Source organism: Hyperoodon ampullatus, assembly GCF_949752795.1.
Source record: "Hyperoodon ampullatus genome assembly, chromosome: 15".
In the NCBI taxonomy this organism is placed as follows: Eukaryota; Metazoa; Chordata; class Mammalia; order Artiodactyla; family Ziphiidae; genus Hyperoodon; species Hyperoodon ampullatus.
The window spans coordinates 34,367,081-34,511,259 of record NC_136928.1 but is presented as its reverse complement, the minus strand read 5'-3'; the positions used below and the strand labels follow the sequence as shown (position 1 = coordinate 34,511,259).

Here is a 144,179-nt window from a genome sequence, read left to right as displayed (position 1 = left end):
ATGCAGGGCGCTTCTGGGATGCCGCTGATTTTCTGTTCCTGACCTGGATGCTGGTTACACGATGTGTTTAGTTTGTGAACACTCACTGGTCTGTATTTAGGATTTGTACACCTTTCTATGTTATACTTCAAAGAATTTTGGAAAATTTTTTTGATTAATAAATAAGTAAAAGAATATAAAATAAATTTTAAAATAATTTTGAATGATAATGAAAACATAACTCCAAACTCAGGCAGTGCAGGAGGTTCTCAGCCCCTTTCCCAGAAGATTAGTCCTGACTATCACTCACACGCCCCCCTGATTCAAGACTGGGGATGAAAGAGGCTTACGTTTCAGCGGTCCCCAATCTGGCCTCATTTACTCTTCCTTCACGCTGACCTCAGCCTCCTGTTTATCAATTGCTTCAGGACTTTTTTTCTTTTCCCAAAACAGATTAAGCCACAGTTGTTCATCTGTTCAACAAAGTCTGCCCACTGTGCATGCAGTCTGTGGCTCTGCGGGGCTGGGTGCTGCAGAAAACCTGCTGGCTGTGAAACAGAAGGGGAGTTGTTTTATTTCAAGCCGGTACTTTTCAGCGTGAGCAAGCATATTTCTTGTTTAAAAAAAAAAAAGGTGAAGACTTAATTCCTTGATCTCTTAAATTGAGGAGAAAGAAAAAACATACCGTTTTCTTCATACAAGGTGGTGATATTTTTCTTAAAGGGGTCACAGATTGTCCCAGAAAGAAAAAAATCAAGTGCTCTCCAACCCCACTTTCAAATTTGATCCTAGGCATTCCCTTTGAGGAAAGTTGGGTGTCTGCCCAGGAAGTTTGGAGCAGTGGCCAAGATTCACTCATACCTGGGATATATAGCCTCCTGGAGAAGGGCCAGGCAGGAGCTTCGCATTTACTGAAGACCTACTGTGTGCTGAGCGCTGCGTTTGGCGCTTCCACCATTATTACATTCATATCACAATAACTCTATGAAGTGGATATTGCTATTTTGCCCATTTTGCAGAAGGAAACTAAACCTCTGAGCGTTTATCTCACCCAATATGTACTGGCTTAAAACAACACATTATTATATTGCTTATGGTTCTCTGAGGCTCAGCTGGAGGTGAGGGTGTCTCACTTAGGGTCTCTAATGCAGGTGCGCTTAGACATTGGCTATGGCTGCAGTTAGTTATCCGAAGGCTCCACTGAGCTAGATGTCCAAACACAGCTTTGTTGCACAAATGCTAGCTGGGGCTGTCACCCCAGAGTACCTACAGTAGCCTCTCTGAGAAGGAATGTCTCAGGAACATTCTGAGAGCCAGGCAGGGGCTGCAAGTCTTCTCTGCCCTAGCATCACTTCTACTGCACCCTCTTGGTCAAAGGAGAAGCGGAATCAAGTCTGCCTCTCAATGGGAGGAGGAGTAGAAAAGAATTTGCAGCCATCTTTAATCTATCATACCTGAAAGTGGTGAAGCCAGGATTTGAAGCCAGGTCAGCCTCACTTCTTCCTTTACGGTCACTTCGGCTTAATTATGAACTTGCCCAACTACTGGAAATGGCCGTTATCCATTCTGGTGTTTGAAAAGGAAGTTAGGTGGCAATATCAACACCACTTAGATAACATCTTGTTAAAGATGCCAGTGCGCGGACTTCCCTGGTGGCACAGTGGTTAAGAATCCGCCTGCCGATGCGGGGGACACGGGTTCGAGCCCTGGTCCGGGACAATCCCACATGTGGCGGAGCAACTAAGCCCGTGTGCCACAACTACTGAGCCTGCCCTCTAGAGCCTGCGAGCCACAGTTACTGAGCCCGCGTGCCGGAACTACTGAAGCCCGCGCGCCTAGAGCCCGTGCTCCGCAGCAAGAGAAGCCACCACAATGAGAAGCCCGCGCACCGCAACAAAAAGTAGTAGTCCCCGCTTGCCGCAACAAGAGGAAGCCCACGCGCAGCAACGAAGACCCAACGCAGCCAAAAATAAATAAATAAATGTATTTAAAAAAAACCCAGGGGCTTCCCTGGTGGTGCAGTGGTTGAGAATCTGCCTGCCAATGCAGGGGACACGGGTTCGAGCCCTGGTCTGGGAAGATCCCACATGCCACAGAGCAACTAGGCCCGTGAGCCACAACCACTGAGCCTGCGCGTCTGGGGCTTGTGCTCCGCAACAAGAGAGGCTGCGACAGTGAGAAGCCCGTGCACCGCAATGAAGAGTGGCCCCCGCTCACCGCAACTAGAGAAAGCCCTAGCACAGAAACGAAGACCCAACACAGACAAATAAATTTATTAAAAAAAAACAAAACCTAATTACTCTTTACACATGGGCCTGGAAATGGTCTCAATCAATGTTTATTGAATGATTAAGTGAAATTTACATTCATACTGTTCGTAAATAAGAGGATTTTTAAAATAAGCTAATCATTAGACGAGATTGCAAGAGGGAGTTAAACTCAATTAAGAGGATAGTTCTCAAATCTTTTGTTGTATCCATTCCAAATAATAGGCATCTTACAAATTTCAAGTGTGCCTTAGGTATTTGTTAAAGAAAGTCGAAGGCTTATCTCCATTAGGCAAGATTTCATATTGGTTAGTTTATGTTGGTGCTTAAAAGCAATAACGCTGCATAGCTTTCAAATAGACCTTCTAATTTTTTACCAATTCCAAATGACCTTTAAACTTTTCACCCACCATACACCAAAAAGTCTCCTGGCAAAATAGATCTTAAGGATAAAGCTTAGTGTCTTCATGTGTCAAATAGAGATAGAAATGGGTGTATCACCACTGTATCATACGGTGGTCACTGAGTCTTAAGTGAGATTGGGACAGAAAAATACTTTGAGAAATTGACAATTTTCCCCCCTATGTTTATTTCCTAGTGTCCCTTACCCTACTCCTGATTCTGTCTGTAGTCTTTCCTTATCGCCTTGAAGTCAGTAGCATTTATCGCCTCAGGGGAAGAATGATAAGGCAGAAAAACCAGAAAACTACTTAGGACTGGTAAGAATGAAGCCTTTTGAACTGCAAAAATTTAACCCTTAAATAATTGAAGCATGAAGTTTTCGCCATAAATATTAGAAATGGAAAAACTGAGAACTAGGCATACAAGGATTATCAAAACCCCGGGAGGGAGGAGAGAAGCAGAGGGGAGGCAAAACATAGGTAGTAGGTCCCTGAGAAAGGGGCTTCCCGCCTCTCCCCTCCACCCTCCTGGAGGAGAGGTGGTGGTGTCCTCCCCACTCAGGGGCTGAGGAATTTGTCAGACAGAAGTGCCCGGCAGGAAGGTGAGGTGTGTGGTTCTCTTGGTGAACCGGGAGGTGGTTTTGAGGCACCAGAGAGAACCATGGCTTTAAGGTGTGGAGCAAAGGGGCAAAGCAGGCCCAGACCTGATGGAATGTCAAGTCTGGCAATTCGGATTGATCACGTTAATTTGCATATCACGACCCACAGAAAGGAGGCCACCCCAGGGGCCCCGCCCATGACACAAATCTAAACCTAAGTTCCCCGCACGGAATCCTAGTACCTACCAACCACAGTCCTCCAGCTCGGCTTTAGCCAGCTGATCTCACCCTAGAAAACAAGACCTGCTCACCTTATAAGGAGAGCTCTGACCCCTTAGCCAATCATGCCCTGTTTCCACACTGCCTCTTCTAACGCTCTATAAACTCTCTTTCGTCCAAACAACCTCCGCAAGAGTGCTCCCCTGCTTGTGAGTCACTGCACTCTCCCAGTCTGTGGATTGGTTTCCCTTGAGCAAGGGACATCAGACTCGAATTTATTTTACTTTTGTCACTTGACAGGATGTAATGGTAGATGCCAGGACGTTGAATCCCAGCTACTCCCCATCATCTGGGAACGTAGACGAAACCTGGGATAGAGCAAGGGCCAAATCAAGTGAAATTAAGTTTCTGCCACCCAGCAGAATAAGCATTAAAAATAGAAATTAAAGCCATTTATAGAAAAGGTAAATTAAATGGCATTATTCAATGGGACCTCCCTTGTGGTCCAGTGGTTAAGAATCCACCTTCCAACGCAGGGGACGCAGGTTCGATCCCTGGTCAGGGAACTAAGATCCCACATGCCGTGGGGCAACTAAGACCGGGCACCACAACGAAAGGTCGCACATGCCGCAATGAAGATCTCATGTGCCGCAGCTAAGACCTGACACAGCCAAATAAATAAATCAATTAATTAACTTAAAAAATAAATGGAATTATTCAATTCTGCGTATGTCATCCAGACCTTGAGATTTGCCCCGACTCTAAGAAAGTGTGTGTAAGTTCCTGATATATGAGGTGTGCTCAATAAATGCTAGTTAGCATTATTATTATTACCTTTGATCCCAGGACAAGATACTAAGAAAGTCCTATTACGTTCTCTTAGAGAATGAAAGAAGGAAAGGGGTTCTCTTTATTCCCACCCAGGGAACACTGGGTTAATACTATGAGCAGTCACGGTGGGAAAATAGACATGGACAGCCCAAAGAGGACAGCAGTGGAGCATCTCCATGATCGGTCTGGTAAGTTCCCTGTTTTCTTTTTTAAGATTGACTTGACTACTTACAGACTTCTGTAGAGACTACAATGTATTCATCAAGATCAGTTTCCTTTGGGGCGCACAGTGAGACTATATTTCCTAACTTCTCCTAGGAAGTTAGGTGGGATCATGTGACCAATTCTGGCCCATGGAATGGGGCAGAGGTGAGACATGCTACTTCTTGCACCCTAAGAGCCTCTCATGTGATTCTCTACAACTAGAAGCAAAGGACTTTCAGGACCTAGGAGTCAGGCAGAGCCACAAACAGGAAGAGGCTGGTTTCCTGAGAAGCCCTTTAGAGGAGAGCCATAGAACTAGGACACTTGGGTTGGACTGTTCCAAAGCGAGAAATAAACTCTCCTTGGGTTAAGTCATTGAAACGCGGGGCTGTTTGACATGGTGGTCAACCCTAATACACGCTGTATAAAAGAGTAAGTTTGTTGAGTTCATTTCAAACGTGATCATGGCTCCCTACTTCTGTACCCCTGCCTTTGTCCCCTGTCACAGCACTCAGACATTTTTAGCATCCTTCCCAGAAGTCCAAGAGGCATGAGCACAACAGCAGCTTACTTGCCTCCTAATTGTCCTTTGGGATTTAGGCACTTAAAAGAGTGAGCATAAGATGGTTTCATTTCAGGAACTTGAAAATCCTAGATTGAGAGAATTTTAGAAATGGGAGGCACATTTGTAGTCATCTGGTTTAACCATTAAAACAAGTGAGGAGGAAACCGAAGACCTGGGACAAAGTACTGACATAAGTCCACAAACTGGATAGTACTGAAACCAGAATCAGCACCCACTTCTCCAGAGCTCTGTTCATTGTGCCTGTCGGTGCATCTGGATGTCTCGCAGCATCACACTAACAAGTCAAGCTTTAGAACTGGACCAAGCTGGACTAAAATTCTGGCTTCCCTCTTACCAGGTGGACCTTCTCAGGAATAGCATCTGACATCTCTAAACAGCATTTAACCTCATCCGTAAAACAAAGATAATAATAATAATACTTTCCTCTTAGTGTTGTTATATCAACTAAACAGATTAATGCATTTAGAGTGCTTAGCACACAGTTGACCCTAATAAAATTTTATGTTGTTAGTTTCTGCCGTTATTTAAAGGAATACCAAAGTTGTATCAAACAGTGCAGCAGCCTTAACCGAAGAACATCCCACACAGCTGGAGGGTTACTTCTGCATTCTCTACTCGTGCTTTTGAAGGAGTTCAGGACATGCCACCCCAAGATACACTGCTTATATTGATTATTTTGAGTTGAAGCCAGTTGAAATGCAGAGAGAGGCTTTCTCTGAACTCCTCTTATCTGCCTAAAGACAGATCCTCCAAAAAGAACTCAATTGTCATAAATCCCCTCCCCGAGGAAGGCATTTTCATTAACCTAGGAAGATCAACTCTCACCACAGGAAAGGCGAGTGGAAGTCCACATCACACCCTGACAAGCTTTGTCGCAATCTTATCTCTCATCTGTTCTTCTAAGGGCCCATTTATCTTTCCTTAAAATAATTTACTCTCCCCTAAGGGACCTGTACACCCCTTCCCTTCCCCTATTAAGAGGACACATAAAGTCTCAAATCCTACCACTTTTTTGGGTATTTACTTTTTCCCCTATCATGCCCCATCCACGTAACACGAAAAAATAATGAATTTGTGTATCTTTTCTCCTGTTAACTTGCCTGTTGTCCATTTACTGTTTATTTCATAGACCCAGCTAATGAACCTAGGAGGGTACAGGGAAAGTCTTTCCTCCCCTATACTTATTTTGGGGTGTTGATTCCTTACTTTGTATGCCTGACTCTCTCCTTTACCAGATAGTAAATTTCATATTGCTTTATCTCATTCTGTGTCTCTCAGGGCCCAGGAGTGTGACTTGCACAAAATAGGTCCGCCCTTGAAGTTTGTTGGGGAACAGAGCCTGGCATGGAGAAGGTGAATGTAAAGAGCTTGTGAGTCTCCAGCCCCCCATTCTCAGCCAGGGTAGACCAGGCCCTGTGCCTGCCTCCCTCTTCAGGGCTCCAGCTCCTGTTTTGATGAAGAGAAGGCAGCTATTCCTGAATAGCTGGATGGCTCTCATTAGAAAGACCTTGACCGGGCTTCTCTGGTGGCGCAGTGGTTGAGAGTCCGCCTGCCGATGCAGGGGACGTGGGTTCGTGCCCCGGTCAGGGAAGATCCCACATGCCGCGGAGCGGCTGGGCCCGTGAGCCATGGCTGCTGAGCCTGCGCGTCCGGAGCCTGTGCTCCGCAACAGGAGAGACCACAACAGTGAGAGGCCTGCGTACCGCAAAAAAAAAAAAAAAAAAGAAAGACTTTGACATTGAAAACCTTCTAGAGAAGACGTTAGCCCCAGAAATGACCGACCAGGCCTGGCCACCAGCAGGCACAGCTAGTTTCCATGGCTCTTGCTGCCTAACAGCTTCATCCTCAGGACAAGAACCGCTTTATGCAAACCGAAAGTCTTGAGAAGTCTAGCTCCTTGCTCTGGGGCTTACAGTTTTCATTTGCATAAACACTCTCTAGAGGCTGGTCTTGCTTTCAGAATCCTGACCATGTCACTTTCTATCAGCACCCTCAGAGCAGGAAGAGTTGGGGAGCATGAAACTCAAACTAACTGTAACTCTGGAAAATGTGAAGATTTGAAACTACTTTTGTAAGAATCAGTCTCACTATTTATTGATTTTGAGAATTATCTGGGTGAATCAGAGTTTGCCAAGGTCTCCTCAGACCAGAGGCCCTAAGAAGACCCCCTGAGCAGTCAAAACTCAAAAATGCTTGGCGTAGGTGCCACTTGAATAACCCAGAACATTGGCCTCCTCCAGTGCCAATTTTTGGAGGCCCCAGAGGAGCACATGAGCTCACTCTTGGCCCTCAAAGCCAAGGTGAGCACTGACACTGCCACTCCTGCCAGAGCCTGAGGTCTCAGCCCTAGGATAACCCCTGAAGTCCTTACTACCCTGTGAGCCACGATGTGGACCCCTCGGGGTAGAGTGAAATGGACCTGTCCCCAGCCCACATGGCAAAGTGGCCCCTGCACACCCAAGTAACCTCTGCCCATGCTGCTCCATGTACTTCAGACGCAAAGCCAGATCCTGTCACCTGGCAGGCCTGTGAATATACGGGGTGTTTGGCTAAGCAGGACTGATTTATTTTAGTCCTTGAAGCAGCAATTTAAGGGATGACAGCTGCTTCTGAGGCTTGGTAGAAGCAGGAAGTCATCTTGGGGCAGATTTTCTTTGTTCTAAAGAGATAACTTGGAGTGTCTCCTCTTGGTCATGCAAATGTAAAAACTAAGAGTTGCTCCCTGCCCTGGAGGAAAGGGTGCAGCAAGATCTTTTGTAGAAAACAAAGGCCTCCACCCCCCCCTTCATATGTGGAGTTGATCTCAAGGAAAAGAGGGGACCAATTTGCAAGAAGGCCCAGGAGCTCAGGGTCACTGAGGCAGCTGATTAGAAAGGAAGACAGGAACACCAACAGGACACCACCACCACGGAAGCAGCACTGAACGTGACCTGGGATCAGTAAGAAACCCTGATGGAACAAAGGTTTGTCTGATTCTGTCACCTCATGGCTTCCCCAGCTGCCTTATGAGGAAGGCTGACTTTGAGAACAAGGCCAGCTCAGGAGCCCCCAAACCATGCAAGAGTCTCAACCCTCCCGCTGCATGTTAGAATCAGCAAAGGGGCATTGAAAAAAAATATGGATGCTACAGCATTTGAACTGCTGCTCGTACACCAACATTCAGAGCAGCATTAGTCACAATAACCAAAAGGTAGAAATAATCGATGTCCCACATGAATGGGTGAACAAGATGTAGTATATCCATACAATGGAATATTATTCAGCCTTAAAAAGGAATGATATTCTGGGAATTCCCTGGTGGTGTAGTGGTTAAGACTCCATGCTTTCATTGCGGAGGGTGTGGGTTCAATCCCTGGCTGGGGAACTAAAATCCCACAAGCCACATGGTGCGGCCAAAAAAAAAAAAGGGAATGAAATTCTGACACATGCCTACAACATGGATGAACCTTGAGGGCATTATGCTAAGTGAAATAAGCCAGACACAAAAGAACAAATATTGTATGATTCCACTTATAATAGGTACTTAGAATAGGCAAATTCATAGAGACAGAAAGTAGAATAGTGGTTACCAGGGGCTTGGGGGAGGGGGAAAAGGGGAGTTATAATTTGATGGGTACCATTTCAGTTTGGTGTGCTGAAAAAGTTCTAGAAGTTTGATAGTGGGTGATGGTTTTCACAACATTGTGAATATACTTAATGCCACCGAACTGTATGCTTAAAAATGGTTAAAATGATAAATTTTATCTTATGTATATTTTACCACACACACACATAATAGTATGAGGGAGGCCATATGGGACTTTACTTCTTTTTTTTTTTTTTTTTTTTTGCTGTACACGGGCCTCTCACTGCTGTGGCCTCTCCCGCTGCGGAACACAGGCTCCGGACGTGCAGGCTCAGTGGCTATGGCTCATGGGCCCAGCCGCTGCACGGCATGTGGGATCCTCCCGGACCGGGGCACGAACCAGTGTCCCCGGCATCGGCAGGCAGACTCCCAACCACTGCACCACCAGGGAAGCCCGGGACTTTACTTCTGTTAAGCACAGCTGAAGCCCCCATAGTTAAAAAGTGGCTGACTCTTTTCAAAGAAAGGTACTGGACCTTCTAGGCAGGGCTTTTAAATTGAAAAACAAAAACAACCAAGGCCCGAAACCCTAAAAACAAACAAACAAACAAACAGAAAACCTGCTAAGTTCTGTCCTTCTGATCCCATCAGGCACTCATCTTCAAGCAACTTGTTCTAAATGTTAGTAGTGAAAATACTAGGGAGAAAGTTGTCTTGGAGTTTTGGGCATTTCTCTCTCCTTCAAGCCAGGTGAGGGGACCCAAGAGGTGCACCCAGAGTGCTCGACATGGGTTTCCTGTGAAGGGTTGCACACTATGCCACCCAGAATATGCCATTTTGGCATAAGAATTATTTTGAGCTAAAGGCAATTGAGATGAAGCAGATACAAGAAAAGCTCTCTGCCCTCCCCCTATTTGCCTAAAAAAATAGGATATAAATTTGTAAAGATGTCCCCTCCCCTCCCTTCCGGGAAGGTCAGAAGTTAATCACTGGAGACAACTCTAAACCCTTATCAACCTTGAGCACCAGAGGAATCTCCAAAACAAACCTTGCTAATACTAGTCCTTATCTTCCAGTAGTTTCCCCATATATTTGCCTTCCCACTATTTGCCCTTTGCCTCAAAGTCCTTTTCCTTTGTCTTGTGACTTCTCTAAAATTTTATCTTTTGTTCTTTTGTCATCTCTGTGTGCTCCAAGTGTATGTGCAATGCACATGTTAATAAACTCTTTGGTTTTTCTCTTGTTTTTCTGTCATTTTCCGTCTAATTTACAGAGCCCCAGCCAATGAACCTAAGATGGATAGAGGGAAGGACGATTTTTTTTCCTCTCCTACTCCAGCAGTTGGGAGGACCAGAAAAGTTCAAAAGAGCTGGTTACCCCTGCTTCTGATCTGATGGGCCTTGAGATAGACAGATAGATAGATAGATGGAAAGATAGATGGATAGATAGATAGATAGATACTGGAAAGGAGAATTCAGAGGGACTGGAAGCTTTCCACATCTTGAATACTGATCTCAGTGGGAGTTACCCAGGTGCAGAAATTCATCAAGCTGTATATTTACAATTCATGTGCTTTGTTATATCTAAATTATATCTCAATTAAAAAATACCAACGGCCAACAAAAACTCTAGATTTAAGTTGTCTGGGGCAGGGATTGGGCATCAGTATTTCTAAAGTTTCCCAGTTAGCTCTAATATTGTAGCCAGTTTCAAGAAACACAAGTAGGGGCCTCACAGCATATCCTGGTAGGGACTGGCTAGTGAGTGGTCCATGCCTGACCTTTGGCAGCAGGACTAGCCTCTGCGGACTGAGTGAAGGGGGAGAGGAGAATTATAATTTGTGAACTCCCACCTGCCTCCCTCTATTCTTCTAAGACCATGCAAATCAGCTTTGCAAATCCATCCTTCAGGCCACTGCCAGAGACTCATCAGCTCTGCCTAGACATCTGAACCCCAGTGGCAAGGAACACCTATAGTAAAAGCCAAAATTCCAAGGCTTCAGCCCCCAGGGCCTCTGGCTAGAACATCACCTCGTGGAAAGCCAGGGAACCAGAGGCTTACGACTGCAGGAAATCAAGGCCCACAGCTTAAACCTGGCACCTAGATACATGGCCTGCAAGGAAGTGGGTACACAGTAAGGCAGATGGTGGGAGGACGCAGACATTTCCAAGGACCCTAGAGAAGAATGAGTGAGATGATTTTGGCTGGGGAGCCCTGAGTAAATGTGGTGTAAAAGCTTTGTGACTATGGCCTGGGGAGTCATTGGAATGAGTATTTATGGTTATATTTTTCATTGTGCTTGGCTAAGAGGCTTCAGAAATGATGTCTTTTGGCACTAGAAGCCTTGCACCAACCAGCATATCTCTAAATTAAGTAGTGAAGCAGACAGGCTTTGAGTTACTGGACACTAATTTCATGCCTCAGCATGAAAATTCAAGCTTCTTAGAACAAGTTCTCACAATTAGACATTTAAAAATATCTAATGAATACCAGTAAAGAAAGAAAAAATGAAGTGATGTCTACTCAAGTAGCTGCTTAATGGCAGAAAAAGAGAGTGCAGAGTTCATCTGCAGGGCAGCCCTTGACAGAGACCCCCCTTCCCTTCCTTGAAGGTCAGAGCCACCCTAAACCATGTCCAGTTTTCCTGAATAACTTTCCAATCAGTGAGTGGGGATGCAGGGCCCAGGTCAACCACCCTAGCTGCCATCCCTGGACACACTGCCCCCCTTGTAAACCCAGAGAAGAGTAGCTCTGCTTGGATTCATTTGGACACAGAAACAGACTCATCAGCTGCTACTCATCACCCCACACAATGGGACAAGGTACGACTTTGTTATAAGGTAAAATCATGATTTCCATAAAAATATAAAAAATGAACACACGTTAAAGAGTTTACTTTGCTCAAATGATATGATGGAAACAGGCAGATAGATGTTATGACTGATGCCTAAACTCAGCCTCTGTGCACCAGTGCCAAATTGAATCTTGGATACAGTTTTGGGTGAAGTAGGAAAGAATAGCTTTATTGCTTTGCCGGGCAAAAGGGGACACAGCAGGCTAATGTCTTCAAAACTGTGTGTCCCAGGGGGACTTGGTGAGGAGTCTTATAGCAATGGTTCAAGGGCAGGTCGCTGATAAGGATCAGGGTGTGTTCAGGGCCTGCATTCCTTTAATCTGGCCTCAGGTGGTCTCCTGATGAGCTTCTGTGGTTCTCAAGGTTACCTTCTCTCTGGAATGAAGAATGCTTCATCAAGTAGTTAACATCTTCCATTTGTTGGGGGTTTTAGTTCTGGAAGAGTGCAAAGATATTGTTATGTGTATCCCTTAAGGCAGAACCAGGACCCTGCCCCAAGGCTGCACTATTGTTTCTTGACTGCTCCTCCCTTGTCTCAGCATCCCCTCCCTTCTCTGTTTAGCAACTGTTTGAACCTACCCTTTGGAACTCAGGGAAGGTCTTGGAGACTGAGGCCTATTCCCTACAATCAAGAGAAGCGGGACACAGAAAGGCTCTGTGCCCGGGAGCCCCACAAGGGCCTGCTCAGTTTCATAACTTGTTCAAAGGAAAAGTAGAAACAGCACAAATTTACAGGGAGTTCTAATGTTGAGATGAATTGCAAATGAAGACAGAAGTGTTTTTTTTTTCCTGCAAATGCAGTGGGGGTGGGAACAAGTCGAAGAAGTCAAATCTCTACCAGATAAGATACAATATACATATCTATCAATTACACACAATTTACAGAGTTGAAAAATAGCTTAAAGACAATGGACGGAGCTTGAATCTCATAACCTTCCAGGGTGTGCATGATACATATAGATGATTTAGTCTGCCGCTGAAACACAAAATTGTTTCTACATAAAGTTTCTACATAACCTAAGGGAGACCCCCTTCGCTTGGTGAATGCTTTCCTAACACCAGCTCCTTTGAGCTTACACCATACTCATGGCCTCCCCACCTGGCAGGTGAGGCTGGGAGCAGAAGCTCATTTGACAATAGGTGTAAGGAGAGTTAAGGACTTAGGTTCCAGGTGTGACTCATCATTAACTAACAGCAGGAACAGCATGGCCTTACTCAAGTCACCTAAATCTCTAGTTCTCTGCCTTAAAATGAGGGCCAATGATTATGGGTGTTCCCTAAGGTTTCTATAGCTGTAAAGTTCTAGAATTCCAGGGAATAAGAAACTGATGTTCATAAACCTTAAACTAGCCCAGGTTGATTGATTTGTGCCGCCCACCATGGCAGTCACTGCCCTGGGGTTACCCGGTAAGTAAGATACTATCCGTAGCCTTCTTCCTTTGTTTGGTATTCTTACCCACGCTCTCCCACCACCACTCTAACAGTTTGGGTCCCTGATCAGTACTGTCTTTTTGATTGACTGAGAAGATCTCTTTCCTCTTTTTACGTGGTTTTCCAGGAAGTGAGTAGCTGGAGAGCAAGCCAGCTCTTTGGACCATCTCTTTCCAGTACAGATTGGGTGTCTTCCTCCAGCAGCGGGCCTGCGAAACAACTCCAAACGTGGTGCGGGCACTGGGAGACATCTGAAGAATCCTCAGACAGGCTGTTGGGCCTGGCTCTGGCTTCACACCCTGGGGAGCCACGCACCACCCCAGGAACGACCAGGACAAGTGCCACTTAAGGGGCGCGCCCAGCAGGCCCCTCCGCTGCACAGGAAAAAGCGGGAGTCACCCTGGGGGCGGAGCGAGGGGGGTGCTGGAGGCCCCGGGAGCAATTAACGTGACCACTCTCCCGTGGGCCTGGGACCGTGGGCTGGGCAGACTGGCGGCTTGGCCGGCGGTGGAAGGCACCCGGGAAACCAAATTCGCACCCGGTTCCCCCTAGCACGGAGCCTCCGGGCCCCAGGAGCGGGAGTAGGAGAAGCCAAACAGGGGTGGGGCTGGGGGGGGCGGCGAAGAATCTAGTTTCCAGTTGCTTCAGTCCTAAATTCTCCCCGCCAGAAAAGATGCTAATGAAAGACCAATTGTGTGGCCGGAGTGTTTTCTTCGGACTTCTGCCCAGGGAACTGGATAAGAAGCCAAGGAGCAGGGTCACCAGCCCCATCCTATGGCAACATGGCAACACCTTTTGCTCGCTACTGACCCCTCCTGGGGGCATGGGGACAGCTAGTGGAGGGCCGGGAGGCAGTTAAATTAGACCCGGATGCAACTATTGGGTTCTTTTTTTTTTTTTTTTTTTTTTTGCGGTACGCGGGCCTCTCACTGCTGTGGCCTCTCCCGTTGCAGAGCACAGGCTCCGGACACGCAGGCTCAGCGGCCATGGCGCCAGCCGCTCCGCGGCATGTGGGACCCTCCCGGACCGGGGCCTGAACCCGTGTACCCTAGCATCGGCAGACGGACTCTCAACCACTGTGCCACCAGGGAAGCCCCACAGATTCAGAGGCTCAGACCTTGGCAATTCCCTTTCCTCCAAGCGGCCCCCCAAACCTTTCACACAGGACGGCTCTTTTGCATGAATCTTCCTAACACTTTGTCCGGGGGGAAACCAAACAGGGAGGGGGCATCGGGGACCTTTAGGAGAATGAAGTGAACATAGTTAGGTGTTAGCAGAGTCACCCTACCAGTGGAGCAAGGGGTGGATTTGGGGCCAAGGCTAGTGTCAGCCAGGGGTCCTTAACCGTTATTTTTGAGTATCCAGATAGGTGCTGACCCCAGCAGCAGCTGCAGCAATAACCCCATTGGCTGCAGGAGGGCAAGGGCAGTGGGTGGGTGGAGACAAGAGGATGCGGCCTCCTGGCGGGTGGATGGAGTAGGGGCTGCCCTCCACTCCCTTCTTGCCCCTGGAGGGTTGATTTTTGCTGACAAGGTAAATGTTGCCAGCCTTCTGGCAAAATGGGATTCTAAGCAGAAGGGCAAGCAAGTGTGGGGCACGGAAAAGGGAATGAATTTTGATGTGAATATGTTGAGAGATGGGTTAACTGTAGTGGCTGAGGAGGACTTTGGCATGAGTCCATTCAAAGCCCCGCTTGGCCACTCCCAGGCTGTGACCTTGCATAAGATGTTTTGTCTCTGAGCCTCAGAGACAAAGAGAGAGGATACAACACCTACTTTATGGGGGTTTTATTTTTTGTTTTTAATGATTAAATGATTTTAATTGCTTAGTGCCTCACCGTTCAGGAAATAAAAGCTTGGTTGGGGGGAAAGATGAGTGCTAGGCAACTAAATGCTATATAAATAACTGTGTTGCTTGTTTCTATGAGCCAGACATTATACTAAGCATTCTACATAATCTCATTTAATCTTCTCAGCAGCTCCATAAGGTAAGTACATTATGATCTCTGGCTTACATTTGAGGAAAATGAAGCACAGAGAGCTTAAGATACCTGACCCAAGTCACACAGCTAATAAGTGGTAGAGCCAGGACTCAAACCTGGATCTGTCTGACTCTAAAACCATGGCCCTTAGTGATCACACTGATGGTTTCACAACACATGCAGATCAAAGCATAGAAGAAAGATCTTGGCCTGAGCTACAGATTGAGGAGTTGTGGGAATTTGATAATAGTTGAAACCATGGTTATAGATGGAATGATCCAAAAGAAGTGTATACAGTTGAGAAGGAGAGCAGGAAACACCAGCATTTACAGGGCAGACAGAGAAAGAGAAGCCCTAGACAGAGACTGAGCAGGAACAGCCAGAGAAGTAGGAGGAGATGAGGCCAAAGAGGAGGCCAGTCTTCAAGGAGGGGGTGGTCGATAGGGGCACACTGGGCAGCCAGCTGTGGCTTGAGACAAGGTCCAGTAGTGGGTCCTTGGAGAGTCTGGCAAAAGCAGTGGTGGAACAGAATCCAGGTTGAAGGGAGAATTAGGAACAGATAGCAAGTGAGACTTGTATTGTCATCGAGGGAGGGAGAGAGTGTGATAGCTAGAGGTGGGTGCAGAGGAAAGTAGGGGCGGCCTCTGGATCTCTGATGAATGCACTGGGATGGAGAAAGTCTTCCTCTAGAAGCAGGAAAGAAGATGCATTCTGAGCAAGAATGCAGGAAGATGAGGGGCTTTACGGGCAATAGTCTCTCTTTTCTCCGTGAAATTGGAAGTCAGCTGCCAAGGGAGTACGGCAGGAGCTGGGTAGGCAGGTTGAGAGCCACAGTGAAGATTTGAAACAAGCACTGCAATGAAAGGGGTGGATGGTGTCAGCCTAGCCAGACTGTGTAATAGGACTCCCAAGCAGGGCTAAGCCAAGGTGGAGCTTGGAGACCATGCATTGGGAATGGCCACGGATCATTGTTAGGTAGTTTCCCCAATGGCCTCACCAGTCACTGTTAGGGCCACCCACCATCCATTTATCCAGGATAATTCTAGTTTCAGCACTTAAAGTCTAGAACCCCAGGAAGCCCCTCAGTCTCAGGCAAAGCTGGACGACACTTTGTTACCCTAGCTCAGGGGTGGGGCAGCAGCAGTGATAGAGTTGGATTGACCTGTGCCTGGGGACTTAGTGGGTAAGTATGCAGGAGCTGGTGAAGAGTGAGGTCTGGAGGGAGCTGGCAAGAGAAGAGTGAAGGTGAACTATTATGCAAGGATTCTGGGATGACATGAAAGACAGTAATGAAGGGGAAGAGTAGATAGAACTGGAAAAGCTGGAAGCGTCATGAGACTAGAGTTCCTGATTAGAGTGGAGAGTGGGCTAAATGGGGAAAAAGGATTTCAAGAGCTGAGAGGAGGAAGTGAGAATGCTTCAGGCTGCAGGTAACAAAAACCTGACTCAAACTAACTTAATGTGGAAATGTACTAAGTAACATAACAGGAAGGGCAGGATTCAGGGTGGTTGATTCAGTGGCTCGAGGATGTAATCAAAGGATCAGGTTCTTTCCATCTCTCTGCCCTGCTACCTTCATTGTTGGCTTCATCCTCAGACTAGAGGCAAAATGGCCACCTCCACACATGACAATGTCCAGAGTAAAAAGAAAGACCAGCTCTTCTTAGGAGTTTCTCTTAGAAACAAGGATATTTTTCTCAGAGGTCCCCTAGTGGACTTTCCTCCACCTCTCATTGGCCAGGACTCAGCCACATGCTCATTCTAGAACCAATTGTTGGCAAGATAGGCGAATCAGACTTACTCTGGAGCATGCCACCTTCCCTTGAGGCACGTGGCTGCATGAGGGAATGAGTAGATCTTGAACATAATCAGCGTTCTGTTAGAAAGAAAGAAGTTGCGGGGGGACTTCCCTAGTGGGCCAGTGGTTAAGAAACTGCCCTCCAATGTAGGGGATGCAGGTTCAATCTCTGGTTGGGGAACTAAGATCCCACATGCCGTGGGGCAACTAAGGCCGTGTGCCGCAACTACTGAGCCCACGTGCTCTGGAGCCCGCACACCACAACTAGAGGAAAGCCCATTCACTGGAACGAAGAGCCCGTGCGCCGCAATGAAAGATCACGCATGCTGCAACTAAGACCCAACGCAGCCAAAAATAAAGAAAAAAAAAAAAGAAAGAAGTGGGGTTGGTTGCTGAGTGCAAAAACAGCGGTGTCCATCACAGAGGCAGCAGTGGGCAAGTGGGATATGAATGCTATGATGAATATTCAACTTCAGTCCAACTTTGTTTTTTATCTGCTCAAATTCTTACTGGTTCTCTTCTGCCTATGAGATACATTACATACACATGGACTCTAACAAATATTGCAGTAAACCTTCTATTATTTTTTCCTAAAAATCCTCTGCTCTGGCCAAAGCCTGACAACCCCCTAGTATTTTCCTACTTCCTCACCTTTCCCAGTCCTTGGAATATAATCCCCCCATCCCACTCACCTGTTAGCAGATAGCCAGACCGTATCCACCAATCAGGGCCTAGCCCAAACCCAATCGCCTAGTCTATAACCACATAATATTAGTGCTCTGAAGACCCTTCAAAACCATCCAGTCTGGCATCATCTGTCTTCAAGGATCTCCCTGTGTAGACATAGCTCCTGGAGAGTGGGTCCAGTTTTATACTTCTCAGGGGTCCTCTTAGCCCCCAGCACAATGACTGGTACACACAACAGGTGCTCACTAAGTACTTATTGACTGACAGGTTAGTCAATAACTGCTCACAGACCGAGGAGTGTGTGTAACCTGCCCTCCTTTGAATCCGCAGACCAGCTCTCAGGAGAGAGCGCGGAGGAGGTGGGGAGGACAGGCTGGCTGTGAGCCAAGGAGGCACCGCTGGGCAACCCTGGGATGTCAGGGTGGGAAACAAGAGCGATTACAAAGCTGAAAGGCCTGGCAATGATCACTTCTCAAATGGACACATTAAACGACAAATTATAACCCTTAACTGTCTTCTGAGATACACTATGGTACCATCTCTGCTAAAATCAGTGCACCTGCTACCACCCCAAAACTGGCCATTTTTATCCCAGCCCTTAAGGTCGGGATCTTTGGTGGGAGAGAAATGAACACGCATCCTTGGAATGGCCCACAGAGACCTCCCTGAAAGCTGCCTTTCCCTGCTGGGGGTGGGGGGGATTGGGGGGCGGGTAGCAGAGCACGGGCTGGAGAGGACCCTTTTATTCTTGAGGCAGCAGCAGCAGCAAGATGAGATCTGGATTTCCCCTGATGATTTTGGATTGCCAAAGAGCCTGAAAGCTCCCGAGGGCTGTGGATCCACTCTAAACTTCGTGGCTAGGTCTCGTTTTAGTGATTAGTGGTCCTGGCCAGGCTCCTTGGTTTTGAGGGTTAATTAACCAGTGAGTAAACATTTATTGAGAGCCTGCTTATTGGGGGACCCCAGAACAAGCATAGGAGAGGATCCCCTATGAGGAGTTCATGGTGTGGTCGAGGCCTTGAGGTTAATGGACACCTGCAACAATGAGAAGATGATGTGACAATAATGATCCGTGTGGCTCAGACTGCTCTGGTCTTCCCAGCACCATCTGCCTCCATATTCTCTTCAAAGACTTCATTGCCCCCGCCGCCAGGTGGATGCCACCAGCCAGGAGAGGAAGAGGTGCTTCTCCTGGTTACAGGATTGTAAGGGGAACCTTACAACAGGGAGCGGCAAGGCCATGTTCTACTCTTACGGGGCAGCCACTTGAGGAAGAAACAAACCTAAAGAGAAAAACATACCAGGGAGCGCCAAGCAGGGATAGACGGACAGATGGAGTTTAAGTCCCTCGTCGGCTAGGGCGCCCTAGGGCTGCTGGCACTAGCTTGGAACTTTCCTCAGATTGGTTGTGATGGGGTTCAGGACACCCTACCCCAAACTATGGCATCTTGGCATATTGACTATTTTAAGCTGAAGGAGTTTGAGAAAATGGCAGAGCAGGAAGTTTACTCTGACCCCACCCCGCCCCCTTCTTCCCTGAAAAAAGTCATAAAATCCTCACGGGAGAGGTGCCCTCCCTACATCTGGAGGAAAGGAGCATCCTTATCTCCAAAGACAAAAGGACACCAAGAAGCATCCTAATAAACAGGCCTTGCTAAGTGTTCCCTAGTTTCCTACATTACTTCCTACTGCTTAAGCTGTCCTCTTCCTCCATGACTGCCCACTCGTCATCAGACCTAGTGTAAAATACTCAGCTCCAACTGCTTCTTTGGGTCTTCATTTCCTTATGAAGGCTCCCAAGTCATGTAAAACTTAGATTAAATAAATCTGTATGCTTTTCTCCTGTTAATCTGTCTCAGTTTAATTTGCAGACCCAGCCAGGGACCCTAAGAGGGTCAAGAAAAATGGTTTCCTCCTCTGCAGCCCCTGCAGTTACATGAGCCAACACATTCTCCACTTTCTCCTTTAAGCCAGTGCAGGCCAGGTCCCCACGCTGTGCGGTCAAAGGAGCCCCAGGAATGAACACCCAGCACCTGTACAGCGAGGGCTGGAGTAATTCCAGGGGTCAGCCCTGAAGGAGGGAGAGGAGGCATGAGCAGGGACAGTGGCCAGAAAGGCCAGAGCGGGGGGTCTGAGGGGGTGACCGTGGAGGCTAGGGCCCAGCTGGGCAGAGCGTGTGGGTGAACCCTTGCTTCAGGGATCCCTGCGAGGGCAGCCTGAGCTTCTGCTGAGGGAGGCGGGACCCTGACCAGCCAGCCTGGCCTCAGAGCTCGGCAGGAGGCCAGCAGCTGTTGGACTGGCCCCCCTGCACACTTCTTCCACACAGTAATCCCTTTCCCTTTATAATGCAGAGCTGGGGCTACACACTCAGATTATATACCATGACTAACCAGCAATGTCACCCTATAGCCGGCCTCATTTCACATTCATATTTTGCTCTCATCCCCTCCAACCCGTTCTATCCTTTCTACTTCCTTCTAACCCTCAGCTTTTCTTATTTCCCATTTTTAAAATGTCTGAAAATTTCCCTCACCATTGAGACCTTCACCCTGGGCAGCAGGAGTGACAGCTAAAGGACCCTAAATCTGACTTTTCAGAATAAGTATTGGACACCCCAGCCAGCAGCTTCTGAATTTCAAACCAGACAAAGGCAAGGTTCTGGATGTTCTCATGGCAACCCTGATTTACATACCAGAAGGAGCCTTCTGGATTGCCAGCTGGATCCTGGGTGGTTTTCTCGGGGCAACGTTTGCATCAAAGGCCTGTTTGCCAGCCCCCTCGGGGACCTGCTGGGGCCTGAGACAGCCCTCCACCTCCTCCCTGCTCCCAGCCTCTGACTCTTCCCGACCTTGTCCTTCCTGCTGCACCAGGGCGGGGCCCCGCCAGCCTCCCCACCTCAGCCCTCTGTGACTCAGTGGAAGCCGGTGACCACGTCCCTTCACCCCACCCACACTCCATTCCGATGGCCAGCTCACTTCCTGACACCCGACCACCACGTACAGGCCTCTGCCTAGAGTAAATAGTCCTCTCTGTGGGACGATTTATGACCAGGGCCAGTCCTGTTTGGGAAGAGGCCACGTGCATCTTAGCCTCCAAGGGCACGCCTGCCTCTGCACAGCTAATAGCTAGCCTCTGTGAATCTTCCTTTTGACCCCTGACTGACCTGGGATATGTTGTTGAAGGGAACTAGAGACTTATCTTCAGTGTGCTACCTAGCACAGTGCTGGCTCGACACATGTTGAAAGAAAAGTCTTTAAAAAGAGAGATTAATAAATGGAGAGTAATTTAGGGCCCCCTCCCCCCAGGCTTCCCCAGGACCTGACAGATTCTACCACCTCCATAAGGGCTTATTCTGGCCAGATTAAAGGTGGAGTTGGTGATACCTGGGCTGATGCCCCAGCTTTGCCACTCTGAGGTCTCAGGCACATTGTAAGACCCACCTAAGCCTCCAGTTCTGTATTTCATCAATTCCAGGATGTGCTGTTTCTCACCTTTTAGATTCGGAAACCAGGATATGTCTTTCAATTAATACAAGAGTAGGAAATTGTATTTCTGTTGCTGCCGTGCCCCTTCCTACAGGAGGAGCCCAGGGGTGGCCATGTGACTTGCTCTGGCCAATGGAGTGTGAATGGGAGTGATGTGTTACTTCCAGGCTGAAGCTTTACAAGGTTCACCTCAACAGCCAGCAAAGTTCCAGGTGGAGGCTGTTCTGTGTGCCTGGATCTCACAGTGAAGGTGATATGGAGCTAAGCCGTAGCCAGTGGGCATTTAAGGAGAGAGAAGCATAAACCTTCCTTCTTTAGCCATGGAACTTTCGGATTCCATGTTTTGATAGCACAGTCTAGCATATCTTGACTGGTACTGCATCTTCCAGTTAGTTGACAGGTTTTTTTCTTTCTTTCTTAGTGGTCCATAATGGTGCAACCCACGATTGAGGCTGGTGTGGATTCAATGGGACCCAGTAGGACCTCTCACAGGCTGAATGAGTGAATCCATTTGAACCACTTAGCACAATGTCTTGCCTACAGTGAGTGTTCTATTCATGTTAGTCATTGTTATATTTCCAGCGCTCTAGAAATATATTTGCTAGGAGTTTGGTTTAGTGATCTGATGACACAGAAAGTTGGCAGCCCCTTCAGATCCCTTGTGGAATGAGAAAGGGTATAAATAAGTTCAAGTAAACAAGAATGTGGCTTGGGTACTTGCTGTTGTAGGCTCTTTGAGGGTGTAGGTGTTTGGGTAGGTAACTAAGAATGCTGCCTTTCTTCTCGTGAATTAACAGTTTATTGTCTGGGATGTGAGAAAGTGGAAGAAACTACTCAAGCGTACAAGTTTTTGGTGCAGCAGAATGAAGAAACGCCATACTCTTTGAGATGGAGCAAATATAAGAAACTCAATTTTTTTTTTTTTTTTTTGTGGTACGCGGGCCTCTCACTGTTGTGGCCTATCCCATTGCGGAGCACAGGCTCCGGACGCGCAGGCTCAGCGGCCATGGCTCACGGGCCCAGCCGCTCCGCGGCATGTGGGATACTCCTGGACCGGGGCATGAACCCGTGTCCCCTGCATCAGCAGGCGGACTCTCAACCACTGCGCCACCAGGGAAGCCCAAGAAACTTAAATTTTTGCAGAATTAGGAATGGCTCACAGATCCAGTCTGAAGATACCAGACTTCCAGCTAATTCTTTATATTTTATAATATACCCCTGTGCTTCGGAATAACTCTCTCCAGGAAATTTATAGCCAGCCCCTGCAGACCCAAAGGCACTGAGCGTTCTGCATGTTGGGCTAGGCCGAAGGACAATGGTAAGGGCCGCCAGCTCTGTCTTTGAAGTTTCATAGCCACTGTCTGCCCCATCCGCATCCTCTCCCCTGCAGCTCATGTTACCGGCCTGCTACCTCCTTCACTCAGGAAGATGATGAAAGGCATTTATCCTAAAGTATTAGTGACGTAAGCATTACTTCCTCAGGAGGATTTGTATTTTAAAAGCGAAACTAGAAAGTGAGAAAGAAAATTACAGGACAGTATGTAAGGCTGTGTTAGGGGTCTATAAATTCCAAGAAATAGAAACTCACTCAAGTGGGCTTAAGTTAAAAAAAAAAAAAAAAAGGAAAGGAGAACAAGAAAGAAAGAAAGAAAACTTACTAGAAAGCTGGAATCTGCATGAAACTTGATTGCAGGTAGTGTGGTGTGGCCGCAAGGAACTGAAAAGTTCTCAGGCAATTATTCTCTTCAACATTTTTTTTTTGTAATTACCCTCCCCCCTCCAACTCTTTTTCACTCTCTGGGGTGTCCTGGTCTCTCATCTCTACAGCCTATGTCTACCTCAGTCTTTTCTCTCAGCAGACAGCTTTCAGTCATCAGCTTGCGCGTGGCCCCGCCATGGCTGTCCTGAAATGGTGGTGGCCTCAGAGAGATGGTGGGTTTTTTTGTTTTGTTTTTTTTGGTGACTCCGTGCAGCTTGTGGGATCTTAGTTCCCCAACCAGGGATTGAACCCGGGCCCTTGGCAGTGAAAGTACAGAGTCCTAACCACTGGACCACCAGGGAATTCCCAGAGAGATGGTGTTTTAGAAGTGGGAGTAGAGACCCTGCCAGAGACCCTTGTCATCCCACATGAACATGCAGAAGGCCTATCCAGTCACTGTGTGCATTTTGTAGGCGTGGATGTCCATTCCCTCCTACACTCGAAGCCAAAGTTGATCTACATATCCGTCCACCCTTCTCTCCTCCACTTCACAATGTCCCCTAGGGTGCTGAACTGTGTCCTCCCTTTTCCCACCACAATCACCCCTCATGCAACTACCTGAGAGCTCTTTCTAAAATGCAAAGCAAGCCCACCCCTTAGCTGTGTAAATCCTTTTCAGGCTCCCTGACCAAGGCAGGGAGACTCCCTCCCCCTGGGGCCACTTCCTTTATTTTCAGCCCTGCCTTTTGCCTCCTCCCTTTCCCCAGATCCAGCCTCCAAGAAGCTTCTGCTCCCTGAGATGCCCTGCCCCCTCTTTGCCCACCGAGCAAACTCCTACTTTCCCTTCAATGCCCTGCTCAAAGCCACCTCCTCTGTGAAGCCTTCCTTGATTATTAAAAAAGGCACAGGCCTTTTTTCTTTCTTTTCCTGTGATCCTTTGTTTACCCATCTCTGCCAGCAGGTCTGTCTTCTCTACCAGAGCAGGAACTCTTTCAGGGCAGGGATTAGGCTTTATTTGTGTCTGTACTAAGCCCAGAGCCCGGCATCAACTAGGTTTTCAGTGTAAGGTAGTTGCAAGGCAGTGAAGCACTGGTGCTACCCACCTGGGTTCAAAGCCAGGCTCTGCAACCTACTGTGACTTAACATCTTCATGCCTCGGTTTCCCTACCTGTAAAAAGGGGCTAATGATACTTCCTATCCCACACATTTTTGCTGAAGTTTAAATGAGGGAACATATGCAAAGTGTTTGTTACTCATGTATGAATTATTATTTTCTTCATTATTTCTGAATAAGGTGTTCAGCAGGAGGATGGCACACAGAGCCTTGTAACAACTCAAGATTTTTTTTTTTTTTTTTTTTTTTGCAGTACGCGGGCCCCTCACTGTTGTGGCCTCTCCCGTTGTGGAGCACAGGCTCCGGAGGCGCAGGCTCAGTGGCCGTGGCTCACGGGCCCAGCCGCTCCGTGGCATGTGGGATCTTCCCGGACCGGGGCACGAACCCACGTCCCCCACATCGGCAGGCGGACTCTCAACCACTGCGCCACCAGGGAAGCCCGCAACTCAAGATTTTGTTTAGGAAAGACTATTGCCCGGAGACATGCAGGCTGATATTACTTCAAAATATTTTGTGGCAATGGCACACTGGCCTGTCGTCTTCGTGGAGAGATTCAGCAAAGTTACAAAATACCATCTCTTTCCTGGAAGGGTCTTGCATATTTCCTTACCTCTTGTCCATTTGCAAGGAGCACATTTAATAACCCAGACAAAGTGTCAGAAGAGAATTGGCTGGAAAGGGTTAATCCTGGAGCCTTGGAAGGAATTAGGCCCTGGGGAAAGATGGGTTTCTAGGGAAGGTAGAGAATAAGGCTTTCCTGCATCCATCCGGGGTGCTGGGAGGCATTGCCATGGTGATGCAGAGTGTGGGTCCACTTATGTACATTTATGTGGGGCTTTGTATTTCTTCAGTTCTGGTGAGGTTCAGTGGAACTACATTATGGAGAAAAGAGGCACAGAGAAAGGTAAATGCTTTGCTCAGCCAGGGTGGTATGGCAAGTTACTGGAAAGGCAGGGACTAGACCCCTGATTCATTCAATAACAAGTATCTATGGAGCCTGCTCTGTGCCAGGCCCAATTCCAGGTATGGAGGACTCAGCAGAAAGCAAGGCAGAGTCTCTGACCTAACAGGGCTGCAGGCAATAATCAAGGAAGCAAATATATGCCATGTTTCTTTTTTTTCCTTTTTTGATGTGGACTATTTTTAAAGTCTTTATTGAATTTGTTACAATATTTCTTCTGTTCTATGTTTTGGTTTTTTGGCCATGAGGCATGTGGGATCTTAGCTCCCTGACCAGGGACCGAACCTGCACCCCCTGCATTGGAAGGTGAAGTCTTAACCACTGGACCATCAGGGAAGTCCCAATATCTGCCATATTTCACTGATTCTAAGATCCTCCCCCCAACCCCTGCATTTTAAAATCTCTGAAATTGGAGCAAATACATCTTATAATCAGTGGCATGTCTTGAGAACATTTTTTCTTTCATAGTGATACATAAAATAATGATGCACCTTACAGTGGATGGCATCTGAGATTTAATAAAATATAATATGATTCAGGTGATGGCATTCTAACTCTCCTTGTTACTGATTTATTTTCCTTCCAAGCAAGTTACAGTGAAAACCTGAAGCCTGAAGTGGACAAGGATTTCTCTAACTAATCTATTCCTGGGACTTGTTTAGAAATATTCAGCTCTCTCAGTTATGTTTCTGTGAATCCACCTTCCTTTGAAGCCAGTGAGGATCCTGCCTGTTATCAGTAAAGAATTTGGCTGCAAATAAGAGAAAGTCTAACCAATAGTGACTTACACTAACATACATAATCCTAGGGCTGGTGCAGCTGCTTAAATAAGTCATCATGTACCCAGGCTTCTTCTATCATTTGCTCTACCATCCTCAGCTCATGACTTTAATGACTTTAGTCCTCACGGTCACAAGATGGCTGCTGCACTTCCTGGTCTCACACCCATGTTCCAGACAGGAAGAAGGAGGAAGGGCAAAGGGTTCATCATCCTTTTTTTTTTTTTTTTTTAAAGTCAGGGAAACGAGCTTTCCTAGAAGTATCATTTGGCTGACTTTGCCTACGACAGCATCTGCTCTGCTGAGGAAACAGAACAATGCAGCTCTCATGAGTGCATTGTGTATATATGTGTAATGGCACTGGTGGTGGGAATCAGAAGGAAGAGAGAATACATTGACTACCCTGAAGGGAAGTCACTAAACTGATTTGTCCCACCTGAAAATGTGACAGAAACCAGTCAACACACATTGAGACAAAGCTGGGTTTCTTCACACTTGCCTCCAAATATCCAGCCAGCACGAGGAACAGTATGGTCTCATGGACACTGGCCATATGTCACTAACCTCTTACTAGCATCCAAATGAGAGGGAAATAAACATTCTACATCAGGGTAATGAACCCTCAAGTCTCGGAGCAGAGCTTCCGTTCTTCCTGGACAGACTGAAACCCCATTGAGAAGTTGAGTAACTCATAAGCGAAGAGCATTGCTAGATGAGGAGCTAAAGGATGGAGAAAGTCTCCTTAACCACATGCCAGCGTCCTGAGGACAGGATTCTGGTCTTGAGCAAGGTCAAGCTGGGTTCTCATATGAAGGGGAGGGGAGAGGGGCTGGATCAGAGGAGGGCCCTGGGAGGGAGTTGGCTGTCAAGGGAGCATTAACAAAGGTGTCACCCTTTACCTCCTTAGCAGTCTGATGGTCTTGCTTTTCCATATATCTTTTCACCCTAGCTTGTCAACTAACATAGTAATGTAGTTCCTTTTGGAAATGCTTGAAAATTATACACACACTCACAGACTTTGTTGCTACCTACAGCGGTAGATCGCAAAAATGGCGACAACCCTCCACCACTCCTCGTGCTTACTGCTCTGCAACATGGCTTTGCAGCCCTTCCCAGCAAGAGCCACAGGCTAGTTCTCCACTCCTTGAATTCGGGCTGCCCAGTGACTCGCTTGGCCCAGAACAAAGCAGTGGGTGTTATTTGTGCAGTTCTGAGCCTAGGCCTCGAAAGATCGTGCCTGCTTCTTCTCTCTCGGGAACTCAGGTGAACGGGCCGGGCTAGCCTGCCGGAGAGTGACAGGCCACGTGGAGCACAGGAGCTGCCCCAGCTGAGGCCACTGCAGACCAGCCAGCCCCCAGCTGATCGGGCAGCAGACAGCAGAGCATGAGTGAGCCAGCCTAATATGCCCAACTTCAGAGCAGTGAGCTAAGTAACAGTTGCTGTTTTAAGCCACTAAGTTTTGGCTGGTTAGTTAAACAGAAAGAGCGAGCTGATAGGCCAGTGTGCCAGACACTGGCCGTGTACTTTATGTCATGGTCCTATTTCTTTAAACTATATCAGTACCTATCAATGTGTAGAATATGTGTTCTGGGAAGCAATAGCCCCCAGTCAGCCCCTCAGTTTGCTTCTGTCTGAAATTCTGATTGAATTTCTGTGTAGTCATTTGCTCCAAGGAGCTTTCAGGCTCTGACAAGAAGATCAGAATATTCTGCGATAACCCCCTCTCATTCCTCAGTCTCCTGTCACTTAAAGGCGTGTGCAGTTGTGGAATGGCACTCCAGTTGGAATCCATCCAATGTCTCATTCTGCCAGCAGCTCCTTGGGGAACTTCTTGCTGTTTTTAAGCATATGTAGCTTCCTAGATGTCAGGGACCAAGAGATGATCCTTTAGTGCACTTATCAGACAGTCCTAGGGAAACCGAGGGAAAAAGGCAAGCTACCCAATTCTTTCTATGCAGAAAGAAGTGGGAGTAGATGGATGGTGGTAACTTAAAGCCCTTTGGCAGGATGACAGTCACCAAAGCAGTGACCACGGTAAGTGCCAATGTAGGGGACAGCCTCAGGCCAAGGAGCAAGGCATGGCCTCAGGCTGGTGGTGTTCCTTCCCGGGTGGCCGTACTCAGGTGTGGATAACCTTAACCTCACTCTGGATCTTACTGTGGGATTCGAGGCACAGTTTGTCGCAGCCCCTTGGGGTAACAGACACTTATTTAAAGTCAAGGTGTCTGCCAAAAGATAATAGCTTTAAATGTAAAATTACAAATCATTATGGGTAATATGATGCAAATTACAAGAGAAGCACCGGCAGTGTTTTACTTTGATTTCATTTTTGCTTTTCTTTCATTGCAAGCCTTGTCTAAAGTTGCTGCTAGAGATACCTTATTCACACACCATTTACCCTTCAGCTATGGCATGATATTGTTCGCTGGGGGGGGACATGAGTGGAGGCCAAGGGGTCTGTGGGAGAGTCCCTTTATCCACACAAACTGGGGTTATTTCTAAGAAACCCAGACTCAAATTTTTCAACATTGGTTTCTTCATTTACCCTCTGGGAAGTGCCTGGACATGTTCAATTTCCATTGGGAACTGGAAGTCAATTTTAATAGTTAATCCGAAATGCATCCTTCATCAAATGCTAAGCGAAGGCTTTTAAATAACCAGTCGCTGGATTTTTTTCCTTTACCTTCTCAGGGTCTCTGCTGCAGGAGGAAAGACTTATAAGCACTTGGTCCTTAGAAGGTTCAAACTTGAGTTTTGTGTTCTTTTTTCCCAAGGGACGTGGAAAAATTGAAAAGTGGTCATTTCTCAACTGCTTTTCCTTATAGTCATGGGGAGGGAGAGATTGCTGGATCTAAGGTCTGTCTCCAAGCAGCAAAACCGGAAAAGAAAGGAATAAGCAGCAAAAAAAATTAAGAAGTGTTTAAAACACTCTTCGAAATGTTTTATAGCAAATTTTTGTCAAGGAAGGGGGTTCAAATGGGCTGACCATTTGGTCACTGAGAGAAGCCCTACCAAATGTATTCCCCCAAACAGTGGGTTTTTGACAAAGGTTTCTGGAGTTTTCAGGCTGAGAACTATCTCCTTGCCAGGCTGTGTGGGTCTTGCTTCATCTTCCTCTTTTTTCAGCTCCCCCGTGGCCACCTGTTTCCGAGGAGCTCGGTTCTCATAATGATAAGGAAACCTAGAGGCTGACAATAAAGCCGATTTCCCAGAATCTCAGGTACCGAGAGCGGAGAGGGGTGGGGACTTCTTGGACATGAGCGCACATTAGCTGATGAAATGCTGCTCATGTGCCCACAGCTCTGTTCAGCTCCTGGTGACAGGGGAGGAAGCCAATTTCGCTGGGAAATACTGCAGAGGTTTTCGCCATGTTTTCATGGGAAGGGCTGAGCTTCCACACGCTGGAAACAAGCGCCAGACTCAAATGAACCTGCAGCTGGGACTGTTTTTTTCTACTGAAAGCGCTCGATCAGTTCCTAACCGTGGGAACTGCATTAGATCCATAGCTCCATAACTCTCATTTGGATGTTTGTCACCTGAACACTTGAGGTCATCTGTGGACGAGGTCTGTCAGCCCAGGCATCGCCTCCCTGAGACCACTGGCTTCTGAAGTATACTTCGGATTGGTGTGAGACTTATCATTTCAAATGAAGCTTCGTAACTTGTGTGGATAGTGCTTAGCCCATTTCATAATACACAACCTACGAGCAAGGCGTCCTTGTTCTAGCCCAAGAAAATAATAATAGCAACCATTATGTATTCGTTTTCCATTGTCATGTAATGAATTATCTCCAAACTTAACTGCTTCAAACAATAACCATTTATTACCTCACACAGTTTCTGTGGGTCAGAAATTCTCCTTAGCTTGGCAGATGCAGTTCAGGGTCTCTTACAGAAAGGTCTTAGTCACAGTATCAGCAGGGGATGCAGTCACCTGAAGGTCTGACTGGGGCTGGAGGATCCACTTCCAAGATGGCTCCCTCACCTGGCTGGTAACTTGGTGCTGCTGTCTCAGCTCCTAAACTATGTGAAGGTATTACTTTGATTAAATTTTTAAAATACATAGTCAACTAAGTAAGTAAATATTCACTAGGAGAGATCTAAAACCAAATTTCCCTACCGTTGTAATGTTGTCTGCTCTGTTTTATGCTGCCCTCTGTCTCCTCTGGGTACACATCTATCTCCCCCACTGAGCTGCATGTGCCTCAGGGTCAGGAGCCTTGGGTTATTCATATTTCCAAAGCCCCCCTCTTCCTCCATTGCCCAGGAGTTTGCCCACCATGACACACACGGAAGGGGTTCAACACCAAAGAAAGTCAATAGAATTGCTTCCTACCTGCATTCCATTCCACAGGGGGGAGATGCAGATTCTGAGGAGAATCTCAATTAGAGTGAGCAATTGGCCTTCAATGAGAGTGAGCAGAAACACAAATCTCCATTGTCCTGGTTCGGTGCCCCCAAAGGGACTCATGAGATCGGGGTGCCGAGAGGGGTGGGTGCTAGGAATGAAGGAACAGGAGCAGAGACCTCACTGATTTCTTTTCTGAGCTGGATCAGGGGCTTCCCTCTGCCTGGAGTCCCGGGCAGAGTGGGCAGGTTTGAAGGTGGCTGGCCCTCTCAAACGTGGTCCTGAGGGCCGACCTGTGGCCCACCGCCATGGAGAAATCGATCCCTGGCTGAGCTGCAGGAGGCCCAGAGCGAAACAAACTTTTCTCATTGAAAAAGCAAAATGTGTTCTTTCCCACCCAGACTGCTCCCCGTCGGTGCATCCTGCACAGGCGTTGGCAGGAAGGGGTGGGGGGAGGAAGAAAAAGAGGAAGGAGGGCATTTCCTCTCACAGACTGCGTTGCCAAAGCAACTGCTCTAAGATTCCTCTTCTCTGTGGGTCTTCCAGACAGTGTGGCCCGGCTACGTGTCCAGAAAAGACTTTCTCATGTGGCATTCCCACTCGAGAATGTACTTCCTCCCCGCTCTGCTTCCGTGTCTCTGCTGCTGCTTGCCCACCCTTTCCAGGGTGAACACTTTCCTCCCTGCTCTCCACTTCGGCCAGGCTGGTTCATCTTTCAAGGCCTGAGTAAGTCAGGACTCCTTTGGCTGCCCAGGAAAGAAACCCACTTCACGTGGGCTTAAACTAGAAAAAGAATGTAGAATGTATGGGCATAGAATTACAATGTGGCCCAGCAATTCCACCCCAAAGTATATACCCCAAAGAATGGAAAACAGGCATTCAAACAAATACGAACACATGAATGTTCATAGCACCCTTAATCATAATAGCCAAAATGTAGAAACAACTCAAATGTCCATCAGAATGGACAAACCAAATGTGGTGTATTCCTTACAGTGGAATAGTATTCAGGCTTAAAAAGGAATGAAATACTTAAACACTCGACAATATGGGTAAACCTTGAAAACAGCATGCTAAGTGAAAGAAACCAGATGCAAAACATCACATGTTGTATGATTCCACTTATATGAAACTTCCTGAGAGGAAGAGGGAATAGGAAGTGATTGCTCGATGGGTATGGAGTTTCCTTTTGCGGTGATGAAAATGCCTTTGGAACTGGATAGAGGCAACTGTTGCACAACAATATGAATGTACTCAACGCCACTGAACTGCACAGCTTAAAATCGTTAATGGTTGATATTATGTGAAATTTACCTCATTAAAAAAAAAAAAAGCCAATGCTTAAAAAATAAAATCTCATGACAATTTGAGGGGGAGAAAGGACTTTTAGTGGTACACAAAAAGCCCGGGATGGGCCTCATGCCTTCAAACATGGCTAGGTCCCGGGGCTCTGCAAGGCTGTCAAGGTTTTGTCTCCATCTCTCAGATCTGCCTGGGATGGGAGGAGAGGGTCACTGCCAGTTCTGGTGTCACATCATGCTCAGTGAGCAGAAAGACTTCTTCCTGGCTTGGACCCATCACCCCCATCAGCGTATGGAGACTTCTCACTGATCTGGCTCCAGTCATATGGTCACCTCTGCGGCCAGCCCAGGATGGGGGTCTCGAAGAAGGTGGGAGGTCAGTGCCACCCAAAGCTCATAGGCTGAATGGGGTACTGTGGAGGGGAAGGTGATTCCCCCAGGGAAGGGATGCTGGGTAGCAAAAGTAATTTCCATAGAGCCTTCACTGGCTTTCTTAGCATGTTCCCTGGAAGACCCTTCTTTTTCGCCCTACCCTGTGCCACAGCTCAGCTCTTTCCCAGAGCATCTCTGGCTGCTTGGCCCACTGGGACTTCCCTTGCCAACAGCACTACGCTCAAGAGCAGAATCCGCCCCTGTAAGTGGTTGTTTTAATTCGTTCAATCTTTACAGAGAGCAACTTGGCACTGTGCACTAAAATTTGAATGTTCTTTTCTTTTGACCCTACAGTTATACTTTCAGGAATACATCCTAAGGAAGAATTCAGCAAGAGTGCCAAGATGTATATACATAGGGATAGCCTCTGGGTAATTGTTGATAACAGTGAACATGGAATAACATAAATGATCATCAACAAGGGACGGGTTAAATAAATTATGGTGAAGATGAATGAAGGACAGCCATACAGCTGTTTAAGAGGATAACAAATATCTCCATTTATTGACTTGACCATGAAACTTAATTTTTAAAAAAAGCATATAAAAAGGAAATATAGTGTGTCCCCAAATTTAAAAAACATAACCCTTGTAAATGAGGGGGGAGACCATAAGTTTCAGTCTCTATATGGACTTAATGCATAGCTTAATAGCCAAGGTTAATACAAAATAAATTCCATTATTTAATTACATTTCTGGAAGAACATTAAAAGGGCTCCAGGTCATAACCATATCAGCCCATCTCAGAAGCCCCATCCTCCAAGCCCAATTCTCTACACCCTGTAGCTGCTCCAGAGCCTCGAATGTGCTACAATCTGAACACTCTACTGAACTCTAGTCCAGAAGGCTTTTCCCTACTCTGGAACTCGGTCCGTCCCACTGCATTCCTTTATTATGTAGATCAATTTAGCTCTTCTCAGCAAATGATAATTCTTCCTCTCTCTGGAAGAGAGAAGTGAGGGGAAACCACATAGGCATATTCAGGATTTTCTGTAGTGGGCATGGGGAGGAAGAAGGAGAAGACACTCTGATGTTAATAATCATATAAAAATATGTATCTGCATGCATAGAAAATAGTCTGGGAAAAATACGCAAAAATGATATCAGGGCTATCACTGGGGGGTGGGATTAATAGGTGACTTTTTGCTCTTTTCTTTATACTTTTTGTCTGAATTTCTTTTTATAGAGCATGTTCTAGCTTTTTTTTTTTAAAGAAGATTTCGTGCTGTGGAACACTTCTTTTTATTCTTTTTTTTTTTTCAAGATCCAGCAAAGGATAAAGAAAATTGAGACCCCGAGTCCATCCTCAACACAGGATGATTTCTCTTTTTCCCTTTAATTTTGGAACTTTTAAAAAGTAACCCTCCCTTCACATATTATGAGAAATATGAATAAAAGAACATTCCTTAGTAGGTTTATAAAGTTTACCCATAACATGTGCTACTATGTGGATGCATTTGAAATAAAGCAGGCTGGGACTTCCTTGGTGCTCCAGTGATTAAGGCTCCGTGCTCCCAATGCAGGGGGCCCGGGTTCGATCTCTGGTCGGGGAACTAGATCCTGCATGCCGCAACTAAGAGCCCGCATGCCACAACTAAAGATCCCGCATGGGGCAGTGAGATCCCGCGTGCAGCAACTAAGACCCGGTGCGGCCAAATAAATAAATATAATTTTCAAAATAAAATAAAATAAAATGAAGCAGGCTGAGCCTGCGATGTAAGGATTGAGCTAGTCCTGAGAGCGAAGCTCAGTCCTGCCACAGCCTGGGGCTGGGGGCGGGGTGCTGGGCTCCCTCAGCAGCTGCCCCTACAAACTCCCTTCCTTCGAACGGGAGCTGGCTCCTGCAGCCTGGTCCTGGTCGCTGCGTGCTGCGTTGCAGTTTCCAGAGCACCTCGTGAGAGCCTCCAAAGGGCCTGAGTGACCTTGGCCTTGTGTGAAGCCAAGTAGGAACTCTCCCCTCTGCAGACTTGCTGTGCGAGAGCTCTGCTGTCTGAGCCGGGTAAAAATGACCCTGCTGCCAGGTTTCCTCTTCCTGCTGGGTCCCTCCCCGCCTCCTCTGCCACCTCCCCTGGGTCCTCTCTGGCCAGCTCAACTTTTGTGTCTGGGCCAGGTGGGGGAAAAGCATTTGGCTCAGGCCCTTGTTTGTCCGGAGTCCAACATTACCAGGGGTCTCGCCTGGTTTCAAGTATTTCCCGGTGCCTTGCCTTACTCCATAGTCAAGTTTCTAGCCAGGATTTCTTGGCTCTGGGAAAGACAGAGTGCCTGTTGGAGCCTTCTGGGCCTGTGTTTCATTTGCAGCCGCCTGGCTTTGACTGGGTGACGGTCCGGCCCTCCCTGGTCAGCCCGTTCCCTTCTGCTTCGCCAGGAGAGGAGGCCCTTTGTGTCCTCCTGGGGCTTGGGAGGTTGGAGGCTCCTGGCTTCCGTCCCCAGCCCGGTGTCCTGGGTTTATTGCAGCTCCAGCCCAGGCTCGGGGGTGGCAGTGCCTTCCAAGAGAGAGCAGTTCCTGCCTGTCTGGCAAAGGCAAGAATGCCAACCCCAAACAGCCCCGGCCCCTAACTGTTTCTAAGTCAGACCGGGACATGTTCAGCACCTGGCACTCTCCTGCTAGAAATTTCCAGCTGTTCTGATCTTTCACATAGGGCTTGGCAAGGCTGAAAAGGTCTGGAAGCGAATGAATTCAAGAAGCCCGCAGAACATCAGGCCTGGGCTGGTGGGCGCCTCTACCCCTCCCCGCTTAAGGACCCCCCTTCTCAGACTCCCTGACCACATCCTGCCTTTGGATTCGCCCGGGGCAGAGAGCCTGATGGGGTGCAGGGCCCTGGAGTCCAAGTGCCAGGGAAGAGAGAGCAGTTTACCATGTGACACTGTGCCCTGGCAAGGTGCCCGAGGGTTGCCAGCCCAGTGCGGGAAATGGTGTGAGCTAAGGCTGCAGGTTCCAGAACCTACTTGGGAGCCTGTTCAGGAACTGGACATGGAAGCAAAGATTCAGGGCACCCCTGTTGTGTTCTCATCACCATAGGTGACCCACGCCCTGCCATGATGTGGGAAAGCTGCGAATGTTAAAATAATGCATCCTTGACAAAGACTTCCTCTCTTCCTTTTCTTTCAGACTATAATGCATTTTCTGAGCTCTCCTTAGCTTTTTTTAAGGTACCAGGAGCAAAGGTATACAGATAAATACTTGAGTATTTGTAGCCTGTGGCAGGTAACAGGCAGGAGTGTGTAGTTGTAATCATTGGAAGAGGAAAAAGGCATTGTTGGTGAGAGCTTCCTCTTTATACGTCTTCCACTCTAGTAAGCACAGGAGATAAAATAGGTAGTTGGAAAGGTGCCTGTGCTCCATCCTTCCAGCCCAGCATTTATTTCCCACTCCCTTCCCTGGGGGTTGCTAAACTCCACCAGCCAACTTCTGCCTTGGGAGTGAAGAGCGGCAGGAAACGCCCAGACTGGGGTGTTAAGGAAAGTTGTGTCAGGCTCTTCCCTTGATCCCAGGAATTCCCTGGATGGTGGGTGGGACCCGGATGGTGGGGAGGAGGGGCTGCAGTCTTCATCCGCTGCAGGGCCGGTGGCGACAGGTCCCAATGATTTGGGTTCGGCCTGTCCTCTGGCTAATACAGGAGAACTTGCACACCCTTCGCCTGGATAGGTCCTCACACCGCCCCACTAAGAGGTGGACAGGGACTAGCCTCACCCACAGATGAGGCAATTGAGGCTCAGAGATTCCACCACTGCCCAAGGTCTCTCAGCCTGTCAAACGCCCAAGAACCCGAGTGTCCTGACTCCCCGGGCTGGGGATGGGTCCCGGCTTGGCCCTCCGGGTGCCGGCTCTGCGCCGATCGCCCAGTCCCCTTTCACAGCCTTGACCTCCCCGGCTCGGGTCGGGGCAGAGATCGGGTGTGTCTGGGCTGGGCCAGGCGGACGGCAGAGCACGCAGGTCACGGAGAACACAGGCCGCGAGCGGGAGTTGGAGGCCGGGCTCGCAGCCGGGCAGGCCTTCGCTCCGGGTGCCCCAGCCTGGCCGGGTGGCGCCGGGAGGGCCCCCGCGGCTCCCGGAGGAGGCTGGGGCCACTGCCATTGGCCGCCGAGCCCTGGGTCGGGAGGGGGAGCGGGCCCAGGCGTCCGGTTACTCGGATCAGCGGCTGCGGCTGCGGGAGGGGGAGGGGCGGCCGCTGCAGCTGGCCCGGGTGGGGGTGGGGTGGGGGCGGGGTGGGGGCGGGGCCTCGGGCAGAAGGACCCTCCCCCCCACCCCCGGGACAGGCCCCTTTCTTGGCCTTAAAGGGAAACCATTACCGCATTTGTATCCAACTCCAGCAGCAAATATTTCTGAAGGCCCATTATGTATCAGGTGCTGTGCTGGCCTGGAGCGCGTGCAAAAATGGCATAGCTGGGGTTCTGCCCAAACTTGCCTCTAATTGAGGAAATAAGAAATCCACACGGAAGAAGAACGATGAAGACACCAGGAAGTAGATGATATGGCCTAACCGAGAAACATGAGCAACCAAAGTTATGGGGGTTCCTGGAAAAGGAAGTCCCCCTCCAGGCCAGGGTAATCTGGGAGGCTTCCCCAAAGGGGCCAGTTGTGGCTGCCCCGACACCTTCCCCGGGGGCCACCAATGGCCAGGGAGAGCCATCCTATCCTGCCTCAGGGCCACTGGCCTCGGCCCCATCCCCAGCCCTCCCTGCCTTCCCACGCCCTCCCCCGGCCTCTACTCTCCATCTCCTCCAAGGCTGGGACCCTCACTTCCTTCCTCCTGAAGCCTGTCTGACCCCTGACGACGCTGCTGCTCCACAGCCCTCTCCAACAGAGGCTCTTTGCTCCTCAGGCCATGCTTCAGGGCCTGGAGATGTCTCCTCACTCACCACTGAAGCTTCCAATCTGGTTCTTATTCTTCCTTCAAAAACCCAGCTCCTATGGAATACATGGCAACAGAGCTTGCTACCCACCACTTCTCATTAGTGTCACCTTATTATCCTTCTGGTTGCTTCCTCTGTCCCTTGATGATTTCAGCACTGGGCTCTTTCTCCTCCACTGTCACCATTCTTGATGACCTCAGCATCAATTCTGATGACTCGCCCGACACCCTAGCCCCTAAGTCGCTTGACTACCTTAGCCCTAGCGATACATCTCCTGCCCCCTCCTCGTCTCCTGGTCATACCCTAGACCTGGGAACCGTGAGTATCTACACCATCTCTAAAATCTCAGATTCAAAGATCCCACTACCTGCCAGCCCACCAGCTCACTCACTCTGGTCCTTCCAGTCTACTGGCTCTCCCACCTGAGACCTCCAGTCCATCGCTCTACTGTTTTTGCACTATTTGTCTCCCCTCAGGTCTTCACTTATCAGCCAGCTGAGATTCCATGATCTGGCATGGGAAATCTCCCTTGCAAACACTCTAAACTCCTCACACTAGTTTCTCTCCATCGTATTCACCTGGTGAAAACCCAGCTGTGATTAAATCAAACTGGTTACTTCACACCTGCAACCGACTAGTTGAGCACCGCTGAAGAAAATTACCCAGCTAGGGCTTCCCTGGTGGCGCAGTGGTTGAGAATCCGCCCGCCAATGCAGGGGATACAGCTTCGAGCCCTGGGATGGGAGGATCCCACATGCTGCGGAGCAGCTGGGCCCGTGGGCTACGACTACTGAGCCTGCGCTCTGGAATCCGCGAACCACAACTACTGGAGCCTCCGTGCCACAACTACTGAAGTCCACGTGTCTGGAGCCCGTGCTCCGTAACAGGAGAGGCCACCACAATGAGAAGCCTGCACGCCGCAGTGAGGAGTGACCCCCGCTCGCTGCAGCTGGAGGGGGCCTGTGTGCAGCAACGAAGACCCAACGCAGCCAAAAATAAATAAATAAATTTATTTAAAAAAAAAAAAAGAAAGTTATCCAGCTACTGTGGATGGACTCACTTCACATTTATGACCATAAATTTCCAATGGGCATTTGAACTGCTGGACAATCCCACTACTGTTTCTTAGAAAAGTCCTTTTCTCTCTCCACCATGCAACAATTTCACACTTTTTCCTCTTCCTCATATTTTCAACGCCCCTTCCTCTTTCACTCTCAGCCTGGCCTGGGACTATCCTTCATAGAGAAAATAGGTATAAACAGACCAACTGCCTGCTCTTCCTCCCACCAAAGCCACCAGAATGCCTGCAGCTCTGCATTTCCTCCACCCATCTGTGGCCAAACCCTCCATCTGTGCCCTGGGCCCCTTCCCCTTTCACCAGCGCAAGTATTCCCTTCCTTTCAGGCACCATCAATTTCTGGCTCTTTACTCTATCCTTCCCGCTGAAGTCAAACAGGACCTAATATCCCTCAATCTAAAAACATGTTAGCCTTAGCCCGTTTCCTACTGCACCATTTTTCTGCCCCTCTGCAGGGCAGATGGTCCTGGGAGAGTTGTCTATATACTCACACTTCCCTACCTCACCTTCTCACCTCCACCCACTCCAGCTGGGCTTTTATCCTTACCATTCCCTTGTAATTGCTCTTATGAGGATGCCAGTGACTGAAATCTTGACTAGATTGGTGGCCAGTTTACAGTCCCAATTTCCTCTGGTCTCCCAATGGCATTGAACATGTTTGACCACTCCATGGTAGATTGAATTATTGGTCCTAATTCTTGTCACTCCTCCCTGTGTTCTTATCCTATGTGAGTTTGCAGTCCCTCTTTGCACTAGAGGTGGAGTATATGTTCTTGCTCCTTGACTTTGGACGTGGCTACGTGACCCATTTTGGCCAATGGAATGTAGGAGGAGTGACATGGTACAGTTCTAAGCCTAGGCCTTAGGAGGCATTTCCACCTGCCTATTTGTGCCAATGTTATCACCAGGGGATAACCTGCCCTAACTGGCCTACTCGTGCAAGGATGATGAGGGACATGTATCTAGAGCAGACTCAGACCCAGCCAAGGTCAGCCTCACCCAGCTGACCTCCAGCCGACTCCCAGATGCGTGAGTGAAATAAATATTTACTGTTACATGCCATTGAGATTTTTATGGTTGTTTTTTTACCTAGCAATAGCTAATTGATGCATCCTCCTCCCTGAAATACTTCCTTTGCTTAGTTTCCTTAGAATCACCCTCTTTTGGTTTTCTTCCAACTTCACAGGTTGTTTGTCTCAGCCTCGCCGGCTCACTTTTCCTCTACCAGACCTCTAAATATTAGAGTGGCTTCAGTCTCATCCCTCTCTCTTCTAGTTTTACTTTTTCCCTAAGTGGAATTGTCCCACGGCCCATGGCTTTGAATACCATATATATGCTAGATCTCAAATTTAAATCTGAAGGACAGATGCCCCTGAACTCCAGACTCAAACCTGTCTACACATATCCACCTGACGTCTGATAGGCCTTGATATGACCAAAACGGAACGGCTGATCTACCCTTCCCCACTAACATGGGCATCCTGTCCACCCAGTTATGCTAAAAATGGAGGTGTCATCCTCGCCTCTTCGCTTCTGTCATAGGACCATCTGCATAGCCACAACCCTGCCTTTACCTCCTCTTGCCAGGACGTCTGCAACCGCATCTTCACCTTCTCCTACTCCTTGCTCTGCCAAGCAGCCAGAATGATCTTTCTAAAGAGTAAGTGGAATCTCTTCTCTCCTGGCATAAAATCCTCCAAAGGTTTCCCACTGCAACCAAAATAAAACCCACACTCCTTATTTTGACCCAAGAGGACATGATGGTCTAGTCCTTGCCTATGTCTCAAGAGCCCTTGAAATCTCCTTGTTCACATTGCTCTAGGGACAATGGCCTTCATGGTGCCTCCTGAATTTAATGGAGTGCATTCCTGCCTCAGGGCTTTCGCACTTGCTATCCCTTCTGCTTGGAGCATTCTTCCTGCCCAGAAGGTCTCAAAGAGGCCTTTCCTAACCAAATAAAGCAGCACCCACTAACCCCACCCCACCACAACTCTATCACATTGATTAGCTACTTATCAACATGTGAAACTGTCTGGCTTTATTCCCTCCCATTAAGGCAAAAAAATCTTTTAAGGGCAGGCATTTGTCTTAGTCTCTGATATATTCCCAGGGGATACATGCCTTGCACATAGGGGGCTCTCAGTGAATGCATGTTGACTGACTGAGGCCAGAACTGAATGGAGAAGGAAGTGACCAGCTAGATGGCCAGGAAGGCAACTGCAGGGCCAGAGATAGGGAGGCTGGAGAATTCAAGATATACCAAGGGACCCTGAGGGGTCAGGCTGGCTACAGGGGAGGATGCACATGGGGAATGGGAGGAGAAAATTCTGCACGGTTAGAGGGCTTGCAAGCTGTCACTCCAAGTCCTTTGAATTGGAGTGGCTGCTGCTGACGATTATGACTCAAGAACATGATAGGTTCAAAGCAAAGATTTTAAGATGATTAATATGACAGAAGGGTTTACATTTCTGAGTGTCCTTAACTAAGTGCTGTCCCGTGGGAGCACAGAGTTTTAGAAGACGAAACATCTAGAAGAATCTGGGAGCCCAGGGGAGTCGATCTGTCCCTTTGGATTGAGATGCAAGAAAAACCCATTATCCAACCTTTTAGGGACCAATATTGAGTTCTCAGTTTTGGAAGTTCTCCCCAGGTAATTAAAGGTTTGCTGAGCTGCACAGCAGGTACTCATACACACGTGTTAACGAGCTGGTGCCCGTGCCTTGGGCTTCCTTACACCTTCCCCCAACGCGCGCGCGCGCGCGCGCGCGCACACACACACACACACACACACACACACACACACACACACACGACCAAATCGCTTTTTTTCACCCTGAGACTGAACACAGCTTCACCAGACGCCCACCCCACGGATACACCCCAGACCTAGCTCCTTGCCTTCCCAGCCCCTCCACCCAGTTCCATTGTCAGAGCGGAACAAAAGGCCCAAGGCATCTTGGGTTAAAGGATTTTAACTCTGCCAATCCCAGGAGGCTCCAACAAGAAGCAGCTTCCTGCAGGAGAAAAGTGACTGAGCAATCTCCCCAGGGGCCAGGGGATTTTTTTTTTTTTTTTTTCTGGTCCGAAAAACAGAACCCAGCTGTCAATCAGACACTCCTCCCCCCACCCGCCCACCCCCCGCCCTGGGTTCCCATCCCAGCCCCCACCCCGGGATTAGGAGCTTTGTCTCCTAGAGACCTCCCCGCAGCCAAACGCATCCTTAGGTCTCTTCGCTGATGACTTCTATTTGTGGCGGTCAGGCTTTCACCCAAGCCGGAGGGGCCGTCCCCGCCACCCCCATCAGACAGGACTCCCCCTCTGCTCCCCTCCTCGTCCCCCTGCCCCTGCCTCCCCGCCTTCACCCTGTGCGGGTACTGCTGCCCCGAGCGCCCGGATCGCCCACCGTCCCTCCCCCCCATCCGCATCCGAGCGCCTCTGCTCCCCAGGGCGCCGCACGCAGCCAGGGGCCAGGCGGGAAGCCGGAGCCCGCCGCCTGCCCAGGGCCGCGGGTAGCTTCTCCGCGGTCCCGCGCGGCACCCTCTTCGGGCACCAGCTCCTGAACTTGGCCGGAAACGAGCCCGTCCTCTAGAGCGGAAAGCTGCCGGCTTGTTGGGTGCTAGCAAGAGTCTATCCAGGGTCGAGGTTCGGTGTGTTTGTTTCCACGTGCCTCTGTCCTAACCGGTGAGTAGCCTCTGGAGAGCCCTTGCTGGCTGCTCTGCCCCAGTCCCAGAGGTTTCTGGAACAAAACTGCATTTGGTGTCAAACCCCTTTTGCTCACCCGGTAACTAAAGTTAAGTATGCATTCTTTGGTTGTTGTTGTTCTTGAGTTTTTCACGTAGACGAGATACCGGGTAAATTAGAAACATGTTTGGGAAATCAACGCTGGCATTTAAACAACACAAAAATGCCCACCCCAGGCCACACGCCCAGGCGGCCGCGGCGCTCCCGGCGACGGAGCAGCGCCCTCTGGCGGCCTCGCGGGGGATCGGCCGCCCCCACCCCCAGGCTCCGGAGCGGGGAGAGTCGCTCGCTTCCCCAAGTCTGAGAAACACTGGGAAAACTTGGGAGGAAGGGAGTTTAAGGTGTTGCGACGCCAAGGTCCTGGGAAATGCTTTTTGTGGTTCCGGGACTAGTGCCCAGGCCAAGAGCCCCGGGAAGGGGCCAACATAAAAGAAAAACCCTTGTTCCACTCTCAATGGCTGCCTGAAATTCTGTGAACACAGCGTCATCCCTTACCCGAAGGCTTTGATTCTCTTTAAAATTCAAATGCCTCAAGGAGGGGTAACCTTAAAACAAGTGCCCAGTGGCAGGCTATGTCCAAAAGTCACCAATGTCATCACCAAAAGGCATGATTATACCATAATATGTAAATTTTATATGATGATGACATTTAGTAAGTATCATCGAATCTTTTTTCCCCCTATTGTTATCTCCTGGGGCATCCTTTTGTACTCTGAACAGCAGTGTTATTTTACGCTGCCCCACTCCCACTGACCATTCCCCCTATTTCAATTTGCCCCCAAGTTTTCTTGTTCCTTGTACATCCTAAACGTTTCTCCCCTTTTCCCGCTTCTCCTCATTCTTACGGCTGCTGCTTGAGTTTAGGCTCACACAGCTCATTGTCTGGATCGGGGCTCCTCCAGTGGAGCAGCTGGAACCCTTCCATGACACCCGGGATCCCAGGTCCACAGGACTGTCTTGGGTTCTCTCTGTCTGCTCGTCATGCAGCGCCAGTGTGTCTGCCAAGGGGCAGCCACCTTGGGCTGACTGCGGACACCCTCCCTGCAGGAGCTGAGTACTGCTTCAGCTTCCTCTCTGTCTGGAGTCTCTCTTCGGAAGAGTATGGCTTCTCCTCCACCTGGTGGAAGCTGGAAGGGGTGAGCGTGCTGGGTTTCTGAGGAAACAGGCAGGTGCTCCCCCTCTCACTGTTTTCCTCTGAATCTCTTTTCCCTGCCTGAAGGGTTTCCACTTACTCATACTGTCTGGTGGGAATTCCTCCAACTTCATACCTTCCTTCTCTCTGAGTTGTTTTCAGCTGTGTTTATTGCTACACAACAAGCCACCCGGTGGCTTAAAACAAGAAACGTGTATTTATTGGGCTCCTGACTCTGTGGGTGTCAGCGGGGCAGCGTCTAGCTAGCCTGGCTTTGCGAGGCCTGTGTGTGTGTCCGTGGTGAGCCGGCAGGTCGTTGGATGGGTTAGGACCGCTTCACCCACATATCTGGTGGTTAGCAGGCTGTCAGCTAGGGTGAAAGGGCGACCGGGCCACGTCCCTCTCATAAGGCAGGACAGCCGACCCCAGGCTGCTTGCTGTAGCAGCGGGCTTCCAAGGATGGGGAAAGCAGAGCCACAAGGCTTCTTGAGGCCTGGGCTGGAAACCGGCCGCCCTCGCTCCCACCGCACTCTCTTGGTCAAAGCCAGTCGCCAGGCCGGGCCAAACTCAAGAGGTGGGAAACGGACTTCAACTCCTGGTGGAAGGAGCTGCAAAGTACTGTAGCCATTTTTGCGGTCCACCACTGACCCTCTTCTCCCTCGGACACGCTACTGATAAGTAAACACGTCAAGATATTAGATCCCTAAGCCGCCCCTAGGATGTTCAGAGCGCAGCGCCTAAGCGCACCAGCCCAGCAGTCAGCGTGCCGGGGTTTGGACCTTGGCTTCTCACTTATCAGATGCTGACCAGGGAAAGTTACCTTGCCTCTTGGGGCCTCGGTTTCCTAATCCGTAAAAGTGGGAGTTGTTGTAAATATTAAAAAAGTTAATCCACGGTAAGTACTTACGCAGTGTCTGGCACACCGTGAATGTTCAATAAATATCAGCTATCGTGCCGCGGGGGGACGGCTGGCTGCCCGGCCCACCAGGATTGCTGAGGCCACCAGCGCCACCTTCCACAGCTGCCCCAAAGCCCTCTCCCAACACTGCTGACACCGGCACCCCCAGCTGCCAGCTCTGCTGACGACACCTGGTGTTTCCAGGGCTGCACTGAGATGCCAGGGAAATGGCCCTGTCCGTTTTTACCAGCTCCTGCAGTGAAGCCCGTCTCTCTAGAGCTGTTACAAAAAGGGATCTGAAGTCAGACTGGAGGTTTGCTTGCAGCTCTTCTTCCTGAGAGATTTAGACAAGCTGATTCATCTCGCTGAGTCTCAGTTTCTTCATCTGTACAATGGAGGCAACAGCACCGCCTCCTACAGAGCATAGAAGGCATAATATGAATAACGTTAAGAGCCTGTGTTTAAAAGATACTGGCACTCCCAGGACACAGAACCATGTTGTGCCTGAAACTGCCCCTCCCGTAGGTGCTGAGATGTTGCCATGGATGAGCCCTGTTTCCCAGAAATATCCTTAGTCACTCCTAGCGTCCTCCCTCCCTCTGCGATGGGCCAGGATCCTGGGGAGCAGGCTGAACTCCCCCTGCTGGTTTAGTGTCTGGTCCCTCCACTCTACCTCCTGAGGCCTGACCTATGTTCTGTTTTCAACTTAGTATCTCTAATACCTAGCAGACAACTTAGCATGGTAGTTGCTCAATAAATATCTGATGAAAAAAGAAGGAATGGATGAGGAGGTAGGAGAGGAAAGACTTTTCCTCTACCCTCCTAGGTTCGATAGCTGGGTCTGTGAACTAAACTTACAACAGGCAGATTAACAGGAGAAAAGGTATACACATTTCTGGATTTCTAACGTTACATGGACAGGGACATCACAGGAAAAAATGTGAGTACCCAGAAAGGTGATGAGATTTGAGAGCTTATATACCGTCTTTATAGGGAAGGGGCAATTTAGGGGCAAGATGAATGGGCCTTTTTTTTTTTGCAATTGTGGCCTCTCCCATTGCGGAGCACAGGCTCCGGACGCGCAGGCTCAGCGGCCATGGCTCACGGGCTCAGCCGCTCTGCGGCATGTGGGATCTTCCCGGACAGGGGCACGAACCCGTGTCCCCTGCATCGTCAGGCGGACTCTCAACCACTGCGCCACCAGGGAAGCCCTGAACGGGCCCTTTGAAGAACAGATGGGAGATATGATAGTTTGTGACAAAGTTTGTCAGGGTGTTGTGTGGACTCCTAGTGTCCTCTCCTGTGACAATCTTCCCTGATTAGTGAAACTCCCAGCAAGGAGATTTTATGACAATTGAATTCCTTTCGGAAGATCTGTCTTAGGCAGATGAGGGGAGTTTGGAGAAAGCCTCTCCCCACCTTTGCTGGTTTTTAACTGCCCTCAACTCAAAATAATCAGAACAACAAAGTGGCATATTTTGGGGTGTCCTGAACTCCTGTGGGAATTTCACTTCAAGGACTTCTGATAGTTTTTCTTTTCCTTGGTGAAGCCATCTTTTTGGGGGATGACTTCCAGGCCACTAGGGCAGAAGGGAAGATGTTCCCAAGAACTGGGTTGGGTGGCATTCCTCAACCTGGCTGCCAGTTGCAATCACGGGAAGCCCAGGCCCACCCAGGGATGCAGGTATAATTGGCATGGGACCTGCCTTGGTGTCCAGAATTGGGAGTTAGCCCTGATGTGTGCACGTTCATCATTTCCATCAAGTCTACCCCAGGATCGAGTCTTCCCAAGCTGATGGTGAAGAGCCCCAGATTCCACTGATGGTTCCCACAGAGTTCAGACCGCAGCAGAAAATGAATTAGGCTGCCCAGAGGTTAAAGAGGACATAATAGGACTTCCCTGGTGGCGCAGTGGTTGAGAGTCCGCCTGCCGATGCAGGGGACACAGGTTCGTGCCCCGGTCCGGGAAGATCCCACATGCCGCGGAGCGGCTGGGCCCGTGAGCCATGGCCGCTGAGCCTGCGCGTCCGGAGCCTGTGCTCCGCAACGGGAGAGGCCACAACAGTGAGAGGCCCGCGTACCGGAAAAAAAAAAAAAAAAAGAGGACACCATAAACCCAATTCCATTCCTAAGTGTGTGTTTGTGTGTGCCTAGACACAATTGGGGGAAAAAAAAGCTACTCACTGCAACTTGATGCTTTAAGCGATTCATGAAATGAGTTAATATTCACTAACATGTGCCAGGCAGAGTAAATGTGAAAGCCAGGAACAAAGGCAGAGAATGAGGATGAGAATGCGGCTGAGGCTGGCTGCAGAGTAGATCCGGGGCCATGGACTATCTTGAGGGAGCCAGAGTCCAGGAGTCCTGTTAGGAAATCCATGAGCCAGTCAGGCAGGTGGCCATTCTAACCAGTGGCCCGGGCAGGGGGGTGGGGAGAGAGGGAGCAGCAGCCCCTTCTGTGATGCCGGAACTGAAATACCCTTTACCGAATTGGAGGAGAAGGTGGGAGTGGGGCTCCTGATATGGAGAAAGCTGAGTCCATAAGTCTGCCCCCCCCATTTTTTCCTGCCTGCTGCACCTTTAACCTGGCTCTTTTGAAAGGTGGATGTGTATGCATCCACAAACACATCGACTCATGCCGTAGTAGAAGGGTGGTAGTAAAGTGTGGAGAAGGTGAGTGGGCAGTGCTTGCAGCCCGGTTGGAGTCTGAGAAGACGAGGATCTTCTTGGAACACATCATTCTGGGATTGTGGGGGAAGACTGTCACCTTCCTCAAATGAGACTTTTAAACCCTGGATTTTAAATTTCAGTTCCCAGGAAGGGGTCTGATTGTTCAAAGGATAAGGGACGTAAGGCGAAGGTTGCACTGATTCTGAGTTGGGCCCTCAAGTCTCTTTGTGACACTCAGACTGTAACACACAGGCTGCAAAAACCCTTGAGGCGCAGGGTGGTCCTGGGCCACTTATAGCAGCATGAAGTGGGCTGCTTGTTTAGAACTTGTTCTAGGGCCCATCCCAGGTCTATCTAATCTCCAGCTACTGGGCTCTCTAGGGATTGGGCCAGGGAACTCCAAATTTTAAATATATTCCCCTAGTGACCCCGAGGTGCCTAAGGACCGAGGGCCTTTGTAGAATAGGTAGATGAGGATAGAGGAGGCCAGCGGCTCCCAAACCTGGGGCTTCAAGAATGCACCTGGTTGGGCTTCCCTGGTGGCGCAGTGGTTGGGAGTCCGCCTGCCGATGCAGGGGATACGGGTTCGTGCCCCGGTCTGGGAGGATCCCACATGCCGTGGAGCGGCTGGGCCCGTGAGCCATGGCCGCTGGGCCTGCGCGTCCGGAGCCTGTGCTCTGCAGCGGGAGTGGCCACAGCAGTGAGAGGCCCGCATACCGCAAAAAAAAAAAAAAAAAAAAGAATGCACCTGGCGCTTTAAGAGCCAGCCTCCGCCCTGCTGGATGTGAGGTGGGCCCTGTGCCATTCCTAGGATGACTGTGATCATCACTCAGGTTAGGTGTCCTGGGAGGGAATTAACTAGGAAGAAGCTTTCCTGATCTGTTACTTGACTCTGGAAGTCTCCCCACATTGCCTCTTCATTGAGACTGGGGCATTCTGCACAGACCCCAGGGCAGGCCTAGGGCGTGGAGATGTTGGGGCCATTGTGGTGGCGTTCCACACTGCCCCCTCCAGCTTTACTGAGATATAATTGACGTATAACATTGTGGAAGTTTAAGGTGTTTGACATGTTGATTTGATCCTTACATATTGCAAAATGATTAACCATCAAAGCATTAGCTAATACTTCCATCACATCTCATAATTAGTATTTCTTTTTTGTGGTGAGAACATTTAAGATCTACTCTCTTAGCAACTTTCAAGTATACAATATGGTATCATTAACTATAATCAACATGCTGTATATTAGATTCCCCAGAACGAATTCATCTTATAACTGGAAGTTTGCCCCCTTTGATCAATATCTCCCTACCTTCCCCCAACCCTCCCGCCCCAGCCTCTGGTAACCACCATTCTACTCTTTGTTTCTATGCATTTGGCTTTTTTAGATTCCACATGTAGAAGTGATAACATCCAGTATTTGTCTTTCTCTGTCTGACTTATTTCACTTAGCATAATGCCCTCAAGGTCCATCCATCTTGCTGCAAATGGTAGGATTTTCTTCTTTCTCATGGCTGCATAATATTCCATTGTGTATATATATGCCACATCTTCTTTATTCATTTGTCTGTTGACAAACACATAGGTTGTTTCCATATCTTGGCTGTTGTGAACAATGCTACAATGAACATGGCAGTGCAGGCATTTCTTCAGGATCCTGTTCTCACTTTCTTTAGATATATACCCAGAAGTGGGATTGCTGGATCATATGGTAGTTGTATTGTTAATTTTTTCAGGAACCTCCATACTGTTTTCTAGAGTGGCTCTATCAATTTATTCAATACATTCCCACCCACAGTGCACAAGGGTTCCCTTTTTCCCACATCCTTTCCAACACTTGTTATCTCTTGTCTTTTTGATGATAGCAGTTCTAACAGGTGAGATGAGGGGGGCCATTGTTTTGAAATATTTTTGAATTCATAAGAACCCCCCAATGGGTTCAAAGTTAGCAGAGTATCTGAATTAGGAAAACAAGCCCGTCCCCAAGGAGAATCAACTTTCTCATCTGCTTTTGGCCTCAAGAGAGGGAGTCTGGCCACCATTCTGCTGTCTGTAATTCAGAACAGCAGACAGTGAAAAGTCAGCTATAACAGGGTTCTGATGCTCACACAACACACGTGTGTCTACGCCGGCTGAGGCTCTGTTTTCTGTTACCACTGGCCATGGAGGCCACATCTTTCCAGTGGGTGAACTTGAAGGCAATCTGGCCTTCAGCCCTCAGCCTTCACCTCAGGCAAACTTCCTTTTACAAAAAGCCTCTCAATTCTTATCCAAAAGTTACACTGTATGCAATTTATATTCTATTTAACATCAAAATGGGGAGGAAGTCTGCAAGATGAAAACTGTTTTCATAATAAGATGTTATTTGCCTTTTTCACTCTCATTTTCTCGTGAATATATGAAGCTATGTGCTTTGCAAAAACTCAGTCCGATAGTGAGTGAGTCCAGAAGCAGATAAGAGACTCCATCTGTCTTTTATTAAGCTAAACATTTTTAAAAATTGCAGGAATGTAAAATGGAGCCACACTTCTCACTAACTTTTTTTGTTTTGGAAAATATAGTTGTTTTTTTTTTTTTTTTTTTGCGGTATGCGGGCCTCTCGCTGTTGTGGCCTCTCCCGTTGCGGAGCACAGGCTCCGGACGCGCAGGCTCAGCGGCCATGGCTCACAGGCCCAGCCGCTCCGCGGCATGTGGGATCCTCCCAGACCGGGGCACGAACCCGTGTCCCCTGCATCGGCAGGCAGACTCTCAACCACTGCGCCACCAGGGAAGCCCGGAAAATATAGTTTTAAAAAATATATATATGTTAATGTAGTGGATTTATTATTGTAATTTTAAGTAAATAAATATTTTTAAAATTTCAGTTTAATTTCTAATATGGTAAATAGAACACTCTTTGAGGCCCTCAGTAATGTTAAGAGTATATAGGGGTCCTGAGATTAAGAAGTTTGAGAACCACTGTCTTATCTCTTGTCCGTCCCCTAGGCTCCGCCCCCAGTTTTCAAGTGTACAAGCTCGCCTTCCGCGCCAATTGTTGGAGTTCACCGTGGTGACCATCTGACATGTCTCAAACAGCTGCCTCAAAGCATCCCTCCTCCAGGTGCCCCCTTCCCACCTTCCAGGGTGAGAACGTGTTCCTTTAACACTCAGCAAACCTAGGATGGGGACAAGGGAACTCATGTGCAGTCGGGGGAGCAAGGGTACGAAAACACAGTCACTGCCCTCGAGGGACTTCTGATTTTGTGGGAGATACGGACGGGCAAGCAGCTGCCCAGGAGATACCTGTCATTGCTGTTTGCCAGTTACATCCTGGGGAGAAAGCAGGTATTGCGCCAGCCTTCCAGTTTCTTTCCCTCCCGCTGCCCCAGATTCCCGAGATCCCGGGGCCCGCGCGCCCCCTGGTGGTCGTGCCTCGTCTATGCAGCCTTTTCCTTCTGGAGCTGCAGGAGCGCCCTAGGGATCCTCAAGTTTGGGGATCGCCGCGCTGTGGCTCCATCGCTTAGGATCTACGTCGGTCCTCCGCGGCCTCTTGTTCGTCACTCTGCGCACGTTTATCCCTTGGTGACTAATTCCAGTCCGCTTCTGCCTCTGTGCCTGCCCTTTATGGATGCTAGGCATCTTGTGGATTCCTTCCCCACCACCAATGCCATTAGGTGACAGAGTACGCCATGCTAGAGATAATGGATCCGAGTTCAAGGAGTCCGATGACAACGTTCCACTTCTTACTGATATGCCTAAGAGCAAATTATCTGATGTCTAAAGCAGCTCTGGATATTGGCGACTGAAGGATATCCTACGTTGGGGTCAAGTTCTTTCAGGAGGGGGGAAATGCGTCTGGACCCTCTGAATCTCATTGGCTTAAGTTGGATTCCTTCCTCCTCCGGAGCTCAAGGTCGTACTTTCTGCATTCTGAGGTGGGCATCAATACCACAAGACCCCCACCAGTCCTTCTAGGGCTTTTTTCCAGGGACATAGGGGCCCTCCTATTATAAACAGGACAGGAGTGGTCTACCATAAAATCCCAGAACACCTCAAAGTGGGTAGGCAGATGAACACTTTGACCCTAGCTTACTCAATACAAAACAAAGCTCTAAAATTGAGGAACGAAACACTACAGTGTCTTTCTTTTCATCAAACCCTAGAAATTCAGAATGAGAGTACCCTCAAACAGTATTGGGGGTTGGGAGGGAGCTTCAGAGACAGCAGGGTATCCTTGGGGACCAGCCTAAGGGCTCTCCTACAGTTCTGACCCAGAGTCCGTCAGCAGGAACCTCACTGCCCCGTAAGCAAACTCAACCATCTTAACCTAGTGGTTTCCATGGTAACCATCAAAGAATGATCCCCTTTTCATTCCCACAGATGTTTCTCCCACCCCTCCCCCCAATAGTCACTTTCAGCTATGACCTAGAACTGGATTCCATACAAATACTATTTGCAAATGTATCATTTCCCCCTTTCAATCCATGTTTTAAGAAAGTAGAAACTGTTTCTTTAATTTACACAGAAACGCCCTTCAGGTACATGGGAGTTTATTTTAGTATTCTTATTTGTGTAATAATTCATTTTAAATTAAAATTAAAAACATTTTTCTTCTAAAAAATTTTCAAACAGAAAAGAAACATTCAAAATGTTCTTTCAACATTTTTGAAGAAAATCTGGTCTTTGTGAAGAATGATAAGAGGTTATGAAATAAACACCATTATCTACAAAAGGAACTCATCGATTGTAAACCTTAATCCTTATTAGGGCTATGGTGAAAATGGCAGAGCCTAACATTTTAGCTTTGAAGCACAAGAAGAATATAAATAAACCTTTAAAGTATAGTAAAGTATAGATAGTAGGGGGAAATTTTAAAACATCAATGAATCACGCTGTCCTTCCACAACGCCTTCCCATCGTTTCCCCAGCAGCCCCCTCACCCTTCACAACCTTTAAAACATCCACAATGAGAAACCCAGGCAATGTGAACACCTGCTGCTCTTGTCCTAAACAAAGGTTGGGTAAACTACGGTCCTTGGGCCATTTCTGGCCAGTCAGCTAAGAATGTTTTTTTACATTCTTAAAGGGCTATAAAACAAGCAAACACTCAAAGAAGAATATGCGACAGAAACTAGATGTCCACCCTGTGGCCATGTGTGATCTGTGAACCATCTCTTGTGTTGGCTGCAGGAATCCTGGTGAAAGGTGGCTTTTCTTCCATCCAGGCAGCAGTGACAAGAGGTACAGCCGAAGTTGCCATGCCGACAGGGAATTCAGTTCTTAAAATAGTCAACTGTGCTCAGGCATTTTCGGGGTGGGTGGGTTTGGAGGGAGGGGGTTAGGGAGAGGGGTGGGGAGAGATGATAAACGAATGAGTCAGACCCAACTGGTGACAGCTGTTCCATCATCCCTCTGGTAAGACGGCAGGAGGGGACTCTCTAAAAGGAGGTCTGAAAGAGACAATTTCCATTCAAAGAGTAGGGATAGCTCTGTTTCCTTGTGCTATTTTCCTGCCCGACAGAAGGAAGTTCCCCCACCATCTCTCCTCCCTCCCGCCACCCTGCAGCCTCTTCCCTGCACAGAACAGAAGGGGGAAACACACCCATCTCAAAAAGAGCCTGCCCTGATTCGGAGGGACTGGGTGTGCTGGGGATTCGTCTGTGCAGGGGTGGGAGGCGTCCATTCTCACTCTGGGCTGCCTCAAGGCTTCCTCTGTGGGAGGCCTGTGTCTCCTCATCATCTTGGTCATCCTAATCAGCGTCATGGAACCAAAAGGAAAGTGTATCCCTATCAATGTGTCTTTTATCCAGATAGCCCAATCAACCAACAGTCATTCTTTGAGAATCTCCTGTCACCCCTTTGTTGTGCCCCCAATGCCTGGAAAGGTGAACTAAGTCCTTTTTTTCAATTGTGGTAAAATACACATAACATAAAATTTGCCATTTTAACCAATTTTTAACTGCACAACTCAGTAGCATTAAATACATTCACACTGCTGTGCAACTGTCACCACCATCCATCTTAAGAATTTGTTCATCTTCCCGTATTCTGAAACTACACATAACTCCCCATTCTGTACCCGTCCCTCCAGCCCCTAGCAACCACTATTCTACTTTCTGTCTCTATGAATTTGGCTATTCTATGAATTTGGCTATTCTGTTCTTATATAAGTGGAATCAGTATTTTCTTTTGTATCTGGCTTATTTCACTTAGCATATCTTTAAGGTTCATCCATGTGTCAGAATTCCATTCCTTTTAAAGGCTGAATAATATTCCATTGTATGTATATACACATTCTGTGTATCCATTCATCCATCAGTGGAAATTTGGTTTGTTTCTACCTTTTGGCTACCGTGGATAATGTTGTTCTGAACTTCGGCGGCTTGAGTCCTTAATTTCAATTCTTTTGTTGGCTAAGTTCATTTTCAGAAAGAAAAAACTAAGCCGAATGAGATCCCACCCAGGGCGCAGAAGATGCTACAGCAACATTTGCTTATCTCTTCTATCCCATCCATTCAAAATCCATCTCTTATGAGGCCAGCAGCCCCTGGTCCCCTGTTGTCTTCCCTCCTCCATCCAGGCTCTAGCCCTCTGCCCTTACTGCTCACTACCTTGAGCTCAAGGCCCTGGGGACATCCGGTCTCAGATCCTTCATCAAGGACAGTGGAGAACTTTAGGGTTAATAGTTCTTTCATTTTTTTCATAGTTGAGCATCATTAAAGTAAAACTTTCTAGGTTTAATGCCAATTGTATCTTTTAGCATCATTTCAATGTGTTTTTATACAAAAGGACCCGTTTCCCACCAGGAGCAGGGAAGGAAAGGATTCAGTGGATAGACATAACACTAGGAATTTTTTTGGTTGGGAATGAGCACATGGTCTCAGTTGGCTCACTCAGGCTGAAGGGAAGGAATTTTATTTCGTGGCTGGGCAAGATGTTCTTTTTTTTTTTTTTTCCCCTGGGGGTGTTCCACTTGATGCTGATTGAAAGGAAGCTGGGCTGTGGATCAAGCTGACACCTAGGGAGGAAGGCAGAGCTAAGAGAATAGCAGAATATGGTGCTAGTGTCCTGATCGTGCAGTGCCTGAAGCTTACTGTACTCCAGTTACCTGTTAGGGAACCAACAAATTGCCTTGTATTTTAAGCCTGATTTGGTAGGGCTTTCTGACCCTCAGGACCAAATTTACCCCAAGAAGAGTGGAAACTCATTACAAGGTATAAGCAGGGAGAGTCCAGGAAGAGGGTGACATGATCGGATCTGCATCACATGGTTGCCCTGAGCTCTAGCTGCAAGGTGGAAATGGGTTTGTGGGGAGCTGGGGTGGTTGCAGTTGGAGGTGCTACTGGACTAGTTCTGGTGAGAGGTGGTGGAGGAGGAGAGATGGGAGCAGATCTGGGAGATTTTAAAAGAAGTTTTCTATATGAGATCGCGCTGATCCCCCCGAAACCCCAAACACACACAGACACATGGATGCCAACGTCAATGGCTATCCAAAGCCCCGCCCCATTTCTACAGATTTGGGGAAGCAGGGAAGAGGTTTTCATTTCTCATGGACATTTCTGCCTCACGGGCTCCCACCTCTAGGAGCGGTTTAGCTGTTCTGCCAAGTCATGGCTGGTGTGAAGCTCAGTCCTTCGCTGGTTTCTAGAGCCCCTCACGTAGATGGTCCTGGTGAGGCGGGCTCACGCTGCAGTCTTCTGCCACTTTGTCTCATTCCTTTCTTTTTCCTCCTCCCAACTCTGTACTTGATCCCCTCCCTCATGGGTTCCTTGGGGAGCTCCAATTTTTCTCTCTTCATGGTGGGAAAAATTCAGCTTTCCCAGCTCCTTCCCTCAAACTCGCACATCTGGCTTCTTCATGGAGCTCGGAAGAACCAAGGGCCCCCATCGGGCACAGTCTGCTCGCCTCACAAGGCAGGTGAGTTCTAAATAGCCAGCTTTCCCCCGTTGTCGTTCTCAGTATGGATACTTGTCTCCCACGGCTGGATTACGAACTTCTTGCAAGCCAGACCATGTTGTCCTGGTCTCTGTGATGTCTACTGCACCTAGCACTGTGGGCACTTGTGCAACTGGTCAAACCCTGCTTGTTCCAAAGCAGCCTAGCCGCAGGCCATAGCCAAATCAACCCAGTGTCTTCAGGAGGATGAGAGGTTTAAGACACACTGATTGATTGAGGGCTCCTGTGCACAGGAAAGACCTGAAATGATTTCATAGAGCAAATATTTGTTGGGCATTTCCTGTGTGCAGCATGAAGTGGCCTGTGGCACTGGGGCATACAAAGATGAAATCGTTCCTCTGCCCTCGAGGGTCCCACCATGGAGGGAAAAACACACACACTGCTGACAGCCTATCAGGGGACCAAAACAGGAATTACTGGATATGGACTATGGGACCCAGAGGAATGGATTCTGTCTGGGGTGGGAAGGTAGGTTGAGTGATTAGGGTGGGAGGGTGAGTCAAGTGGGCTTTACAGAGGATATGACACTATCGTGGGCACTTGAGGCATAACTAAGATGCGAGGAAGTGCCTGGTCCCCTCTGAGAGTGGGGAGTAGTTGGCATGACAAGTGTGCCTGGAGCTGGGATGGAGGGGAGGGACCAGGCTGGACAGGCCTCGTCATGCCTCGCCCAGGAGATGTGCTGCTTTCCTGGAGGTGACGTTTGGGCACCCAGCAAATGTTTTAGCTTGATTCCCCTCCCTCCATGCCAGGGAAGAGCAGGGGGCGGAATGGGTGAAAATCTTTAAGATGTTGGCTTCCCTTAATCAGCCCCTTAGGCCGCTGACATTCTGGCTCCCTGGAGTCTAAGGGAAGAAAGGAGTGGATTGAAAGTGAGAAAATAGTCGAGTGAAGGAGTAAAAAACAGCTGCAAGCACAACACTCCTTTGGAGATGGAATGAATAAATGAGATAAAATCCTAAATAAATACTTTGCATGGTACTAATTGCGTTTTAAAAGCTGCCACCAGAGCCCAGATAAAACGATGCTGTATTTCATTAGTGGCTCCTTTAATTCTATGGTATTTGCCAGCAAAGCCCTATTAAAGCACTCTGTAATTAAAGACCAGTTCTGGGTCCTGTAATTTAGAGCATTATCAAAATATGGCAAGTGACTGGAGGTAAGGAAATAGAAACAAACACCACTTTCATAAGGTCCTTGGAGATCACACAGAGTGTGAATTTTAAAAACTCAGCCTCTGTACCGCCCCTGCCCAAGGGGTCTTGTCCACATCAGTATTTTCCATTTGATGGGCAACCAGTTACATTTTTATTATCCCACAGGAGTGTAGGTGGAGAAGTAAATCAGTTCTTTTATTAAAATGATTTTTTTATTGTGATATAATTCTCATAACATAAAATTACCACTTTAAAGTGTATAAATGAGTGGTTTTTAGTATATTCATAATGTTGTACAACCATCACCACTATCTAATTCCAGGACATTTTTATCATCCCCAAAAGAAACCCCGTGCCTGTGAGCGATCAGTTCCCATTCCTACCCACACAGCCCCCCACCCAGCCCCTGGAAACCACTGATCTGCTTTCTGCCTCTATAGATTTGCCTATTCTGGGCATTTCATATAAAGGGAATCATACAGTATGTGGCCTTTTGGGACAGGCTTCTTTTACTTAGAATATCTTCAAGGTTCATCTGTGTTATAGTATGTATCAGGACTTCATTCCTTTTTGTGGCTAAATCATACTCTGTTGTCTGGATATACCACTTTGGTTTATCCATTCATCTGCTGATGAACATTTGGGTTGTTTCCATTTTTTAACCATAATTAATAATGCTGCTATGAACATTCATGTACAAGTTTTTGTGTGAATCTATGTTTTCAGTTCTTTCAGGGAGTGGAATCACTGGGTCATATGGTAGATCTTTGTTTAACCTTTTAAGGAGCTGCCAGGCTATTCTTCACAGCAGCAGCAACTATTTTATATTCCCAAAAGCAATGTATGAGGTTTTCAATTTTCCCACATCACCAACACTTGTTATTGTCCGTTAGTTTTTTTTTTTTTAATAAATAATTTATTTATTTATGTTTGGCTGCGTTGGGTCTTCGTTGCTTTCCCCGGGCTTTCTGTAGTTGCGTTGAGTGGGGGCTACTCTTCGTTGCGGTGCACGGGCTTCTCATTGTGGTGTCTCCTCTTGTTGTGGAGCACAGGCTCTAGGTGCGCGGGCTTCAGTAGTTGTGGCTCGCGGGCTCTAGAGCACAGGCTCAGTAGTTGGGGTGCATGGGCTTAGTTGCTCCGCAGCATGTGGGATCTTCCTGGACCAGGGCTCAAACCCACGTCCCCTGCGTTGGCAGGTGGATTCTTAACCACTGCGCCAGCAGGGAAGCCCCTGTCCGTTAGTTTTTATTACAGCCCTCCTTAAGTGAGAAGAAGTATTTCGTTGTGATTCATCCATCCTTTAACCATGAAAATAGCCACCCTTTGTCTTTGCTCTTTGTGGTGAACCACATAGATTCTCTCTGCGTTAGGCCAGATTCTCTCTTCATTAGGCCAGCAAGAGATGGTCTGTGGTCCTGCTTCTCCTGTTCCCTCCATTGGGAACTGGCCTGGAGATGCTCGTGACCCAGGACACCGCAGCAGGTGCTGAGCAGGAGTCAAGTGGATGGGAGTCCCAATCCTGGTTCTGCCACGTCTTAGCTAGGGTGACCCGGGCAAGTTACTAAAGCTTCCTACACCTCATTTCTTACATGGGAGTCATTTAAGCAGAGTCGCTGTCTTTCAAGGACTCTAAGAAACACCCCTTTCACATCTTACCATCTCCGAAATCAGGATGTGCCTTTTTTAAAAAGAATTTATTCATTTATTTAATTTTTGACTGCATTGGGTCTTTGCTGCTGCACGTGGGCTTTCTCTAGTTGCTGAGAGCGGGGGCTACTCTTCGTTGCAGTGAGCGGGCTTCTCATTGTGGTGGCTTCTCTTGTTGCGGAGCACGGGCTCTAGGCACACAGGCTTCAGTAGTTGTGACACATGGGCTTCAGTAGTTGTGGCTCGCGGGCTCTAGAGCGCGGGCTCAGTAGTTGCGGTGCACGGGCTTAGTTGCTCCACAGCATGTGGGATCTTCCCGGACCAGGGCTCGAACCCGTGTCCCCTGCGTTGGCAGGCGGATTCTTAACCACTGCCCCACCAGGGAAGCCCAGGATGTGTCTTAACGTGTATGTCAGGCAGGCTGAAGTTGGGACCCTGTTGTCACTGCCTGGACATCAAAACTTGCTGACCAGCTGTCAGCTGCCAGGGAGAAAACCCCAGAGACAGTAGTGGAGCCTCCTTTTAATGATGCTGTGTCACCTGGGTGCTCTTGGCACCCAGGACAACAATGTGGGGAAAAACATAGGCCACCATGACTCTGAGTCAAAGCGTGATGAGAAGAGTGGACCCCAAGTGTGAGGAAGTTTGGAAATACCATAACCAATTTATTTCACTTGTATTTTGCTTTTTATCTATGCACAGGAGTGATGTATGGCAAATATCTTTAAATAAATCTCAAAGAGCTCTTTCAGTAAGTACAAAATAAAACTTGTAAGTACTAAGAAACTCTTGTGTCGATTAATTGGCTTTTTTTTTCTTTTTTAGGCAAGCATAAAATTATGACACAGGTTACAATTGCTGGTGAAATACAGGTACCTACTTCCCACGGGGAGAAGCTGTTGAGAGAACCGGCTGGGACACCGTGAGTGAAACACTTACCACAGGGCCTGGCAGGGAGCAGTCCTGTTATCAACACTGATGGTTAAGAGTGTTCTTAATAACAATGTACCCACTCGACTCATATTAGGACATGTGTAATGAGTGACACCTCTTCTGATCCTTCACTGCATGACTAATCCTGGAGAAGGGAAAAACCATAACTAATGCTTTTTTTTTTATAGATCTCAGAAAAAATCAATAAAGTCAGCTGTCCTAATAAATACAACATTTCAACAATGTTAGTCAAAGACTCTTTAAGGCTTGCTGTGTGCTGTTTGCAACACTGGAAGGTGACACAGAGATGTTGGCCTCTTCCTAGGGGACACGCATTGGGCACCATACACATCAGTCCTGCCCAGCAGTGGAGTTCTGTGCCCCCAGGGGTGCATGTGGTTCAGCCACTCCCTCTGGAAAGCCCGCTAACTCTGCCCTCTGTTGTGTGGATCTCTTCCCAGCGCTTCACACTGGTAACTTTAAATTGGCTGAGGCATGAGTATTTACATGACGGGAATCGGCAAACACCATTAATCAGGACTTTTTAAAAAGTTAACTTACTAGCTTATCACTGCATCGAAGGTACTGAGTTCCTGGGGTGGAGGTGGTATCTGTAAACTCAGTCCCAGACCACAAGCCAAGGGCCACTCACTGGATCAGCAGGGATGTTTGAGCACCATGGGCATTTGCCCTACTTCCCTGGATACATATTCTTGCAACATCGTCCATTTCCATGTGGCTGTCTTTGGGGTGTGGGTGACCTGTTAGAAGGTTCTTCTTGCTCCTGTTTGTGAGATGAAAGTCAATGTGGAGTCAGCGTTGCTAAGAGCGTTCTCTAAAATGGAGCTGAGAGACCGTGGAAGAAGTATGATTTATACACTCCTCGGCCTGGTTGGAATCTGAGCCCTGACCACTTACTGTCTTAACACAGGCATCCAGAACATCTGCCCCATGTTCCAGAAACTCAAGATACTTATCAGACCCTTACCCTAAAATAACCCATGACAACCTATCCCTTAAGGACAAATATTTCCTTTCTTGCGTCAGGGTCAATCCTAGTTCTTACAAGACAACTCAACAACCTCGTGGCTTTTACCTTTATAAGCCCCTGACTCTTTCTCTTCCCTGGAACACTCTTTCGGTTTTACCTGAACCGGTATCTCCTGAATTGCAATTCCTAAGTCCACAGAAACTCTCTTCTAATTCGCAGCCTTCTGTGTTTCTTGGTCGACATGTTTCAGCTGCGAAACATCTTCCAGACACTGAGCAAACCCCTCTCCATGGTTTCTGTGTGGCTGGAATTAGGCTGAGAGTTCAGGCTTCTGAGGGCTGAGTCAGGATGAGAGGGGAACAGAAACAAAAGCACAACAAAAGAAAACAATGCCTATTTGACTACTGGAAAGAGGATGGAGACAGGCTTTCTCTTAATTCCTTAGTAGAGGGGGACCCAACAGAAATTATTAGCATGCTCGGGTGCATAGACTTCCTGCCACTCCAGCTCCTCAAGGAGAATCTATAAGTGCTAGCCCGGTTTCTCTACTCCTTCCCTCAACTCTCCTTATGAGGTTAGAAGACATAGTAATAAAGACCAAACAAGAGAAGAATGGGGAGAGGAGAAAAGCAAGCCAGGTTGCCTGGGGGAGAGGCAGTGTGCGGAGGGTGGTGCTAGGACAGCTACGGGGCGAGGGAAGTAGATGGGAGGGCTGGGAGTCTCACGATTCTTGGATTATTTGAATAGGTCATACATGCACAAGGGACCCAATTACGAAATCTCCCCCACCCTCTAGCTTTGGGCTCCAGCACCCCGTTATTTTCCCTAGAAATAACCCCTCTTATTAGTTCTTTGCATATCCTTCCAGAAATTCTCCATGGCAGAGGTTTTCAAACTTCCCTGTGGATGAGAATCACCTGGGTGTGTTTAAACAAAGAATGGTAACTGACCCCTGAGTTTCTTTTCTGATTCAGAGGCTCTGAGTGCTGTCTGAGAATCTGCATTTCTTACAAGTTCTCTCCGATGCGGATGCTGCTGGTCCAGGGACAACACTCTGAGAACCACTTTTCTGAAGGTATTCATGGGAACATTTAACACGTACCCCTTTTTTCTGAAGTAATTTGAGTATCTGTTCCTGGCAATGGACATATCCCTTAGGACACCATTGATGGCCTTCCCTATGCTGGTTTCTTCCCCTGGGCTACTCTCCTCCCTGACCTCTGTTTATCCAAGGCCCAGTTCAATGTCTGCTTCCTCCAGGCAGTCTTTTTTGGTTCTTTCCCTATATGGAAGGAAACTTCTCCTTTAAACTCTCATAGGAGTGTTTGTCTGAGCCTTCTAAGCGCACCTGTTATTTATGAGAATGGGATGTTAAATGGAACTCTTTCTTCCTTGGTTTTTACAATTTTGTTAAAGAGATATCAGACCCTAAAGTGAGTTTAAGAGATCACTAAATGCAGAATTTAGGTTTCAAGTCCTTTGGACTTTCCCTGGTCATAAAATGGTTGATAGGATTTTTTTTTAGAATTTCTTAGGAGCGGGCTGTGCTGTAAACCTGGAGAGAGAAAGGTGAGACCAAACGGGAGTGTCACTTCTTTCCCCTCAAGCCCAGAGAGACTGGGCTTCAGTGGTTGCTTGAGAGTTTTATGTGGGGTCTTTGCAGCTGGGGGCCTCTATGGACCAGGGCCAGATTCATGCCTGCCTGAGAGAGCTGAAGCAGCCTGGGGCCAGGGAGAGAGAGGGAAGGAACTGCCCTCCACCCAGGGCACAGCAAGGGAAGTGTTGCTTTCCTTGTAGACCAAGAAAAGTGTCCAAGGAAGCCACTGTGGGACTATCTTAAATCCCATCCAATATGGTCAGGATGGTAGGCGGGCAGCCAAAAGGAAGTGGGAACCTCCAGATTCCATGTTCTGCAGTGACAGAGTCCTGGGAACTTCGGGTAAGCCCCCGGTTTGGGGGATCTTTGAGGAACCCCCAGAGCGCCCATGAGCTCAAGAGTTACCTTAACCCACCTGCCATTCAGAGGACCCTGGGGTCTGGAGACAAGGGTACCATCTTGGATTCTGCCCTTTCTCCCTGTGGGCAGGGACCCTGTTGGCCTGCTGGTGGGAAAGGGGGCAGGGAGGGGAAAAGCTACCCCACCTCCCTTCTCAGGTCGCCAGGGAGATAGAAGAAAATGTAAGGCCACATCAAGTTCAGAGTTTTGATTATATAGGATGAACGTTCTATCCACAGGTGACTGTGGTTGGGCCTTAAAGGGGCTAGGGGCTGTAACACTGCAAATTCCCTAGAGTGGGAGGACAATCCACAGCCCTGCTGGAGTTTTCATCAGGGGCTGGCAAAGTTGTCCTTTTGATTGCTTATGCATTGTGTTTGTTTAAAATACCAGACACACACACACCCCCTACACAATCTTGTTAGCGCTTTATGCTATAAACTCCTTGATATCATGGCTTATAACACCTTTGTGGCCCTTTGGCGCCTAGCTCCATACCTGGCACACAGCAGGCACACAGGGGATATCTGCCCATTTACTCCTTTATTCTTTTATTCAACATTTACTGAGAATCCATGCTCAGCGCTAGTGATAGAGCAGGAAAAGAAAGGGATAGGCCTCCTGTCTTCCAGGCTCTTGCTGTCTGCTGTGCAGTACAAGAGAAGCTCATGTAGAGCTCACGCCAGTCAAGGGGGAGGAAATGCAAATCCCCACGGCAGCCAGGCAGGTTCGAGTACGTGGGCAAGTGTAAGACAATCAGGGTGTCGGCAGCTTTGGCAGAACAGGACACCCACCGCGCCCCTCGGAAGGCTGCAGCTGCTCTTTATTGCCTTCTGAGAATTCAAGCCCATTTGTCCAAAAGGAGTCATAAATCTGGATTTTCATGTGAAATGTCCCGAACAAAACACATCTGGTGGGCCAGTTCAGTGCAAGGGTCACCGTTTGGGGCCCCCTTGCTGTTGTTGGCACTCTCCCTGGTATTCTCCTGTAGAAGGAGGGGCTGCCAGTAATCGAGGACCATGTGCTGCTTCTTTAGGAATTAATAAGTCAGCGTTTGGAGAAGCTTTATACAAAGAACTTAGCTTTATTAAAATGCTCCTTTGGCCCAAAGAATAAATATTTTAAAAATCCCAACCCTAAGTGCTTAATCTGCTAAAATGTACAACAAATAAAATGAACACTCTCAAAAGAGCTTGCTTCCTGTTTTAGAAGAGGCCCCATGGCTCTACAATCTGATTACAGAGAAGTGGCCTTTCCTGCCAGGGGTATGACAAGAAGCCACAAACGGACCAAGCCACAGTTTGAGAGGAACTAGCCAGCAAGTTGCATTAACTGCAATTTCATTACCCTGAAAAGGATTCCATTAGTTGGAGACTTAGTGACTGCTTCTGGGGCTGATTCCTCCTTCTGGGGCCATCCTATGCTCCCTGCCCTGTCACTGCTGAGATCACAAGGTCCAGAAGCCAGGCTGTAAGTGGAGCTGAAGAAGTTCTGGGAGACAGCACACAGCAAGGCAGGCAGCCCAGGAGAGACAGCCAGCTGAAACCCTTCTCTCCAAGTTCTGTTTCCTGTTCTGCGGACAGACCCAGAGGTGACACTCTACACAAGTATGATGTATGTCTCCTTTGGGGTACAAATATAGTCACATTTCTTATTTTTACCATTAATAACTCCCATCTACTTTTATTAGTGGAAAATCTAATCATCTACCTATTGAGCCATCCCTTTAAACTTTCCAAGAATCCTGTATTTTTAGTCGGCAGAGGTCAGTGCTGTGAGCCAAACCAGTTCACCAGCGCTGTTGTTTCTATTTCCGCCACAAGGTGTCGCTGTTGAAGACTGGTTTTGCGTAGGTCAGCACAGCACTTGCTCTAGATTTTGGCGATGCCCTTGCCCGTACAGGTCCCTTGCCAGCCACAGTAGTGCCACATTCCAGCTTTTAAGGTGGCAATACTTTTTATTAGTACACATATGTGGGACTTCCCTGGTGGTCCAGTGGTTAAGACTCTGTGCTTCCAGTGTTCAGGGGGTGGGTTCAATCCCTGGTCGGGGAATTAAGATCCCCCATGCTGCACAGTGCAGCCAAAGGAAAAAAAGAAAAGTACACATATGTATTCCCAAAGCCTGACCCTATGCCAGGGTGGCTGCCTCTGGATTGCCATTATGTATTTGTATGAAGGTCACCATCCCAGAATCCCCATAACCTCCCTCAAACTTCCCCTTTGTGGCCCTGGGTGTCCTTTCCTGCTATCAGACTTTGGTCAATGACATCCCAACGAGCTTTTGTAAGTTTAAATCTCAGAGAGCTTGGGGTAAAGGGGTCTTCGTTCCTTCCCTCCTTTAAGACTCTGAGATGGTTTTGCAAATGCGTCCCTCCCTTTTCAGAACTCTGCCTAACAAGGGGTCTTAGTGAAGGGCTGCCTTGCTAAATCAAGCAAAAAGTCCTGTTATTCCTTTTAATTGTCAAAGACAAAGATCTTACACCCAGGGCAGGGGAGGCTCTGTTTGCCAAAAAAGTTTTTTTTAACTGAAAGGGGGCAAATAGCACCTCCTCTCATAAAAAAAAAAAAAGCCTTGCTCCAACATGACTCTCTCCTAACTGTACGGAGAAGGAGTCAGTGACTTAAAAATTAATTCAGACCTTACCTCACTATGCACCCTATTCCAGGTTGTTGAAGTTAAGAAGAGATAGTTGAGACTCATGGAAGATAAATAAACTGCCCAGGATCACACAGGGGGTGGGAGAAGAGCCACGACAAGACTCTAAAGTCTAGGCACTTTCCACTGTTCTGCTTCCTTTCCCAAGAGGTCCTGTAGAAGGAAGAAGGAAGGTCACCGGAAGTCAGGGTGGCCAGGAAAGGCTTAAGAAAGAGATCAAGTCTTGACCTGAGCACAGAAATAAGGATTGGGATGCTCCCAGGGGACCGGAGTAGGGAGTCCCTACATGGCTCATATTTAGGAGACAGGAATGGACCAGACAGCTGGAGAGGGTTCCCAAGGAAGCACCTAGTGATGGGACGGCTCTAGAAATGCCAGAGGCTGCTATGGTCAACCCCTATATCTGTTCTACCCTGTTCCTTAGTTAAAGCCTTCCTGCAATAATGCTTACTTGCCCCAGTCTCCCTTTCAGCTATGTGTTTTCATGTGACTTGGTGTGGGCCAATGAAATGTAAGCAGAAATGTTTTGTAGAAACTTCTGGGAAAACCTCTTACAATAGAACAAGTTCCTCTTTAACCCTTCTTCCTCCCGTCCTCCATCTTGTTGTCTGGGAGATATATGTGATGACTGGTCCTCTAGCATTATCTGAGACAACGACTACAAGGGCCACACTTTAGAAATGATGTAGTGATGAAACTGTAGCCCCTATCACTGTGGAGCTGCTGTACTATTCCTGGACTGCCAGTCTGTCAACTTTCATTTAGGTACTAGGGAGAAACTTCTATCTTGTTTACATCATGGTTATTTTGGGTTTTCTATCACATACAGCCGAATTTGTTCCTAACTGCAGTAGCCTGCCTAGATTATTGGGGAAAGGTGGGGGGATCCCTGAGTGCCAGGCCAAGGAGTCTGGACTTTATTCTGTGGGTCAGTAGGGAGTAGCAGAGTGGCATGACAAAAGCCGTGACTTATTAATATTCACTTGGCCACCAGGTATGACATCCACTAGAAGAAAGTGCAAGGCTGCCGACCAGCTAGATGACTTTTACTGCAGCACAATTGCTGGGCTGGTGGGGGAGTAGGGAGTGTGTCTAACCTGATTTCTCAACTGGCCGCTCTGAGATATCAGGCCGACCTCCAGAAGTGCTGTGTCCATAAAGTCTCCATAGCTTTCTAGAAGGGCAGCAAGCCTTTGGGACTGACAGGTCCTGGCACACTCCTCCTGGGATAAGAGAAGGCAGTGGGCAGTGGTTAAGAGCGGAGTTTTGGAGTCAGATCCATCTTGGTTCAAATTCTGGCCTCCTCTTTTGGTAGCTGTATGGTTTAGGGCAGTTATTTAATCTTTCCTGGCTTCAGTTTTCTCATCTATAAAACAAGGATGAAAATACCTGTTTCACAGGATCGAGAGCTAAGCCATGTGAGAAGCTTAGCGTGGTGTCTGGCCATGCCTGATTCACAGCTGAAATGGCCACACTTGTGTGTTTTATTTGGGTCTCAGTTATCCTGATATTTTTATCACAAGGATCTATTTTAACTTGATAACTACAGACAATGAATACAGTTTGGCTTGAAACTTTTGGATAAATTGAATATTTTGGATAGGCCACCAACCTGTTCTATATTCTTGTTTTTAATGATCGAATCATAGAAAAAACTTCTTCTTCTCCAGTCCTATTCAGGGATGGCCTTGTGTGGTACTTGACAGACTGAGTTAAATTGTGTCTGGTTTTTAGTTCTTGTACTTTTTTTTTTTTTTTTTTTTTTCAGTACGCGGGCCTCTCACCGTTGTGGCCTCTCCCGTTGCGGAGCACAGTCTCCGGACGCGCAGGCTCAGCGGCCATGGCTCACGGGCCCAGCCGCTCCGCGGCATGTGGGATCTTCCCGGACCGGGGCACGAACCCGTGTCCCCTGCATCGGCAGGCGGACTCTCAACCACTGCGCCACCAGGGAAGTCCAGTTCTTGTACTTTTAGACAACGCAACATGACAGCGACGGGGAGGATGCACGGCCCACTCTCCCTCCCCTGAACACTTACATAAACTCTCCCGGCTTGACCTTCTTACTTCTCTCTCCCCTCCTGCTTCCCTGAGGAAAGGAAGGAACTGTCTCAACTTCCTGCTCCCAAATCTCAAGTCTCCTGCTCGCAGATCCCCTCATCTGCCATTCCCCTTAATCCGAGTGGAGTGGTGTCCCTCCCACCATCAGGGCTGGGCCCCTCCAGCTGGGCTCTTCACTCCCTTTCGTCCTGCCTTCTCAGGACCCTTGCACTTAGCCATCATCCTGGATCTCACTCTTTGCTTTCAACCTCTCCTTCTCCTGGTTTCTTCCGATTGACCTTGGAACGCGTTCATAATTCATGACACACAAAAAAGTGAAGAACCTTCTTCCCCCTTTATTATTAGAAAGTAGGCTTGGGGCTTCCCTGGTGATGCGGTGGCTAAGAATCCGCCTGCCAATGCAGGGGACACGGGTTCAAACCCTGGTTTGGGAAGATCCCACATGCCGGGGAGCAACTAAGCCCGTGCGCCACAACTACTGAGCCTGCACTCTAGAGCCCACGAGCCACAACTACTGAGCCCACGTGCCACAACTACTGAGCCCGCGAACCTAGAGCCCGTGCTCCGCAACAAGAGAAGACGCTGCAATGAGAAGCCCGCGCACCACAACGAAGAGTAGCCCCCACTCGCCACAACTAGAGAAAGCCCGTGTGCAGCAATGAAAACACAACACAGCCAAAAATAAAAATAAATAAAATAATTTTTTTTTTTTTGCGGTACGTGGGCCTCTCACTGTTGTGGCCTCTCCCGTTGCGGAGCACAGGCTCCGGATGCGCAGGCTCAGCGGCCATGGCTCACGGGCCCAGAGGCTCCGCGGCATGTGGGATCTTCCTGGACCGGGGCACGAACCCGTGTCCCCTGCATCGGCAGGCGGACTCTCAACCACTGCGCCACCAGGGAAGCCCTAAATTTATTTTTTTAAAAAAGCAAAGAAAAAAGAAAGTAGGCTTGACTGCTATGAAGACCCCAAATTATGGAAGCTTCGAAGATGAGAGTTTACTCATCTGTCACGTCAGCGTCCAGGCCTGAGCAGCCCAGGGCCGGCGGGGCAGCACCTCAGTGTCGGGACCTCAACCCCTCCAGTCTCCTTCCTCCACCGTCCCCAGGGTGTGGCCCTTGTCTGCACAGTCCTGCTGGCAGAATGGGGAAAGAGGGTCAGGGAGGACAGGAAGCCCTTCCTTAGAAGGGTATAACGTCCACTCACATCCCAATGGCCTAGAACCAGCAACACGGCCACACCTAGCTGCAAGGAAGGCTGGGGAATGGAGCCATTATTCTGGTACCCAGCTAAACACAGAGGTTCTGTTACTATAGAAGAAGGAGGTTACTGGGTTGGTATAAAGGTGATCATTTTATTTATTCATTTATTTTAAAATATTTATTTATTTATTTTGGCTGCACCCTGTCTTAGTTGTGGCATGCGGGATCTGATTTTTTTTTTTTTTAGTTGCGGCATGTGGGCCGCATGCAGTTGCATGCAGGATCTAGTTCCCCGACCAGGGATCAAACCCAGACTCCCTGCATTGGGAGTACAGAGTCTTACCCGCTGGACCACCAGGGAAGTCCCCAAAAGTGATCATTTTAATATTATACATGAAAACATTTTGTCCAACTTAAAAATTCACTTTTTTCCTCCTAATTTAAAAAAGAAATTACATTTCTCCTCTAGTTCAAGGTGCTTCAGGAGCCTTTGGCTTCCTTGCAGACATGGCTGAGGCCAAGAACCACACCATGTACAACCCTTCCCCATATGGCACAGAAATGGCATCAAGAAACCCTGATCAAAAGGATCTGAATCTCTTAAGGGGATGGACCCAAGTTCCTCAGAAACATGCACTTTGCCAAGAAGCACAGCAAGAAGGGTCAAAAGAAGATGCAGGTCAACAACACCAAGGCCACGGGTGTGGTGCTCAGGCTGTCAAGACCCTCGTAAAGCCCAAGGGCAGAATGGGAATCCAGATCTCCACCAGGGCCATATATTTCACAGGCAAGATGGAGGCCCGGCAGAGATGTCCTCAAAATAATTAGCTGGGCCCACCCAGGGGTGGAAAGGAGAGTGTTCTATGCAATGTCCAGGCATTGAAGCTGTTCCATCTCAAGGCAGCTGTAACCCCCTGTCAATGAGCGAGGAATGGGGAAGAACCCTAAAATAGTCTGGATTGTCTGCATCCTCTCCTCTCTTCTGCTTTAATATTAAGCCTCTGTAACCTTGGGTAGGTTCATCCTTTTAAAAAAATTTAACCAGTTAGGGTAGGTTAGGTTATGCTGTGGTAACAAATGATGTCCAGATCTCAGTGCTCAGAACAACAAAGATTTATTTTATATTCATTCCACCTGCCTATCTTGAGGTGGCTGGGGCCTCTCTTCCATGAGCTTCATTCAGGGACCACAGCTGATGGAGTAGCCACCATGTGGAATGGTGACAGCAGCAGTGTCAGGAAGAAGGAAAATGTGACAAGTTATAGATTGGCTCATAGGGTCAAAGTGACATGGGTTTTGGCTCCCAAAACTCAGAGAGGCCTCGTTGAGAGGGTAAGGAAGTGCAATTCCACCACATTTCCAGAAGGGGGCAAGTGAGAACATGGGTGTCAGCCTTAGTGATCACCACAATACTTTTAACCTTTTTTTTTTTTTCATTGAATTCACATAAAACCTGTAATGGTAACTAATAGCTTCATTTCAGGGTTGAGGAAATAGCCTGGGTCGCTGCCATCCTTAAGGACAGGAAATGCATCCACCTGCCAAGTCGCTGGTGACATCTTGTGGCAGCCACCTACTAGCGGGGGAGGAGAAGGTGTCTCAGCCTCCAGGTGAGAGTCACCAGAACAGGCCTCGCCTGCTGGGCTGAGAGGCACGCGGTTGAGGGACTGGGGTTATAGTAGGTTATAATAGGGCCAAGAGCTCCTGGGGAGCAAAGAGAGGGCTTCTCCTGATAGATTCTCTGGGGCGTGGGGTCTTTGAAGAGTGAAAGGAATGTGACCTTGCACTTTGCCCTCACAGCCAGTGAAGCAGGACATGCCCTGATGTATGGCTCTCTCCATGGAAACTTTGTGGACATGGTTGGGGAGTGTAGATAATCACATTGCATCACGTCCATAATATAAGCTAGGTGAAAAACAGGATACAAAAGTACAACTAGACTACAGTTTAAATGTGTGTGTGTGTGTGTGTGTGTGTAGCATGTATGAATCTCAGCCTGTAAGCTATATGAGCAAGAAATATTTAAGTCCTTTATTTCCTTTTACTCAATTTAATTCTGCCTCCTAACCCTCACTTGTCCTGGTGGGAATTTGCCTTCAGTGATTCTCAGGTCTCCCCATCACCACAGTTATGCTGGGGTCCGTGGTCCACAGCAGCAAAACACCAGTATGCTTCTGTGATTTTTGACCATATATAAGCACAGATCCCACTGCAGCCTTCCCCCTCCCCTGTCCACTCGGTCCCTGTGGGCTTTAGTGCCTGGCCTGGGTGCAGGAATCCTGGAAAGCCTGGAGACTGGCTTCCTCAGACCCACCCTCTGAAGTATCACCTCTGAGGTCTTGCCACCTCCCTCCTCAAATACCTGCCTTTCCTTTCTCCCTTCATCCCTAACTCCCTGCTGCCTCAAGACCTCTTTCCAGCCTTCCCCCTTCAGACGCATAATCTCTTCAATGGGTTTAAATTTTTCAAAAGGAAGAAGTATACTAGCCCTACTACAGTACTTGAATAAAGGGATTACCAGCAACATGGGAATTAGATGATTTGAAAATTCTCCTATTACAAACTCCTAGAAATGCTGAGCTTTCAAGAAAAAAAAAGAAAGGAAGAAAGAAAGAAACCTTCAGGTGCCAAGACTTCTTGCTTTGGGATGAAAGAAGCATTGGTGAGTAAAGAAACAGGTAAACCAGGGGGTAAATCTAAAAACAATAATAATAATTTATAAAACTAATTTAGGATATGTAAAAATGAGATGGGACTAAAACACTAGACAACAGTAATTATAAAATGGGAGCGTAATGATCTGATTTAATGTTTTCATATCATTGAATTGTTTAGGAGGAGGATAAAGACATTGATTCACTTTATATTTTGTTGCATCAAATAAGCATGTTTGAAATTTAGGGTATCCAGTAGAATAATAAAAATTGAGTGCATATCTTCCATGCAGGAAGGAGGTTAAACAAAGGCTGGATTTCCAGCTGAAAGGGAAATGGAGGAAAAATACAGAGACTAATATATGAGTTAAGAGTCAGAAAAAAAATCTGCCATATACACACATACAAATATACGTGTGACATACGGGAATTACCTCTCAGTGTTACAGTGATCATTTATGGAGAGTGAGGGTTCAGGTGAGTTTTATCTTCTTTTTCATATTTGTGATGAGCAGCCTCCAAAATGACCCCCAGTGGCCCCCACCTCCGGGTACTCACACCTGTGCAGTCCTTGCCCACAATGCAACAGGGTTACTCTGTGGTCAACAGAATGCAGCAGGATTGATGGTACAACACATCATGTTGAGGTTATGAAAGGCTGCAGCTTCCATCCTAGGCCCTCTCTCTTGCTCTCTCATCATTTGCTCTTGGGGGCAATGTTGTCATGAGCAGCCCTATCGAGAGACCCACCTGTGGCCTCCTGGCAACAGCCATGTTGAAGAAGAGTATATATTTTCTTTGTCAGAATCTTTCCCCTTATAGGTTATTACAAGATATTGAGTATAGTTCCCTGTACTATACAGTAAGTCCTTGTTGGTTATCTATTTTATGTATAGTGGTGTGTATATTTTAATACCAAAGTCCTAATTTATCCCTCTCCCCCCTTTCTGCTTTGGTAACCATAAGTTTGTTTTCTCTGTCTGTGAATCTATTTCTGTTTTGTAAATAAGTTCATTTGTGCCATTTTTTTAGGTTCCACATATAAGCGATAGCATATGATATTTGTCTTTGTCTGGCTTACTTTACTTAGTATGATAACCTCTAGGTCCATCCATGTTGCTGCACATGGCATTATTTCACTTTTTTTGATTGAATAATATTCCATTGTATATATATACCACATCTTCAAGGTTGGAGTCTATTAATCTCCCATGGCTCTAAAAATCTGTTAATCAACAATCCCGCTTTAACCTGCCATGGAATTTTGGCTCTTCAACAACAAGCTAGCCTAAGCCCCCCCTCATGAGGGACCCTGCTCTGTCCAGTATGGGATACACTAGCCACAGAGGGGCTATTTACTTTTAAAGTAGTTGAGATTAATGAAAATTTTAGTTTCTCAGTTGCAGTAGCCATATTTCAAGTGCTCGATGGCCACAGGTGGCTAGTGGCCAATGTGTTGGACAGCACGGGGTTAGACCCTTCCGTATTCTACCGGACAGCACTGCTCTGGGTCTTGCCCCTTAGTCTGATCCATGATCCAGCATCAGCATCACTTGGGAGCCCTTAGAAATGCAGGATCTTGGGTGCCTACCCAGATCTGCTGAATCAGGATCTGCATTGTAACAAGATCCCCAGGTGCTGCCTGCACTCGTGGGTTTGAGAAGCAGGGCTATAAAGAGCATTCCCCACTGGAACTTGGAAGAGCATGGAAGGACAGATTGGTACTTAGCTGTGTCACCTCTCTATAGACTTTCGGGAACTCATAGCCTGGCTCACTTTTAGCAGCTGTGTGACCTTATCTACCGCGTAGGAAACTCTGAGGCAATGATTACGGTGCTTAACACACAGTAAATGCTCTTTAAATGGGCGTTTTGTTATGTTTGGATTTGATGAGGTTTAAGGTCTCTGCAGACTCCAAGCCCAATGCAGACCGCCGGGCAGAGTGGCTCTTTCCCTCCCCGCCACAGGGTGGCGCTGTGCCACCAACGTCCTTTCTTCTCCTACAGGCTTCCAGCTGGCTCCCCGGCAGGAAGCTTGAATTGGCCCCGAGACCTCCAGGTCTCTGTTTCGGATTACCAAGCACGAGCGGGCAGCCGGACACCAATCCAAGCATTCATCTGACAGACAATGGGAAAACAGGCCTCAGCTTTGTGTCCAGCTGGAATGCAAAAGCAAGGTCGGCACGGCGAGTTGAATACGGACTGTGTGAAAGTCGTGGCGGAAGCAAAGGGCTCCTGTTGGCAAGCAGGGGGAGGGACGCCTTACGATTCTTTAAGTCAGCTTCGGAGCGACGCGGGCTCCTCATCTCACAGATGCACGCTCTGGCTCTTTCCCAGTCAAGTGCGTCCGTGCGTGCGTGTGTGTGAGAGAGAGACGAGGTAATCAGGAGTGGGCTGGTGGGGAATATTTTTAAGGAGTCACTTTCTACAGTTTCTCAAACTTCAGCCTACATCACAATCACCCAGAGGGCTTTTTAAAACGCAGAGGGCTGGCTTCCACTCCAGAGGTCTGGGGTGGCCTGATAATTTGCATTTCAAACAAGTTCCCAGGTGGCGCGGAGACTGCTGACCCGGAGACGGCCCTTTGAGAACCACGACTCTCTAAACTCTTGAAAAGCTCTCAAGCAACAAATTATATAAGCCCAGTTCTAGAGAAAGACGTGACTCCAAAGGAAATTAGTCCAAATCGCCACCCCCCACCCCCCATTGCCTTCTTCATTGCCCTCACCCCTTCCCACGATGAGGCCTCAGCTGCCTCAGTAACCTTTCAAAGTACCCTCAGGCCGTGGCAGGTACCTGCTAGTCGGAACGTGGTCTGGAAGGCTAGCTGGGAGCCAGAGTTTCTTCGCAGGTGATAGGCCCCCTCCCTCCTTTGCCATAACTCATAATCCTTGCTGGCCCAAGAAGGGTGATAAAGACGCTCAAAGCAAACTTAGCCCCACTTTGAGCACAAAACCTGCAGAGACCATGCTCCTTGCCTGGTGCCACCAGTTCAAGGCAGAGTCACTTCCCCCCAGAAATAGGTGGAAATGGCAGGGGCCTGGATTTGGTGGGAGTGTTGGCTATCACAGAGGAAGTGCAGACAAATCGTGTGGGCCCCTCCAGTGGTTGATATGGGCTGACCGGAGTGCATGTCACGAGAAGGAGTCATAGGAAAAAAGCCTGGGTCCCTCCTCTGAGTTCCTCCAGCACCAGGGCTTCTGCAGAGGTGGCACTGACCGCTTACTGCCTGGTTACAAGTTGTGAGCTCTGCTATTTATTGGAAAAGGGTGTATAGCGCACTCGTGATGTACCAAGCTCAGCACCAAGGTTTGATGGGCTGGAAAGCCGAAGGTCCAACGTCATGGGCTTGTGCCCACTAGGAGGCCACATCCTGGAAACTGAGCAGGTCCCTGTGGGGCCCTCCTGGACACGAAAGCCTTTCCATGTCCCCCATTTCTTGTTTGTAGGAAATAGGCTTCATTCAGCCTCCTGGACCTTCCCTGAGTTCCAAAGGGCAGATTCAAACAGTTTCTAATCAGGGAAGGGGAGGGATGCAGAAACAAAGAAGGAGCAGTCGAGAAACAATAGTGCAACCCTAGGGCAGGATCCTGGTTCCTCCTGAAGGGATACACATAACAATACCTTTGAGCTCTTCTGTGGGAACTAAGGCCTCCACTGAGGTGGAGGATGGCAACTTCAGGCAGAGCATTACCCTGTTACCTCACCACCAACCAATCAGAAGAAAGTCACACACCCTGCCAACCCTCATCCCAAATTTTGTCTATAAAAACTTCTCCCTGAAAACCATCAGGGAGTTCAAGGTTTTTAGCATGAGCCACCCGTTCTCCTTGCTTGGCCCTGCAATAAACCATTCTCTGCTCCAAATTCCAACGTTTCAGTTTGTTTGGCCTCACTGTGTGGTGGGTACACAAACCTGCATTCGGAACAGTTTTGGTGAGCCAGCCCAGGAGTTCATGCCTGTGGCAAGTCGACCCTGGCCAGGAGCAGCCCTTTCCCCGAATCCCCAGCAGCTGCCGGAGCTCATTTTGCTCTGGGGAACTCAGAGAGACTCTCCGTGGCAGGCGCTGGCCGCCTCAGCCCAAGTCTGTTTGGAGCCGAGGAACGTCTTAAGCTACAGTTCACTTTCGGTGTCGCTGGAGGGTGAGTAGCTCCAGTTTGCATGCAGGCTGGGAATTCTCTCCACTCCTTCTGGGTTCACTCTTGTGGGAAGTGAGCCACTCTGGGCTAGCCACTCTGGGTTCATTTTCTTTCAAGAGCTGGGCCAATCTGGAGGCCTCTGTCTGGGAGTGGAAGTGGAATTTTTAGACTCCACCTCCTCTGATTTTCTGTGTGACCATACCTTATTTGTTGTTTGTGTTTTTGTGTGTATCATTTTGGGGTGAGCCACTCTGGCTTGCGTGGGATGGGAAAATTCTACTTGCTCCATCTAGGGCTCACTTCACTTTCAGGGAGTGAGCCATCCAGGGCTCATTGCAAGCCACTCTGGGCCCATTCTCTTTCAGGAGCCAGGACACTCTGGAAGCCTCCGTCTCGGAGTCGAAGTGGAATTTTGGGGCTACACCTTGTGTTATCTTTTGTTTGTAGGACCATATTTGTTGTTTGTCTATGTGTGTATATCAGTACTTGTGTTGGCTGGTTGAGACATCTCTGGTCTCTGACAACACCAGGGTATCCTTCCCTATTGCATTGGCTTTCTCTATGGCAGAGGACTGGTTGGGAATTTCCCTTTCTGGAGCCAGGGAATTGTGACCCTGAGAGACCTGCAATTCTGCGTTGCATTGGTTTGCTGTTTGTCCATGAATAATTAAGTATGAGTGATGAGAGAAAAATTGTAAGATCTCTGTATCTAAATAGATATATGTATGTACCTTATAAATATGAGGTGTCTCTGGCTCCAAAATGGCATTGCCAAGATTGGTTTGTGGATGAGTTCTGTTTAATTGGCTTAAAAGAAATTAAGTGCTTATATAAATTCTCAGAAATAAAAAAGAAACTTGTCAGAATGAATTTTAGGTTCAAGTGATCTGGGAGATATTCATTGCTGAATCAACATCTTGTATTGAAGCTAGCTTAAGCTTGTTGGTTTGACTAATATTGACATGTCTTTAGCGTCATAATGTTAAGTATAGTACTTCTGTTGTACCTAGGTTTACTAGAGGTCAAATAAGACCTTATTATAGCTGTTGTGAATTTGTCAGCAAGGAAAATAACTTGATAACTTGAAACTAAATTAAGTTGAATGGTGAGAATTCATTGACTATCTGGGTCATTTCAGATAGGATAAAATATTGGAACATTAATTGCTGGGCAGTAAGTTTACCTACCTTTGCCTTCTTAGGAGAGGAAGACTAAAGCATAAGTTTTCTATTCAGGAAATGCTGGTTTGACAGATAGCTCACAATTACTTGCTCCTTGTTTTTTTGCTGGAGATTAAGGTTTTTAAGGGTTAAAATTATATGTGATTAAAGCTACTAAAACAAGAGAAACATTTCAATATGTTAGGAAAGTAAGATGTGTGTTTTCAGTAAAACAGAGTGTGAGGAATGGAACTGCATTTTGTTAAGGGAAAAGAAAGTAATTTTGTCCTAGACCTGGTTGTTTCTAGATGGTAAAAAAAAAAAAAAAAGCGGGGCAGGGGGACATATAATGTGGATACAGAAAGTGATGGGAAGTTTGTGGAAAAGGAACCTTAAGAAAAGAGTTTTGTACATGGTCAGGATTAGCCAAGATTGGATTAAATTTAATTAGGTAAATGAATTTTGTTATTAAAAGTAGGCTGGTGCAAGACTAGAGAACTTTGTTAAGAGAGCAAAGTTTTCTTGGAATGCTGCTTTCAATAACAGATTGTGTGAGGTTCTTTGCCTTTAAGTGATCTGTGTTTGCTTTTGAAATCTTTTGCCACTTTGGTTAAATGAATTTAAGTATTGTTTCACAGTGACCTGTGATCTTATTTGACCAAGTGTTTTGAAACCTCTTTGATATTTTTGACAAACTTCCCAAATACCAAATTCTAACTGAATTTCTTTTGACCTGAAGCTAACTTTGAGATGCTTCAGAGGAACCTTGAGGCATCTGAGAGAGAGAGATTAAGTTAACTAGTATTATTTGGTATGTTAAATTACATGGAAAGCATTCCCAAATGAATGATAAGCCTTCTTAGGTTATACTCTATGGATAAATGATATTAATACAGATTGTTCTAAAAATGATATGGACTTTCTAAAAACCTGGTATGTCCTGATAAAATGCTAACAGTCATAGTTCGTTTCTTTATCGATTACATTGTAAGCAGGTGTTTAACCATGTCTTTTAAAGTCTTTCGGTTGTTTATAGGCAGTTATTGTCGTACTCTGATGCTTTTGCAAAAGTGCTTCACCGTCAAGAAGCGTCATAGGAGGGACTTTCTGACAAGTGCAGGTTTCTGATGAATTTCAGATAAACCTTACTCTGCTCCAAACACAGACGTTTTGGTTTGTTTGACCTCACTGTGCGTTGGGCACACGAACTTGCATTCGGTAACATACTCATAATAGAACACACATAAGTAGAAATGTATGTAAGTAGCTGTCCTCTTATCTCTTGCTGCTGACACCCCTCATGCAGCCACTGGGCTCTGAGCCTTATTCAAGTTTCCCTTGAAGGGGATCAGAATATGCCACCCCCAAGTATGCCACTTTGGCAAGGATTGTTTTTAACTGAAGACAATTAGCTGTCTGTCTAAAAGCAGGGCATAACTTTCCCTTTGTTAAGGTAACATAAATCTTCCAGAATTACCAGAAAAAGGAGAAGGACTCAATCACCAGAGAGGAGAAGATTTTTCAGCGGAGAAAGCACCAACTTGAACATAAAAAACCTTACTAAATAACCCTATTATCCATTATAATCCATTAGTTTCCCCCATCTATTTACCTTCCCACAACTTATGCCCCTAGAAGTCCAACCCCTATTCCTTCCTTTGTCTACTTACTTCTCCACAATTTATTACTCTTTGTTAAAATGGTATATAAGTCCTCAGGTCTAACCACTTCTTTGGGGTTTTCACTTTTTTTCTGTAAGGCCCTCATATGTATGCAAAATAATCTTTTCCCCTATTAATCTCTCTTTTATCAGTTTGATTGAAATGACCAATGTATTGAACCGAAGAGGGTAGAGGGAAGGGTTTTTTAACCTCCCCTGTACCCCAAGACAGCCTTTCACAGAGTGTGCAGTGAGTCCCCCTGGTGGCCCATGAGGTGAGTCGGGAGTTCAGGGACTAATGTTTTTAATTTAAGTAGTTTAAAAAACTTTATCAGCTTAAGATTGAGACAAAGATGAAATGAATTGGTGAAAGTGAATCTTTTAGAGAAAAATAATAGTCATGGAATAGGTGTTTATCTGCAGTTTGGAAAACACTGGCCCACAGAATTCACTTACTCAGAAGCAGTGGTGAGCAGTACAGAGTTCACTGGAGATTTCATGGCAGATGATTGAAGAAGTCTTTATATAGCACAGCTCACAACTCACACAGCCATAAAATCCCACAGGAGACATTTGTGTTCTTCCCAAGTCCATTAATGGCTACACAGTCACTGGGTATTTTAATCTTCTGTGTTTCTGCCATAAGGGCCCAAATTCCTGGCTCCATCTGGAGGCCCTACCCTACACCACCCATCCAATTCTTTCTTTTATTATGAGAAAGAACTTAGCTCTCTCTCAACTCTCACCCTAAATTCTGTGACTGAGGAAAGTTTATACACAGTGATCAGTGAATACCAGTAAAACCATTTTTTTTTTTTTTTTGCGGTGCGCGGGCCTCTCACTGTTGTGGCCTCTCCCATTGTGGAGCACAGGCTCCGGACGCGCAGGCTCAGCGGCCATGGCTCACGGGCCCAGCCGCTCCGCGGCATGTGGGATCTTCCCGGACTGGGGCACAAACCTTCGTCCCCTGCATTGGCAGGCGGACTCTCAACCCCTGCACCACCAGGGAAGCCCAGTAAAACCATTTTTAAAAAACTTTTATTAAGAGAGTAATGTGAAATGATGCATGTATTTTGAAAACAGTTTAGTAATTTCTTAAAATGTTAAACATACACTTACTGTATGACCTAGTCATTCTACTCCTGGGTATTTATTGTATTATATTTACCCAAGATAAATGAAAACATATGCCCAAAGACTTGTACATGAATGTTCATAGCAGCTTTTTTGGTAACCGTTGAAAATGTCCATCAGCAGGTGAATGTATAAGCAAATTGAGGTGTATCCAATTCAATGAAATACCCTCAGCAATAAAACAGGAATGAACTATTGATACATACATGGATGAATCACAGAACAATTATGCTAAGTGAAAGAAGCCAGATTTTAAAAAGTGCATGCTGTATGGTTCCATTTATATAAAATTCTGTAAAATGCAAACTAACTCGTAAAACAGATCGCTGGTTGCCTGGGGAGTGGGTGTTGGCAGGAAGAGGAATGGAAAAAGGATTATCAAGTGGCATGGGGAAACTTTTGGGGGCGATGGATATGTCCATTATCTTGGTTGTGGCAGTGGTTTCATGGGTAGATGCTTATGACAAATTTGTCAAACTATATATTTTAAATACATGCAGTATATTGTATGTCAATTAGTATCAATAAAGCTCTTAAAAATAGTAATGCAACTCAACTATAACAAAACAAACAATCCAAAAAAATGTGCAAAAATTGAATAGACAGTTTACCAAGAAAGATAGCAAAAAAATTAAGCACATGAAACAATCCTCAATACCATTACTCAGTAGGGAAATGCAAATTAAAACCACAATGAGGTTATCACCTACCAGAATGGTTACAATCCAAAACACTTATCATATCAAGTACAAGTTCTGGAGAGGATGCAGAGCTACTAGAACTCTCATACATTTCTTTATTTCATAAAGTAAAATGGTACAGCCATTTTGGAAAGTGGTTTGACAATTTCTTCTCAAATTAAACATATACTTAATATATGACCCAGCAATCCTACTCCTAGGTATTTACCCAAAATAAATTATGTTGATGTAAAAACCTGCACATGAGTGTTTATAGCTGCTTTATTCATAATTGTCAAAAACAATGAACCACCCTAATATATTTCAAGAGGTGAATGGGAAACAAACTGCATACATCATCCAGTGGGATCCTACTCAGCAATCAAAGGAATGAACTAGTGATACACACAATGGCATGAATGAACCTCAGAGTAATTATGTTGAATGAAAGAAGCCAAACTCAAAAGGCTGCATACTGTAAGATCCCATTGATATGACGTTCCGGAAAAGGCAAAACTAGAGTGATGGAGAACAGCTCACTGGTTCCAATGGTTGGGATAGAGAGAGGGTTGACTATAAAGGGATTTTTTTTTTTTTAGGTGATAGGACTATATTCTTTACTGTTTAGTTTTAAATTTTTAATTATTTTATTTTATTTATTTATTTTTAAAATACATTTTATTTATTTTTGGCTGTGTTGGATCTTCGTTGCTGCATGCGGGCTTTCTCTAGTTGTAACGAGCGGGGGCTACTCTTTGTTGCAGTGCACGGCCTTCTCATTGCAGTGGCTTCTCTTGTTGCGGAGCACAGGCACTAGGCGTGCGGGCTCCAGTAGTTGTGGCACGTGGGCTCAGTAGTTGTGGCTCATGGGCTCTAGAGTGCAGGTTCAGTAGTTGTGGTGCGTGGGCTTAGTTGCCCCGCAGCATGTGGGATATTCCAGGACCAGGGCTCGAACCCGTGTCCCCTGCATTGGCAGGCGGATTCTTAATCACTGCGCCACCAGGGAAGCCCTAAAATTTCATTTATTTAAAAAAATATATAGTTGATATACAATATTATGTTAGTTTCATATGTACTACATAGTGATCTGAAATTTGCATACATTATGAAATGGTCACTATGATAGGTCTAGTAACCATCTGTCCCTATACAAAGTTATTTTAATATTTTTTACCATATTCCTTATGCTATATATTACATCCCTGTGGCTTACTTATTTTATAACTGGAGGTACTGGAGGTTTGTATCTCTTAATCCCCTTCACCTACTTCTCCCTGCCCCTGTCCCCTCTGGAAATCACCTATTTGTCCTCTGAGTCTATGAGTCTGTTTTCATTTTGTTTTGTTTTTTAGATTGCACATATAAGTGAGATCTTACAGTATATGTCTTTCTCTGATTTATTTCACTTAGCATAAAACTCTCTGGATCCATCTATGTGGTTGCAAGTAGTAAGATTTCTTTTTTTTAATGGTTGAGTAATATTCCATTGCATACATGCACACACACACACACACACACACACACATATATCCCACATCTTTATCCATTCACACTTAGGTTGCTTCTATATCTTGGCTATTGTAAATAATGCTGCAGTGAACATAGGGATGCATGTAACTTTTTTTTTTTTTTGCGGTACGTGGGCCTCTCACTGTTGTGGCCTCTCCTGTTGCGGAGCACAGGCTCCAGACGCGCAGGATCAGCAGCCATGGCTCACGGGCCCAGCCGCTCCGCGGCATGTGGGATCTTCCCTGACCGGGGCACGAACCCGTGTTCCCTGCATAGGCAGGTGGACTCTCAACCACTGCACCACCAGGGAAGCCCCTGCATATAACTTTTCAAATTAGTGTTTTTGTTTTCTTCAGGTAAATACCCAGAAGTGAAAATGCTGGATCATATGGTTCTGATTGTGATGGTGGTTACACAAATCTACACATTTGTCAAAGCTCATAGAACTGTACACCAAAAAGAGTGAATTTTACTGTATATAAATTTTAAAATAGCAATTCATATTGTTATAAAAATGTCAAACGATATAGAAGTATGGGGAGGAAGACGTGTAAAGGCCCTTTACACAAACACAACAGAGCTGTGAACCTGCTCCCTTAAGCTAACTGTGGTTGCAGTTTACTAAGCATCCTCTCAGATTGTTTCCTATGAAAATACATGAAATTATATAGAGATTTTTTTTATAGAAATGGTATTATACCATATATATGGTTCAGCAACTGCTTTTTGTGCAATGTTGTGAGGGTCTTAAAGAAATAAAGCTTAACTCCAAAGCACAACTGGACATAACTTTAAAACCACTGCACCATTTTCAAGGTTACATAAACGATTATGCTATACCAGTGGCACTGGTCTTGGAAGAAGTTAGTCTGTGTCTAAGCCAAATCAGGAAACACTTAGGAAAAGGTAGAATTAACAACCCATCTCTCCACTTCATTAGATTCTCCCTAGTTGATCTGCTGTAGGGAGGGAGGCACAAACCTCCCCCCAGAACTGGGGGGTGTGGGAGTATCTTTTGGGGAGCCTGATGAGCCATGGCAGGGGCTGACTCTTGTCAGGGGGTATAGAACCAATGTCAGTCTTCCAAGGTGAGGAAGAAAATTGTTACGAACACAGCAGAATACTTCAAATCTGTTCTTTGAGAAGCTAAGATGTGTTCCTTTTGTCTTCTTATGCATTTATCTTTTAAAGCTCCCTTTGTCTTGATAAAGAGTCTAAATCATATTCTCATCATTGGAAGTTGGCATCGTGAAAAGAGCTGGGCTCTGTGGTGGAGCAGATGGCCCGGAATCACAGCTCTCAACTTGACCATCTGGGTGACCTTGGGCAAGTCACGACCTTCCCCTATTGGATTCACAGGCTTGTTGTGGAGGTTATTGCTGTAGATGCAAATGCCTGGTAATCTGCAGCCATTTAGTACAGTCAGTAATTTTACCATTTAAATCCTGTCCCTTATTTCCTGTGGCAGCCATTGACCTCAGACCTAAGGAATATTAAATCCCTCTCTTGGGGGGCTTCCCTGAGTGGTTACTAAATGGGTTTTGCCAACAGCCTCCACCTTCCCACAGGGCAGCTGGGCCCCTCTCAACTCTTTCCAGTTCAGCACCAGTAAACAGCTGAACCTTGCAGGGAAATCTTGGCTAACAGGACCTGTTTTGATTTTGTTGTCCAAGCCTTTCAAGTGGTCACAGCCGCTGTGATCTCCCTGTCATGCCCAGTTACAGAAGCCAGCAGCTTCCCTGAACTACTGCCGGAGACTCATGACCTTCTGGAAAGAAACCAAGACCCCTGGGCCAGTAGGGTCAGCCTTGCCTTTGTCTCAAAGCACCCAGGTCTCAGGGCTCAGCCCCTTTCACTGGGTTCTTTAACAGCTACAGAGATAATGGCTAAGAGGCATGGCCAAGACACCTGTGCCTAATTTTACCTTCCTTCAAACAGCTAACAAATATTGATCATCCCTGCTCTGGGCAAGTGGGGAGCAAAACCCCACCCACTGCTCTCAGAACTTTTACAGCCCAGCACTGTTCGTTTGCTAGGTCAGCGGTCAACAAAGGGAAGACAACCTTAGCTGAGCGCCTGTCTCCCTTCCTGACAATATTTAAACCAGGTCAATTCTTCCAGCCCGGCACACCATTTAACTCTTGTCGTAGCTGAACTGTTTGATAGTTCTGACAGCTCATTGAGGGCCTGGTAGGGCAGGAGGTTCTGGAAAGAAACCCAGATCCCTGGGATCTGTCTTGTGTTTATCTCTGAACCCCAGGTATCAGGGCTCAGCACAAAATATATTGAGGCAAGGCAGGTGGCCCAGCTGGGAGCTCATCGCCTACCAGGTGTGTGGCCTTCCAACAAGTCACTTACCTCTCTGTGCTGTTTTCACTTGTCATTTCCTAAGTTTTACGGAAATAAGACCATAATCTCAGAATATTTTGAAATGTGACTTTTGCAGTTTACTAAATTCTGCAGGCAGAAGTGAAAGGAAGAGCCAGCAACCTAAAAGGGCTAACTACTTTTTCTCAGTTTTTAACCCAGCATTTTATGAGTCCTCGTTTACATAAAGGGTCCCCCCCAAGACCCTCAACAGACACCCCTCCAGAAATGGTGTTGGGATTCGCAGAGGAGGGAAGTCTTGTACTTAGAAGCAAACAAACTTTTATTTGACATTTGAAAGACAAGTAGATATTTTGAAAGCAGGTGGAATAGTAGTAAACAAGGTAAAATATACTCTTGAAGAGAGATTCTATATAAAACAAGGAGAATCTCAGTAAACAAGGTAAAGCAAACATCTGAAAGAGTTACGAGATACATTATAAATTTAATTTAATTTTTTTTGGTTTTGTTTTGTTTTTTTGCGGTACGCAGGCCTGTCACTCTTGTGGCCTCTCCCGTTGCGGAGCACAGGCTCCGGACGCGCAGGCTCAGCGGCCATGGCTCACGGGCCCAGCCGCTCCGCGGCATGTGGGATCTTCCCGGACCGGGGCACGAACCCGTGTCCCCTGCATAGGCAGGTGGACTCTCAACCACTGAGCCACCAGGGAAGCCCTATAAATTTAATTTTTAAAAGGGGTCATGATCATGGGAGAATTGCAAATTAAAACAAGATACTACGACACACCTATTAGAGTCCAAAGCACTGACAACACCAAATATTGGTGAGGATGTAGAGCAGCAGGAGCTCTCATCACTGCTGGTGGGAATGCAAAGTGGTACAGCCACGGTGGAAGACAGTTCGGAGGTTTCTTACAAAACTAAACATACTCTTACCACTTGATCCAGTGATTGTGTTCCTTGGTATTTACCCAAATAAGTTGACAACTTAGGTTTACACAAAAAGTGCACACAGATATTTATGGCAGCTTTATTCATAATTGCCCAGACTTGGAAGCAACCAAGATGTCCTTCAGTAGGTGAATGGATAAAAAATATTGTGGTGCATCCAGTCAGTGGAATATTATTTGGCTTAAAAAAAAATTGAGCTATCAAGCCACGAGGAGACATGGAGGAATCTTAAATGAATATTATTTTGAATATAAGTAAATAAATGAATATAAGTAAAAGAAGCCAGTTGCAAAACGCTACTTAGTGTAAGATTCCAACTATATGACATTCTTGGAAAAGTAAGGAGACAGTAATAGGATCAATGGTTGCCTGATCCTAGGGGGAAGAGAGGGATGAATAGGTGGAGCACGGAGGGTTTTTAGGGTGGCAAAGCTACTCTGTGTGATAATGTAATGGTGGATACATGTCATCATACATTTGTAAACAACCATAGGTTGTACAGCACCAAGAGTGAAGCCTAATGTCAACTGTGGGCTTTGGGCAATAATGATGTATCAGTGTAGGTTCATCGTTTGTAACAAATGTACTGCTCTGGTGGGGGATGTTGGTAGTGGAGGAGGCCGTGCATGAATGGGGGCGGGGAGTATATGGGAAATCTCGGTACTTTCTGCTCAATTTTGCTGTAAACCTAAAGGTGCTCTAAAAGTAAAGTCTATTAAAAAAAGGATGGGGGCTTCCCTGGTGGCGCCGTGGTTGAGAGTCTGCCTGCCGATGCAGGGGACACGGGTTCATGCCCCGGTCCGGGAAGATCCCACATGCCGCGGAGTGGCTGGACCCGTGAGCCATGGCCGCTGAGCCTGCGCATCCGGAGCCTGTGCTCCGCAACGGGAGAGGCCACAACAGTGAGAGGCCCGTGTACCGCAAAAAAAAAAAAAGGATGGGGTGGAGATCATGATGTTCATTCAAAATTTTTAACTTTTCTAATATCCGACATAAAGTTCTTTTCATTATGGTGGGGAGGCTTACTTATTTTCATCATCACCATGTCTTGAAATACTCTTTTAAAATACTACTGATATTTCAATGCCTTCATAAAATGCTAGTGTATAAGTGTACCATGGTTTATTTGTTTTCCTAATATGGAATATTTAATTTATTTCCTTTGTGTGTGTATGTTGCTATCATAGATAACACTGCATGTATAGCTAATACTTACCCAGTGCTCACTACGTGCCAGGCACTGTTGTAAGTACTCTGCAAGTATTAACAAATATTTAATCTAGATAACAGCCCTAAAACATTTTACAATCCCTGTGTAAACAGATGGGGAAATTGAGGCCTAGAGAGAGCAGAGCCAGGATTTGAACTAGTTAGTCTGGCTCCAGCCCCTGTGCTCAAATCCAGTGTGCTAAGTTGAAATGCATTGCTGGTTATTCCTCCTTTTCTAGAAGAGGAATTTCCAGATGAAAAGAACACGAACATTCTTCTGGCCACACATAATGCATGCGTTCAAGCCACTCTCCAGGCAGTGGCACAATTCACCCTCCTCCTGTACAGTTGCTGGGCCAGACTCATCCCAGCATGGCCCACACTTAGCGCTGTATTTGTTCTTATTTTCTATATGATAGGGGGAAAGTGAGATAGGGCTTAATTAGTCCCTGGTAAGTGAGATAGGGCTTAATTAGTCCCTGGTAAGTGATGAACCCACCTGACATCAATTCCCCCTGTAGATGGAAGCCTCCTCTCCCCTGAGTGGTAAAGACTGCTGCCATGTCCTGTCTGCCGTCTGCTGCCCACGGTGGGGTGTCGCTCCAGGATACTTTGTGTAAGATCCCCCTGTCCAACAAATCATTAATGTCTCTGTCACTGTCCCTGGGCTCTTTCTTCAGTCTTGAGGATGGGCAACTACAAGGCTTGCAGGCCGGCAGGGTGCAGCCCAAAAATTGGTGAACGAGCCAGGAGGCTGAGGAAACTCCCATGAGTGCTGAGATGCCGGGAAATAAGGACAGGGAATGGAACGTTGTAGGGGTGATCCCCAGGTGGCTGTCCACTAGCCTGAGGGGCCCTGTGGCAGCTGTCTGCTGTGAAAGATGTCTTCCTCTTCCATTATATCAATGATATTCTATTAACCTCAGAGGTTCTCCAGTTCCAAAGTAGCAGCCCTAGGCTCGTGGCTCCTCTGACTGCACACAGATTGCTGGTGAATACAGACAAATGCAAGGACCCAGGTTATCCACAAAAGACAAGCATGCCCCTGACTCACCACCCCTAAACAATCACAGACACAATTAACTCAGGGACAGGCTTGTGCATTGGACATGGCCAGTTATCTGGAAGGGTTTGGTTGGGGCCTGTGGCAATGGCCAAATAATAAAAAAGTAACTTTGGGCTTCTGGTCCCAGCTATGGAAGGGGGAAGAGTAACTACATAGTGGAACAACAGCTATGTCCAGTCTACAGTGTGTTACCACAGGTGGAAGACGTTACAAAAGGCCTACCCAAGTGGTCCAGCAATGCTAAAACAAACAAACAAACACTATTCAGGGTCTAGAGCTGTGCAAGACATACAGGACCCCCATGGACATCAACAGCAACCAACTGGCCATGAAGCTCAGGAATGGGCTGATAAAAATGATATACACTGGCATTTCCACCTACCCTACAACCCCACTGGTGCCAGGCTAATGGAGAGGACGAATGGACTACTTAACAATGGAAACAGAAACTCCCTGTCAACATGTGGACCAGGAGGCTAACTCAAACCCTACGAACTATAACTGAATATCCCAGGAGCAATTGTCCTGGTGCCTACACCATGTTAACCCAAAGGCAACTAGTCAATACCATCCGAGTTCAACTGTTGACCACCGAAGGACCATTGCCAACTATCTGTCAGGACAGTAACTCACTTTTGCCTTTGCCATAGGATCTACTCCCAGGGGAACGTATTATAAATGGCCTTGGAACTGGCAGGTAAGTCCCCGGTGGTTTGGGTTTCTAATCCTGTTCCCCATGGGTGCTGTCCCATGGGGAATAAGATTAGACAGGGACTTACAGATTTCACCTGTCTTCTACTCAGGCACCACCTAAGACTACTAAGGTAATTAATCCCGGGTCCCTACTGGAGAAAAGCACCATTATATTATACTGCCTCTCCGGCATGGGCTGTGGGGACTGAGGGTGGACGGGTGGTATGGTACTGCTGGCCAGGATGAAAACCACAGGCAGGGGTGGTACGATCTCAAAATGCTGTTACTTCTTGTATTTTGCTTAATGGTCATGATCTTCATTGTGTTGTGCCTGTTACACATCTTACATTTTGTCTATAGTCTGAGCAAAGGGCATCTGATTGTGGACTGGGTGACAATGGTGGCCTCAATGTAAAATGAGTCTGATTGCTGGTTTTACACCGAGATGCTGTTTTCGTCCCCCTCTGGGTACGCCATTCAAAATGGGCGTTCTCTTGCTCTCTGTACATCCCCTGCTCCACTCACATGACTATTCAATCCTCAGATTATAGGGCTTAATTAGCTTCTGGTAACTGGTGAGCCCCCGCGACATCAATTCCCCCCTATAAATGGTAGTTTTTTCTCCAAGTAGCAAAGATTGCTGCCATGTCCTGCCCGCCGTCTGCTGCACATGGTGGGGTGGCGATCCAGGACCCTTTGTGTAAGATCCCCCGTCCAACAGATCACTGATGTCTCTGTTACTGGGCTCTTTCTTCAGTCTTGAGGCTAGAGAGCTACGAGGATTGGAAGCCCGTGGGGTGCAGCCCAACATGTACCTAGGCATTTTTCTTAGGTTTACCAGTCATTTGTATTTTTGTTTTGTTTGTTTCAGCAAATAAGCTGATGTGTTATTTGTCTTTATTTTCATTGAGATTTTGATGTTTTTCTTAGAATAATTCTTTATACTTTAAGACTTGAAACCTTTGCATGTTATATTTATTGCAACTATTTCTCAGGTTGTGAACAGTTTCATTTTATTCAAAGCACTGTTTCATGTTCAGCCATTCTTCATTTTTGTTTAGTAAAATCTACTGATCCCCCTGTCCACCACCACCATTGTGCTTCCTTTATTCCATTACTCCTTAGAAAGCCCTGGGCTAAAGAGGAATCGTTTTTCTTTGGAGTCAGGGCTTGTAAAGCAGGTCCATCCTTCTTCCTTCGCTGGATCCACAGGTCCTCCAAACTCCACACGAAACTAACACACATGCCTCCTCCAGAAGTTTCCACGGCAGCCTATGCTCTGGAGGCTCCCTTACAAGTCTTGTTTGTGAGTTGGAAGCTGCCTATGTTCTAGAAGGGTTTTAACAAGGATTGTTGAAACAAAAAGGCATTTTCATCCCCTGAAGACCTGGATAGGTGCAAGCCTCAGCCACTGTCCTCACCACAAGAGAAGCTGGGAGAGGCCATGACCTCAGCAGTGGTCTTTGCATTCCACACCGTGATCTTTGCCTCCGCCTCATGTTAGATAGGATCACCCAAACCCAGGAAGGGAGTTCAGAGGCTGGGCGGCCAAAAATTCAACAAATATCCTTTAGACCAGAAGGCCAGCCAATCATACTCTGGGGCTGTGCTCCCTGGCTGGAGGTGGAAGGTGTTCAAGGGGCAACGGGGTGCTCCAACCCAGAGTAACAGGGGCTCCAGGAGGCAGGTCAGAGAAGCTTTATCCCTGTGGTTCCTAATCAGGGACAATTTGGGCAATGTCTGAGGACATTTGGGGTTGTCACAATTCCGGAGAAGGGAGCATCTAGTGGCATCTAGTGGGTAGAGGCCAGAGATGCTGCTAAACATCCTGCAGTGCACAAGGCTCCCTCCACCCCCAGCAAAGAATCATCTGAAGCAAAATGTCAACAGTGCTGAGATTGAGAAACCTGCTTTATCCCGAGGTCCTCAACCATCATGTCAGCTCACCAGGCACGCCTGCTCACAGAGGACAACAGCCTGGGCGCTTGGCCAGGATTCAGGGCCAGACTCCACTCCCTTGGCTGGAACAGGAGAAATGAACAGTGTCTGGAAATCAAAGTGTTGCCAAGTCCCCATCCTGAGAGTCTGGAGCTCCCGGGCAAGTTCTGATGACTGAGACTCAGAAATGAGACTGGGTAGGGAGTTGCTTGCTAACTTAACAAAATACTAGATGCTGGTACAGGCAGATGCTAGAGATGGGGCAGGACGGCCTGAGGGCTGCCGTTAGCGGGGGGCCAGAGGTGGGCGCTGTGACTTTGGCTCTGGGGAGGAAAGAGAGGAGGGGTAACTTACGGACTGCCAGTTTCCAGACAGACCTTAACACCAACCACAATTCAGTCCTTGAGTACAGTCTCAGAATCTACTTAAACACATCATGGGGGTGGGACCAGAGGAGTGGACTGAGGTCTCTAGAGGGGCAGGAGTTTGTATGATTGGGAAACAAGACAAATACCTATTTCTTTTCATAATGCTACAGCCAGAATGAAAGTTTGGCCTTCTTGGTTGCTGGGATATTGTTGAAAAAGCATGGAGAAGCTTGATATAGACTTAATTTCTCCAAGTTCTCTCTGGTTTTGATAGGTACCCAGAGGGTGCTAACTTGTAAAATGCTTTTTAAAAACTTTCAGAGTTCTTGGCAATTTTGAGCATCTCAGCAACCCTGTGAGATGGGTGCCAGCATCCCCATTTGACAGGCAAGGAAACCGAGGCATGGAAAGGCCAGGTGGCTCACCCAACGCCACAGGGCTGGCTGGTGACTGTGCTCTCTGCCCCTCACTCTCCTTCTGTAGGAAACATTTGTGCCAGTTTCCAGGGGCTCTGTAGGACACTCAGGCCTGGCACTTTCCCCTTATCGTTGTTTTGCTTTGTGGTGAGCATCCTCTCCTCCTCCTGGCTGCCCTCTCCTACTGAGGTTTGGCACACTTTCCCCTTTGGGGAAAAACAACCTCTTAGCAGCCATCTACTTACAATTTGTCTCACGTGGCCAGGAGCACGTTAGCAGCTGCTGCTCTTTGTGAAAGGCTGAATGAATTAAATCAAAGGAGGAGTTTGCCTCAGACACGAAGATTGAAGTGTGGGGAGAAACCCCAGGAAATGGCTTCTATTCAAGGAGTCATAGACTATCCTAATCTTCATTTTACTAAATTAATGCTAATTGCTATTGTGAACATTTGCTTGTTTCATATTTTTCTTTTTGAGATATATTTCTCTTAATCCTATTGTTAAACTAATGTATAATTATTGTTTGGAAATATTAATAATCCATTCAGGACTATTCAAAGGGCAAATATTTTAACACTGGAAAATATGTATCTTAAGGGTTTATTCTGGATGCAATTATAAAATAACTATAAGAAATATTTTCCAAACAGTAATTGTACATTCTTATTCTTATTGATTTTTGTCCAATCTCTTTATTTCACTAGTTTGGGGTGTTTAAGCAATAAGGTGGCACTCATTTCACATCTAAGTCAGCCAGGTTCCCTTTTTTGCAACTGGTGTTCCTAAAAGCTGAGACTCTTCACCTGCAAAAGTAATTTTTAAATAGCTTTGTTAAGGTATAATTCACACACAATAAACTACATATATTTAAAGTGTGCAGTTTGATAAGTTTTGACATATGTATACACTCATGAAACCACCAACACAATCAGGATAACGCATCCATCACCCTCAAAAGTTTTCTCAAGCCCATTTGTAATTACTCACTCCTGTCCCTCTTCACCTCCTTATTTACCAAGCAACCACTGACTTGCCTTCTGTCATTATAGATTAGTTCGCATTTTCTAGAATTTTATACAAACGGAATCATGCAGTATGTCCTCTTTTTTTTTTCCTGGCTTCTTTCACTCAGCATAATAATTTTGCAAATTATCCATGTTGTCGTATCAATAGTTTATTCTTTTTTTTTTTTTTTTGCGGTACGCGGGCCTCTCACTGTTGTAGCCTCTCCCGTTGCAGAGCACGGGCTCCGGACGCGCAGGCTCAGCATCCATGGCTCACGGGCCCAGCCGCTCCGCGGCATGTGGGATCCTCCCAGACCGGGGCACGAACCCGTGTCCCCTGCATCGGCAGGCGAACTCTCAACCACTGCGCCACCAGGGAAGCCCTACAATAGTTTATTCTTTTTTATTGTTGGGGATTATATCCATAGCATGGATATAACCAATTTGTTTCTCCATCCATGTCCCTGTCCAGAGACACTTGGGTTGTTTCCAGCTTTGGGCTATTACAGTTAAGGTTGCTATGATCATCTGTGTACACATCTTGTGTGGACATATGCTTTCTTTTCTCTTGACTAAATACCTAGGAGGGGAATGGCTAGGTCTTATGGTAGGTGTATACTTAACATTTTAAGACATTGCCACAAAATGAAAAAAACTGTAAAGCTGTTTTCTCAAACATTTTACATTCCCACCAGCAGCATGTAAGAGTTCTAATTCCTCCACATCTTTGCCAATCCTTGGTAAGATTGGTTTCTAAAATGTTAGACATTCTAATATGTGTGTAGTGGAGATCACTGTAGTTTTAATTTTCATTTCCCTAATGACTAATGATGTTGAGCAGCCTATCATGAGCTTATTTCTATCTTCCTTGATGAAATGTCTGGTTAAATCTTTGCAAAAGTAAAATTTTGCACAGTGATTTCATGCCCCGCGTGATTGATTTATCAAACACCCCAGTGGTGTGACCTACACTGCTTGAGACACTGATTCAACCCTTCTAAGTGTGCAGTCGAAATCCTTGTGTGAGTAAAAGCTAACACTTACAGGGTACTTATCACATGCCAAGCACCGTGCTAAGTGTTTTTCCACATGTAAATGTGTTTAATCCTCACAACTGGCCCAAGGTCACACAGCCACATCAGTGGTAGAACAGGGCTTGAAGAGTTGAGTGGGGAAGTGGGGGAGAGAGGAAGGGAAAGAAGCATTGGTGGGCAGCATTGAGCTTTCATCCAAGGTTTATCTACAGTCTTTATGTAGAAGGGGGATAGATGGTGGAACTGACCCAGAGTCCAAAGTTTTGCCAAGGGCAGAGGACCAAAAGGTATGATATTGACTGACTTGGTTGATGAAGTAGTGTTGGCTAGATAAAGAAGAGGGTGAAGACAGAAAGGAGAAAGGGGAGCAGTGAAGGTACTGGAGGGCTCTGAAAGGACAGGAGAGTGCTGAAAATATGAATGGCTTTGGTTAAAGTAGGATGTTGAAATTTGGGAATTCAGAGGTGATGAGGTTCCTGGTGCTGGTGGTGTCCAGGGTATGGGGAGGTTGGATGATAGGAATCAGGAAGTCTCAAAAGAGATTTTCATTTATTTTAATTTTCTTCTGGAGAAAAATACTGAAATTTTGATGTATGTAGACTGTTTGCTATCTTTTTAGTCCTGTGTTATTTTCACTCAATGGAATCTATCAACATTTCCCTTTATGGTTTAGGGTGATTAAGCATCCCAATTTGCCCGACTCTGTCCCAGTTGCAGCACCGAAAGTCCCACATCCTGGGAAATCCCTTAGTTCCGGGCAAATTGGGACTATGGGCACCCTAGAAGCCATGGACGCTCTTGCATCGACAATTACAAATAGCCTCCCAAACAGTTCTCTCGTTTCGTTCTCATCTCTCTCCTTTACTGAATTCATTCTGAAACCCAACCCTGACTGCTCTACTCTTATTATCTGCACACAAAAGAACAAACTTCAGACTGGTAGGAACGTACATCTTCAACCTAATTCCCATTACTCCCTTCAGGTACCCAACGTTCTAGCCAAATTGACTTAATCTAATTCCCCAAACGCTCTCCACCACAGGCTTGCCTATCTCAGGCATCTGTTCAAGGTCTTTTCCTTCCCTGAATTGACTCTCCCTTCACAGCATGTCTACATCCCATTCTTCCCTTCAGATCCTTCTTTGATGTAACGTGGCTCAGGAAGGCTTTTGTGATCTGAAATCTTCCTCCTTAGATCTTTACAGCACTTTGAACCCCTCTATTAATTATAGCAAGTTAGCAAGTGGCAGAACAGCTGACACTAACTGGCTCAAACAATTGAGCAGAAAGCAGTCTATGAGGTAGATCTACAGTCAGGCATGGTTGGATTGTAGGGACTGAACCAAGCCATCTTCTATTCTTTCATCTCTGACCTCCAGATGACCTCGGGCAGGCTCTCCCCTTATGGCTGTAAGACAGTACCAGCAGCTTCTTGGGCTTCATTATTCCAGGGGGTGGGAAAAGAGTGGGAGTCATTGTGCTAACATTCTCAGAAGTCCTGAGATGCCCTCTGATTGGGCCACCTCATTCCATCACTGTGCCCAGGAGGATGTGCAGGGCCACGTGGCTGCAAAGATGGTGGTCGCACACTGCACAACTCTAGGAGGAGCTGTTCACCCAGACTAGCCCTGGGACTGAGGAGGTGGGATCTTCACCTCTCTGGGTCTCAGTGTCTTCATCAGTCAGGTGAGAGTGACAGATCTCTGAGGTCCCTTCCAGTCCTGTAGATCTATCATTCCAATGTTCTTTGACTCAGCTGAAATAGTATTTTATTTCCTTTTTTTTTTTTTTGTTTTGTTTTTTTTGCGGCACGCGGGCCTCTCACTGTTGTGGCCTCTCCCGTTGAGGAGCACAGGCTCTGGACGCGCAGGCTCAGCGGCCATGGCTCACGGGCCCAGCCGCTCCGTGGCTTGTGGGATCCTCCCGGACCGGGGCACAAACCCACGTCCCCTGCATCGGCAGGCGGGCTCTCAACCACTGCGCCACCAGGGAAGCCCTGAAATAGTATTTTATTGGCTTGGCTTTGTTTCCATGAAGAGCTCCTGCAAAACTTCTTAACCTCTCTTTGGTCTACAGTCATCCTCTTCTAGAAACACAAGTGGGTGTGAGGCCTTTTTTAAAAAGAGGAAGCAGAGAAAGATGTGAAAATAGTACCTTGTGAAAATTCTCAGTTCCATGTGGTCACTGGTTATATTCTATGTTGGGCAACAAGTTTTGATGTGGCTACCATTTGCTTGAGTGTTCCTTATGTGCCGGGTGCTAAGTGTTCTGTATGCATTATCTGATCTAGCTTCTCCTGGTGACCCATGTGGAATAGGTAGTACTGTACTTGGTGTTCCCATTTTATAGATGAAGAAAAAACAGAAAGATCTGGAAAGGTTATGGAAGTTGCCCAAGACCACACATTTATTGAATGGCAGCACTTGGATTTGAACCTATGTTTGTCGGGCTCCAAATTTTCACTCTGAATCAATATGCCAAATCACCCATTTGTCAGAGTCTATGCTGGAGCTCCAAGGTTCTCAGGGTTCCTACCCCTGGGGGGAATACTTCCAATGCGTGCAAAAACATGGGTGTTTTTAAAGGAACATTCAAGTTTATTTTATATTTTATATTTGGAAATTTATAATTTTATATTTGGAAAATGTGTCTTTATAGCAGAAGTACAGAAAATAAAATTCAATAAAATATTCTTGGAAAAGGGGAAACACAGACGAGAGGTGCTTCTCAATGCATCAGAATCATGGGTGGGGAGTGGCCTTGAGGTTTTTATGTTGCTCTAAAGAAGACATAGTTTTTTTTAAGTTTAAGAAACATAGATCCATACAATTATTGCCAGGTTTTATTTCTATCGCTGTGTGTGTTTTCCTTTAGTCTCCAAATGCTGTCCAGGGCTGTGTGTGCTCTACTAACTTTTCACAGAGAAACCTGGTCAACCAGGAGAGCTGGCTGGAGATTGCAAGGGAGCCTGGCCTCTGGAGGGGCTGTACGTGTGACTCAGGCAGCCTCTTCTCCCAGCCTGGCTTTCTGGGCCTTTGTTCAACCCTGGTGTGACAGGAAACACACAATGCAAAAACGATCAAAGAGACCTACCTCTGGGTCGCTGCAGGAGACAAGAGCTTTTTCATCTGAAAACATCATGTTAAGGAAGGAACACCATGCAACTCAATGGATGACTGTTTCCATGGAAAAGAAGAACTAAGCTAGTCCACATCCCCTACGTGGGGTACCATCACTTGGTGGTGATAAAATCATGAATAATGTTCTTGTATTCCAATTCACTGGTCAATGGCTGGTTCACAGACCTGTTTATTTGCAGGCTTAGGTTTTTCTGTGTAAAAATGGAGACTTTAGTCTGGCCTTCGTTTCACACCTACTAGAATGTCCGTAATCAAAAAGACAGTTACTAACAAACGGTGGCAAGAATGTGGAGAAATTGGAACCTTCACACATTGCTATGCGAATGTAAAATAGTGCAGTAATTTTGGCAAACAGGCAGTTTCTCAATAAGTTAAAACACAGAGTTACTATGAGAACCGGCAATTCCACTCCTAGGTATAATCATGGCAGAATTAGTCGTAATAGTCAAGAAGTAGAAAAAAATTGAAATGTCCATCACCTGATGAATGGATAAACTAAATGCCATATATCCATACAATGGATTATTATTTGGCCATAAAAAAAGAATGAAGTGCCAATACATGTTACAACATGTATAAACTTGAAAACATCATGCTAAGTGAAAGAAGCCAGGCACAAAAGAGTACATATTGTATGATTTCATTTAAAAGAAATGTCCAGAATAGGCAGGTCCCTAGAGACAGAAGGTCTCTACGGGGGCGAGGAGGGGGGAGGAGTTGGGGGTGGGAACAGTAAATAGGATTTCTTTATGGGGTGATGAAAATGTTCTGTGAATTAGTGGTGATGGCTGCAGAACTCTGTGAATATACTGAAAGCTACTAGACTGTATTTTAAAAGGGTGAATTGCGTGTTATGTGATTTTTTTTTCTCAATTAAAAAAAATCCTCATCATCAAAAGCAGAGATGGGCATGTCTGTGTGGGAGGCTTTTCTAGCTGCAGGACGTTTAGGTATTCACGTGGCACGTGTCACTAGAAGCTGACAGTGAAATGTAGCGATGAATTCTGCAGACGTGAATGACAGGGAAAATGGCACTTCTCCAGAAGAACCCGCCTGTCAAGAGGGCAGCTTGGAGCCTCTCAGGAAGGTCTGCAGGGAGCAGCCCATCCTGACCTCTCCAGGCACCTGGGAGTTGGATTCAGTGTCTCCTTACCTAAAAGTCTTTGCAAACACACTCAGGCTTGGCCAGGAGGCTCTGAAGGCAGTTTCTTGTGTGGGCTGCAGAGGAAGGCAGGTGGGCTGTTGGAAATGGGAGGATGGCAGGTAGCGCAAAGCCAAACCAGCTGACACATTAGCCACAGTGAGGTTGTCCTGGAAAATCAATGGCGACCACTCTGTGACTAAGCCAGTCAGCGTCCAGTGTGAACTTACCACTCTCTGCGTATTTCACAGTGCTATGCGCTGGGGTGCCAGCAGTTCTCAAAGTGTGTTCCCTGTCACCAGCATCAACTGGAAAACTGGTTGGGGAGGAGCGGAAGGACAAAAATCTGGATTTTTAAAAAATTAATTTATTTATTATTATTTTTGCTGTGTTGGGTCTTCGTTTCTGTGCAAGGGCTTTCTCTAGTTGTGGCAAGCGGGGGCCACTCTTTATCGCGGTGCGTGGGCCTCTCACTGTCGCGGCCTCTCTTGTTGTGGAGCACAGGCTCCAGACGCGCAGGCTCAGTAGTTGTGGCTCACGGGCCTAGTTGCTCCACAGCATGTGGGATCCTCCCAGACCAGGGCTCGAACCCGTGTCCCCTGCATTGGCAGGCAGATTCTCAACCACTGCACCACCAGGGAAGCCCCAAAATCTGGATTTTAACAAGCCTTCCAGGTGACCCTGAGGCACACTCAAGTTTGAAAATCACCGGCTTACACACCATCTGTTCTCATCTTCTTCCTCATGACGGAATCCTGGTTTTGTTTGGAGTGACAGGTGCGTGGACTGTCTTGCAGATGGGGTGACCATGTGACATAGTTCTGTCTAGTGAGATGCAAATCTGAAGTCACTGAGTGGGGTTTCTAGGAAAGCTCTCCTGGCCTGTGGCTTTGCTCCATTGCCCTTCTCCGCCTTCCTCCCTGGACTGTGGACAAATGCTGGAGGGCGTGCAGCCATCATGGGAGCATGAGACTAAGGGCCACATGCTCAGGATGGTGGGACAGAAAGACGGAAGGAGCCAGGGTCACTGAGAACGTGAGAGTTGCTGTACCCGCCCTGACCTGCATACCTCTCTCTAGCCTAGACTTGTGATGTAGGAAATTCAAACCCTTAATTTGTGTAGGCCACTATTTTCCATGTTCCTGTTATTTGCAACTGAACCTAACTAGTGACCTGGGGACAGGGGTTTGTCCTGGTTGAAGAAGTGTGAGACCTCTCTCTTACTGAAACCAAGTATGCGGATCATTGTGTAGCTGGGGTGCCAAGGTTAAGAGCTAGATTTCTGGTTTCAGTTTCTCTATGGGGGCTGGGACTGGCCAGCCAGGCCAGGTCATGGTGAAGTGGGCAAGTTTTGCCCTGGTGCCCAGTGCCCTGTCCGTTCTGCCTCCGCCTTGGCCACTTTCCCCTACCTCCTGGCAGTTGGCAACTCTCTCGTGTGATGAGAAGTGTGGGCCTGGGTGGCTCCAGGGTCAGTGCAGTGGCTCAGTAATAATCATCAAGGACCTTGGCCTTTTCTTTTAATTAATTCATTCGTTCAGTAAAGATTTGTTGAACAACTACTAGGTGCCAAGCATTGTTCTAGGTGCTGGGGGATTGAACAGGGGCCGGCTCCCAGGAAGCTCACATTCGTGTGTGTGTGTGTGTGTGTGTGTGTGTGTGTGTGTGTGTGTGTGTGTGTGAATAAACAAGTGAACAAGTAAGTCTGTGAAGTGTGAGGTGCCAACATGGGCTCCAAAGAACAATAAAGCAGGAAAAGAGAATAGAGCAATGAAGGTGCATTTAGAAAGAGGGTGGCCAGAGAATGCCTCTCTGATGAGGTGGCATCTAAACAGAACTGAAGGAAATGAGGGAACAAGCCAGGCATCTGGGCTGAGAGCATCCTAGGCAAAGCAGAACAGCCAGGGCAAAGGCTCTGAGGCTGGAATGTGCTGGAAAGAGTCAAGGATCAGCAAGGATGCCAGAGGCTGGCATGGAGGGGGAGTGGGAGCGAGTGGAAGGATGAAGTCAGAGAGGCAGCCGGGGGCCAGATCATGTGGGGCTTTACAGACTAAGGTAAAAACTCGGAATTTTTCTTGGAGAAGCAGAAAGTCATTAAAGGACTTTAAGGAGAGAAACAGTAAGACCTGACTTATGAACAGAATCATCCCAATTACTGTATGCAGAGTACACTGGAGGATACAACCAACCTTTGCTCTGCCATCCTCAGTGTATTGGCTTAGCTCTTAAACTTGTGTCCTCATGGCTACAGGATAGCTGCCATAGCTCCAAGTGTTACATGTAAACACCAGTCATGTCCAGGTTGCTGAGATCTGTAGATAAAATTAGATAGCACTACGGATTAGTGTCCCTATGAATTCACTGACCCCAACCTCACCCGGTCCCTCAACATTGCCTGGAAAAGTCCTTCTTTTTCCCTAGAAAGATCTTCCCCTTTCCCCATAGCAATTATTTTCAAATCATCTTCATTCTCTTCAAACCTTCCAACTTCTCTGCCTCTCAGTAGGTGGCCAACCTCTTCTCTCACAGAGAAGATAGAAACCATCAGATGGAAATCCCCTCCACTGCTGCCAAGCCTATAGTTATAATCATGTGTGCATCTTCCCCACGCCCTTCTCTTTCCTTCCATGACAGAGGTGTCCCCCCACTGCTGCAGAAGGCAGTTCCTGCTGGGCTCCTCTCGTCCCACCCCCTCCAGCGCATTCTCAGCGTCGCGTTCTATTGGCTATATCCTCTTTCTCTCCTGTGTTATCAACATCTCCCACCTCTGCTGGCCCCTTTCCATCCTCTCCTCAGCCTTCAAAAGAAACAAAGAAATGGATGTTAAACAAAAGACACCAGACACAAAAGGTCACAAAGTATGATTCCATTTATATGAAATATTCAAAACAGGTGTATCTATAGAAACAGAAAGTGGATGAATGGATGCCAGGGGCTGAGGAGAGGAGGGAATAGGAAGTGACTACTTCTGTGGGTGATGAAAATGTTTGGAACTAGGTAGAGGTGATGGTTGCACAACATTTTTTTTTTTTTAAATATAGTTGATTTACAATGTTACGTTAGTTTCTGGTGTACAGCAAAGTGATTCAGTTTTACACATATATATATTCTTTTTCATTATAGGTTATTACAAGATATTGAATATAGTTCCCTGTGCTATACAGTAGGTCCTTGTTGTTTATTTTATACATAGTAGTTTGTATCTGTTAATCCCAAGCTCCTAATTTATCCCACACCCCTTTCCCCTTTGGTAACCAAAAATTCATTTTCTGTGTCTGTGAGTCTGTTTGTTTTGTAAATAAGCCCATTTGTATCATATTTTAGATTCCACATATAAGTGATATCGTATGGTATTTGTCTTTGTCTGACTTACTTCATTGAGTATGATAATCTCTAGGTCCACCCATGTTGCTACAAATGGCATTATTTTATTATTTTTGATGGCTGAGTAGTATTCCATTGTATATCTATCCCACATCTTCCTTATCCATTCATCCATCGATGGACATTTAGCTTGCTTCCATGTCTTGGCTATTGTAAATAGTGCTACTGTGAACATTGGAGTGCATGTATCTTTTCAAATTAGGGTTTTCTCTGGATATACACCCAGGAGTGGGATTGCTGGATCATATGGTAACTCTATTTTTAGTTTTGTAAGGAACTTCCAAACTGTTTTCCACAGTGGCTGCATCAATTTACATTCCCACCAATAGTGTAGGAGGGTTCCCTTTTCTCCACATCCTCTCCAGCATTTATTATTTGTAGACATTTAAAAAAATTAATTAATTTATTTATCTATTTTTTGGCTGTGTTGGGTCTTTGTTGCTGCATGTGGGCTTTCTCTAGTTGCGGCGACCAGGGGCTACTCTTCGTTGCGGTGCATGTGCTTCTCATTGTGGTGGCTTCTTTTGTTGTGGAGTACGGGCTCTAGGCGTGTGGCTTCAGTAGTTGTGGTTTGTGGGCTCAGTAGTTGTGGCTCGTGGGCTCTAGATCACAGACTCAGTAGTTGTGGCACACAGGCTTAGTTGCTCCGCGGTATGTGGGATCTTCCTGGACCAGGGCTTGAACCTGTGTCCCCTGCGCTGGCAGGAGGATTCTTAACCACTGCGCCACCAGGGAAGTCCCTATTTGTGGACTTTTTTTTTTTTTAAGTATACAGCAATTTTATTGAATGGATTGGAATTTGTTTTCATCTTGTCTTCATAACAGCATTTTATTTTATTTTATTTATTTTTAAACATACTTTCTAGTAAGTGTTTTTATTATTTATCATTTTTTAATTTTTGGCTGCATTGGGTCTTCATTGCTGCATGGGGGCTTTTCTCTAGGTGCAGAGAGCGGGGGCTACTCTTCGTTGTGGAGCATGGGCTCTAGGTGCATGGGCTTCAGTAGTTGTGGTGCACGGGCTTAGTTGCTCTGTAGCATGTGGGATCTTCCCGAACCAGGGCTTGAACCCATGTCCCCTGCATTGGCAGGCGGATTCTTAACCATTGCGCCACCAGGGGAGCCCTGTAGACTTTTTAATGATGGCCATTCTGATGACAGGTGTGAGGTGATACCTCATTGTACTTTTGATTTGCATTTGATTTGCATTAATGATGTTGAGCACCTTTTCATTTGCCTATTGGCCATCCGTATGTCTTCTTTGGAGAAATGTTTATTTAGGTCCTCTGCACGTTTTTTGATTGGGTTGTTTGTTTGTTTGTTTTGTTATTGAGCTGTATGAGCTGCTTGTATGTTTTGGAAAGTAAGCCCTGTCTGTCACATCACTGATTGCACAACATGCTGAATGTACTCAATGCCACTGAATTGTACACTTTAAAATGGTTAATTTCATGTTATGTGAATTGCACCCCAATTTAAAAAAAGGAAAAAAAGAAACCAAAAAACCCTCTCAGTCTCACATTACCTTCAGACACTTCGAAACCAACATGTTTAAAACTCATCACATCAACTGGCCTCTCTGTCCCCTGCTTCAGTCAGTGGTGTCCAGACCATTATGTGTGTCTGTGCAGATGGTGCCATGCTCCCAGCCAGGAGGGAGTGAGGGAGTTGGGGTCCATCTGTTCTGCTCACAGGTCTTCACCTTGTCAATGGCTGCAGCTGCCTAGAGGGCCCTTTTTCTAGATTTCACAAGTGTACCTGTATTAGTCAGTGTTCTCCAGAGAAACAGAATCAGTAGGATGCGTATGTATACATAGAAAGAAATTTATTACAAGGAATTTGCTCACACAGTTTTGGAGAGTGAGAAGTCCCAAGAGTTGTAGTCAGCAAGCTGGAGACCCAGGAGAGCTGATGGTGTAGGTTCTAGTCTGAAAGTCAGCAGGCTGGAGACCCAAGAAGAGCTGATGTTTCAGCTGGAGTCCAAAGGCAGGAAAAGATCCACGTCTCAGCTCAATCAGTCAGGCAGGAGAAGTTCCCTCTTACTCGTGGGAAGGTCAGCCTTTTTGTTCTATTCAGGTCTTCATCTGATTGGGCAAGGCCCACCCATATTAGGAGGGCAATCTGCTTTACTTAGTCAACTGGTTCAAATGTCAATCTCAGCCAAAAACACCCTCACAGACACACCCAGAATAATGTTTGATCAAACATCTAGGCACACCATGGCCCATCTGAGCACCGTCAAGTTGACACATGAAATTAATCACCACAGTACTTTATGGGCTGGAAGAGGATTGGAAGTGGAACTGAATGGCCTCACCATTCTCCTGCCAGTCAAAAACCTGGGCCTCATCCTTGACCTTCCTGTGAACACACAGAACCAGCACACACACACCCTGTCCCCACTGTCCACTCAGTTACTACGTCCTGTCACTTCTCTCTGTCCTCCTCTCTCCAACTCCAACACCACTGCCCTGGCCCAGACCACCACCTTTGATCATGGGGAACACTAATTTCCCAGCCTCACGCTTCTAAGACTAAAACCCGTTGTCTCACCCCGACCCTTGGGTGATATGTATCTGTTTCTCCATTGGGTGGAGCTAAACAGTGAAAAGACCAAAGTAAGTGCTGGGGGTTCAGCCTCTCATATGTGCTCCTGCAGCACCCCCTGCATCCCTAGCAGGGTGCACCTGTACTAGTTAACGCATACGGGTTAACTTGTCCGCCTCCCCTCCAGACAGTAACTCCGAGGGCAGGGGCCCTGCGTACCAGGCTGATAGGTTAGCACTGTGTCCCCTGAGCCTGGCGTGGTGTCAGGGGCTCCATAAGTATTGACGGCGAAGCTGTAATTATGGTCATAGCTATCAGTAACTGCAAACTTCAGTGTGCCTAGGTCTGTGCTAAAGGTTTACTAGTATTTTCTCACTTAATATTCCTAAGAGCAAAGTAGGTAGCATTACCATCCCCAGTATAGAGGGCCATAATGGGCCCCATCACGTTTTTCTCTGCAGGCACAAGGAAACGGAGGCACAGAGAATTTAAGACACTTACCATGGCTCTACAGCTGGAAATATGTAAAATGTGTATTGTCAAGTGGAGTGTTTAGCCATCGGTCCTGACAGCCTCTCCCATTTCTGGCAGCGCCTGGAAAAGCACACCAAGGCACTCAGCTCAGAGGCAGGGAGCACCCCCAGCTCGGAGTGATTTCCAAGGCAGGGTCCTAACCAGAGGCTCCTAGAGCTGCAGGGTCAGGAGGGACCTTTAGAAAATCCACCCCACCCCTGGCACACAAGGAGACTGAGCCAGAGGGCTGGGTTGATTTCAAGGCCACCTTGCTGTTTGCTCTTTCCTGCTCCCTAGCTCAGCCTCAAACTTGACAGTGAGGAACTGCAAAAGCCATTCGATCAGAGGCCTGGCACCACCCGACTGAGAGAACAAGGTGTTGTGAAGACAGTTATGTAAAGAGAAGATGCAGTTCATGGCCCAGCCCATGCCCGGCTGGAACCCTGCCGCGGTGACTTCAATGTCCTGGCCACACAGGCAAGGCTGGCAGCGCTGACTTGCCCTTTGCCTTAGCATTGCCGTTCTGCTTGCCGGGATGCCAACTGGCTCCTGGGTGCCCACCACTCCCTGCCACCCTCGCAGTTTCTCTGGCACTCCCAGCGGCGCCGGGCACCAGGACCCAGAGGCATTGCAGTGGGAGAGACTGCATCCAGCCCCATCATTTTGCAGAAGTGGAAACTGAGTCCCAAAGGGGCGCTGTGACTTGCCCAAAGTCCCAAGACTAGTTGGTGGCTGAGCCTACGCAAGACCCCCTCCCTGTCAGTGGTTTCTTCCTCCTTGTCTGGCTGGTGCCTCCTACCCAGCTCCCTTCCCCAGTGATCCTCCACGCTGCTTCCCACTCCAGACCTGGGAGCCATTCCCTTTTGCCAAGGTCCCAGCTCTAGTCCTCCCCACCTTTGCTCATTCCCAGCCACAACAGCGACCTCACAGATGCCTTTCAGCCTCCACTCCTGCCCCCTCCAATCCACTCTCCACCCCGCAGCCAGAGAGACTTCTCCAAAAATCAAGTTGGGTTAAGCCACTGCTCCATTAAAAGCCCCAGATAGCTCCAGCTCACCCAGTGGATGGATCCGTAGTGTGGAGTCTGGTCCTCTGCAGTCCAGTCCCCACCTCCCTCAGGAGGGTCGTTCATAATGTGCACAACTGACCTCCCAGCCACACAGCCCGCCTAACTCAAAGCTGCTGCAAGAATTAAACACCAGCTGATGTGCACGGCACCTGGAACATAGGCACTGCTCAGTAAACATTGGCTGCCCTGGTAGGCTGGGCACTTCCCCTCCAGGCTGGCTTCTAGAGCCCAGTGGTACTCTGCTCTCTGAGCCAGGGGACACGCTCTTAACTGTGACCCCAGCCAGACCCTCAACTCCCTGTATCCAAGTTACACGCCCCCCAAGAAAAGGGGCTGTAGAACACCTGCCCTGCCAACTATTTCTCAGGGACTTTTTTTGTTTGTTATGGAGGAAAAAAATCGAGGTAGTGCATTTGGAATGGCCACACAGTTCATTATTATTTCCTATCCCCTGAGAGCAGGGGAGCCACCATCCCCTTGGGTCCCTACAGCCACAGCTGCAGGTCTCTACTCAGGACAGGGGAAGGACAAGGAATATTCACCCCTCCCCCTCCCCACTGCACAAGGAGGGTAATCGGTAGCAAGTGCTCTTTGTCTTCTAACTACTTATTAGCACATGTAGGTTCTTGTGGTCTGACAGGCAAAAGGACAAGGGGCTCAGTTTCATGAATGCATTCTATTAGAACCAGAGGTGAGCAGTGAGCAGTTCCACAGCCTTGGGGGATGGCCTCTGTGAGCCTTCATGATGAAGGCAAGATTCCAACTTGTACCAGAACCTGGCAGCTGTTGGTTTATTAGGTTGTCCATCCATCCATCCATCCATCCAGCCAGCCAGCCAGCCAGCCATTTAGCCACAGGACATTAATTTTGGCTCTCTCCTTTGTTTGTTGCCAAATAAAACACTGTAGAAGAATAATATAAACTGAATGTTTGTGTCCCCCCAAAAGTCATATGTTGAAGCCCTAATCCTCAATATGATGGTATCAGAGGTGAGCCTTTAGGGAAGTAATTAGGTTTAGATGGGAACATGAGGGTGGAGCCCCCATGGTGGGATTAGTGCCCTTATAAGAAGAGCTTAGAGTAGGTTGGTGGCCATCTGCAAACCCGGAGGAGGACCCTTACCAGACATAAATTATTCTGGCACCTTGATTTTGGACTTCCCAACCTCCAGAATTGTGAGAAATAAATACTTGTTGTTTATGCCCTCCAGCCTATAGTATTTTGTTACAGCAGCTCAAACTGACCAAGACAAAGAATAAGGAAAATCAGAAGAGCAATCTAGCTCTCCCAGACTTGTTGTGATCCTTTCTTCCTCTTTCCTTCCCCTCTTTCTTATATTTGGAGGATGCATAGCAACTTGCTAAGATGATAAGTTACAAATAAAGTAAACTCAGTCCTTTTTTCCCCTTTCTTGTAGTTAAAATTTTAGCCTTTGAAGTATTTCAAACATATGGAAAATTATGAAGAATACTGTAACTGTCACCCAAGTACCCATCCCCCACTCCAATGAACATTCACCTTGTATATTTGCTTTGAGGTTTTGTTTTTGTTTTTGTTTTTGTTTTCCAAAGGAAGCAAGATAGCACAGATCCAGTTGAAGTGTTTGGGCAGGTTTTGGGCTTTTACTACCTAGGTATAGCTCCATAAACAGTACATAGTTTTTGTAGTTTGGGATTTTATATAGATGATATCATACGACAGGCATCCTTTTGCAACTTGCTTTCTAATTTTATTGGATTTAAAAAATTGTATGTATAATAGATGCTGGTTGTAACAAGTCGAGCCACACAGACATGGCTAAAGGAAAAGTTTAATTATCTCCATCTGCTCCACCCCCACAATAGCACTGCCCAAGGTAACCACTGTTGACAACCATCTTTCTGCACCTTTGCTTCTGCTCACACAATATACACAAGGGCTCCAGTGCTGAGGGAAGAGCCAGGGGAAGTTCGGGACAGGATGGAGCGGCCAGGGGTGCCACACGAACAGACCCTCGTGCTGTTGGGCGTGGGGAAGGGCAGTCAGAGGCTGCAGAGGGAGATGTGCAACTTCCCTGGCCATTAGCCCACAGCCTGCCGATTTTGTCACCCACACCATCTCCCAACAGGCCCTGTGGTCTGCAGGGTGTCCAGGGTCAGTTAATGAGCAGGGTCTTTCTAGTAGGTGTCCTTGGGCTGGGACATGGGGAGGGTCTCTCATTATCAGGGGGGAGGACTGTGGCGAGCTGTGTGATAAAGGGACCTTAAGACCTCTGCAGCTTTTTCTGATTGACAATTGTCAACCAGATTGTTCTAGCCAAGAGCTGACCTGCCTGTGAGTCCCAGATGTTGGAGAAACATTTGGGAGGCCAAGCTGGCTTTCGCTGTGACCAAGAAGATGTTCACAAATGTTATGTGTCTTCTGACTGCTCCATGAACCTGGGATAAGGACATGGAATGCCAAGAAAGTTGGGGGGGTTTATTGTTTTTTTTTTTTTTTAACTTAAGAGTGAATATGACCAGACACGTTATGCTCAGAGCTGGATTGGAATTTTTTTTTCCTATGCCAAAAAGCTAATAATTAGGGCTTAATTTTGTTTTGTTTTGTTTTGTTTTTCAAAACGAGCTTCATGTCACAGCAAAGCAGAAAGAGAACCTGAATGTGAGACTTGATCAATCTCCATCATGGAGGCCTGCTCGACTTTTCCACCCTTGAGTCTACAATAGTTTGAAGAGAAGCATAAACCTTGCTGGGGCTTATAAACCAAGATTTGAGGTTGACCCTAGGGGTCCCTCCAGTTGTTAAACTCTATAGTTCCATGTTTTTTCTTTTTTCCCATTCATTTGTTCAATACATTCTTTTGAGTGCCTGCTGTGTCAGCCATTGTTCTAAGAGCTGGGGATATCAGTGAAAGATCAGACAAACCCCTGCCTTCAGGGAGCTAATAATTCAAACAATCTCACAACACAAAGACTCCCACTCTGTATCAATATTCAAATCACTCATTCATCCTTCAGACTGAATTGATTCCCACAACACCCTCCTGCCAGTGGATAGGACAGGTCTTCCTAGTCCCATTTTTCAAGTGGAAAGACTAAGCACTAATAAATAGGAGAAAGGAACGTCAGCATGAATACTACAGCCTTTAAGGAAACACAGAGGTGGAAAGGCCCCCATCTCATTTCCCAGAACCTCTATCTAGCTCCTCTCACGGGTTGGGAAAGCTTGAAAGTGCACATCTTCTAATTAATACCAAGAAGAAACCTTAGTTTCCAGATGTGACTCAAGAAGTAGGTGATGAATTCTGGAAAATGACACTTGGTTTAAGAGAGGTGAGGATTCCTGACTCCTTGAGCAAATAAATGCTCTCTACCCTTCTCCATTTCTCCAAAATGTTTGAAACCCCATTTGACAGCCTAAAGCTGAAAATGGCTCTCTCTCATCTTTCTTTTCTTTCTCTCCTTTTCCCTGGCTTGGTGTTGACCCCATTGACACCAACCTGCATCCAGGCTGGGGCACTGATGCCTCCTCAGGCCCCATGGATTCATCCAATAGCTGAGCCAGGGACTCTAAATTGCCCAGTGGGGCTTTTATAGGGCACTTAATAACTTACCCATGGCTCTGGTTCCTCCAGCTCCAGGCTCCTGGCCAAGTTCTCCAAATTGTTTTCATTAGCAATGAAAGGCCTTCTTAGCCTTGCAGCAGAATGCAGTGGCTTTTCAATCTTTTCCTTGCAGGGCTGTAGAGTCCCTTTCAGGCTGCTGTTCTCTCCCAGCCCAGATCACCCAGCAGAAAGTGTCCAGTCCCAAATGTGGGCCTGCTGGGCAAGAAGGTAGCTCCCAACAAATTCCTCAGGAGGCTGCAAGTTGGCAGCACAGGCATCGTGGATTATCTGAATGTATTCTGTTCCTAAAAATATGCTGGAGATTTTAGGGTAGCGAGTGTCTATATTTCATCATTCAGTTATGTATATTCTTTTTCAAATTCTTTTCTATAATGGGATGATTTTTGATTCAGATAGTGAATTTTGAGTAAAAATGTTGCCAAGTCTTTATAGCAAACACTAGGAGAGTGAGAGTTCAGATGGTGATGGATATCTCAGGATGGAGAGAAACGATGGGTCTCCCTCTTTGAGGAAATCATCTCCATTGGATAGATGGATACTGGCCTCAATTCTGGACCTGCCCGTGTCCAGTGGGCTCATTTCAGGAGCTAACCCTATACTCCCTGGAAGGATTACAGACACTCCCCAACCATTTGTTCATGGGATTCCCCTGGCAGTTGTGTCCCCTGTCCTCATTTCAGACACAATCATCACAAGTGCATCCTCCCCACAGGTCCACAGGGAAATGGTGGGCAAGGGTTTTATCTTTTATCTTCACTTGGATGCTTAAATGAAAGAAGTCAATTCACTGAGTCATTACAGAGTCCTGTAGTGGTGTCTGAGTGTGGGAGGACAGAGGTGATTAAGACTGGGGACGCTGACTTTGGTGGGCTTACAGTTTAGGAGTTGGAATAGAAATTTTGAAAACTCAAGTCTTTTGTGTCCTGGGGAAGGCTGTATGCACCATGTAATACCTCTCATTTATTATGAGTTGAAACAAGTACTAACTATGATTTAATACTTAACCATCATAGACAATGATTATAAAGAATGCACTGCATGCTTAGGACACTGTCCAAAAATAACTCCCATGGGGCTTCCCTGGTGGCGCAGTGGTTGAGAGTCCACCTGCCAATGGAGGGGACATGAGTTCGTGCCCCAGTCCGGGAAGATCCCACATGCCGCGGAGCGGCTGGGCCCGTGAGCCGTGGCCGCTGAGCCTGCACGTCCGGAGCCTGTGCTCTGCAACGGGAGAGGCCACAACAGTGAGAGGCCCGTATACCGCAAATAATAAATAAATAAACAAATAAAATAACTCCCATGCTCACCACTTCGTGTAGGAAGCTGCATGGTGAGGGCGTCCTCACCCTGACACTGCTGCTGTCAGGTGATCGCTGCGGGTGAGGTACTCTGTGAGGGGGTCTCCTCATTCCCAGTCTCTGGTCTGTGATCTGGGTGGATGCCTTTCTCTCCTTTCTAGGGTGAGGGGCTGTGCAAATGAGTGGCACGTTTCTTAGCAGCTTCTCTTGATGAAAAAATCAATAGTGTCCAGTTTCCAAGACTCATTGAAGAATAAATGGTACCCACGTTTCTGCCTGCCCACACCCCTATGCCTACATCCTGAAACTAGAAGCTTCTCTTGCCTTGTGAAACAATTTAATAGGCCTTTGTTTTCTAAAGCTCAGGTTCGGGTCACAGGGGGGTGAGGTGAGGCTACAAAGCTTACAGGGTGGATTTGACCTGAACAGAGGAGAGACAAGTGCTCTGGAGATGGAGGACCGGGGGCAAGAAGGGGTGCCACAGCGCTGAGGCCTGCATACACCCTCTCCAAAGCCCTGAGGGCCTTGAGACCTGCAGGAGGTTCCTTGTGAGCCCGTAAGTCCTAAAGAGTTTCTCTGAGCCCACTCAGGTTAGCAAGGGTGGGGCCAGCTTGGCAGCTGTGTCCTGCAGTGAAGTGGGTAACTGTACTGCCGACCATTCCCCTGGACCAAGGATCAGGGTCCTCACAGCTTCTTGGCATCACATAAGCTCCAGATCTCCATCTGGTCCCATGGAGATGGGAGCCAGCTCCAGTAATGGCTACATTGGACTTCTCATCAGTTGGCAGGCAGGTCTCACAGCTGGATGGATTAATTGGATTTTTTTAAAAAAGAAGAAATACGATGCTTTCACACTGGAGTGTTGTGAAGAAAATTTATACCTATGAGACTTTTTTTTTCTCCCAGCTTTATTGAGGTATAACATTTTGTACGGCAAAATTATTACCACAGTAAGGTTAGTTAACACATTTATCACCTCACATAGTTATATTTGTATATGTTTGTGGTGAGAACTTTTAAGGTCTACTCTCTTAACAACTTTCAAATATGCAATACAGTATTGTTTGTTTTTTAATTAATTTTAATTGGAGTATAGTTGCTTTACAATGTTGTATTAGTTTCTACTGTACAGCAAAATGAATCAGCTATACATACACATATATCCCCTTTCTTTTGGATTTCCTTCCCATTCAGGTCACCACAGTGCATTAAGTAGAGTTCCCTGTGCTATACAGTATGTTCTCATTAGTTATCTATTTTATACATAGTATCAAGAGTGTATATGTGTCAATCCCAATCTCCCAATTCCTCCCACCCCACCCCGCCTTTTCCCCCTTGGTATCCATACATACACCTATTAGACTTGACCATAGATAAATGTGACCCTGTAACTTCCTGGCAACTCAGAGGCATTGTGGGAAGGGCCACAGGGAAGGAGCCTGCAGAGACTCAGAGAATAAACCCTTCAGAGGAGGTGAAGAGACTCTCTCCTTGGCCAGGAACAAAGAGGGACACACACTGGGAACAGGCAAAATGGAAAGGATGACCTTTACCACAGGAAAGTCTGTCAGTGCCGTGTGTGGTCTGTGAGATTCAGAGAAAGTAGGGCAAGCGGTCAGGGCTGTGGACCAATGACTTAGAACTTGAGGGTCAAACATGGAGCATCTGCTGTGCTCCCTCAGGGCTGGAGCTCGACAGAAGACTGGGCTGGAAACAAAACATTCCAAGACCATCCATGTCTTTGGCCATGGTGAGTGAGGTAACAGGCTCTCCCAAGATGGAGGATTTGGCTGTAGAGGAGGAAGTGACCCTGACACATCTCCCAACCATGTAATTCATACCACTGTAGATTCTTCTATGTTCACTAAACTGAATGTAACTATGTGCCAAGAGCTTGAGGGAAGAGCATTATCTGGTTTAGTGGGATGGATATTCCCAAATGTTAAGACACTGTTTGAGGTATATGCTCAGCAGCTACTCTCTCAGAACCGGCCATGTTTACATCACCCCTTGACCAGGGCTGATTGGACCAGGGGAGGTCACCTGACCCAGGATGTGCCAATCAGCTTCTCTTTCTTGGGAATAGGGAATTAGGAGTGAGAGACTGCAAGTTATTCTCAACACAGGAGTATAACAGGTCAAGTAAACTTGGGAGTCATGGAGAGAGGAAGGCAGTGAGCATATTCCATCCTGTGAGCCAGAGAGACAGAGAAACCAGGTTATTGAGAGAATGAGGATGAAGTAGAATCATGGAGAAAAGCAGAGACAAGGAAGAGTCCCAATGGCCTTCCAGTTCCTGACTCTAGTCCTCCAAGATCTCTTAGTATTCCTGCCCTTGGGTTCTGAGATATACTCCCTGCATCCTTGCAATTGTCCTTTTTTCCCTCAGGCTAGCTGTTACTGGTTCTATAGCTTACAACTAAGGAGTCTTAACTAACCAACAGGAATAATACATACCAAACCAAGAAAGTCAGTGACACCATATTCTTTTTTTTTTTAATTGTGGTCAAATATACATAACATAAAATGTATCATTTTAGCCATTTTTAAGTGTACAGTTCTATAGCATTAAGTGCATTCACACTGTTCTACAATCATCTCCACCATACATCTCCAGAACTTCTTGTCTTTTCGTAATCAGGGTCCTTATGATGTAAGTGTTGATCATCGCAGTTGAGGAGCATGGGCTGAGGTGGTGACATACGCCAGCACTGTGAGTTGGCTTTGGGGTTCATTTGTTTTAGTTATATTCCTAATTGAGTTTATTGTCAGGTGACTTGCTTTTTCCCATAATTTTAGAGTTTAGAAAAAATATTGTGGTTACTTGAAGGTTCCAGTTAACCCAGTGCTCATTATAAAAATTTTGTTGTTGATAAAATTCATTAACAATCACTTTGATTTAATAGCCTTTTGCTAAACATCACAGTTTTACACCTAGATCTACACCCAAATGATCCCCATTTTATATAACAAAGAGTTTATAGGCAGTCCCTTAATTTTCTGCTCTTTAAAACTATGCAAACTATACAAAATGTGTATATTTCCAGGAATTTCAAAATAATGTACAAAAATAATATTTAAATATTCTCAGAGATTTAAGAAGTATAACACCCCTTGTCTTTCGAACATAATTTTGAGGATATATACCCACCATGTGTGATGGTTAATGTTATGTGTCAACTTGACTGGGCCATGTGCCCAGATATGTGGTCAACATTATTCTGGATGTTTCTGTGAGGTTATTGTTGGATGAGATTAATATTGAAATCTGTGGATGTTAAGTAAAGCAGATTGCTCTTCCTAATGTAGGTGGGCCTCATCCAATCAGTTGAAGACCTGAATAGAACAAATGATTGAACTTCCTTGAGCAAGAAGAAATCCTGTCAGCAGATGGCCTTCACATCTGAATGGCAGAATTTGGACTTGCCAGTCTCTGTAATCTCATGAGCCATTCCTTAAAATAAATCTCTCTTTATGTATATGCATACATCCCATTGGTTCTGTTCCTCTGGAGAATGCTAATATACCATGTTAAACATTTTTTTCCCATTTTTTCTCTTTTCCTTCATAGTTTAACACAAAAGTCAACTACCAGAAATAAAACAAATATCCTACAGCAAGGTTAACTCTTCCTAGCATTCGGTATACCTAACAATCTCCATCTTTGCCTTAACTGAATCAAGTTTGAGCTCTTTATTTTTTTATCAGCAGGATGAACATTTTCATTTTCCCACTCTTTATATTAGTTTTATAAAATGAACACTGCAAATATAATAAAATATTTAAGTAATTGTCCCCAAACTGCCATGCTGACAAAAATGATGAAACTGCAGAACAGAACAATTGGCCGGGAAGCAACTCTGCCGTGTGACAACTGGAAATGTTCATTTTTATCAGCTGATGCAGGAGGGTCTGAATGTGGCATATAACCCTCAGTTTGGGAGTGTCAGTTAGCATGTAAAAAGAGTTTAGGTATTTTAAAACCCAACCATTAATGTGGAGAACAACCTGTGCTATGTAGTGAAGTATAATAAGTATACAGCTAACTCTAAAGCCAAATTTGACAAGTAACTGAAAGGGAGACAAGGAAGGACAGCAAGAGGCTGGAGCAAGGTCAGCTCATGTCTACTTTCACGGGGAGGGGTTGTAGGGATGGCATTTGGTCTGGCCCTTAGAGGATGGAGAAAACTTTGACATGTAGATAGGGATCATTAGGGTTTTAGGAAATCAAAGTAATAATATCCCTCTTTTCTCCGTATTAGACTTGAGTTTTAAACTATTTGAGATGCACACACAGGAGTCTGGCAGATGAAAATGAAAATATCACTCTTATTATCCACGAAGCCACTAAGATAACATGGCTAAGGTCTGTGGCCAAGTGGGTTTACGAAGGCTTAACCTCTGAATTAGACGTATTCCCCAGTCTGGGGCCCAGCTGGGTGAATGCTTTACACTGCACAGCAGAGATGTTGGCCAGAACACAGTCGTCTCCAAAAAGAGGAAGGGAAGGGGCCAGCACTCCCAGAGCTTTCTCTCAGAGCCACCTACCAGATGTCACTTGTGAGAGGAAGACTGTGGGAGGAAGAAAGGCCGGGAGTGTGGCTCTAGGTGGATGCTTGCGCAGGAAACTTGGAAGACCCCGTTATAAGATCTGGCTCTCTGTTCTCCCAGTGCTTTGGGTTTCTCTATCAAGTCTGCCATCAACTAGGATGTGACAACCCCCTTCTTTTTTTTTTTTTTTTTTTTGTGGTACGCGGGCCTCTCACTGTTGTGGCCTCTCCCGTTGCGGAGCACAGGCTCTGGACGCGCAGGCTCAGCGGCCATGGCTCACGGGCGCAGCCGCTCCACGGCATGTGGGATCTTCCCGGACCGGGTCACAAATCCGTGTCCCCTGCATCGGCAGGTGGACTCTCAACCACTGCGCCACCAGGGAAGCCCGACAACCCCCTTCTTATGCAGGAAAGAAGAAACAGCAAACTAGCTAGATGCCCCACCTCTGATACTTCATGGTCCTCTGAGCATCCTCCCAGGACTGCTGACAGGCAGTGTACATTTTACCCCCAAATGCTCTGGGATGGGTCAGATGAATACGTTAAGTCAACCATATTCCAGTCATCTGTTGCTGCCTGATAAACCATTCCAAATTTACTGTCGAAACCCAACAATCTAGTGCTATTCTCTCCCACAGTTCTGAGTTGATGAGGCTCGGCAGGCAGTGCTCATTTGGGGTCCCTCTCAGGCAACAGCTGGGGCCAGAGTCATCTCAAAGCCTTCCTCACTCACGTGTCTGGCATCTGCGCTGGGAAGACTCACACAGCTGGGGCTTCTTGGGCATCTCTCTCTATCTCTGTGTGACTCACTATGTGGCCTCTCCTGCAGGGTGGCTTTGGCAACACTTAGGGCTCCAAAGGTGCAGGTTGAAATACACAGAGAACTGGGAAGAGGCTGTAACCTCTTTTATGACTGAGTCTTGGAAGTTGCACAGCATCACTTCTGCTGTCCTCTGGCCAAGGCGGTCAAAAGAGCAGTCACAAGGCAGAACACAAAAAGTTCAAGGGGATGGCACGTATAAACCCCACCTCTTAATGGGAGAGTAGCAAGCTTCTGAAAGAGCACGTGGGACTGGAAATAGTGTTATGGGACCATTTTCTTTCCCTTTTTTTTTTATTGTGGTTAAATATACATAACATAAAATTTATCTTTTTGACCACTTTCAAGTTTTCAATTAGCAGCATTAAGTACATTCACATTGTTGTGGAACCATAAGTACCATCCATATTCAGAACTTTTTCATCTTTTCCAAATTGAAACTCTGCACACATTGAACAATAACTCGCCATGCCTTCCTCCTTCAGCCCCTGGTAACCTCTATTCTACTTATTTCCCGTATAAAGTTAACTATTCTCAGTACCTCGTATAAGTGGAATCATACAATATTTGTCCTTTTGTATTTGGCTTACTTCACTGTGGGGTCATTTTTATAAAATATAATCTGCCACATGCTCCAAAGTCAAGTTGTACCCACGGCTTGAAAATTCACTCTTTATTCTATTTCCCATCTAAAATTATGTCCAGCCGTGCTGTCTAATACTGTCTATCATTGTTTCTGCAATGAGATTAAATAATCACAAAAAGATGCTGCAATAATTACATGCCAAAAAATAGAGAGGGCCCAAATTTGAACTAAACATTCCTGGCATTATCCATTTCTTGGGTAAAAATTATTCTCTTAAAAATTAATTCAGTCCAATGAACCGAAGTCCAAAATTAAGTTAAATTCTAAAGGAATTAGAGTCTAAAACCAAAGCATTATGCCCTTGTGAATTAAAGTCCAAGATCCTGAAATGAAACCAAAGTTCAGATAAATCCCTCCTCACTTTTAGATTCTGCTCAGGGTCATTCAAAGAGGTCTTTGATGCCTGGATAAAGTTGGGGCCTTAGTCACTCCAGACTCAGATGTCTCTCCCAAGGATGGACCTTAGAAGTTAATAAGACACAGGCAATTATTCCAGCACCACCTATAACGCTTTGGGCTTAAAAAATGTTCCCACGAAGAATGATGTTCCCAGAACCCAATATTTGGTAGAATTTAGACTCAACGACTTCGCCAAAGTCTAGAGCAGGAACTCAGGGTGTTCTGGAGAAGGAGAGTAAACAGGGAGAAGGCCTGGTAACACTCAGTCACCCTGGGCACTGATATTCCATGGCCTGCAGGGCAAGACAGTTATGTAAAATTATTACCTTTAGATACCTGCAATCAAGTATCCATAGAAGGCGTAAATCAGCTATACTTCAATAAAAAAAATTAAATTAAAAAAAAGGTGTCTATAGAAGGCAAGGCTCTGGGTGATGTAGTATTTGATGCCATAGAGTATTTTTTTTTTTTTTTTTTTGCGGTATGCGGGCCTCTCACTGTTGTGGCCTCTCCCATTGCGGAGCACAGGCTCCGGACGCGCAGGCTCAGCGGCCATGCCTCACGGGCCTAGCCGCTCCGCGGCATGTGGGATCTTCCCAGACCGGGGCACGAACCCGCATCCCCTGCATCGGCAGGCGGACTCTCAACCACTGTGCCACCAGGGAAGCCCCCATAGAGTATTTTTAATGAAATAAGGAGTATAATTCTTCTAACTGGGTTGGAGAACACAGGAAAAGAAAATGATGAGCTTGGACTTCAAATTCCCAGCTCCAAGGTCCACATTAAAGAACCTGGAAGCTCCAATGACTGCCCTTAAAAAAGTCCTAATCTCCTATAGCCAGGAAACTAAAGCCAAGGTCTAATCCTGTTGGGTGGCTGAATTACAACACAAATTGAATTCCCAATAGTGTAGTACCTCTTTTGTTAAAGTTAGGCATTGATTGGGATGGAATGGGGCCCTGAGAATTGGGATGGGGGTATATGAGCAGGTTCCAGTGAAGCTGGGGACCTTGAACCCCACATTCTGCAGAGCCTTCTTTGCCATAGAAGAAGCCTTTCCACCATCTGAGAGTTTACTCTCCTCTTGCCTGAAGATCTTGTAGTGAGCCTCCAAAAGACCTACCCCCATCACCATTCCATCTTAGATCTATAACTAAACTCAAGTCTCCAAAGCCCCAGAAGGTGAAATTATGATCCATGGGGAGGTGTGATAAACACCAACAGAATTGCATGATTTTGCCAATTGGATCTGGTTGAATTTATTGATAGGGGCTCAGTATATAGAGATTCTAGATTCAGTGTTAGCTCAAGGGGCTAGAAATAGCTTTAACAATTTGCTTTGTTAGTTGACTGAAACCTGGACCAAAATGTTGCCCACAATTAATAAGGTGAAATGGCACAACTTCCTTGATATGGTTTAAAGCAGGGATAGGCACACTTTTTTGTAAAGGGCCAGATAGTAAATATTTAAGCTTTGGGGACGAAGAAGCAAACTTGAGTATATTATGTAGGTACTTATATAACAAGAGAGCAAATTCCTGTCCCACCCCTCCTGGTTTGCCTGGGGTGAGCCATCTCAGTGGTGAGCAGCTTTATGCCCGTTTGCCCATTCAACAGAGACATTCTAGGGAAGGAGAGCTGCTGGCCTCGGGCAAGGAGTGTAGGGCTGCTGCCCTGTCAGTTTCACTCTGCCCCCATCCCTGCTTCCCGGAGAGCCCGGCTCTGTCCCCTGGGGGCACCACACTGGAGATGAGACAACTTGCTGAGCCACCGCCTTCTGAACTGAAATTCTACTGCTTGTTGCCCAGCAGTTACCAGCAGTAGAGTCCCCAGTATATAGGTGGTAATCAGCAGACCCCAGAGCAGCAAGGTATGACCACCAGCCAGGGAGGCAGGCTCTGGGAGTAGACGGGGGAAGAGGAACAGATGGGGATGCAGCGCTAGCTGGCTCTAGCAGTCTCCACTGGTGAGGACTAGATTTGGCCCATGGGCTTTGTTTGCTGTGATTTGAGCAAGTTAATCTCTTCAAGGCTCAGTTTTCTCACCTGTAACAGGATGATCATAAAGGTGTCTATCACATAGGATTGTTGAGAAAATTAAGTCGTATAAAACTTGATCCCTTGTACATTGTAAGGACCTGGTGAAAGCTGGTCATCATTATTCATAGCTTCGATATGTGGGCCATGTTGGAAAAATGGTTAAGGGTTTAAAGGTTTGCTGTTTTATGGGATACCATGTCAATATGAAATAACAAATGTGGTAAGATAACTAAGTAACAAAGAAAAATAGGTTAAGATGGATCTTTATTCAAATCTTCTTAAACTATGATGGATAATAATTGGATAGTAGTTGAAAATATTTATAAAATGGTTCAGTAGAGATTTCTCAGAGGGGCTAAGAACCAAAATGTCAACGGTGAAATTCAGAGATGTATTGGCTAAAAATACCATCAGCATTTTGCTGCTGCTGAGTAAGGAAATATAAATAAGTCCTGGTCAGCATAACACTCCACTTGGAATCACATCCCCTCATCTGAGAGTCTGATATTATGATAACGCTCTATGTAAAAGGCACAAAACAGGAAGGTTTCTCTCCATTCCTGCACAAAGCCCCCCATTACTGGGCAGGCTTCATTTGCCTGAACCAGGAAGCTACACAAGCATAGGGAAGGCCCACAGAGCACAGAGCACTGGGGCTGAAGCAAGAACTTGATAAGCCTTGAACCCCAAACGAGTCTGAATTCACTAATGTGCTGAACCAAAGCCCCTCCCCAGCACCACCACCTCATTTGCCCCTCATCTGGAGGGGGATGTGATGTGAGATGCAATTTGGATGATCAAGTTTACTCCTCACAAAGCCCTAAAGCTTAAAAAGAAAATCCAGTCTTTTTTTTTTTTTTTTTGGTGGTACGCGGGCCTCTCACTGCTGTGGCCTCTCCCGTTGTGGAGCACAGGCTCCGGACGTGCAGGCTTAGCGGCTATGGCTCACGGGTCCAGCTGCTCCGCAGCATATGGGATCTTCCCAGAACCAGGACGCGAACCCGTGTCCCCTGCATCGGCAGGCGGACTCTCAACCACTGCGCCACCAGGGAAGCCTTAGTATGGTGCATTTGTCACAATTAATAAACCAATATTGACACTTTATTCAGATTTCCTTAGTTTTTACCTAACGTCCTTTTCTGGTCAGGATCCCATCCAGGACACCACACAACAGTTAGTCATCCTGTCTCTTTAGGTCCCTCTCGGCAGTGACAATTTCTCAGACTTTGCTTGTTTTTGGTGATCTTGGCGGTGTTGAGGAGTGCTGATCAGGTATTTTGTAGAATACCCCTCTATTGGAATTTGTCTGACGTTCTTTTCATGACTAGACAGGTTTGTGAGCTTTTGAGAGGAAAACCATAGAAGTAAAGTGTCATCCTCATCACATCACACTGAGGGTATGCATCATCAATATGACTTATTGCTGTTGATATTAACCTTGGCTCCTTTGCAGATTTAACCATCCCTCACATGCTGCTAAATGGAATCCCTCTGCCTTTCACATCAAGATGGGGATCTGATTCCAGTTCGTAACAGTCAGTGTCCCCAGTTAGCTTGGACTTGGGCAGCCTAAACACTGAAATGATTCAAAAGAGAAACATGTGACCTTCACACTGGCCCTGAGCATGGGAGGAGGATGCAGGGTGGAGAGGATTCAGGATGACCTGCCCACTTCGACAACATGCCAAACCCACCAGGGAGGCTTGCCAAGGGCCAAGGTCAGCTGCCAAGTAGGGCCAAGCGCCCAGTCCTTTTCCTATCCACCAATGTTGACCTTTCATGGTGCAGCATTTGCAAGTGCCTTCTGTGTGTGGTGACTCACCCCCCAGCACTCTCAGAGGCAGTAAGGGTCCAGAAAAGCTGGGCCAGAATACGAAGGGAAGAGGAAAGAACAAAAGGAATTAGATCTGACAAGTTCACCAGAAAATGTCTAACCTGCCCCACTGTTACACTGGGTAGTTTTGCTGGACTCTTCCTTACATTATTCAAGCATAACATGAACAAGAATTCAAATTCTTTTTTCCCACTTTATAAATTCTTGTATAAAAAATTTTATTGAAGTATAGTTGATTTACAATGTGTTAATTTCTTCTCTACAGCAAAGTGATTCAGTTATACGTAAATTCTTTTTCATATTTTTTTCCATTATGGTTTATCATGGAATATTGTTATAGTTCCCTGTGCTATACAGTAGGACCTTGTTGTTTATCTATCCTATATATAATAGTGTGCATCTGCTAATACCAAACTCCCATTTCTCCCCTCCCTACCCCCCTTGGCAACTACAAGTCTGTTCTCTATGTCTGTGAGTTGGTTTCTGCCTCGAAGATATGTTCATTTGTGTTGTCTTTTAGATTCCACATGTAAGTGATATCGTATGGTATTTTGTCTTTCTCTGTCTTACTTCACTTAGTATGATAATCTCTAGGTCCATCCACGTTGCTGCAAATGGCATTGTTTCATTCTTTTTTATGGCTGAGTAATATTCCATTGTATATAGATACCACATCTTCTTTATCCATTCATTTGTCAATGAACATTTAGGTTGTTTCCACGTCTTGGCTATTGTAAATAGTGCTGCTATGAACATAGGGGTGTATGTATCTTTTTGAATTAGAGTCTGGATATGTGCCCAGGAGTGGGATTGCTGGATCATATGGTGACTCTATTTTTAGTTTTTTGAGGAACTGTCGTACTGTTTTCCATAGTGGCTGCACCAATTTACATTCTCACCAACAGTGTAGGAGGGGTGCCTCTTCTCTACACCCTCTCCAGCATTTGTTATTTGTAGACTTTTTAATGATGGCTATTCTGACTGGTGTGAGGTGGTACCTTATTGTAGTTTTGATTTGCATGTCTCTAATAATTAGTGATGTTGAGCAACTTTTTATGTGCCTATTGGCCATCTGTATGTCTTCTTTGGAGAAGTGTCTATTTAGGTCTTCTGCTCATTTTTTGATTGGGTTGTTTGGGTTTTTTTTTGTTACTGAGTTATATGAGCTGTTTGTATATTTTGGAAATTAAGCCCTTGTCTGTCGCATCTTTTGCAAATATTTTCTCCCAGTCCATAGGTTGTCTTTTTGTTTTGTTTATGGTTTCCTTTGCTGTGCAAAAGCTTGTAAGTTTGATTAGGTCCCATTCATTTATTTTTGCTTTATTTCTATTGCCTTGGAAAACTGACATAAGAAAACATTGGTACAATTTATGTCAGAGGATGTTTTGCCTATGTTCTCTTCTGGGAGTTTTATGGTGTCATGTCTTATATTTAAGTCTTTAAGCCATTTTGAGTTTACTTTTGTGTGTGGTGAGAGGGTGTGTTCTAACTTCATTGATTTGCATATGGCTGTCCAACTTTCCAAACACTACTTGCTGAAGAGACTGTCTTTTCCCCGTCATATATTCTTGCCTCCTTTGTTGAAGATTAATTGACCATAATTGTGTGGGTTTACTTCTGGGCTCTCTATTCTGTTCCATTGATCCATATGTCTGTGTTTGTGCCAATACCATGCTGTTTTGAATACTGTAGCTTTGTAGTATTTTCTGAAGTCTGGGATGGTTATGCCTCTTGCTTTGTTCTTTTTCCTCAGGATTGCTTTGGCAATTCTGGGTCTTTTACAGTTCCATATATATTTTAGGATTATTTGTTCTAGTTCTGTGAAAAATGTCATGGGTAATTTGATAGGGATCACCATAAATCTGTCTTTTGCTTTGGGTAGCATGGCCATTTTAACAATATTAATTCTTCCAATCCAAGAGCATGGGATATTTTTCCATTTCTTCAATTTCCCTTATTAATGTTTTGTAGTTCTCAGGATATAATTCTTTCACCTCCTTGGTGAGGTTTATTCTAACTTTTTATTTTAAAAGGGATTGTTTGTTTACATTCCCTTTCTGATATTCCATTGTTAGTGTAAAGAAATGCAACCGATTTCTGTATGTTAATCTTGTATCCTGCTACCTTGCTGAATACCTTTATCAGTTCTAGTAGTTTTTTTTTTTTTTTTTTTTTTTTTTTTTTTGCAGTACGCGGGCCTCTCACTGTTGTGGCCACTCCCGCTGCAGAGCACAGGCTCCGGACGCGCAGGCCCAGCGGCCATGGCTCACGGGCCCAGCTGCTCCGCGGCATGTGGGATCTTCCCAGACCGGGGCACGAACCCGTATCCCCTGCATCGGCAGGCGGACTCTCAACCACTGCGCCACCAGGGAAGCCCAGTTCTAGTAGTTTTTGTGTGGAGTCTTTAGGGTTTTTGATATCTAGTATCATCAAATTGTTTTTCATTGGTACAGTTAGGATTTGGAGCATTGTTTGTCTTCCCCCTCTTTATTCTGACACATTAACTAGTTCAAGTAACTGAACTAGATCACACAAAATCATAATAAAAGTATGTTATATAACTATTATTTTAGTTAATGTTTATTAAGCATTTTACAATGCATCAGGAATTGTGCTAATTATTTTATGTACATACCTCAATTAATTCTCAGCAACCTGATGAGTTTGTTGGCCCTATTTTCTAGAGGATAAAATGAGACACAGAAAGGTTAAGTAACTTGCCCAAGATCACACAGCTAATAAGTGACCAGGAAGGTTATAAATACAGCCTGACTTCTCACTCCATACTGCTACACAGTTGAACAAATCACTACACGATATTACTATACTATTCAAAAACAGCTACACCACTGCTACACTGTTCAACTAACCACCCACCCTACTGCTACCCTGCTCAGCAAGCCCCTATACTATACAGTAGTGTCTACAATGCTCCCAGCAACTTGCAAAGTGCCAAGAGTAGGAAGATGAATAAAACAGGGTCCTGGCCAAAAGGATCTCACTGTTGGTTCACTTATCCCCAGAAGTGCAGGGGATCCAGAAGTTCCCACATGCCCATGAGCCAACTCTGTAGTACTAGGAGAGTTGGCTATCTAGAGGAGACCTCAAATCAGGATACAGAATTTCAGCATGTGATGATTTGGGGACCAAAGGAAATGGCATGGAACATGACCATGATCCCACATAACTAACAATATTCAAAATGTTGAAAATTAGTTCAGTGCCAGCCCATCAGAAAATACATACACCCATCATGATGGAGGACAGGCCAGACAGAACACTGTCAGTTGGAGGGGCTGGGATGGGCTGGACATTAGCCTTGAGACAACCCCCAGAGACGGAGAAGCAGGGGCCCTTTGGGCGCTCTCAGTCACCTAGGAGCCCCTCAATGCCATCATGAGGAAGGCTAGAAGGAGGAGGAGGGTTGATTAGGTTTTCAGCATCCCCAGAGTATTATTGTATGTGGAAAAGAACACCAGCTGTTACTCATGTTTTCATTAATATTGTATTAGCTTATAAACCTGTGAGCCTGTATTTTTCCTAAAGCCTCTAAGCTCAACATACAGATTTTATTTATTTACAAATCTAGCAATTTTTGTGTTGAAATAAAAATACTCTCTTTAAAATTTTTTGTTATTTACAGTGTTGCATTAGTGTACAGCAAAGTGATTCAGTTATATATATGTATGTGTATATACATACACATGTATATATATATATATATATATTCTTTTCCATTATAGTTTATTACAAGATATTGAATATAGTTCCCTGTTCTATACAATCTTTGTTATTTATCTATTTTATACATAGTACTTTGTATCTGCTAATCCCAAACTCCTAATTTATCCCTCTCCTCCTTTCCCCTTTGGTAACCGTAAATTGGCTTTCTGTCTGTGAGTCTGCTTCTGTTTTGTAAATAAATTCATTTGTATCATATTTTAGATTCCATATATAAGTGATATCATGTGCTATTTGCCTTTCCCTGACTCATTAATACTTCACTTAATATGAGAATCTCTAGGTCCACCTATGTTGTCGAATATGGCATTATTTCATCCTTTTTTTATGGCTAATCATCACATATATATACCCCACATCTTCTTTATCCATTCGTCTGATGATGGACATTTAGGTTGCTTCCATGTTTTGGCTATTGTAAATAGTGCTGCTGTGAATATTGGGGTGCATGTATCTTTTCAAGTAAGAGTTTTCTCTGGATATGCCCAGGAACACTTACTTTCTCTTTCTGTTTGATTTAATCTCAGTAAGCTTATACATTTGACATTACTTTCTCCCTAAACATTTACAAACTTGACTAATTAAATTCATTTACAGATTTCAAACCACAGTCACCAATATGACATATCTGATTCTCTCAACAACTTCAAACATCAAACGGCAGACTTATAAATTTAAAAAGTAAAATCTTCATAATGACTCAAGTTACTCTTATAAATCAAAATAGATTTACAAATTTAATAAATAAATCAGATTAACTTAATCACTTAGAGCATCATAAAGAACAAGCAGCACAAAATTTTTAAAACTTGCTACTATACTTAAGCACAATTGGACACTAAAGTATCAATGCTGTTGATTCATTACTTCACCCTGGAGTTACAGATTACTCACATAATGAAGGGGAAAACAATTGCCATCTTAGGCATGTTATAGCAACTGAGGTCATGGACTCTGGATGCTGGAAGTCCCCAGGGCTCAGCGCTGGGACTTCTCATTTTCTCTCTCTGCGTTCACTTACTTGTCATCTCATCCAGTCCTGTGGCTTTGACTGCCATCTACATGCTGATGACTCCCTATTGTACTTCTCCAGCTCTGGTAGGCATTAATGTTGCTCACCCATTATTTCTGGTTCTTCTCTTTCTAGAAACACAGGAGAATTGTACTTCCTTACCCTCACCTTGAGGTTAACTGTGGCCATGGGACTTGCCTTGGCCAAGGAAATGTGAGTGGAGTTATGGGCCACTTCAAGGCAGAAGCATTTCATTGTTGGTATGAGACTCTGCAGCTCTTTTCTTCCTCTTGCCACAGCAAGAGGAAGTAGACCCTCTATCAGTCTGACTTTCAGAGTGAAAATGACATGGGGCAGAGCCCTACACATAAGACATCAACTTTTGTTGAGTTGATCCAGTGAGATTTTGGAGTTTTGTTACTGCAGCCTAGCCTTGCCCATCCTAATATTTATCAGCCCACACCTCTCTCCTGAATGCCAGACACAGATTCCAGATACTGACTCAACAGCTCCACTGGGATGTCGAGACAGATATTTCAAACCTAATAAGCCCACAACTGAATTTCTTAACTTCCCCCCTAAAAACCGTGCTGCACTCAGCGTTCCTCACCTCAGTGGGAGGTCAGTTCCGTCCTTCTAGTTGCTTAGGCCAGAAACCTCAGAGCTATCCTTGTCTCTTCTCTTTCTCTCACATCCTATGTCCAATTCATTAGCAAACACCTTCGGCCCTACCTTCAAAGTATATTCAGAACTGAACCATTTCTCATCACCTCCTGTGCCACCACCCTGACCTAAGTCACCATCACCTCTCAACTTGGATAATTACAACAGCCTCCCAACAGGTCTTGCCTCTTCTATTCTAGCGCATCCTTAGAGTCTTTTCTTTTTTTTTTTTAATATTTATTTATTTATTCGGCTGCATTGGGTCTTTTGTTGCAGCACACAGGATCTTCGTTGCGGCATGTGGGATTATTTGTTGTGGCACGCAGGCTTTTCATTGCAGTGCACGGCCTTCTCTCTAGTTGTGGCATGAGGGTTTTCTCTTCTCTAGTTGTGGCGTTGTTTTGGCATTGTTTTGGTGTTTGGTGTTGTGTGTTCTTTTCCTTTCTTTCACCCTCCCAGTCCCCACCAGAACCACAGGAAGCCGGCTGGCCAGGGAAACTGGGAAGTGTGGCTCAGCCTGAACATCACAGAGAGGATGGTGGCCTGGACTGGGGCACAATAGTGGATAACCAGCACAAAGGTCATGAGGTCACCCGGACCTTCCAATTAAACTCCAACTTCTTTTTTTTTTAATTGAATTGTAGCTGATTTACAATGTTGTGTTAGTTTCTGGCGTATAGCAAAGTGATTCAGATATATTCTTTTTCATATTCTTTTACATTTTGCTTTATTACAAGATATTGAATATAGTTCCTTGTGCTATTATCTATTTTATATATAGTAATGTGTATCTGTTAATCCCAAGCTCCTAATTTATCCCTCCCACTCACCCCTTTCCCCTTTGGTAACCATAAGTTTGTTTTCTATATCTGTGTAAACTCCAACTTCTTTAAGTCCTCTTTTCTAAAAAAAGAGTCTTGTTTTGGTATAAAATATTTCCTGAGTTACTAGTTTCTCCAAATTTCATATCATTTCTTATCAATTTTAATATATCAAATCTATACGTACACACTGTCGTATAAACCTATGTACTTAAATATCAATATAACATTAATGGACACTATTACTTACTAGTATCCATTTATATTTTACTCAGTCTGACCTAGGCTAGAATTACATTCCCTTCTCTCTCTCTCTCTCTCTCTCTCTCTCTCTCTCTCTCTCTCTCTCTCTTCTATTGTGATAAAATGTACATAATATAAAATTTACCATCTTGGGACTTCCCTGGTGGTCCAGTGGGTAAGACTCCGTGCTCCCAATGCAGGGGCCCCAGGTTCTAACCCTGGTGGGAGAACTAGATCCCGCATGCATGACGCAACTAAGAGCCCACATGCCGCAACTAAGACCCGGCGCAGCCAAAATAAATAAATTAAATTAATTAATTAATTTAAAAAATAAATAAAGAAAATAAAATGTACTGTCTTAACCATTTTTAAGTGTACACTTCAATAGTGTTAAGTATATTCGCACTGTTGTGCAACCAATCTCCAGAACTCTTTTTTTTTTTTTTTTTTTTTGTGGTACGCGGGCCTCTCACTGCTGTGGCCTCTCCCGTTGTGGAGCACAGGCTCCGGGTGCATAGGCTCAGCGGCCATGGCTCACAGGCCTAGCTGCTCCGCAGCATGTGGGATCTTCCTGGACCGGGGCACGAACCTGTGTCCCCTGCATCGGCAGGCGGACTCTCAACCACTGCGCCACCAGGGAAGCCCCAGAACTCTTTTCATCTTGCAAAACTGAAACTCTGTACTCTCTAAACAATAATTCACAATCCCCCCTCCTCCCAGCCCCTGGCAACCACCCTTCTACTTTCTGTCTCTCCAAATTTGCCTACTCTAGGTGCCTCATACAATATTTGTCCTTTTGTGACTGGCTTATTTCACTTAGCATAATGTCTTCAGCATTCATCCATGTTGTAGCACAGGTCAGAATTTCCTTCCTTTTTAAGGCTTTTTAATATTCTGTTATATATATATATATATATGTATACACACCCACACCATTTTGTTTATCCATTCATTTGTCAATGGACATTGGTCGCTTCCTTCTTTTTGGCTATTGTCAGTAATGCTGCTATGAACATGGGTGTACGTTTCCCTCCTCTTTTGTAATCTTTTTATAGACCCTCATTCTATAGGAGTGGCTCTTAACATGTCAGACCTAGCACTTTCTCTCATTCTAAAATGAAGTTCATAAGTAATATAGCCTGTCTACCATATAATTTCAGGAAAATCAATATAATAAAGTATCTATTTCATTGTGAGTAAATACCAGAGAACAATCACACAGAGCACATAACAAAATAGTCATATGTTTGCACGTTGCTTGCGGTGGACGCAGCCACGAACGTTCAATGTCTCAGAAGCATGGCATTGGAGATTTGAATACCACAAGTAGCGTTGCTTGGTGGCATGATTTCGTAATATGGGTAACCAACACAGTAAAGTTTGAAACAAAGCAACTTTTTTCAATGTCATGGCAATTGTAATCTTAGAAAGGCAGTGCATATTTATGTTGGACAAAGAATACTTGATGTTTCTGTGTAAAACAGAATTAGGTTCTTGGCTCAGATCTTTTTTTAAAAATATTTTTCCTTTTATTCATTTTTTTGGAGGGGGGTTAATTATTTAATTTATTTTTGGCCGCATTGGGTCTTTGTTGCTGCACATGGGCTTTCTCTAGTTGCAGTGAGCGAGGGCTTCTCTTCGTTGCAGCGCGCGGGCTTCTCACTGCGATGGCCTCTCCCGTTGCGGAGTACGGGCTCCAGGTGCGCGGGACCCAGCAGTTGTGGCTCGTGGGCTCTCGAGTGTAGGCTCAGCAGTTGTGGCGCACAGGCCCAGTTGCTCCGTGGCATGTGGGATCTTCCCGGACCAGGGCTCGAACCCGTGTCCCCTGCATTGGCAGGCGGATTCTTAACCACTGCGCCACCAGGGAAGCCCCGGCTCAGATCATTTTAAACAGATTATTCCCCATATAGGGCATTGAAATTGGTGAAGAACACACGGGATGATTTGTCATGCAGGATGGTCCAGTGATTTGCAAGACATCTAGCATCTTTAGCCCATGCCACTAAATGCCAGTAGTACCCGCTCAGTCATGAGGACAGTCAAGGAATGCCCCTAGACATTTCCTAAATGTCCTCTAGGAGGCAGCACCACACACATTAAGAACTGCTGCTCTAACTTAGGTGTCCATCGACAGATGAATGGATAATGAAGATGTGGCACATGTATACAATGGAATATTACTCAGCCATAAAAAGAAACGAAATTGAGTTATTTGTAGTGAGGTGGATGGACCTAGAGACTGTCATACAGAGTGAAGGCAGAAAGAGTAAAACAAATACCATATGCTAACACATATATATGGAATCTAAAAAAAAAAAAAGGTTCTGAAGAACCGAGGGGCAGGACAGGAATAAAGACGCAGATGTAGAGAATGGACTTGAGGACACGGGGAGGGGGAAGGGTAAGCTGGGACGAAGTGAGAGAGTGGCATTGACGTATATACACTACCAAATGTAAAATAGCTAGTGGGAAGCAGGCACATAGCACAGGGAGATCTGCTCGGTGCTTTATGACCACCTAGAGGGATGGGATTGGGAGGCTGGGAGGGAGATGCAAGAGGGAGGAGATACGGGGATATATGTATATGTATAGCTGATTCACTTTGTTATAAAGCAGAAACTAACACACCATTGTAAAGCAATTATACTCCAATAAAGATGTTAAAAAAAAAAAAGAACTGCTGCTCTATAAGTAACTAGAGTCTCTGTGTCTCTATTAAAGTCTTAACCAATAAAGCTGTGTAACCGTGGCAAGCATGAGGAAAAAAACCTTGCAGACTTATTGGGCTATTTGGCCAATTAGTGTGCTCTGAAATTCACTGCCAAGTTTATGCCAAGGCCATGCGTCCCACAGGTTTCTCCAGCCAATGGCTCACACAGTGGGATACTAAGGCCAACCTGTTCCTGGAAGGCTTGAGACTCCTCTGACAGCTAACTTTGCCTTGAGGTTCCCTGGTAGCCTTGCTGACCTTTCTTGGCTGCACGACAGGCTAGGATGTTTCCACCCAACCTTCCTTCCCTATTTGCTTCACTTGGGGTCAGACTTGCATTGCCCTCTGACAGCTCTGCTAGTTCTGCTCCCTCTCTTATTTTCTCTCAGAAGTGTCTCCACAATAAAATCCTTGTACATTTTATCCTAGCTTGGCATATGCTTCTTAGAGGACTTGGAGTAACATAGTAACAAAGAACCACAAAACCCCCATGGCACACAACAGTAGGAGTTTATTGTTTGTGTTTCTGGGGGCAGGGTTGGGGGCTGCTGACTAGACAGCTCTGCTGATCTTGGCTGGGCTTGCTCCATATCCGGGGTTGATGGGCTGGTAGTTGATCTAGGATAACCTCTCCTATGATGACTGGGGACTCAGCTGGACTCCACACATCTCTCATCCTCCAGCAGGCTAGCCCAGGTGTGTTCTGATGGCAAGGGCACAGGCACAAGAGAAAAGCCCAATGTATAAACCTATTTCAAATTTGTGCTTGCCTAGGGTCAGCTATACCCACTGGTTAAAGAAAATCATATAGTTGAGCCCAGATGGAGTTGTATGACCCTGAAAAGTAACATGACAAAGGGTCGGGATACAAGGAGAGGTGAAGAATGGGACTATTTTTGTAATCTACCACAGTGTCCATGCATTTTTCTTATTTTTTTTTAAATTTATTTATTTATTTTTGCTGTGTTGGGTCTTCGTTTCTGTGCGAGGGCTTTCTCTGGTTGTGGCAAGCGGGGGCCACTCTTCATCGCGGTGCGCGGACCTCTCACTATCGCGGCCTCTCTTGTTGCGGAGCACAGGCTCCAGATGCGCAGGCTCAGTAGTTGTGGCTCATGGGCCTAGTTGCTCCGCGGCATGTGGGATCTTCCAGACCAGGGCTCGAACCCGTGTCCCCTGCATTAGTGGGCAGGTTCTCAACCACTGCGCCACCAGGGAAGCCCCATTTTTCTTATTAATGAAGTACCACTCTTCAGTTTTTAAAAAAATTGTAACCCCTATTAAAATAATCACATCATTGTAGAGTCACTTACCGGTATAAAGGAAGCCTGAAATTTCTGAGTATTTACCAAAAGACTCTGAGTTATCCACACAAGGCTATTTAAACTGGATAAGATTTCCATTACATTCATTGTCAAGTTAAAGCCATTTTCTCCTCCCTGCTGTGAGCCAATGCTGTGACTGCCCATGACAAAGATTAGATCAGTTATAGATAGCAAATAACCTACATTTTCTTTGTACTTCAGAGTGATTTATTGAATTTTCAAACACCTGCCACACAAAAGTAGAGAAGTTCAGACATTATTATTATTTTTTTAATTTTTATTATTATTATTTTTTTTTTGGTACTTGGGCCTCTCACTGTTGTGGCCTCTCCCGTTGCGGAGCACAGGCTCCAGACGCGCAGGCTCAGTGGCCATGGCTCACGGGCCCAGCAGCTCCGCAGCATGTGGGATCTTCCCGGACCGGGACACGAACCCGTATCCCCTGCATCGGCAGGCGGACTCTCAACCACTGCGCCACCAGGGAAGCCCCAGACATTATTTTTAAAATGAATTTGAGTAATTCAAAATTATCCCTAGGATAATATCACTTACTTGCATTCTTTCTTAAGTAGGAAAATCTGTTGTGTTACAGGTTGGTAGCCAGGAACTACGTCTAAGCCGAGGTGCACCTGTGGCTGTGGGCATTGTGTATAAGCATCATTTGTCATGTACGTGGCAGCAGAGAATGAGTGGAGAACCACAGTGCTAGCCCACAGTGACCTCTCTGCTCCAAGCCCCTGTAACCCATGCCTTCCTACTAAGGTTGCTCAATCTGTTGTGCAACAAAGTGAAGGATGGGGGCTTTCCTTTCCGTTGTTTATTCTCTCTTGCAAAAAAAAAAAATTAACGTTTCGTAAATTTGAAAAAAAATTTGAGCCTACAGAAAAGTTTCAGGAACAAAACAGTGAGCTCCTCACCTAGTTTTACCAGCTCTTAACCTCTTGCCTCCCATACTATCGATACATTCTCTCTTTATATACACGTTTCCCCTCTACCAAGCCATCCAAGAGTGGTGTGCAGGCATCATGGCACTTCACTCCTGAATAATTCTCCATCCTTTCCCAAGAATGAGGCCATTGTCCTAGTATTGAGAACACTGTTGTCACACCTGACAAACTCAACGTTAAGTTCAACATACAGTTTACATGAAATTTGCCTAACTGTCTGAAAATTATCTTTTAATTCAGATCCCATTGCATTTAGTTGTTATATCTCATTAATCTATTAACAGGAAGAATAAAAAATAGATGCCTGGGTCTTACCCTAGAGCTACAAAAACAGAATTTCCAGGGTTGGAGCCCAGGAATCTATCCTTTTAAAAATCTTTCTTTTTCTTTTTTTTTTTCAGTATGCGGGCCTCTCACTGCTGTGGCCTCTCCCTTTGCGGAGCACAGGCTCTGGACATGCAGGCTCAGCGGCCATGGCTCACGGGCCTAGCCGCTCCACGGCATGTGGGATTTTCCCGGACCGGGGCACGAACCCGTGTCCCCTGCATCGGCAGGCAGACTCTCAACCACTGCGCCACCGGGGAAGCCCTAAAACTCTTTCTGATGACTCTGATCAGAGTCATGTTTGGGGACCACTGAATTCTACCTGGAAGGTTAATTATCTTTTCACCTGTCTATGGCTGTTTTCCCAAACAGATTTCAGTGAATTCTTGTGCCAGGAGTAAGAAATTGCTGGGAGAACTATAACTCATTCTAATTGTACCCTAACCATTGCCCCTCCCCTCTAATCCCACCTGCTTCTTACCCCTTAACCTTCTACTCAGAAGAACTTGAGTGGCAGGTTTTGAAGGCCCAGCCCTAGGCTATATCTTGGACTTCTCTTTAATTCCAAATTCTGTTAATTCAATGACCTTATAAATACTTTTGAACTGAATAATCTGGGGTGGGGGTAGGGGGATGTGGGAGGGAAGGATTGGCTTGTTGAAATGCAGATTTCTAGGCCCTCCTCTGGGCTCAGGAATATGCATTTTAGTCAGCTCCCTAAGTAGTCCATACTCCCTTTTTTTTTGTATTTCATTCTAAGGGCCTTTCAGGGTGGTTTACTCTTAATAAGCAACTCAGTAAACCTCTGGTTGTGTCATTGAAATAAACCTCTATGCTTAGAACCCTTGCCCACAAAACAGACAGCAAAAGAACTTTTCTTCCCGTCTTTTAACTCATCTCTTTCAATGCTCCTATTTGACCAATTGTCTCAGTAGAAAATGTCCTTCACAGAGCCTTAGCTTTTCTCTAAAACCATAGAAACAGGCATCTTATTTCTGCCTCACCCTGCCTTTTACTCCCACTCTGGCCAAATTCCCTTTTAGTGTTGACTCAAATTGTTTATCTGAGTCTGTGCCTGACCTTTCGGTTCTGGTGACATCTTTATGGCCCCTTTTTTATTTTTTCTTTTTGGTGGGTAGAGATGATATGGAGGGGGGTCCAGAGGATTACAGATTGTAAAGTCACCCACACTTTGATTCCAGTATGCCACTTTGAACTAAGTTGTCCATCATGGGAGAAAAAGAACCTGTTTATTATTTTGGATTTTCACCTTGCTTGCTCTGTTTGCTAGGTAATCTGATCTATGTGAAAAGCAAATATTCTTTTTTTGAAAATCACATTGCATTTTCTGCAAAGCTGTGTTTTGCTGACATGGAAAGAGTTAAGCTGAAGTTTAACCTTTTTAATATAGTCGTTAGTTAAAATATCTGGTGTCTCTTAGTAAAGGTAAAGAAGCACTCTAGAATCCAAATTTGCCTGTGATGAAGGATACAGTTTTCCTTTTTCAGCCCATTCATTGGCAGAAAATAATTCCTGCCAGATGCTTGGTGCCACTAGCAATTCTAGTGAAATAATGTGGAAAATACGAAACTGTCATCAGATATTAAGTTAGAACAGAGATAATCTCTTTACCAGAAGAAGCCAGCATGTATATATGATGCTGAATCCAGCCTGTTTACCCCGACACTGAGTTAAATCTTGGAGACAAGAGTTTTGGGTGAAGTAGAAAAGAATAAGTTTGTTACTTTGCCAGGCAAAGGGGGCCGCAGCAGGCTAATGCCCTCAAAACTGTGAGTCAGTCCTGACCTGGAGGGGGTAGTGAGGAGTTTTATAGTAATGGCTCAAAGAGGGCGTGATCACCTCGTGGACATTTTTCTGATTGGTTGGTGGTGAGGTAAGTGGGAGTCAGCAACATCAACCTTCTGTTTCCAACCGGTCTGGGGTCTATCTGCTTGTGGGCAGCATACTGTTAACTTTTCCCACCTGGTGGAGGTTTCAGTATCTGTAAAGCAGCTCAAAGATATTGTTATGTGTATCCCTTGAGGGGGAACCAGGACCCTGCCCCAAGGCTACTCTTCAGTTTCTTGACTATTCCTCCCTTGTCTCCACATCCCCTCCCTTCCCTAATTAGCAACTGTTTAAACCTGCCCGTTGGAACACAGGGAAGGTCATGGAGGCTGAAGGAAGCCTATTTCCTGTTAACAAGAAATGGGGGACACAGAAAGGCTTTTGTGCCCAGGAGCCTCACAGGGTCCTGCTCGGTTTCATGTATAATATTCATCGATACACGAGTATATTGGGAGTGATAAACAGTCACTTTGACAAGGTAGGAAAAACACCATTCTTATCACCGTGTAAGTAAAAAATCCATATCATTGCTTTAATGAGGGAAACTGATCCTTCTTCACGATGAATGAGATATCCAGCCAGCCCCAGCTGTTCTAACCACACTAGCCTAGGTGCCAGGAGTGTAAATGAAAGAGTCATTTTGGACAGTCCAGCCTCAGTAAATGCAATGTGTAAAAGAACCAAGGATCCCAGTGAATAGCCAGAGCTGAGGCCACAGGCATATATGGCCCCAGTTGAGCCATCCCAGGCATCTCCAGGCATTAAGCCACCCCAGCTGAGGCTGCAGTCAGCATGCAGCAGAGATGAGAACCTCTGCTGTGTTCTCTCTGAATTTCTGGCCTACAAAATTATGATCATAGGGCTTCCCTCGTGGCACAGTGGTTAGGAATCCACCTGCCAATGCAGGGGACATGGGTTCAAGCCCTGGTCCAGGAAGATCCCACATGCTGCAGAGCAACTAAGCCCATGCGCCCCAACTACTGAGCCTGCGCTCTAGAGGCCGCGAGCCACAACTACTGAAGCTCGCGCGCCTAGAGCCCATGCTCCGCAACAAGAGAAGACACTGCAGCGAGAAGCCCGCGCACTGCAACGATGAGTAGCCCCCGCTCACCGCAACTAGAGAAAGCCCGCACGCAGCAATGAAGACCCAACGCACCCAAAAAATAATAAATAAATAAATTTAAAAAATATATATGATCGGGCTTCCCTGGTGGCGCAGTGGTTGAGAGTCTGCCTGCCAATGCAGGGGACACGGGTTCGTGCCCCGGCCCGGGAAGATCCCACGAACCGCGGAGCGGCTGGGCCCATGAGCCATGGCCGCTGAGCCTGCGCATCTGGAGCCTGTGCTCTGCAATGGGAGAGGCCACAACAGTGAGAGGCCTGCGTACCGCAAAAAAAAAAAAAAAAAAAAAAAAAATATATATATATATGTATATACATGATCATAAGAAACTGGTTGTTTTTTTATGCCACAACCTTTGGAGTGGTTTGTTATGGTAATAGATAACTGGGATAGATGTTGAAGAGATGATTTGTATTACTTGGCTATTGCCACAATAATGCATGACTCCAAAACTCAGTGGGTTTCAACAACAGTATTTATTTTTCTGACTCATGGGGCTGTGCATTGTCTGGGGTGCTCTCCTTTTGGCTGTGAGGGGGCTGGGCAAGGCAAACCCCTGTGGGCTGGTTTGAGACACACTCCTCTGTCTTTGTTCTGGTGCCAGGATGAAGGTGGAGCATCTACCTGGGGCACGCTGGGTGATGGGTATTCAGGAGTCCAAGTGCAACTCTGCAAAAACATTTTACTCCTCTGCTTAATTATTGGCCAGGTAGGTCACATGATCAAGCTCAAAGTCAAAGGGGTAAGTACACTCCCATCCAAATGAGAGGAAGAAGAAAGGAAATACTTGCTGAACAGTACTGCAACCTATTGAGAGGTTCAAGCATCAGATGATGGTGGTGGTGATAGTGAGTGGTGTCAGACTGGCCCAGTTTTAAGGTATTTCTGTAATTTGGTACTTATACATCTAGAACCCAGAGAGAACACTTGTGAGTGTAATGGGGGAAGGTGTCTAAATACAGGAATCAATAATTATTTATTTTATTTATTATGTTATAAATAATGTTTCTATTAATAATATAAATATTATTTATTTATCAATGTATATGATTTATTGATACTAAATCCCTACAAGCAGGAGGCATGTAAAATTATGAAAAGACAAAGAAAAGGTAATAGAAGAACAAAAGGAGAGGGATTAAAAAAAAGAAAGGACAGAAAAAGAAGGCAGAAAATGAAACTCTTTACCAGCTGTTGGGGAGGCCAGGAGCAGACACCTGTTTCTTGGTTTGCCTCTTATGTAGGCGGAACTGCTACAGGGCAGCCAGTCCCTGAAAGAAGTCCCAAGAGACCAGCTCCTCCTTTAGGAGAGGTTTTGCTAATTCAATGACAGATGCATCTGGCATGGCGTAAGGCACCTCCAAACACTGCTGTCCCACTCAGCACCATACTTATAGCCAATGAAAGTACCAACAGTGCAGGGAGTTCCCTACTCCCAGTTGAGGGTTAACTATTAACGCAGCTGTGAAGTGCGTGGGACCAGTCCAACAAGCTATGGGCAGCAGGCAGAGTTAGAGCAAAGAGGCGTTTAAGAAAGGCTTTGGGAGAGAAGTGGTATCTGAACTGGAACTGGATGCAGAGGCCAGAAAATGTGGAAGCAGCACAGTCTCATTTTTGTTGCATGTATAGACGGCACAAGGCTGGAGAGTGAGCTGATCATGGTAAATCTTGAATGCCAGGTTGAAGAGCATATTCTTAGTTCAGTGGGAACCCTGAGAACTTTTTAACAAGAAGTAATCTGGGGCTTCCCTGGTGGCGCAGTGGTTGAGAATCCGCTTGCCAATGCAGGGGACACAGGTTCGAGCCCTGGTCCTGGAAGATCCCACATGCCGCAGAGCAACTAAGCCCGTGTGCCACAACTACTGAGCCTGCGCTCTAGAGCCTGTGAGGCACAACTACTAAAGGCTGCGAGCCACAACTACTGAAGCCCATGCACCTAGAGCCCGTGCTCCGCAACAAGAGAAGTCACCACAATGAGACGCCAGCGCACCGCAACAAAGAGGAGCCCGAGCCAATCAGCAAAGACCCAACGCAGCCAAAAATAAATAAATAAATAAATAAATTTTTAAAAAAGTGATCTGAAGGAGTTGTCCTCCAATATCATTCTTTCCTACTTCTGTGGTAACAGAAGCCCCAGTTTCTAACCGGGTTTATGCCTGTGCAAATTAAGATTAGCTTTCCTAACTTCTCTTGCAGCTAGGTGTGGTCATGTGACTGAATTCTGGTGAATGAAATATAAAGGAAATAGTGTGTGCAACTTTTAAGAAGTGTTCTCAAAGGGAGAAGGCATTGCGCCTTTTTTTTTTTTTTTTTTCCTGCTGGATGGAAGCCCAACCTAATCCTAACAAGCATATTATTCATTAGGAAGATTGGCCTGGGGCAAGGCAAAATATAGGATGAGCACTGGAAGTGGGAAGATCTTGATAGTTGAGGTAAGAAGTGTGGAAATAAGAACTGAGCCAGTATGGCAGCTTTGGGAACGGATGGGAGGGGAGTATGGGATAAATATTGTGCAAGGAGTGTCTGTGGGACTTGACAATTGGTCAGGTGAGAGGAGACACCAGGAAGGATCAAAGGTCATTCTGAGGTTTCAAGCAGAGTTGACTGGGAAGTCAATGATGCTGGTAACAGAAATAGGGGAATCAGCAGGATGAGCAGGCATGAGGAAGGCCACCAGGAGTTCAGTCTTGGACATGTTGAGTTGGGATGCCTGCAGGATACCCAGGTGGAGATGTAAAGCAGGCAGTTGGAAATGGCAAATCCTTTGCATAAAAGTGGTAGTCAGAATGAAGGGAGGGGCTGGTTGGCAAAACAGAGAGTGTGTCTGTAGAAATTCCTCTTTCTTCAGTGCACACAGAAATAAACTAACAAAGTTTATAAACTGCAAAACCAGATAAAAATATGTAAGCTCTTCACAAGCTCTTCACCTGATTTGTACCCCCCTCCCTCAAAAAAACCCTACAAACTCCAGTCAACAGCTGGCTGGCTGGCTTCAAGCAATGAAATCCTCACTGTCTCAAAATGTGGACATCTCCTTAAAGTTCTTTACTAAGGCATATTGATTTGCATAAATATCTGTGCTGACATGTTTTAAGGTGACTCCTTTTCTGCAAGAGATCTATAGTAAATTGTCTTCCTCCTTAATTCAGGTTGGCCACACATAAGAAGGCTTCTCTTTCACAAAAGTCTTAAAAGAACAATTCCTTTCAAAAGCAGAATGAAAAAAATATGAAAATCTAATAAATGTGACAGTAAAACGACTCTGCAGAGGTTTCTCTCATATCTGCTGTGACCAGAGCAGATGTTAAAATAAATAAAATTTGAAATAAAAAGTAAATGAATCTAATGTGAACATTAAGGAACTTTTTTTTTTTTTTTTGGCCAAGACACGCGGCTTGTGGGATCTTAGTTCCCCGACCAAACCCAAGCCCTCAGCAGTGAAAGCTCTGAGGCCTAACCACTGGACCGTCAGGGAATTTTCTAAGGAACCATCTATTCAGGCTGGCTAAACCGCTGTCTGCACTATTTTCATACGATGGCTGGGGCCCAGGGGATGGAAAAGCTTAAAACCCAGTGGCTTGTGTGTTTCAGCTGACGTTACAAGGTAGAAACGCGACTGGAAGTGGTGGTAAGAGCTCTGTTTCTTCTCTAAGAGTTTTGGTCTTCAGCTCACATACCGCAGACAGCTGCCTGGCGACCCAGGGCCTATCCCGGCGGCCCCAAGCCACGCGCTAGGAGCGCGCCCAGGATCCCCTCACGCGAGGACCCTTCCTAGGAGAGGCAGGCGGGCGGGCGGGCTCTGCGGCGGAAAACGGGCCGCGCGGGGGCGACAGCACCAACCTTGTTGGCAAACCCTCCCCTCCCCCAACCCCCGGGACAAGGAACGTCACTGCGTTCCACATTCTCCCCGACCCTCTGACCCCGAGGGCCCAGACCCCGGCCGGCCCGAGCGGCCCCGGCAGGTGCCAACAAGCCCTGGCTGTCCCTCAGGCCCCGCCCCCCCCGCGGTCGCCGGGAGCGGGCCTCGGTTAGCGGGGCCTCCTAGCCTGCGGGCGCCGGGACTAGCCGGCTACACCCGCACCCCAGCCGCCTCAGTAGGCGTCCCCGGCCGGGCCGCCCCTCCCCCCGCGCCGGTGGCCAGGAGCCGGGCGAGGGGCTCGCGGAGGAGACTCTCGGGCGCTGATTGGCCGGAGCCGAGGGGGCGGGGCGGTGGGTGTGAAGGGGGCCGGCCCAGGTCTCTCAGAGCTCCCCCTCTCCTCCGCAACTGCGAGCTCCCTCATTACATCATCTTCGGCCCGTGGCCGCCGTGCAGGACTGGGCGCGGCGCGATCCACTCACCCCGGGGCTCCAGCCCGCTCTCCCGCGTCTCTCCTGGCCCTCCCTGCACCTGCTCCAGGGCCAAGACCGGGAGAGCCCCGCGGGCTAGCTCCCAGAACCCGCTACGCACAGCTAGCGGACCTCGGCAGCTCCGCCTGATCCATTCATTGAGAGCCGCGTATTTTTCCGGAGCCCCAGTCCCCCGCCTCCTCCAGCTCGGAGCCGCGGGTAGCGCCATGGAGAAGAGCAGCGAGACCAACGGCTACCTAGACAGCGCCCAGGCGGGGCCTGCAGCGGGGCCTGGCGCTCAGGGGAGCACGGCCGGACGCGCGCGGCGCTGCGCTGGCTTCCTACGGCGCCACGCGCTGGTGCTGCTCACAGTGTCCGGAGTGGTGGCGGGCGCCGGCCTGGGCGCGGCGCTGCGTGGGCTCAAGCTGAACCGCACACAGGTCGCCTACCTGGCCTTTCCTGGAGAGATGCTGCTCCGCATGCTCCGCATGATCATCCTGCCGCTGGTGGTCTGCAGCCTGGTATCGGGCGCCGCCTCCCTTGACGCCAGCTCTCTCGGGCGCCTGGGCGGCATCGCCATAGCCTACTTCGGCCTCACCACACTAGGCGCCTCGGCTCTCGCAGTCGCTTTGGCGTTCATCATCAAGCCTGGATCTGGCGCGCAGACCCTTCAGTCCAGCGACCTGGGTCTGGAGGAGACGGGGCCCCCACCGGTCCCCAAAGAGACAGTGGACTCATTCCTCGACCTGGCCAGGTAACGTCCTCCCTTCCCCGCCAGCCAACACCTCGCCGAGTGCTCAGTGGGAGACGCCAGCTCTCTAATGCACTCTAGTTCATACTCATACACCCTCATATACTCCTAAGAGTTCATTCTTAACTGGCTGCTGGTGGCTCTTAACATTTTTTAAATATCAAAATAATGTCTGGAGGCTTTGCATATTGACCACACCTTTGCAGACGTCAGCCGGGGCGCACCTGACATTCTCAAGGATCGGTACTGCATCTTTTAGCAAGAACCAGTCCTACCGTTAGGTGGGAGTGTGTTAGGGAAGAGGCAGCGGTCTCACCTCTACTTTACTCCTTATGCTCTCTGGCTGCCTTAACTAGGGAAAACGTTCCAACCACGCCCCAATGTCCTCACCCAATTTTCTCCCCCAACGGTGCCCAAAAGCTTCTGGGAGCATTGGTTAAATTTTGCCTGTTGGACCATTCTCGCCTGTAATCTATGGCCTCTGTTTCAGCCCTTTGGCTGTTAGGAAGCTGGCAATTTTTTGAAGAGTTGTCAGTGGACCCAAGGATAACAAGGCTGGAGTTAGTTGTGCAGGGCTCATTGCCCAGAAACATGCCTCTCCTGGGAACTTGGGACAGGTTGCTGTCAATCCCCATAGTCAGGAACATTGTAGAGTATTATGAGTTTCAAGGGGCTTTATTTGTGGGAAGATGTGAATTCTAGAGAGGAGAGAGAAAGAAGCATCTTCACTTATCTTTGCCTGCTTTTTGTGACTCTTAGAAGTTGCATTTCAACCCTTGAAATGTAGTGTAGTTTTTGTGGATTGGCCAAAGCCTCAGCCTCTTTTGGTTTCTCCATTAGCCCAGAGTTCACAGATGGGAAAACTGCAGCCTAGAGGCATTTACTGACATGGCCAGGTTCAGCTGAGTGAGGACCTCAGCTGGCTCCCCCTCCAGATTTCCAATAATTCTGGATTCAGAGCCTTGGACATATGTTTTGTCTTGAGTCACCGAAGCAAATCTCCTCATTGCTGAGGCTGTGAAAAACAGCAAACTCTGGGCAAAGTGACTTGACTCCCTGCTGTTTCTATTTCTCCTTCTGGAAAATGTGATGACTGTCTGCCACTTAAGATTGAGAGTGTTCATTTAATTACAACAGGAATTCCCTGGCAGTCCAGTGGTTAGGGCTCTGCGCTTCCACTGCAGGGGACATGGGTTCAATTCCTGGCCAGGGAACTAAGATCCCACATGCTGTGTGGTGCAACCAAATAAATAAAATTACAACAACAACAACAAAAAAAACCCAAAGGAATTTACATTGAAAAAATCAAAAAGCAAAACCTCTCTGATGAGAGGGACCAAAAAGTTCTTACCAAAACTTCTTACCAAAAAGACAGGTGGAGGTGGCCTATTAGAACTTTGATGAGCTACAGCGTTTGTCTAGTGTCTAGCAGCTTGATATTTGGAGTCTTTAAAGATCCTTAAGGTTTGAGGACTAATTTTTAAGTGGGTACTGAAAAAGTCTACTGAGGGTGAGAGTACCTTTGGCTTATTACCTTCAGCATATCAGTCAGGGAGGAAGGTTATGGGGTTAAGGGAGTCTTTTTTGCAGGGATTAGTGGCTCGGAGTGTGGATGCTCTGACCTGCTGGTGGTACCCCATAGAGACGCTAGTAGCATTCTTTTATCTCCGAGAGAGGCAATGGCCAAGAAACAGGGGACGGGGGTGGGGGTGAAGGAGGGGTTACCTTATTCCACCAGCCCCAGAAGGGACTTATTTCCTGATCATGGTTTTCTAGTTTTAGATACAAACCCCTTCAGCTCCTGCTTCTGAAGTGAATGACCCATCCTTATGGCTTAGTGGTCAGTGTAAGTACAGACTTTCAGTGACTCGGTCCACAAATACAGGGAAGGACCAAGAGAACATTTGTCGTAGCTTGTTGGGGGTAGGTAGTGTTTCATAATGCTTCCAAGGGCCAAACTTCTTTAATCCAGCAGGTCATGGATAGAGGTAGGGAAGGTGGTATGGGGAAACTGAGACAGAGATTAAGTGATTTGCTCAAGGACACAGAGTGGTTTGTCGAAAGAGAGATTAGAAGAACTATGGGTCTCATGCCCCCTGGTTCAGGGCTCTATTTCTCCCACTCTTCCCTTCCCCAAGTCAACATGCCATAGAAATGGGGCCATGCTGGTGGCCTAGTCCCATCTCCGAAATGTTCGCTCTGATGTGCATGTAAGTGTACCAGGTAAGGGTATAGTCGGCTCGGGGCAGACGCTCACTTCTTGTAAGCAGAGGAGTTGAGCCTCTTCAGTGAAGGAAAGTGACTGTGCAGGTTGGATTTGACTCTCATTGAGCAGCTTTTGAGGAGAAATGGGGTCCTGAGCCACGTGGAAATGCTTCCTGGGTCTGGGGACTCTCTGGGTAAACATTTTAAAATTGCTTCCATCAAAGAAACCAATTTTATGGTTTCATAAAATTTTATGGATGCCAATTTTCAATTGTATGGATGCCAATTTTATGTGACTCCAGGCATGTTCCCTGGCAAAGGCAGGGCGCAGTCCTTTCTGCCTGTGGGCAAGTGAGTGAATATGAGATTCTGTGGGCAAACACCTCAATGATCCCGCAGGCCTGCCCCTGGTAACTGCCTAGAACTTAAACGCCTGGAAGGAGTGGGGAAAGTCTCAGGTGACTGATTGCAGCTGCCGCCAAGGCTTTGCTCAAGTCCACGACCTTTCCAGATCGTGGAGTGCCCCCAAACTCCCACTGCCTCTCTCTGCCATGATTTCTAATTTAGTTTTTCAAGATGGAACTACAAGTCAGAGAGAAATGAAGCTAACAGACACTGATTATGCCTTTTAGGAAATTCAGAATGCCGTTGCCAAGTGGTTTGATTTCCCAACACAATGTATTAGAAATAGCATAGCAGACTGGGGCATGGGGGTGAGGCTAGAGCAGGCCCTTTGCGAGCTGAGAAAGGACAGTGGACAGCAACTGGCAGGTGGGAAAGTCATGGTCTCCTCTTGAGCAGCCCAAGCGCCATGCTTTGGAACCTGGAAGAGTACGGGACTCAGTACTGGGTGTGACCCAAAGTGACTTCTAAGCAGGTCTTCAGGAACCCAGTCATTGTGGAACTTCTTGGTCCCTAACAACGCTTACTGACTGTGGGTCCTAGGATATGTCCATACCTTTCTGTGCCTTGGCTTCCTCATCTTTATAATGGGGATGATGAGAGTGCCTGCCTCCCAGGATCGTGGTGAGGGTTAAATGAGTTATGTCTGTAAAGCTCTAAGAATAGGGCTGACCCAATTGATGCTTGCTCATGTTATAAATGGGGCAAGATTACAGAACAGTTGTGTTTTTTTGGTTCACATGAGTTAATGGGGATGGCTCTCTCTTCATAGTCTGAAATAAATGAGAGTGAGTGGGAAGAAAAGGATGTTTGGGACCTCAAGATGACTTGAAGCTAATGTAGCCTTTAGGTATATTGGGAATCACATGGAGCCTGGAGAAAAAGGTGAACAGTGACTATGTTTTGAACTAATATTATCAACACTGTAGGAAATTTGGAAAATGGAGAAAATCAAAACTAAACACAGAAGAGCCTTCCATGCTGAAATGGGGCAGAAATCCCCACATATTCTTCCTGACATCTCAGTTTCTTTTTCCCCTGCATGACACATGTCTGGTCTCCAAAGTTGACCTCAGTTTTCTTCACCTGTCAATGGAAAGGATTCAGGCAACTGACCTCAGACATTCCTCTGAGTGATAATATTTGTGGTTTTCAAATGGAAAACCAGAGGCTTATCTGCCAATGAGGCAGGTAGCTCCTGGGCCCGGGACACTGTCTGCACTGGCAGCCAGAAGAATGGTCCTGGGCCACTGTCTTGCAGAAGGGGCTACCATGTGCCTGGTAAAGACAACTGAGATTTTGCCTGTCGCCCAGTTTTCTAGACTTTATTGCTTTTCTTGTGCTCATTTTCTCCACAGTGGACAGTGCTTGGAGCCTTTCCCTTCACACAAGGTGGTGCTAGGGACTTACCTTCCTTCCCGAGAACTGGGTGAATATGATGCCTCTCAGGCTGCAAAGAACACATTTCTTCAGTAGGTGCGAAGAAACCTGTAGGCAAGATGAAGACTCTTAGCGAATCTAACATGGATCCAAATTAATGGAGGTTTCTCAGCCTAACTAGTCACTAAAAATGGCAGCTTAGAATATTAAAAAAAAAAAATTCTTTAGCTCGACACCATGCCTGAATAGTTTAGAAAAGAACATAAACCCAGAGAGGTAGTGTGGATAGTGATGAAGAACAGACGCTGAAGTCAGCTACCCGGTTTTGAATCCAGCTCTACCACTTACTACTTGTATGGACAAGTCATTTAGCCTCTCTGTACCTCAGTTGCCTTATCTGTAAAATGAGGTTAATAATAGTGTAGCTACTACCTAGACTTGTTACGAGGATTAAATGAGTTAATATTTGAGTGTGTTGCTAATATTCTAGTGTGTCCAAGCCTCTCAGGGACAGCTGAGGGCTACTTGATAGAGAATGAGTGCTGCTCTTAGCTTTATTTCCTTAAACGTCCCCCACCCCAGGGTCCCAGCCTTAGCCTTTCAGGCTGGAATCTAAAACTGGATGTGGGCCTCAGAAAGAGGATAGGTTACTCCCCTACCCCCTACTGTCTCCATAGTGTGAGACCGTCACCCCCAGCCCTTCCTCTGCTCCCAGCCTTGTAGGGGGTACCAAGATCTGAAGGGGCACATCCCTGTTAACTGAACCTGTAACAATAAGCACTAGGGATAATAAATATTTATCAGGTGTACATAGAGTGTCGTATCCTGTTCCGAAGAGTCTTTGAAATTTTCATAAATTCGGTAAAGAATTTTTGAACTTAAATGAAAGGAAATACTTTTGGAACAGAAAAAATATACCAAGCCAAAGTAAATTGTTTTACAGTCTTCTCATATGGAACAGGGAAATGCATACCACCCTTGACAATAGGATCAGAAGAACAAACACACCAGATGTATGAAGAAGGAACATTTCTGAAGTTTTTCATGGTGTGAGCTGCACCAGGCTGAGCTGCACCAGTCTGTACAGTACCACTAACAGAAGTTCTGCTTTCAAAACTTCAGCCTGAGCTCATACCAGTTTTTCTGCTTCTTTAAGTGCTGTGTCCAAAGGTTCCTAAAGCACCGGAAGGGCTCGTCCATTCATTCTCTCCCAATTTGGTCTGTTTTGGGTCTCTGGATTTAGTAGTACAGTCTTGGCATTTTTTGCAAATGTTTTTGACTTAGACCCACTATGAGAAATACATTTTAAATAATGGCATATCCACATACAGGCACCTTCACTCCCACATATACAATCTGAAACACAAGCCCTACAAAACAACATTTTAAGTGTGATACATGCTGATCTTTTCTACTCTGTCTAATGTATTACATCTTTTATAAAATGCTGGTTAGAGCCAGGAAATTGATTCCATGGCCAACTAATGTTTGAAAAACTTTGGTCTAATGTATATCTGGTATTATGTAATTCAAGGAAATTTCTCAGGGTCAAATAACAGAAAAATCACATATTTGAGGATTTAAGTAAAATAAAGAACCTCAATGGTTAGAAGCACCCTAATACCCAGTGAAATTGAGTGCTGTGCAGAGGTAAGCTTGAGAAAACCATTTGATCCTTCTGATTTCCAGACCGTGGATCTCACAATTCCAGATCTCTACTATCTAATATGATAAACACTAGCCACAAGTGGCTATTTAAATTTAACTAGTTTAAATGTAAATAAAATAAAAAATTCAAGGACTTCCCCGGTGGCGCAGTGGATGAGAATCCGCCTGCCAGTGCAGGGGACATGGGTTGGATCCCTGGTCTGGGAAAATCCCACATGCCGCGGAGCAACTAAGCCCATGTGCCACAACTACTGAGCCTGCGCTCTAGAGCCCGAGAGCCACAGCTGCTGAGCCCGTGTGCCACAACTACTGAAGCCCACACGCCTAGAGCCCGTGCTCCACAACAAGAGAAGCCACTGCAATGAGAAGCCCGCACACCACAACAAAGACCCAACACAGCACACCCCCCACAAAAAATTCAGACCCTCAGTAGCACTAGCCATATTTCAAGTGCTCAATAGCCACACAACTACCATATTGGACAGCATAAATATAGAAAGTTCTGTTGGAGAGTGCTGGTCTGTATGGAACATGAATGGTAGATATAGCAAATTGATGTCTCTGGGCACTAAATGAGGGGTTGAATTTGATCATTTCCAAGATCCCTTCCAGCTCAAATGTCCCTCATTTTGAAAGCCCAGATAGTTACTCTGTCAATGTGAGGAGCTGGGAAAAGTGCCTGGAGACAGAGCTCTGGGGGAGCAAAACTGCTTGCATGACGAGCAGCTCATCCCTGAATACAGGAGAGCTCAGGAGTAAGAAAAAGCCCGAGTTCACAGTAGCATCTTGTTTAAAAGTCAAAGGAAAGAGAGATAAGAAGGGTGCAGAGAGAAGAACAAAGTCAGAGAACTGACACACCTGACTGTAAGACTTGCTACAAAGCTACAGTAATCAAGACAGTGTGGTGTTGGCAAAAGAATAGACAAATACGTCAATGAAACAGAAGAGAGCCCAGAAATAGACCCATGTAAATATGGTCAACTGATCTTTGACAAAAGAACAAAGGTGATACAGTGGCACAAGAATAATCTTTTCAACAAATGGCGTTGTAACAGCTGGACATCCACACGTAAAAAAAAACGAATCTAGACACAGCCCTTGCACCATTCACAGAAATTAACTCAAAATGGATCACAGATCAGGGCTTCCCTGGGGGCGCAGTGGTTGAGAATCTGCCTGCCAATGCAGGGGACACGGGTTCGATCCCTGGTCTGGGAAGATTCCACATGCCGCGGAGCAACTAAGCCCGTGCATCACAACTACTGAGCCTGCGCGCCTAGAGCCCATGCTCAGCAACAAGAGAAG

The 144,179-nt window shown here is 46.3% G+C and overlaps 1 protein-coding gene across 1 annotated transcript in view; it reads left to right on the top strand.

The window, feature by feature from the left end:
• Positions 1–136,695: 136,695 nt before the first annotated feature.
• Positions 136,696–144,179, top strand: part of SLC1A4 (solute carrier family 1 member 4) — a gene marked incomplete at both ends in the record, with an annotated part of 21,976 nt that continues 14,492 nt past the window's right edge. Inside the window, one exon of the mRNA XM_079721494.1 lies at positions 136,696–137,222. Within this exon, the coding sequence (XP_079577620.1) occupies positions 136,696–137,222 (527 nt within the window). The remainder of the gene's footprint in view (positions 137,223–144,179) is intronic.